The following is a 121,896-nucleotide window of genomic DNA, read 5'->3' on the forward strand; positions in this document are numbered from 1 at the left end:
TCGTCCAAGAGATCGAGAGATCGAGAGTAAATTAGTTGGTTGATAGTTTGGGACAAATGATAAGGAAAAGTGCAGGTGGTAGTATGGCACTATGAGCCAAATTTCTTTCTTTTTTTTTAAAAAAAATTTTTTGCACCGTCTCTCCCCTTTCTAAATCCTTCCTACCATCAACTATTAGCACAAGATTCGAACCCTGAACTTGACAGTTGAAAAGACTCTTAAGAGTCCTTCCTTAATCATTGGACTGAAAATTCAGTGGTTCGTTTTGAAGTTTACTATTGTTCATTAATAATAAATTTGTTTGTGTGTTTTGTTGTTTTATTTTTTATCATATAGTAGTGGTTTGATTTTTTGGAATTGAAATTATCCAGCTTTACTATGGGTGCGTTTGATAAAACTGAAATCTAAAAACCGAAATTTGAAGTCTAAATCCATTAAGTTATTGAATTGTTAAATATTAAATCTAATACATTTGACTTCATATCATATTTAGTGATAAGTGAATAGCTTATCACTTAATTTTGAGAGTTAGTTTTGTCTAGAAAATTCAGTAACACTTAATTAATTCAAATGTTTAATTTTTTATTATCAAACTGTTTGAATATGTTAAGATCTGAATCTATTAAGTTTAAGTGCTGAATTGAATTATCAAATAGGACTTCTGTGCTCTGATACAGATGTCGATGGTGTGAATTGATTGTCTGGAAAGGGGTAAGTAGAGAGAAGTGGGTCATTTAGTACAAATGGTGGTGTCGGTGGAGCAAGCGGCGCTATGGGCAGCAGCTACTATGGGGTTGATGGGAGGATTTTTAGTTTGCTAACATTCCCAATTACAATGGCACGTTGGACCTTTTACTTTACTTTTTGCTTACATCATCAATAGTTTTAACGATCATTGACAGCAGGGGTTCATTAGTTAAATGTTTGTTAATTCGAAAAGAGAGATTGTAATTTGATCAAATCTCAAGGTCTAATCAGTATTTTGACTAAATCTCAAGGAAAGTAGATATAATTAATCCTAGTTTAAGAAGATTGAGGAAGAAACAACCCTAGAAATCACAGTCCCTCCCATTCCTTAAGAGCAATCTTTGGAAAATCGATAATAGATAGGACTAACTCCATTTTGTACCTCTAAACTTGTATTACTATTTTATGTTGCATTCTAAACTTCAATTTCGACCACTTTGTATCCTAAATTTTTAATTTCGAATGCTCTGTACCCAAAATTCTCAAGTTCCCGCTTATATTTCATCAATAATTATGTTTGCAAAATTAATGAGATAAAGAAAGATGAAAATTAACGACAATATATTGTTTTTATTTTAACTGTGATTCCTTAACTTTTTTTTTATTACTTTTGACACTTTGTCATTGATTTATATAGATTCAATCACTAATATTGTTAATAAAATTAATGAGACAAATTAAAGATGATGCAAATTAATGACAATATATTATTTTTACCACATTTGACACATTTTTATTAATTTGTTGGGTGTTTATGCCAACAATTTTACTAAAATTGTCATTGATTGGATTTAAATGGAGCAAATTTAAGAGTTTAGGGGGCGAAGTGTTCAAAATTGAGAGTTTAGAGTGCAAAGTGAAAAAATGATAAGAGGTTCACAGGTGCAAAGTGGAATTAGCCCAAATAAAAAAAGGGAAACCTTTAAATTTGTAGAAGTTAAAAGAACAACAGAAAAGGTACCTCTTGTTTTAACTTTCAACCCTTTAATTTGTAGAATTAAACAACGCTTCATCCTTGAGAGATTTAGGGTTACTGTGCATTAACCTGATGGTCTTGGTTTTAAGCCTTTTAGAATCAAACTCATAAAAGTTGACGGTTATCCGAGTATATTACTCCCTTACTCTTTGAATTTTTTTTTTTAAGCCACTCTTTGAAGTTAGATTCGTCTTTTCTTGTTTTTGCCCAGATTCTTCCCCTCAGAAGAGATCCTTTTTTGCCTGGAAAAAATCACAAGCCTTCTGGCTCGTGTCTCAGTGTTCAGAAGTTGAAAACTTGACAGCAGGTAATCAGTTGAAGAAACCATCCCCAACAATGGCTCATGACCCTCGAAGTCCTAGGGCTTTAAAAACTGAAACCCCAAAAGATGATGAAAGTGATAAGTTAAGTGCCCTTCCGGACGAGATTCTCTGCCACATCCTGTCCTTTCTCCCTTCGGAAACCGCTGCAGCCACATCAGTCCTGTCAACCAGATGGAAAGATCTCTTCACCTCACTTCCTGTTATTGATCTCACAATCTCTAAGAATTGGGATGCCAAGATCGGGGAGGAGCGCAGAAGGGATTTGTGTAATTTTCAGAAATTCCTATCTAGATTGATTTTTCTACGAAACGAAGCTCCAATTAGAAAATTTCAACTTAATGTGTCGCCGCCCTTGGTCGAAGATCTTCGTCCAGGGATATACTGGTTGATATCCAAAGTGCTTTCGCGCCAAGTCCAAGAAGTTGATATTTGTGTGCCAGGAGATCGAGATTCCACCGGATTACTTTTGTATCCACCTGAGATATTCACATGTGCAACACTAACTTCTCTGACGATGACGATGAAAAGTAGTTTTAATTTCAATCCTCCCGATTCAGTTTCTTTACCAAATCTTAAGGTCCTGCGCTTGAATGAATTCGCATTAACAGATCAAGATTCCTTCGCGCGGGTTATTCAGGCTTGCCCCTTGCTCGAAGATTTGGGTTTAAGATGGAGATTTTGGAATTTTCAGTTTATGGTTGTCCGTATTTCTGCTCCTTCATTGAAAAAGGTTGCACTTTCATGTTACTTTGGTCATTATTCTCTAATGGTGGAGTCTGACAATCTTGAATATCTGGACTGCAATGTATTTGGAGTGCATAAACTTGTTATAAATGCCCCATATCTCAAGTATTTCAAGTGTCAAGGTCCTCGCGTGAGGGTAGAATTTGTTCAAGATGTGAGGAACATTGTGAATGCGACAGTAGCATTCAAGTATAGAAAAGAAGAATTTGAAAGTACCCTCGTGTTCTATCATCGGCCAAATTTGAAATCACTCGAAGCTTTTGAGCTTGTCAATGGTTTGCAATATGCGAAATCACTTCGATTCCAGTCGGGTATGAAGGTATGTCCAGTTAACCTTCTGCTAAAGCAGTTTTTTTTTTTTTGTTCGTTCCGATCGGAGTATCAATATTCTATCCTATCCATATCCTATTCTATAAAGATAGTCTCACTTTTGTTTATATGTATTTATTCAAATGACGGGCTGATTTCCTTTTGGAAGGATTGTTATTTTGTCGATTTACGAATATGCCTACATTGTTACTAAAATGTTTTAGTCGAATTTGTAACTCTGATTAGGTAAAGCCATGCATTGAAAAACTAAAAAAAAAATAACAAGTTTCAAAGAATGATTTAGTAATATGAGTCATTTACTTTGAGTAATTATCTAGTATTAAAGGAGGCCATATGAAGAAAGTGATTAGTAAAAATAATTGATTTAACTATATTAATTAACCCTTCTTAATCTGTGTGAAAATAAAAGTAGCCTTGTCTTTATGCGATGAAAGGGATTAAGTTTTTTCTATTCTGTGAGCTGGTATAATTACATTACATATCATGTAAAAAAGATATAATAACATTACAAATGGCACTAAAATCACAACTGAACCTGCCCCAGGCCCCCGGATCTGGATAGCCACACAAAAATTGTTGCCTCACCTAGGGGTTTAACATTGTAAATTTAAACTTAAGGATACAAAATATGTCTTGAACTCAGCCTTATCCTGAGTATTCTGCCGGCTGAATAGAGCAATCCATAAAAGTTTAAGTTTGTGGTTTGGGATATTGTTTGATTCTTCATCTCATTTGGTTGCAGATTCTCTATTATGCTGGAGAATTCTTGCCTACTTTTGTAAATTTGAGCAGTTTGGCGCTTGATGACTCTATTTACAGCTACCATTACAGTAGCTGGTGGTTGAACCTGATAGCAAGATTACTGGAAAACGCCCCTAATCTCGAAGCACTCGATATCGTTTCCTCAGTGAGTTTCTTTCATCTTTCGTTTGTGAGTCGATTAAGCTTGCTCTTCAATTTCTTCATCTTACAAGTAGTTCATAACCACTGTCTTGTGCAGTTCCTAATGTTTGCAAATGTGCAGGTGTTCGACCGCAATTTCAGTGTAGAACAACTCGGGATATTTCTGCGAACGGCCTTTCCAGCATGCCCCATTGGACATCTTAAGGAGCTGAAAATAATCTTAGGGCATGATCAGGAATTTGGTTTCAAGCTAGCTGAATATTTTCTGGAGACTGGGAAATCTTTAAAGACGATGGCTCTTCGTGGAAGTATAAAGGGTTGGGAGACTAGTCCTGAAGTTTACAACCGGATATTATCATTCAAGAAATCTTCTGAACATTGCAGGATTGTGTTCGAACCTTAGAAGAATCAGAACGAAAATAGATACTATATATATAACTGAAATAAGGGGTTCCACAAGTTTAATATCTGCATCTTTTGTGCTTCATTTTTTCTTTTATAGTGGTAGATGCAACTGAAATAGTTCATTTGGGTGCCATAGCTGATGCTTTTCCAAAATCAACTAATGTCAGAACAATAGTCTCTGATTGTGCTTTGGGTTCAATTTCACTTCCAGAATTAACTTGAAATTATCTTGATACACTGGGACACTTTTGTACAAGACTTTCTAATTTATCATGTAAAATTTTTGAATCACTTCATAATTTAGCAGTGGGCATTCAACTTTTCGTCTTCACAAATTCTACTCAGGCATAGTGGTTTTTTTTTTTATATACCTTTTGGTAAATAAAAATGGCAAAAGTAGCCACAGACATAGCTAAAAGTTTCATTTGTCAATTCTTTCTTCCTTCGAGATCAACTTTTTGACAGATTTTTATAAGTTGAATAGTTTTCTTTGAACGAATGAGCAGGGTGAAGCAAGGAAAAATAATATGAAATAACATCAAGAAAGAAATCAATAAGATAAAAGATGAAATATATATACATAAATACTATCTTTGGAATTACACATATCACCAAGTATGTAAGCGAAGATAACCTCCGACCATGCTAAGGTAGAAACCATCTTCTTTCACCAGCCAAGGACATACCTTACCACACAGACGCTCATGTAATGATTTGTCAAAAACAACAATTGATTTATCTTTTCCAGCCCACCAAAATTGGCAAAAATATAATGTGCTTTGGATTAGGTTCTGGTGAAATGACCACTGTATTTCCTCACCTACAGCTAAGGAAAATCCTGTTCACCATAGTTTGGTTCATCATGGTAACTTACGATTTTAGTTGAAATGTCTAGATATACATATATATACACACACACACACACACAAGAGCAACCTTGAATGAAATTGAGTCATTTTGGCAACTTAAGAAGCGACAAATTTGGTGTGTATATATGTCTATGTTAGCTCATATAAGATTGTGAAAACAGCTGTGACATAAATGCAAAATAACTAGAAGGAAGGTTATAAACACAACAATCCAAATGTTAGAAAACACTTTAAGATAACTTTCAAGGATACCAAGGTGGAAACCATCTTCTTTCACCAACCAAGGACATATCTTACCAAACAAATGTTCTGGTAATGATTTGTCGAAAAGAACAACCGATTTGTATTTTCCAACCCACCAACAATGGCAAAAAAAAATAAGATAAGCTCCAAAATGTTATGATGAAACATCCAATGAGTTTCTTAATTTACAGCTAAGGTATATGATAACCAATATCGTTATCTTTATATTGACAAAAAACAAATAATGAATAAGTTAGATGATACAGGAGGTAGGAATATAAGTGAGAAATCATGAATTCGAAACCTTTCATTTAAAAAGAAAAAAAGTGTTTAAAATAAAAGGGAGACCATTGCCAAAACAAATGTGATGTTTGGGAAATAATGAAATTGTGCCTGAATATATGGGTGCGAAGTAAAATGCAAGAATAAGAAAAGGGACAGTGCTACTCATCATAGTTTGGTTCATCATGGTATCTTATTAAACTCATCTCAATCTTGACTCAAGAAAATAGCATGAAATATACTATTTACATTTAAAATTTTTAAATTACTCGACCTCTACTCAAACTTAATTCAATAACAAATCGATTTCCTAAAACACGTGAATCAAACTTGAACACAATTTCAAATTTGTTACAACAATCAAACATGATTAAAGTTCAAATTGTGAGCATTTGGTGCAGTTTGACTCATTTACGTCTCTAATTTTTCACAATGCACACTAAATTCTACACCTTATATGTTCCCTTAAGGTTCACTACAATACTAGGGATAATTTTAGAAGCTTCTCTCAAGGTTTTTGACAATTGCATTGACTTCCCCCAAAGTTTCAAAATTTTAGATACCTTCCCTAAAACTAATTAGCTTGTAACAAGTCAACCGCATCCAAAATAAATAAATAATTGGTTTTTGGCAAAAGAAGAAATGTGGTTCCACGAATGCCCCTCATATGTTACATTAGTTAGTTAATTTGGTATAAAATCATAAATTACTAATTTAACAAACTCACAGGCGAGGGTTATAAGTGCAAATGTTAGCAAATGCAAGACATCAACTTCTCCAACTATTCGCAACTACTCTTTGCAACGACTATGTCTATGAACGCTTATACAAAAGCAACAAGAGTATAAAATATGTAATCGCATGCCATGAAATTCAATTTATGCATGATTGGACCTATTATTTTCACTTGCAAGGCCATTATTTTTTTAAACAAAAGAATTTTATTGATGTAGCAATCAACTCGTACACCAAGGGGCAGTGCTATTTTTTGGCATGATCAAGAAAATAAATTAAGAAATATGCAACTAGTAACAACAAATCCAAACTTGAACATCAAAAAAGTCTTTCCTCTCCCCTTAAATTAAGATGCTCACAATCAGCGGATTGTTGATAGGAATTAGAGAGCAAGCTTGCTCACACCCTTAGCTACACAATCATTCAAGTTCAAGCTCTATTCTCTCCAAAAAAAAATGTCTATATGTCTATTTCTTTGCCTCTCAAGCCTTATTTAATTGAGCTTTTTATCAAGCCTATCAATCAGAAAAGTGCACCTAGAATTGTCGATCTTTTCTCATGGCAAGTTATATATTTTTTAAGTTCAAAATTGTGTTTATTTTTTTAATTTGGTTAACTAGTGATTTTAATTGATTAATTCCACATAATTGTCAATATTTTGTAAGCATTGGGCTTAAGTCTCTGACAAGTAAAATTTTTAAAACCTGGAAACAGGTCAATACAACTGTCAGAAACTACAGTGGCGGTTTTGAAATTGTCCCAAAATACCACGTATTGTTATGAAATAATGATAAGATGTGGATGTCCGTTGATATTCTCTAGATGTGGCTGTCCGTTGATATTCTCAAGAAGGATTACAAGATGAAGATGTCCGTTTGTATTCTCAAGATGATAGTCTCATGTATTTTCCCTAGATTCATTGGTACATTGGATGAACTCATTTATGGATGTACTTGATGTACTAAATTCATGTATTTGTGTTTAATAGGGTTCATTTACCTTTGATCTTGGATCACCTATTTATAGGGGTGAATCCTACTTCTTTTGTAACCTGGGGAAATCTTGAAACGTGGAAGTACTTTGATCAATAAATATAATAATATCTCTTCTTCTTATTCCACTATTCCAATCCCTACTTTTGGGAGTATCTTTTATTAGTTTCACAACACGTATTACATAGTTGATAGTAGTACGCTAAATAAAAGATTGAAATAAAGAAAAGTACTGATGGCTGATCCTGCAGAAAAGAATATGCTTGAAAGAATCCCAGATGGTGATAATATCGACAGGTTGAGTGAACTTCCGAACTGTGTTCTGCTTCACATCCTTTCGCGTTTCAAGACAAAAGATGCTGCAGCAACCTCAATTCTGTCCACTAGATGGAGAGATCTTTTCGTTTCTCTTCCTGATGTTCGTCTAATTTACCGTGTGGATAGTGATGCTTCTGGCCGTGATAAATTGTTCTCTGATTTTATAGATTTTGCCAATAGAGTGATTCGACAGCGAAATAAGGCTCCAATTAGAAAGCTTGTAGTCGATGTGATGCATTTTGTTAAAAGTTACCGCCTAGCTTTTGAGTCATTGTTGATATCTGCAGCTGCTGCACTTTCTTCTTGCAATGTCCAACGACTCATTATTTCGGTCCGAATGGATAAAACGACTGAGCGATTTTCTATACCTATTCCACCTGGAATTTTTTCATCTAAAACTCTGGTTTGTTTATCAGTAAACTTTGAGGTGGATTGGAATGTTCCCGATTTTGTTTGGTTGCCAAACCTCAAGCGTCTTTACTTAATTGAATTCAGATTGGTGGACGAAGATTCTATTCAGAGGCTTCTTCAAGGTTGCCCTTTGCTTGAACATCTGATGTTAAAGGTGCATCATTTCAGCTATTGTAGCAAGAGTGAAGAAACCATTGAAGTTGAAGTTCTTCATATCTCGAGCCCCTCGTTGAAAAGTCTGGTGCTCTGTTGGAATGCAAAAGTTGAATTAGAGTTCACTGTTGTTGTGAAGTCGGAAAATCTTGAGTCTTTGGTATGCTCCCTCCAGGGGCAGCACAAAGTTACCATAGATGCCCCAAATCTGAAGTCCTTGACTGTTGAGGGTCATGTACTTGATCTACACATAAAGCAAAGTCTGGTATCTATTGACAAGGCAGTAGTACGAGCTGAATTTCTGTCAAATGTGACAAATCACAGTGACTTATTTTTACGTAGTCAGCGTGCTTTTAAGTTTCTTAGTGGGTTGGTAAATGTGAAATCACTTTATTTATCACAGACGATTCTCCAGGTATGTTTCTTCTTTTCTTTCTTTTTTAGTTTGACTTCATTTCAGAGCTTTATCTTCCACCTATAATAGGAAAATTGGAACTTCGTTCTTACTTAATTCTACTTATATGTATGAAGGCTCTGTATTTTTCTCAAGGGGTCTTGCCAAAATTCAAATACTTGAACAAATTGAAGCTCAGTCATTTTCGTTGCAATGCATTTCCTCGCAATCCTTATTCTAAAGTGTTGTCAAGCTTGTTTGAAAGTTCCCTCAACCTTGAAGTGCTTATCATTGATGAAGTAAGTTGTGATGGACAATTTTGTTGCATAGTTAATTCAATCATATTTTGCTGCCTCTGATCTACTTGGAATGGACAGGTCCTCAAGGACAGTGAAGACGGGGAACTTGATTCTGTTTTTCAAGAGGCTCTCTCATTAGCTTTTGTCGGACAACTTAAGGAAATAGAAATCAGAAGTTTTGAGGGTTGGGAACATGAATTCAAGCTGATAGAGTATTTTTTGAAGAATGGAATATCTTTAAAGAAGATGACTCTCATTAGAGACAGTTGGAAGACTGAATCAGATGGTTGTCACAGGATATTGTCATCCAAGAAGTGTGCGGAGGATTGCCAGATTCTGTTCATAACGAAACGGGATGCACTGAAACTCTTCCTGTAATGATGCTGTCGTTTATATTCTTCCTGTTCTTTTCTTTTTTCCCCCTTATGACCAGTGTTTTTTTATTTTTGTTGGTCAAGACCCAACTAAAACTTACAATAATTTCATGCGTATGTAAAAATAGTTTTAGAACTTGTTTGTTAAGTTCATCTTGTGGCATTCTTGATGCTGTTGGTGCCATGATGATCACATCATTCAGTTTTAGAGCTAGAAATTTATGGCTTGATAACTAACATCTTGTAGCAAAATATTTATTGCTTAATAGAACCATACTTTGAAAGTTAGTGTTAAAGTGCCAAAGAAAAGAATAATAGCTTGGGAAGGACCTTCACTTTGGAAGTATTGCTAAATCAGTCTGTTGCTCTTTTTTCTCGCAATTTCATTGCCCATGCTAGCAAAATGATACAAAAAATGCTCATGCTTCATAATGTTAAGTTATTATGAGATTTTAGCCTTTTTTACCATAGAGTTCACTGCTGTTTGCAGTACTTCCAAATCTCTCTCTCTCTCTCTGTACCTTTCACAAGACAATGCTGTGAAATCATTGCAATCCTTTCTACCAATTAGTCAACTTGCTGGTTAAGTGAACTCCTTTTAAGAGGAAGGGCTCAGCCCATGCAGAAAGGTCTGGTTCAGGACTGCATGAAACTGCTGGAGCATATTGAGGAGGATTAGATATGTTCTTACAGTTGTGAAGGTGAAATGATTACAGATATTGTACTCTGCAAGAAGATTTTGAGGTGGTAATACTGTTATATTACCAGTTATTTAAAGCTAACCTAAGATTGAAGTAGCAATCTGGAGACACATAATCCAAAATGGCAATGAGTCTTTGATGAAGTATAAATGTAAGATTCAAATCTTAGGAACTTGTAGATTTCAGTTCTAGAGTATACTTCGCTGAGGATTGTATCATTATGTGAAGATTGTGGCATATTCTTATCTTTGGCAAAAAAAAAAAAAAAAGAAGGATAAAGTACTCAATCGAGCCTAGGTCTTATTGCATATATTGTAAATGAACAAACAAGGATTATCAACTGTGCTTATTGTTGAAGTAGATGATAAGAATCCAGATTGGCCAAAGATTTTAGTGTTGAAAATTGTTGATAGGGTTGAAAGATATAATAAGATTGAACTCGGTAAGACCATGATCTATTTAGTTCGTCAACTAATCCGGTAAATCTTTAATAGTCTTTTGTAATCTAAAAACTTCAAGCTTAGTTAGTTTTTCAACTAATTTAGTAAAACTTGAATAGTCTTTTTTGGAAAATATTAAACTAATCTTGATCTTGGCAAGAGAAAATAGCATGTAATTACTATTTATATTTAAAAATTTTAAATTACTTGAGCTCTACTCAAATTTAATTCGATGATAACAATCGCTTGAGCTCGGTTCATTGAAAAAAGAAAATCAAACTTGAACATAATTTCAAATTTGTTGCAACAATTAAACATATGATTAAAACTTTTTGGTGTAAGTTAAGAGATCAAATTCCATGACTTGCATTCTTGTCTAGGATTTCTTGAAAATTTCACCCACATATGCATAAGCATCCATCGGGTTCGATGGCAGTTCAACTCCCTCCAAGTTCCCTTTGACCCTTTCGTATCCATCCCTTCCTCCTAGTATAAAGTGTTGCCAATCCTCTTCGATTCCTCTTTTAGGTATAGGTTAAAGGATCAAATTTCTTGATTTAAATTCTTGTCCAGAATTTCTTGAAAATTTCACTAGCAGGTGCATAGGTATTCATCTGGTTCAGTACCAGTTTAATCTCCTCCAAGTTCCCTTTTGACCCCTTTGGATCCATCTATCCCTTAGCATAAAGTATTGCTAACTCCTTCTGGGTTTCCTTTTAACGCTTTTTTCTACTGTAAAGTAAAAGTTGGGAATCACAAAATGTGGGGCCGCTTGGTTAGCGGGTATGGGGAATCACAAAATGGAATAAATCTCTTACCACTTGCTTGGGTTATATCTATTGGAATGTAATTTTTGGAATCATTCCCAAAATATTGGACTTCTCCCATTCCTGACCAAGTTGGGAGGTTTTGTGAAACCCCACGTTTGATTCCAAAGCTAATTTTTTTTTTAATTTCATCTCACTCATTGCTTCACCATCTCTCTTCTATTTTCATCACATTTTCCTATTTGCTTCCTTCCCCATATCAGACCGGCCTTTCCCTTTCCTCTATCCCACTTATTCCAATCTTCTAATTTCTCTCCTACCGGTGTAGCAGGCCTCTTTTTTTCCAATCTTCCATAGCTGACGACGGCTCTGTGCTGCAAATGTGAGAGTAATTTTTGTTGGCCAAAGAATCTCATCTTGATTGGTTGCCGACGGCTCTGTGCTCTGTGCTGCAAATCTGAGTCTTTTTTGGGGGCTGTATGGCTGCAATTACGGGTGGCAATTCGGGTCCAATCAGGTTGGCGGGTCGGGTCAAAAAATCTGTTGACCCGAATCCGACCCGTCAACCCGTGACAGGTCAGTATATTTGACACGAACCCAAAATTTTGGGTTGGCGGGTCGATCCGAAATGACCCGAAAATTAATTTTAATTTATTAATTTATCACTGTAAATTCTAATAAAATCAATTTCTCACAAAATTAATTACATCATCAAGTAATAAAAATTTAAATAAATAATTTCAAATCAAATCCAAAATAAATTAAACACCGTAAAAGTGTTTTATCCCAAATCAAATATAAAATAAATTAAAACGAATTATATTATTTGTCCAAATATAATAATTTTAACTTCATACAAGGTAAATAAATTCATTTAGAATTAAGTAATTAATACCTTTGAAAAAAAAGAATGATTTAGTTTAGTTAGATAAAATAATTTTTATTTTTATTAAATTATTTTTAATTTGTAAACGGGTCATATCGGGTCATATCAGGTCACCACGGGTTGACCCGAAATCGACCTGTTTTCTTTTCGGTTTCATCGGGTTCGACTCGATTCTGACCCGAACCCCCAAAACTTCAATCCAAATCCATTAATTTCGTTTTAGATTCGGGTCGTGTCAAAAATTGCCACCCCTAGCTGCAACGGAGGAGGAGTTAAAGTGGTGGACTATGGCTGCAAATCTTTTTGGTGGAGTATGGCTGCAATCTGATGACGACTCTCATCTTTTTTGGGGGTTGAATGGCTGCAAATCTGAGTCTTTCTTTCTTTCTTTCTTTTTTTAAAGTTGTTTAGAAACTAGATCTAATGATCTTCAAGTTACAAGTGGAGTTTACGAAAACAGATTTTGTGATCTTGAAGTCCAAGAAAAATACCGGTTGATCCATTAATGGTCACTATGAAGTTCTACAATTCGGTTAAGAAGGACGTTCTGCAATTGGATTAACAACAAAAAGGAGAGAACAAAAAAGAAATTTAAAAATGATAAAATATTCAAATTTTAATGTAATATCCATTCCTGACAAATATCTACCAAGCGCTTGTTACTGTATTGATACCTTGACCACTACCCAATCAAAATCCATACTAATTTTTTTGTAAATGATTCCAATTATAATTCCGATTCCTAAACATGAACCAAGCGGCCCTAAATGTATACATCCGTTCAGCTCGACAGCGGTTTAATCAACTCCGTTTTCCTCTTTGAATCCACCTTTAAGAGTATATTCGTGCCATGGGCGGGGGAAGATGTGCACCCTGAGCTTCACCACATGCTACATCCGCCTAGTACGCTAAATAATACTCTGCCCCCTTTCCCAAGACGAGCCCTCAGAACTCCGTTCTACAGTAGGTGCGCTTAAAACTTCTCTTGATTGGGGAAATCAGAAATGTTGGGGTTTGCAGCAGCAAGGCTCTTGGAGCAAGAGCATTTCTCATCTTCGAGGAGAAGAGTATCTCATCTTCGAGTAGAAGAGTATAAGATGGAATTTCATCAGCGGCTTAACCGCAAAATACCCACCTAAAAATGCAGGTTCTTGTTCGTCATTGGTGGTTTTAGTCATCAGAAAACCAGGTTCTTTGTTGAAGTTTCTTCTCATGCTTTCTTTATTTGGGAATGCTTCGTTAGCATGTTTTTAGAAGTTCATTATGCGATTATCCATGGAATACGTTCGATGCCCATAGTTGTCTGCCAAAAAGCAGAAATCCCTTTTACATTTAGGCTTCTTGATTTCACAGTATCTCGAGACCTGCTGTTTATGTACTGAAAGATTGAAATAAAGAAAAGTACTGATGGCTGATCCTCCAGAAAAGAAGATGCTTAAAAGAATCCCAGATGGTGATAATATGGACAGGTTGAGTGCACTTCCGAACTGTGTTCTGCTTCGCATCCTTTCGCGTTTCAAGACAAAAGATGCTGCAGCAACCTCAGTTCTGTCCACTAGATGGAGAGATCTTTTTGTTTCTCTTCCTGATGTTGATCTAAGTTTCCGTGTGGATGGTGATGCTTCTGACCGTGATAGGATGTTCTCTGATTTTACAGATTTTGCCAATAGAGTGGTTCGACAGCGGAATAAGGCTTCAATTGGAACGATTGTAGTCGATGTGATGCATTTTGTTAAAAGTTACCGCCTGGCTTTTGAGTCATTGTTGATATCTGCCGCTGCTGCACTTTCTTCTTGCAATGTCCAACAACTCCTTATTTCGGTTCGAATGGATAAAACAACTGAGCGATTCTCTATACCTATTCCACCTGGAATTTTTTCATCTAAAACTCTGGTTTCTTTAACAGTGGACATTGAGGTGGATTGGAATGCCCCTGATTTTGTTTGGTTGCCAAACCTCAAGTATCTTTACTTATTTGAATTCAGATTGGTAGATGAAGATTCTATTCAGAGGCTACTTCAAGGTTGCCCTTTGCTTGAACAACTGATGTTATTTGTGCAACCTTTCAGCTATGAGAGTGAGAGTGAAGAAGGCATTGAAGTTGAAGTTCTTCATATCTCGAGTCCCTCATTGAAGAGCCTGGTGCTCTCTTGGAATGCAAAAGTTGAATTAGAGTTCACTGTTGTTGTGCAGTCAGAAAATCTTGAGTCTTTGTTATGCTCCCTCCAGGGGCAGCACAAAGTTACCATAGATGCCCCAAATCTGAAGTCCCTGACTGTTGAGGGTCATGTACTTGAAGTACACATAAATCAAAGTCTAGTATCTATTGACAAGGCAGTAGTACATGCCGAATTTCTGCATAATGTGACAAATGGCAGCGACTTATTTTCACGTGTTCAGCATGCTTTTAAGTTTATTAGTGGGTTGCAAAATGTGAAATCACTGAATTTGTCAGAGAACATTCTGAAGGTATGTTTTTCTTTTCTGTCTTCTTTAATTTCGATTGACTTCTGAGCTTCTTCTTCAAATTTTAATAGAAGAATTGGAACTTTGTTCTTACATAATTCTTCTTCTTATATGCATGAAGGCTCTCTATTTCTCTCAACCAGCATTTATGTGATTGGGAACGACCTCCGAGGGGTGGAGGAGTTTGAGTTTGTTCTGCCAGAGGCTATTTAAATAGGCTTCTTTGAACATCATAGGAAGACAGATATCCTGATCTTTATAAAGGATGAATAGGAACTTAGGTTATGAGTTTGTTCTGCCAGAGGCTATTTAAATAGGCTTCTTTGAACATCATAGGAAGACAGATATCATGATCTTTATAAAGGATGAATAGGAACTTAGGTTAGTTGATTTTGTTGGAAAAATTGAAAATATTTGATCAAAGAAGACTTTTGGTGGAGATATAGTGCTTTTCTTAGTATTCATTAGAATTGTTACCATGGGATTTTGTCATTCAACAAAACCTGAAGTCCCTTACTGTTGAGGGTCATGTACTTGAAGTACACATAAATCAAAATCTAGTATCTATTGACGAGGCAGTAGTACGAGCTGAATTTCTGTCTAATGTGACAAATCACAGTGACTTATTTTTACGTAGTCAGCGTGCTTTTAAGTTTCTTAGTGGGTTGGTAAATGTGAAATCACTTTATTTATCGGAGACGATTCTCCAGGTATGTTTCTTCTTTTCTTTCTTTTTTAGTTTGGCTTCATTTCAGAGCTTTATCTTCCACCTATAATAGGAAAATTGGAACTTCGTTCTTACTTAATTCTACTTATATGCATGAAGGCTCTGTATTGTTCTCAACGGGTCTTGCCAAAATTCAAAGACTTGAACAAATTGAAGCTCAGTCATTTTCGTTGCCATGCATTTCCTCGCAATCCTTATTCTAAAGTGTTGTCAAGCTTATTTGAAAGTTCACCCAACCTTGAAGTGCTTATCATTGATGAAGTAAGTTGTGATGGACAATTTTGTTGCATAGTTAATTCAATCATATTTTGCTGCCTCTGATCTACTTGGAATGGACAGGTCCTCAAGGACAGTGAAGACGAGGAACTTGATTCTGTTTTTCAAGAGGTTCTCTCATTAGCTTTTGTTGGACAACTTAAGGAAATAGAAATCAGAAGTTTTGAGGGGGAGGAACATGAATTCAAGCTGATAGAGTACTTTTTGAAGAATGGAAAATCTTTAAAGAAGATGGATCTCATTAGAGACAGTTGGAAGACTGAATCAGATGGTTGTCACAGGATATTGTCATCCAAGAAGTGTGCGGTGGATTGCCAGATTCTGTTCATAACGAAATGGGATTTGCTGCAGAGCTTATTTCTTAAAAGGCACTGAAACTCTTCCTGTAATGATACTGTCGTTTATATTCTTCTTGTTCTTTTCTTTTTCCCCCTTATGACCAGTGTTTTTTGATTTTTGTTGGTCAAGACCAGACTAAAACTTCAATAATTTCATGCGCATGTAAAAATAGTTTTAGAACTTGTTTATTAAGTTCACCTTGTGGCATTCTTGATGCTGTTGGTGCCATGATGATCACATCATTTAGTTTCAGAGCTAGAAATTTTTGGCTTCATAACTAACATCTTGTAGCAAAATATTTATTGCTTAATAGAACTATACTTTGAAAGTTAGTGTGTTAAAGTGCCAAAGAGAAGAATAATAGCTGGGGAAATATAAGGTCTTAAGTAGAACCTTCACTTTGGAGGTATTGCTAAACCAGTCTGTTGCTCTTTTTTCTCTCAATTTCATTGCCCATGCTAGCAAAATGATACAAAAAATGCTCATACTTCGTAACGTTAAGTTATTATGAGATTTTAGCCTTTTTTACCATAGAGTTCACTGCAGTTTGCAGTACTTCCAAATCTCTCTCTCTCTCTGTACCTTTCACAAGACAAGGCTGTGAATGCTATGAAATCATTGCAATCCTTTGTACCAATTAGTCAACTTGCTGGTTAAGTGAACTCCTTTTAAGATTGATGCAAGGCTCATCCCATGCAGAAAGGTCTGGTTCAGGACTGTATGAAACTGCTGGAGCATATTGAGGAGGATTAGATATGTTCTTACAGTTGTGAAGGTGAAATGATTACAGATATTGTACTCTGCAAGAAGATTTTGAGGTATTAATACTGTCATATTACCAGTTATTCAAATCTGACCTAAACATTGAAGTAGCAATCTGGAGACACATAATCCAAAATGGCCATGAGTGTTTGATGAAGTATAAATGTAAGATTCAAATCTTAGGAACTTGTAGATTTCAGTTTTAGAGTATACTTCGCGAAGGATTGTATCATTATATGAAGATTGTGGCATATTCTTATCTTTGGCAGCCAAAAAAAAAAAGGATAAAAGTACTCAATCGAGCCTAGGTCTTATTGCATATATTGTAAATGAACAAACAAGGATTATCAACTGTGCTTATTGTAGAAGTAGATGATAAGAATCCAGATTGGTCAAAGATTTGAGTGTTGAAAAATTGTTGATAGGGTTGAAAGATATAATAAGATTGAACTCGGTAAGACCCTGATCTATTTAGTTCATCAACTAATCTAGTAAATCTTTAATAGTCTTTTGTAATCTAAAAACTTTAAGCTTAGTTAGTTTTTCAACTAATTAAATAAAACTTGAATAGTCTTTTTTTATAAAATATTAAACTAATCTTGATCTTGGTTGGAGAAAATAGCATGTAATTTACTATTTATATTTAAAACTTTTAAATTACTTGAGCTCTACTCAAATTTAGTTCGATAATAACAATCGTTTGAGCTTAGTTCATTTCGGTTCAGTTCATTGAAAAAAGAAAATCAAACATGAACATAATTTCAAATTTGTTGCAACAATTAAACATGATTAAGGTTTGAATTGTGAGCAATTGCCATGATTCGACTCATTCTTCACAGTGCACTAAATTCTGCACTTTATATGCACCCTTGAAACCAACTACTCCTAAAGTAGTTGGGCACCATGGAGAACTTTTGGGTGCAAGCCAATAAATCAAATTTCTTGGCTTGTATTTTTGTCTAAAATTTTTTGAAAATTTCACCCGTAGGTGCATAAGCACTCATCTAGTTTGGCAGTAGTTCAACTCCCTCCAAGTTTACCTTTAACCCTTTTGGATCCATCCCTTTTCCCTAGTGTAAAGTTCTGCCAATCCCCTTCAAGTTTCTCTTTTGGATATAAGTCAAGGAATCAAATTCCTTAACTTGCATTCTTGTCCAAAAATTCTTGAAAATTTCACCAAAAGGTGCATAGGCACCCATCTGGTTCGATGCCATTTTAATCCCTTCCAAGTTTTCTTTTGACCCCTTTGGGTCCACCTGTCCCTCGATGTAAAGTACTGCTGACTCATTTTACTAATGTAGAGTAGGAGTAAATATATACATCCATTTAGCTTGATGACAGTTCAATCACCTCCATTTTTTTTTTCCTTTAGATCCACCCTTAAGAGCACGTGTAAAATAGAAACTATCGTGTCATGGCAGGAGAAGGTATGCACCCTCGAGCTTTACCACATGCTACATGTGCCTAGTAGACCAAGAACATCCACAATGATTTACTCTTTAAGTGTAATCCACATGTCACGTCAACATTCTACTTTTTTCTCTTTTATTACACTTCCACTCACAATGGATTACACTCCACAAGGTGTAATAACAGGAGTCTACAATTAAATCAAACATTTATTTTAATAATGCATAACTCATATCCCATAAATAAATAAAGTAATTTTTAAAAATAATTTTGTTATTTTTGAAAAATAAAGTATTAACTTTCATTAAATTTTTTACCTTTTGAATTTTTTATTTTCTAAAAATAATATTATTAATTTCTAAGTTTGAACAATATATCTTTTTCTATCTCTCAAAATTAATATATTGTTATTTTTTGAAAAATAATTATGCAGAACATTAAAGAAATATGTGATACCTCAAATGCGAAGATATCATAATAATCCATACTTAATTAACAATTCTTTATGTAATTAGTTGAACTCCATAACATAACTAGTTTTGTACCTGTTCGTTAAACGGGAATCGTCTAAAAATAATAAACTATTTAGTTAATTTTATAAAAATATTGATATAAAATACAAATTTAATTTAAAAGTGCAGTAAATAGTATCAAATAATATTTTACTTTTCAAAAACTTGTTTTTGTTTTTCTTCTATTTGAACATTCTCCTCGATTTGTCCGCGCTAATCAGCATTTATTGATTTTTCATTATCACTGCATGATAGCAAAGCAGGATAACTAAGTATAAAACAATAAATGATTTATCGCATTCAAGGTTGTGTATAACAATACGTAAAGATTATAATTTAAAAAAGTAAAATAGTATATTAAATCTACCTTCTCATGCAAATCTTTTTATGAGAATTCCCTTCCTCTGTGGTTTTTGTTGAACCCTCTGATGAATGATTCATATGAAGTGCATTGAAATGTTGTTGATTAGAATCATCTGTTATACTAATTGGGATCTGGGAAGAAAATACTTCAGGTTGGTATTGGTTGTCGGTTCCACCAATTTGATAATGATTTATCAAAATTAAAGGCAAAAATATTATGTGAGATATAATATGTGAAATATAAGAGAAATTTATTGCACATTACCTGTGAAAAGCATGAAATGCGTTTCTCTCCCGAAATCACGGTGGAGCCATCTAGTCACTGTAAATCTATTACTACCTTGTTCCAAATTGTAATTGTTCAACTTGATTTGGAACACAAAAGATTTTCACGTGATTTTATTTATAATTGATGACACGATTTCATTGCTAAATCCTTACTAAAAATGAAATGCATAATAAAATTTTTTTTGTTAGAATATTCAATGACTGAGATAAGTGTCTGATTGTCTACTATTATTAAAAATATTTTAAAAAATTAGATATAAGTTTACCTTGTTAAATTCTTCAAGACAAAAGAAAGTTTGTATTCTATTATTCTTTCAGCCTCTTGATCAAATATAACAAACCAAGCACTACAGGTTGCATCACTTGCCAAGACTTTTAACATATACATGTATAAATACACATATTCTAAAAGTTATGTTTATGTAGATATTGTAGCAATTAAAATGATAAAAAATTAATACCTACGACATACCTTAATTTGGGATACTCCACATTTTGATTGCAAGTATTGCACACAAAATTAGATCCTTCTAATGTCACTTTTCTCTGACATTTTGGACATGCTTTGTAGTACAGTTGAGTTGACTGTTGAAATCAACTTTCAAAATCGTCACTTTGGAAGTGTAAACCAATTCCTAGATAAATGACCAATTTAAGCAGTCAATTTAAATAATTAATATTTTTAATTGTGAAAACTAATGTGCTATAATTGTAACTTGCAACTTTAATTGTACCTCTGTTTGAACACCGGTCATTATCTGATATATTTCTGATAATAATTTTTTATTCTTAAACATTAGTTGCTGTATAGCTTCTCGCGTTTTGGAGGATGTAAAACCTCAATAGTTTGAGGAGCAGTGCTATCAATGCTAATAACAATCTTATCTTAATTACTTATATACAATATATATGAAAAAATTAAACAAACATTTAATAAAGATATATAGCTTTACCAATTCAAATAATCTGCAAATTCGGAAATATTTAGATTCATATATATTCGTGTGGCAATTGTTGATGACAGATAGTATGAACCTGAGTAACAATTTATCGTGAGATCCATTAAGAATGCTAATGAAAAGAAATAACAATATGTTTATTATGAGAAATTCGCTGATGTTTATGTCATTACCTCTGAATTGTTTAACTGTCACTGAAGAGATCACCAACACTAATGGTTGATCAGACACCAAAATAGTCTCATCATCGAACTGATTCGATGTTGTTCCCCATAATGTGACATTAATGCTTTCACCACTTCAATATAAAGCACTCAAAATTAATACTTGAATAGAAATTACTCAAAATTAATTGTTCAAATAATAATATGAGCTGATCTTCATATTATAACTAATTTATTTAGCAGACTAAATTAAAAAAAAATGCAGCAACTACCTTTTATTAGTAATTGCAATATCTCGTTTTTTTACAGTTCCATTACTCTTCGAAACTTCATAAATTGGTCTCACTTTAGAAAGTCTTCCCACCACATCTATATTACACACAAATGAATAAGTATAACACATATAGTTATCTAGGAATCACTATTTTCAAATGAATAAAATTAAAAATAGTATTTATAAAAGTAGTATTTACCCTATCAACTTATTACGTCATACCTGATAAGAATGTAAAAGTTTGACGTCGTGAAGAGAGGTCATTGAAATCGATGAATTCAAATTTGTGAAATTTTATTGAACTCATTCGACCATCAAGCTTTTTCACTAGAGTTGTATAAGTGAAATAAATATTATGCTTATTGTGCACAACATTCCAAGATTGTTTTCTTTGTGTCACTCTAAATTTCTCCAAAATATAGACATTTCCCTCAAGTAGTTGTGGTCGAAACCTTTGTACCAAATTTTTTGGTACAATAGCTACCATATGATTATTGTGACGCCCCCACTTCTCCCTAAGGCGCACCAAAGGGTATCCGCGGAACGCCTGCCTAGCTCTCGCTAGGACTCAAGCAATAACGTTCAACCTTAAAGCGATACTAGATACCAAAATCAAATTAATACGAATACATATAGTGCGGAAACGTTCATGCTTAACAATATCCATCCATTACCCAACCTGTCAGCATATGGCTCTGATGCCAACTGTGACAGTTTTCATGGTCACATCACAAGGTACCTATCCGCTTGCCACCCGCACGTCGTGCGTTCATAATACAACTTAAATTTCAAAATATATATCACAGATATCCGAATGATACATTAAACTTCCAAAGTACAATCATAAAGGGGTCAAGCCAAAATACACCTGAAACCCTAAAACAAAATATATCCAAAAGGAGATTTCTCCGCGTTAACTCCATTTCCAGTCCTGTTAAGGAAAACAAGTCTACAGGGTGAGCAAAACGCTCGTGAGGCCAAGGACACACATGCAAGCACATTGTTCAAATAACAATCTCAACTTTATCAAATAAAACCGTGATATTTCAATAAAGTACCATTTGAGCAGGAAAAATAATCAGAAACAATTCAAGGATATAGTAGCTCTCAGGAGCTAAGTTCCACTCGCTCTGCCGATGTCATTCGTATACTTTCCCGCATTGACCCTCCTGTCAACCGGGTCGGTATTTCCATTTCCGTAGATCACCACTTACTTCCCTCCGTCCACCGTACACCCCAAGGGCCCACAAGTCTATTATAAGGCGATACTTTACGAGTATGCCAAGCAGGACCTCTTATTAGGTCGAGCTTATAATCTCATGGCTCGCCCAAGTTCCCGACCAAGCCCATTGCCGGCTCGAGTTCAAGGTCGGCCTATGAGTTTGGGCGTCCCCCATTCATTTGGAAGTCGAGGAGGTTCACTCCAACGACATATGTAACCATTACATAGCATTGCATTTCATTCATTCATTCAATACATTTCATTCAATACATTTCATTCATTCATTCAATACATTTCATTCATTCATTGGAAATCAGAACGGATGCGATAAAGTACACACCCGCCCTTATTTTTAAAATCTCTAATAATTACCACAATTAAGCAAGTATCAAAGATTCACACACTTGACACTCACCGAGCAATTTAATAAAGATTATTCGCTGGAGTTCAAGTGTCCATGGTGAAATCCTCTTGAAGGTCTCCTTGTGTGCCTGGCAGTTAATGGTGGATAATTACTCAAGTATCTCAATTATCAAGTAAGATTGTACATTAGTACGATCTAAGGAATATTTCACAAAAATGAACCTCAATTACTCGTAAATCGAGGTTCAACTTGCGTTTTATGAAGTATAATATTAGTTGAGTTTTTTATCATGAAAATCGTGGGCAAAACGTTTAGATAATATCAAAAGTGTAAAGAGTTCTTGAAAACTCTATTTCTTTGAAATTGGAAAATTTTCAGCTTTATCATGAATCTTTGAAAAATCGTAACTCACTCGGTACAAGTCGAAAATTGGAAAACTTTATACCGTTGGAAACCTCTTAGAAAGTACTATAAGTTCCTAGAAGGCACTTTTCCATGAATCGAAGTGGAAAGTGCTCAAAATGAGCTTGAAGGTGCAGGGTTGGTTCACAAGGCAGAATGAGGTTGGATTTTGGCCAACTTTGAAAATTCGGCACGATTCGTACGTTGCAAACCGGCCTCTGAATTTTGCAGCTCAATTAGTGTTGCAAGTGAAGTTTATAACAAAACAAGCGGATCAAGAATCGGAGTTTCGAGCACCGAGATACGGTAGCCCGAAGTTGAGCAAATTCAAGACTGGATGAGAATTTTCCAGATTTGAACCTCTAACTTTAGTAATTCAATTGGGTATCGAAACGAACTTGAATCGGCACCAAAATTGGCAGTATTTCAATACTATGTGGAAGGTATCTCTCTATCGAATTTTGGGGAAAAATACCTTCGGCAAGGTCGTTAATTAGCCAACCAAAGTTCAAGAAAAATCCTAAGGCAATCTGCCTTTGACTTTCATTTTCCAAATTTCCAATCGTTTAACCAAGAAAGTTATCCAACCATGGTTCATTTGTGAAATAAGGGTCTAAGATACATCCATGATACCTTTGGTAAGTGTTTAATATCAAAAACATCAACTAACAAGTTCACTCCAAGATTTTGTTCCAAACCAGTCCAAAGATTAGGGTTTTCCAAAACAGAGCAGTCCACTTGTTTCAGTCACAACTCAGTCAATATAGATCGAAATCGAGCATGGCTTACGCCGTTGGAAAATACATTCATAGAGTTAAAATATCACAGAAGAAATCGTTTCCAAATTCGGCACCCATCTGATTCAAATTCGGGCATCAAGTTGCTGCCTGAACACTTCATTCCAGATGAACAGAGTAACAGGACAGCGAACGTAAAACATTTGGTTCGGCTCGCTCACAAAGAATCAGAACGTTCATTATATACCAAATTAAAGCTAGGAATGTCTAGTTTCAAACGCCACCGACAGCACATGATTTCGACATCCGAGGACAGAGTTATAGCCAAAATACTACTGCTGGTCAGAGCATACGCGAATCAGTTTTCCAGATTTGCTGGTTTCGAACAAAAATTCATTTGCCCATTCAAACCTCATTATTTTTCAATGAAATTTTTCACACATCTAATACATCCTACAAACATCCAATTCAAGCAATTAAACCATTAAAAATTGGCCTGGAAATGGCCGAACATGGCAGGGGCAAAATCGGAAATTTTAGCTTCTTACACCCAATGAAGTTCCTACTAATTACCCACCACTAATGCATCATTATAATCACTAAACCAACAATATAATCACCATTACTTATCACATCAGCAACAACAACCCAAGTGTGGGAATTCCAAGAGCCCACAATCACATTTTTACACCATAATCAAGTAACTAAGTGCATGCATGAGCTTAATCTTGCCATATAATCTCCAAAAGATAAGAATCCAAGGGTTGATCATTACCTACTCCTTTGGTTTGCAAGGTCAGAATTTTCGGCCCTCTTGAAGCTCCAAGAAACCGTGAAAGCTCCCCTCCTCCTTAGCTAGATATAATCTCCAAGAGGTTTGCTAAGTGGTCTCCAAGTTTGGTGTGATTTGGAGGTGATTTGGGGTGGTTTTTGGGGAAGATTAGTGTGCAGAATTTTTTTTGAACAAGGAGTTAGAGAGAGAGGGTGTCTTGGCCGGCCATGAGGAGAGAGAAGAGAGAGTGTGTTTGATCCAAGTTAGCTTCCAAGAGAAGGTGCAATGTGTGGTGCAAAATCACCCAAAAGTCAACTCTCATTAGGGGCCGTTTGGTACGATTACGGCTCGATTTTTCGCGCGTTTGGTTCACTAGTGCACTAAACCTCCAAGGCATATCTACTCATGTAAATATTATTCACTCTTAATTGTCCAGGAATAAGGGTCTAAAGTCCCTCAAATGAAGCCGCGCGTGTGAAAACGCGTATCGTCAAATTTAACGCTATAACGCGAAACATTCGAAAAATTCTTATAACGATTGCACTACTAACTATCACTTGAATATTTATTCATAAGATTACCTATTTTAGGACCATAGTACAAGTCTCCAATATTCCAAGCTTATTGTGCTACTACGCGGATAAAAACTCCAAGTACTATTCACTATTTTTACTAAACGCGCTCTAGGAAATTAATTTTCGAAACGAATCCTTTTAAAAATATAACGAAGTTATATTACCATGTATTTAGGTCTAATAAGACTAGAAAATATTCCTCGTGGCAAAAATCCAATTAAATCATTTATTAAGCCATAAATTAGGTTTAAATAAAATAATAGTTTTTACGAGTCCTCACATGAGTCGAGTATTAACTCCTCAAATCTCCAATAAATTTGTATCCATACGTCTTTTGGAAAACTATCCACGCGTGAGTAGTATATGCTCACTTAGAACTTATTCACCTTTAATTCTCGATTAACTTTTCTTAATCTGCTATTGTCCGTTCTTAATTTCCCCAGGATAATCGTACTCTCGAATATAATATCACCTCGAAACACTCGTGTTCACTATCTCGCACTTAAACAATCCTTCCGAAAATTGAAATTGTTAACGGGACATTTTAAAAACACAATGAAGACATTATTCCATACGAATGGATTTAAAATGGTCGTAATAAATTATTTGGGGAAAACAGGTGGATAAATACTTAATGAAACCATTAATATTCGAAAAAAAATAAGAAATTTTTCGGGTCTTCACAATTATCCTAAAATAATTCAGACATCACAGATCAGGAAAAACTTGTCATGAAATAAACAAATTTAACTCAAATCAGTCATAGATGGATGAATGATGGTACTTAACTCAAATCAGTCACTGATCAAGAGTGAAAACCCAAAATCGATGTTTTAATGTGCCAACTGCATGCACTGAGAATACCTAACCATGAATTTGATGTTTGAAATCAATATATTAGAGACTATATGTAGTATAGGCATAATAAATAAGAATTGATAAGGATATAAAGAAATATTAATAAGAATATTAAAAGTAAGTTTATCTTGATATAAGTTGCTTAAAGTACGTAACTTTGGTTAGAAATTAAGAATCCTATAATATTAAGAATTCTTATAAGAAATAAAACCACAATCGTCCAAATAACTTTGGGTAAAAAATGAGACAATCTAGGTCTAGCGCCTCAGAATTTCCTCTAGCAAACTTCAGCCATAGGGGCCACAAACTCAAATGACAGCATCCTTTTAGATGTCTCATTTGCTCGTAAATGCATTTCAAATAGGAATTTATATTTGATTGTACGGGTTTATAGGAATTTACAAACCCGTGCTCAAATAGGAATTTATATTTGACCGTACGGGTCAAATACATATAGTTAATTGGATTCAATTAACTTTTTCTTTTCCATAAATTTCGTGCTATGCGCTATGTCTTGATAACGCATTTAATAATAAAATTTATTATTATGTCTTTTTTATTTATATTGCATTACTTTTCAGTTCCTTTTTTAGGTAGGGAATAAGAATCATATAATATTAAGAATTCTTATAGGAAATAAGAATTGATATACATCCAAACAAAAAAGGAGTAAGGCACGTAGGAAACCACTTGCTGTCTCATTAAACCACGTAGGAAAAAGAAAACATGAAAGGATAAGGATGAGAATACGACTTTATTATATAGGGCAAAAAACCTCAGCGGCCACTAAACTATTGGTCGGATTATATTTTGACCATCAAACTATTTTTTGTCAATAATTGGCCACTAAACAATCTAATCAGTAAATTCGTGACCATTTGATTGATAATTGCTCTTAATCTGAGAAATTAACAGTACACGTGGCAAAATACGGGGGTAATTTTATCTAACAACTATGCCACCGTATTCTCCTTTTAATTTCTTTCCTCAAACAATCACCGAATGGAAAATTATATGGAGGAAAAAATAGGGACTCAATTGGGAGCCCCAAATCTTCAGCCCCAAATCCAAGAAGCCGAAGAAGAAGACAAGAATGTCGAGGCGCTCTGCTAAACCTAGATGCTTCTGCAAATTAACAGCAACGATGAAGACCTCATGGACAAATTGGAACCCAGCAAGAAGATATGTGGTCTGCCCAGGAGAGGTAAGATTTTTTCTGGAAATGATGCCTTTACCAGAAGAAGAGTGAGCTCTGAAAGCCATCTTGCGGAGAAGCTCCTAGCCTTCGTCTGGGTTAAGAAATCTCATCCGGTGAATGAATCCTTTGTCGTCGGCTGATAAAGAAGCAATCTTGTCTGCAACTCCGACATCCCGAGTGGTGAGCAGCACTCTGCTGGCGGTTGGTTCTTGAGACAAAAGTGCAATGCGGAGGCACTCCCAAGCATCGGCAGAGCAGACATCATCCAAAACAATCAAGAATTTCTTGGACTGCAGGAACCGGTAAAGCTTCTGAGCCAAGTCCAAATCTGAAAATGGGGCCATATCATCCTTGGCTCGGCAGACATGGTGCAGCAGCAAATCTTCCAAAATTTTTCTGGTGCGGAAGTCCTTCCCCACCATAGCCCAAGCAAAGCAATCAAAATGGCGGCCACTTAAAACCTCCCATCTTGCTTTACTGTCTAATCCACTAAAAATTACCCGGCACTTTTGCCGCGTGTACTGCTAATTTCACAGATTAAGAGTAATTATCGATTAAATGGTCACGAATTTACTGATTAAGTTGTTTAGTGGCCAATTGCAGACGAAAAATAATTTAATGGCCAAAATATAATCTGACCAATAGTTTAGTGGCCGCTGAGATTTTTTGTCCTATTATATATATATATATATATATATATATATATATATATATATATGATATTACATAATTTAAATCAAATAAAATCAGAATAATAACATAATATTACATAATTCTTTTGTCAGACTGCTAAATTTTGATCCTGGCTGGCCCACCTATTACATGCATCATCAGAATGATGCGTGTAATGGACCCATATTTTGTCAAGCATTGCAGTCAGCCTTGTTTGGAAGATGAATTTTTTGGGAGTTTGTCTAAAATTTTACTGTAATTTACTGTAAAAGTTTTTAAAATTTTTTTTAAAATATGTAGATTTTTGAATATTTTGAAGTGTATAGTTTAAAATTTTTGAAAATTTTTTTGAGATTACTGTAGTTAAAGTTTTTAAAAAATTTATAGCAGATAAACTTGATAAAAAACTTGGGTTCCAAACAAGGATATTCCGTTGGAGATGCTCTAAATAGTACCGTACTCCCTTTTCCCGAAACGAGCCCTTAAAACTCCCTTCTTCGGCTGGTGGGTTAAAAACTTCTCTTGATTGGGGAAATAAATGTTGGGGTTTACAGCAGCCAGGCTTTTGGAGCAAGAACATTTCTCATCTTCGAGGAGAAGAGTATGTCACCTTCGAGTAGAAGAGTATAAGATGGGATTTCATCAGCGGCTTAACCGCAAAATACCCACCTAAAAATGCAGGTTCTTGTTCGTCATTGATGGTTTTAGTCTTCAGAAAACCAGGTTCTTTGTTGATGTTTCTTCTCATGTTTTCTTTATCTGAGAATGCTTCGTTAGCATCTTTTTACAAGTCTATTGTGCGATTATACATGGAATGCCTTCGATGCCCATAGTTGTCTGCCAAAAAGCAGAATCCCTTTTACATTTAGGCTTGTTGATTTCACAGTATCTCGAGACCTGCTGTTTATGTACTGAAAGATTGAAATAAAGAAAAGTACTGATGGCTGATCCTCCAGAAAAGAAGATGCTTAAAAGGATCCCAGATGGTGATAATATCGACAGGTTGAGTGCACTTCCGAACTGTGTTCTGCTTCGCATCCTTTCGCGTTTCAGGACAAAAGATGCTGCAGCAACCTCAGTTCTGTGCACTAGATGGAGAGATCTTTTTGTTTCTCTTCCTGATGTTTATCTAAGTTTCCGTGTGGATGGTGATGCTTCTGACCGTGATAGGATGTTCTCTGATTTTGTAGATTTTGCCAATAGAGTGATTCGACAGCGGAATAAGGCTTCAATTGGAAAGATTGAAGTCGATGTGATGCATTTTGTTAAAAGTTACCGCCTGGCTTTTGAGTCATTGTTGATATCTGCAGCTGCTGCACTTTCTTCTTGCAATGTCCAACAACTCCATCTTTCAGTTCGAATGGATAAAACAACTGAGCGATTTTCTATACCTATTCCACCTGGAATTTTTTCATCTAAAACTCTGGTTTCTTTATCAGTGACCTTTGAGGTGGATTGGAATGTCCCTGATTTTGTTTGGTTGCCAAACCTCAAGAATCTTTACTTATTTGAATTCAGATTGGTAGATGAAGATTCTATTCAGAGGCTTCTTCAAGGTTGCCCTTTGCTTGAACAACTGATGTTATTTGTGCAACCTTTCAGCTATGAGAGTGAGAGTGAAGAAAGGATTGAAGTTGAAGTTCTTCATATCTCGAGTCCCTCATTGAAGAGCCTGCTGCTCTGTTGGAATGCAAAAGTTGAATTAGAGTTCACTGTTGTTGTGCAGTCAGAAAATCTTGAGTCTTTGTTTTGCTCCCTCCAGGGGCAGCATAAAGTTACCATAGATGCCCCAAATCTGAAGTCCCTGACTGTTGAGGGTCATGTGCTTGAAGTACACATAAATCAAAGTCTAGTATCTATTGACAAGGCAGTAGTACAAGCCGAATTTCTGCATAATGTGACAAATCACAGTGACTTATTTTTACGTAGTCAGCGTGCTTTTAAGTTTCTTAGTGGGTTGGTAAATGTGAAATCACTGAATATGTCAGAGAACATTCTGAAGGTATGTTTTTCTTTTCTGTCTTCTTTAATTTCGATTGACTTCTGAGCTTCTTCTTCAAATTTTAATAGAAGAACTGGAACTTTGTTCTTACATAATTCTTCTTCTTATATGCATGAAGGCTCTCTATTTCTCTCAACCAGCATTGCCAACTTTCAGAAACTTGATCAAGCTGGAGCTTATACCTGTCTATTGCTATTCTTTTCCTCGTAGCTGCATCTTACAGGTGTTATCAAACTTATTTGAAAGTTCCCCTAAACTTGAAGTGCTTATCTTCAGTGAGGTAAGTTGTGTTGGACACTTTAATTTCAGAGTTAATTGCTTTGTATTTTGCAGTCCCTTATATACTTAATATGAACAGGTGTTCAAGAACTACTTTGGCGAAGACGAGGAATTTGGTTCTGTTTTTCTGCAGGCGCTTCCACTAACTTTTATTGAACATCTTAAGGTAATTGAAATGACTAATTTTAGAGGGGAAGAACATGAATTCAAGCTGATAGAGTATTTTTTGAAGAACGGAAAATCATTGAAGAAGATGGCTCTCGAAAGAGAGGCTAGAGAGGATTGGAAGTGTGTACCAGAAGATTGTGAGAGGATATTGGCATTCAAGAAGTGCTCAGATGATTGTCAGATTGTATTAAAAAAGAAATGGGATCATATAACGTGCCCAAAATTCCGACAGTTGCTGAAACTATCTCCTTAGCGTATTCTTTGGTGGCAAACTGATAAATATATAATTCAACTGTAGAATAAGAAATTTTGGTTTCATGGATATAACATCTTTGAGCCAAATATTCTGTGTAATTGGATTCTAGTCGAAAATTTAGTATTAATGCGCTGGGAAAGGGTAACAGCTGAGTAGATTTGCAGTCTTTATGAGAACCTTCAGCTTAAAAGTTTTTCTGAATCAGTCAATTACTCCTTTTTTTTAATTTGATTTTGATGACCCCTGCTGTAGAAATGTCAGCAAGTTTTCAAGAGAATGCCGGTTTCTCTCAGGTTCTTCTCGGGGAAGACCTGATTAATTAACCAACAATTGCTTGACTAGATCTGAATATGGCTAAACAGGCGATTGAGATCCGTTATGACTACAATTTCTTTTGGTTGGAGTGATTAGTTCGTTGTTAAATTCATTAACTAGAAGTTTTGTTTAATGGGATATGATGGTTGGGGATAAATTGGAGAATGGAAATATGGTGAAAGATATTATATTGCACTTGGGAAATGGACAATGATTTGGACATATAGGTTTATGTACCTACACTTTGAGATTTTTCAGTTGACAAGCATGCATTTCTTCCTTTTACTTTGCCTTCCTCAATTTGAAGCTTCTCTTTCGAGTTACATGAGTATAGGACTTCATAATTGTAAGCACTCAATTGTTTGTCTTCTTCTCCGCTGTATGAAGGTACCTCATTACTCTCAAGTTACTGACTTTCAAAAATATTGACCATTCTGTCCCTTGGAACTCATTATCATCTTTATGTCCAAAAATATTGACCATTCTGTTCCTTGGAACTCATTATTATCTTTATGTACATGCCTATTTGTGGAAGACATCCCCAAGCTTACTTCATGCGACTCCTAATCTTGAACTGCATATCTTTCATCTAGTAACTCATGATTATCTGTTTGGTTGTAGAATTAATTTCAGATTCTTTTGCACTAACTAATTTTTGTAATCATTTATGTGATTGGGAACAACCTCAGAGGGATGGAGGAGTTTGAGTTTGTTCTGCCAGAGGCCATTTAAGTAGGCTTCTTTAAACATCATAGGAAGACAGATATCATGATCTTTATAAAGGATGAATAGGAACTTAGGTTAGTTGATTTTGTTGGAAAAATTGAAAATATTTGATCAAAGAAGACTTTTGGTGGAGATATAGAGCTTTTCTAAGTATTCATTAGAAATGTTTCCATGGGATTTTTTCATTCAACAAAAGCTCTGAGACTTGTGAAATTGTGTCTGATAGGAAGAAAGAATGGGATTAAGCAGCATTTGGCGTATTGTGAATATGATGGGCTTTTTCTTTTTCTTCATTGGGTGGGGGAGGGGGTGGTTCTTGTTCTTTTGCAACTGGTATGACTTTTCTGGTGGTATGCGCTTACTTGTTAACATCCTGTGAGGTTTATGCTGCTTGATATTCTGCCTTACGACCCATTTTATTTGGGTTTTGTTTGTGAAGACCAGATTAATCGTCAGCTATACATTTATGAAGTTCTACCTGAATTCATATGTGTTGCTATTGTCAATTTTTTTTGAAGTAGTTCTTAAAGCAATACATCTGTTAATGGCAGAACTAGGTACTGATGTTGTGCATTTTCGAAATGTAAATGTATATGATGTTGTGTGTGTGTATAGGACAGAATGAAAGAATTTAAGAAAAGCACCCAATATCAGTTTTCTCAGTCTAAGAGTGGCTATACCTATCATGGTTTTTTAGCACTTCACAGCTGCAGATTTCTATTACTTGACATTGTTCATCTTTTCAGTCATACATGAGTTGACTCCTGACGTAAAATCTCAGATTTTCTGGTTTATACATGTGCATGGATGTGACATTAGGAGTAAATTATCTGGTTGAAAGGTAGCATTAAGCCTCCTGGGAAAAGAATAGCTTTGAAAATTTTGTGTCAGCTCCAAAAGTAAGGAGGTTTTTGGATATTACTCTTATATTTCTAATCTTGTAGAACTCTAATCTTATGCTTTTAGTAACTTGTATTCTTTTGTCAGAATATTTAAAAAAAACTATTCAAAAAGTTTAAGACTAATTCCAGAGCTGCAACAAGCTGCTTTGACAAGTTACAGAAATCACAAGATATGGTAGGAAACAACGTAATCTACACAACAAATTATTCAACTTGCTGGTTAATTTGGACTCTCCTTGAAGATTTTTCAAGGAATCAGCACACCTGCAGATGCTAAAAGTACTGATACAGGACTGCATGAAACTGCTGGAGTACTTTCAGGGGGCTTATTTATGTTTTTACCATCTTGAAACATGGTACGATTGTTGATGTTATATTGTGTAAGTAGGCTTTTAGCATGCCTATTGGAGCTTGCAGTCCTATCTACTTTGGTCTTCCTGTGTTGCCTTGAAAATGCTAGATCTTGATAGGATGTAAATTGGTTTAGGATCCAAGAGGCACCTGCTGTCTTGCCTGTATATTAACTGTCATGCTCTGTTTTTATGGAATACTTACCCAATCTGCTTTTTGCTTTAAATGAATCTTGTTACATGACAATTGTTGATGAAATAATTGCCCAGTGTAAGCTCTGTTACGGATCATTCCTCTCAAGAGCTCGATAGAATTTTTCCCATCTTAGTGTTAGTGTACAATTTGGTAGCAGCTGTTCAAGAGCCTTGCAGGAACTTTTATTAGATGGGCAGAAGGGTGTATCCCTTTTAGCTGAATGACATAACAGATGATCTTCTCTGCCTCTGATTCTCCCTACCTCACCTCTTCTGTTTCTTTCCATGTCAGCAACAATCCAGCCATGCAGCCAGAAGACAGCTGCAAGTAGGAAGGAAATGACCTTTAGCAAGATAGTGTAGTGTAATTGGAACTCCTCGTTTTGAAGCTGCAAAATTAGTATCCATTGGGTAACATATGCAAACCTTTTTTTTGCTTTCTTCGGTTACAAAATCAATAACAAAGCTATTCTTTGGTGCTATTTGTCCATTTGTTAAAAGGTCAAATTTTTTCTTTTATTATATCATATTACACCAGAAGCAAATCATGAGGCAGAATCTAAGATTAGCTGATAAAATGGCAATTTATCATTCCTATTGGAAACGTGTTCCAAGATTTAGTATGAATGCTTGGTAACATACTTTAAGGGCGACTTAGTCAATTCATGATTGACCTATGTGAGAGCACGAAATGCTCTAAAAGGTCCTTATTTCAGCACTTTGCAATCTTCAAGGCAACTGCTAAAAGCAAGTTTGAGTGCCCTGTTTTGACAGATAATCCCCAAGGCACTTGATTAAAACAAGTATTGCTTTTATAAGTTTCATCTAGCATACGAGTTTCATCTGCTTCAGTTTCCTATAAAACCTTGACATCTACAATTGTCTCTGATTCTCCAGCTGCATTAAATCGTAAAACAGTTGTGTAAGAAGTGAACCCATGATTCAGGTATCCACCTTCGATCACTTGGAACCCAATCTGGTGCAGGGACTCGTTGAATACCGCAACCTTCTCCTCCTGGAACCCAAGACTTGATTTTTCTACAAGGCATTGATTGGAAATTGCAGCATCAAGATTGTCAACTGGTAGGCTAATAACAGAAAAGTACCGCCACAACAAAACAAAAACAATATAGGGGAGAAGATACCTGAGAAAATGTAGAACTGAAATTGGGACTTGTCGGAGCCTAGGTTGATGAGATAAACAGTACCAAGGCCACCATCTCCTTCAAGAACTTCAACACTGCGCACTATGTTGGAAGCCATTTTTGGAAAGGCAAAGCTCATTTCTTTTGCAAAAGTCCTCCATGGTGCTTCAATTCCGACCCCAGCCTTCACTTGGCTCTTTTCTTCCTTCATCACTGGCTCGCTGCTATTGTTTAGTTGAGTACAGTTAAACTATGAACATTAGAATACCTATAAGTACAAATTTGTAATAGCTTAAAGGCACCAAATGACCCCTGTGGCATCTTTAGTTGTATGGACAGTTATTGAACCAAGATGCCTAGGCCCTTCTATGCCGTTACACCATATTTTTCTAATGCAACAAACAAATAGTGAGACAAAAAACAAAGATTGGCTGCATTCATGACCTCTTAATTTCTACACTTCCATAAAAATCTATGAACTTTTCATACAAGTCCAGTTGCATAATCTATGGAATTAGGTTTTCTCTATCCTTTTTTTTTCTCTCCTGTCCTTTCTTTCCCTTTCCTTCAATCCAAACAGTGCCCCGTTTCTCAATTTATAGTTAACATGTTTAAAAAAAATCAAATCACTCGAGGGCTACTCAAGCTAGCTCAATAATAGATAGTTTGAGTTTGGTTTCCTTTGAAAAAAAAAATCAAACTCAAATACAATTTCAAATTTATTAAAACAAACAAGTAAGTTGAGTGTTTTTGCTTGATTTAACTCATTTACATTCTTAATTCTTGGCTATGTGCACTAAATATTACACTCTATGTACCAGTGTACCCTGAGATTCACTAAATAAATTAATAAAATGTAATCCAAATGTATATTTTATACCTAAAGAATTATATATTATGATTATTTGAAACAACATCACGTTAGGTGTGTTTGGATTGAAAAAATTTGAAATAAAATAATTTGGTTGACAAATTTCAACCACTTTTTTATCTTACAAACATCACATCATAAAAAGTGTTACAGTAATTATCTCAAATAAATCATCCAAATAAACTTTTATTCAAATAAACTAGTACTACAGTGTTATAATAGTAATTTTATTTTTCACACGATGGCACATCCAATCACTTCATTATCACTGAATAGTATTCTATTCCCTTCCCCAAAACGAGCCCTTAAACTCCTCTTTGATAGGGCCCTTGAAACCCCCCCCCCCCCCTTCTTGGCTAGGAAAATCAAAAAGAAACGTTGAGGTTTAGAAAGGGGTAGGCACGGTCCGTCGGGTCCGAGTACCCGTCTCTAACATGATTTGACTGACCCGACCCTAATATATCAGATCAGTCATTTTGTGATCCTAACTCGCTCCTAATGTTTTCGGGTACCCGCTATTCGGATATCCGAAAAAAAGGGCGGGTATTTTTCAATAAAAAAATTATTTTTCATTTAATATCAACATGTTTTTCAATAAAAAAAACATGAATTTTCAATTAATATTGGTAAAGATATTGTAATTAAAGTCCATATATCACCATTCTCATCCAACAATCAAATCGATCTCATAAATTTAGTACATATTAGAATTATAATATCTAATGGACAAAACGAAGTTTCATAATAATTTTGAGTACATCACCATTTTCACACATTTTATCCTTCTATAACACAACAAACACAAGGATAATAAGTATTTGACAACTTCCCCAACTTCCTTAAGGATGTTACGGTACAAGATTGCATCCCAAAAAAGTCGATTGTGAAATCAAATTCGGAAAAGAATTGAATAGAACTAATTATTTTTGGAAAAAATATAACAAAATATAACCTTAAAAAATCTTCCCCAACTTCTTTACATCTTTGGAATAGACCTTATGGTATTAAAGGTGATGAAAAAGAAAAATAATTTCTTACACTAAATAAAAGAGACCAATTTAAGAGACATAATTGCAATAAAATAAATCAAATAAATAAATAAGTGAAAGACACAAATGTTTTAATTATATAGCTAACAGAAAATTGAAACTCCAAATACAAATCTTTGATTGAATTGATGCAAAATTTGCAGAAAAGATCAATGGAAGTAGAATAAAAATAAAAAGGATGAAATGGATATAACAGAGTTTCACAATTTTTTTTTCATTTTGTTCATTTGGTTCATGTTTCTCCGAGAATATTCGCTTTTTTCAAATAAGATGAGGAGATGTGGATCATATAGGATTAGAATATGAGACTGTGAGCCACTTCACTTGTACTTAAAATTAAAAATTACAAAGTTGTAAAATGATCTCTAATTTTTTAATATTTATAAAATATACCTTGTAGGTCGGGTATCCACATATTTTTATTTTTCTAATCCGTATCCGTGCTCAATTTTTGCGGGTATCCGACCCTTATCCGCCCCGCTAAGAAAAATCGAATAGGATATCTTATTTTTCGAATCGAATCTCGGGTTCATCCAATTTTCAAATCAACCGGTTTTTTTGCCCTACCCTAGGTTTAGAGCAGCAAGGTTCTGGGAGCAAAAACATTTCTTAACTTGAAGGAGGAGATTAAACAGAGGGATTTCATCAATGGTCTAACTGCAAAATACCCACCTCAAAAAGCAGATTCTTGGTCGACATTGATGGTTTTGTTCTTCAGAAAACCAGGTTCTTTGTTGACGTTTCTTCTCATGCCTTTTCTATTTCGGAATGCTTTGTTAGTATCTTTTTACCAGTCTATTATCCAATTATACATTCAATGCCTTCGATGCCCATAGCTATCTGCAAAAGAGCAGAAATCCCTTCTACTTTTAAGCCTCAAGATTGCACAATCTCTCCTCAGCTGCTGTGTGTATATTGAGAAATTTGGAAAGAAAAAAAGAGAACCAAGATGGCTGATCCTCCAGAAAAGAGGGTGCAAAGAACCCCAGATGGTGATAGTATTGATAGGTTGAGTGCACTTTCGGACTGTGTTCTGCTCCACATCCTGTCACTTTTGAAGACAAAAGAAGCTGCAGCCACCTCAATTCTGTCCACGAGATGGAGAAATCTTTTTGTTTCGCTACCTGATATTGATTTATGTTTCTGTGTGGATGATGATGCTTCTGACCGTGATAGACTGTTTTATCAGTTTACACATTTCTCTAATAGAGTGATTGAACAACGAAATACGGCTCCAATCAGAAAGATTCGACTCCGCGTGCAACATTTTGTTGAAAGGTACCGTTTGGGTTTCGAGTCATTGTTGATACCTGCAGCTGCCGCAATTTCTACTTACAATGTCGAACAACTTCATATTTCGGTTGCAATGGATACAGCAACTGAGAAATTTTCTATACGTTTTCCACCTGGAATTTTTTCATCTGAAACTATAGTTTCTTTATCACTAAGCCTTGACGTGGGTTGGAATGTTCCTGATTTTGTTTGGTTGCCAAATCTCAAGTATCTTTTCTTGAGGCGATTCACGTTGGTAGATGAAGATTCTATTCAGAGGTTTCTTCAAGGTTGCCCTTTGCTTGAACACCTGATATTAACAGTGCAACCTTTCAGCTATGAGAGTGAGAGTCAAGAAAGCATTGAAGTTGAAGTTCTTCATATCTCGAGTCCCTTGTTGAAGGGCCTGGTGCTCTGTTGGAATGAAAAAGTTGAATTAGAGTTCACTATTGTTGTGAAGTCGGAAAATCTTGAGTCTTTGGTATGCTTCCTCCAGGGGCAGCATAAAGTTACCATAGATGCCCCAAATCTGAAGTCCTTGAACGTTGACGGTCATGTACTTGAAGTACACATAGTTCAGAGCCTGGTATCTATTGATAAGGCAGTAGTACGAGCTGAATTTCTGCATAATGTGACAAACCTAGGTGACTTATTTTTACGTGTTCAGCATGCTTTTGAATTTATTAGTGGGTTGCAAAATGTGAAATCACTGAATTTGTCAGAGAACATTTTAAAGGTATGTTTTCTCTTTTCTGTCTTCTTTAATTTGGGTTGACTTCTGAGCTTTTCCTTCAATTTTTAATAGAAGAACTGGAACTTTGTTCTTAATTAATTCTTCTTGTTGTATGGATGAAGGCTCTCTATTTTTCTCAACCAGCATTGCCAACTTTCAGAAACTTGATCAAGCTGGAGCTTGAACCTGTTTATTGCCCTTCTTTTCCTCGTAGCTGGATCTTACAGGTGTTATCAAACTTATTTGAAAGTTCCCCTAACCTTGAAGTGCTTATCTTTAGTGAGGTAAGTTGTGTTGGGTATTTTAGTGTACGAGTTAATTGCTTTGTATTTCGCTGTCCCTTATATACTTTATATGAACAGGTATTCAAGAACTACTTTGGCGAAGATGAGCAATTTGGTTCTGTTTTTCCGCAGGCTTTTCCACTAACTTTCATTGAGCATCTTAAGGTAATAGACATGAGTAATTTTAAAGGGGAAGAACATGAATTCAAGCTGGTGGAATATTTTTTGAAGAATGGAAAATCTCTGAAGAAGATCGCTCTTGAAAGAGAGGGTTGGAAGTCCGTACCAGAATATTGCAACAGGATCCTCTCATTCAAGAAGTGTTCAGAGGATTGTCAGATTGTATTCAGAAAGAAATGGGATTATATAACGTGCCCGCAATTACGACAGTTGATGAATCTATCTCCTTAACAGTATTCTTCGCGGCAAACTGATAAGCCTATAATTCAGTTGCAGACTTAAGAAATTTTGGCTTCACGGATAGAACATCTTGGCGCCAAATTTTTTGTGTAATAGGATTCTGTTCTAAGATTTAGTATTAATGCACCAGGGAATTGAATTACAGCTAGCTAGATATCCAGCCTTTATGAAAACCTTCAGTTTAGAAGTTTTCTGAATTAGCCAATCACTATTTTTCTTTTTTAATTTGATTTTGATGAGCCCTGGCTGTACAAATGTCAGCAAGTTTTCAAGAGAATGCTAGTTTCTCTTTCAGGTTTTTCTCAGTGAAGATCTGATTGATTGCTCAACAATTGCTTGAATAGATCTGAGTATGGTTAAAAGTGTGATTGGGACCTTACATGACTGCAATTGCTGGTTTTCACCTGATTAATTGTTCAACAATTGCTTGAATAGATCTGAAGTGGTTAAACATGTGATTGGGATCTTATATGACTGCAATTGCTTGTGCTCTTTGGCTGAAGTGCTTATTACATTGTTAATTCCTTAACTAGAAGTTGGACAAATAGTGGTATGGCAATATGGTGAAAGATATTATATAGCACTTGCAAAATGAACAATGGTTAGGACATATATGTCTATTTACCTACACCTCGAGATTTTCAGTCTGCAAGCGTGCATTTCTTCCTTTTACTTTGGTTTCATTAATGTGAAGCTTCTCATTCAAGTATTGAACTTTACACTTGTAACTCTATTGTTTTAGTTCTTCTTTTAATCTGTATGAAGGTACTCCATTACTCTTAAGTTACTAACTTTCAAAATTTATTGACCACTCCGTTCCTTGAAACTTCTTGTTATTATCTTTTTATACATGCCTTTTTTGTGGAAGATGTTCCCAAGCTCACTTCATGCAACTTTTAAGCTTGAAGTGCATATCTTTCATCCACTGCCTTAAGATTGTCTGTTTGGATGTAGAATTATTTTCAGCATCTTTTCCGCTTCCTAATTGTATTAATGGGGTAGGTGTATAGGAACAACTTCAGAGGGATCAAGGAGTTTGAGTTTGTACTTCCAAAGGCTATTTCAATAAGCTTCTCTAAACATCATAGGACAGTAGATATCACAGGATAGGAGTTCAAGCTGGTTGATTTTGTTGAAAAGTTTGAAACTTTTTGACCCAAGATGACTTTTGGTGAAGCTGTAGACTTTGTAAGTCTCCATCAGAGATGTTACTGCAGGATGTCGTCGTTAATGCAATGGGATTTTTCTTTCATTTTCTTTTTAGGGTGAGGGTTGGGGGGGGGGTTGGTTCTTGTTCTATTGCAACTGGTATGGCTTGGCTGGTCAAATGGCTTACTTGTTAACATTTCTATGAGGTTTATGGCTCTTGACATTCTACATTATGACCCATTTTATATTGGGCTTTCTTTGTGAAGACCGGATTAGTCGTCAGTTGTACATGTATGAAGTTGTACCTGAATCTGTATGTGTTGTGCTATTATTGATTTTGTTAATGGGTTATCAAGTGGTGCATCTGTTAAAAGCAGAAATTAGGATATTATTTATCAAATTTTGAAATGCGTGTGTATGTGAGGTAGCATTTGTAGTTAGGACATGGTGAAAGAATAATGTAAAGAAAGCACCACTGACATGTTGCAATGTTCAAAATCCTATCAGCTTTCTCAGTCTAAGAGTGGCTCTACATATCAGGTTTTTAGCACTATCCTACAAATTTTAACAGCAGTTTCTATATCTTAATGTTCTTTACAGCGGTATCTCAGTTGATAGCAGACATAGATTCGCAGATTTTCTGGTTCATAGATGTGCAGTGGATGTGATGTAAAACGTTTAAATGATCATATGTTGAAAGATAGTACTAATGCTCCAGGGAAAAGAATAGCTTCTTCAACCGTGTCAGTTTGGAAAGGATGTTTTTACATTTTACTTTTATGTTTCTACTGTTAGTCAATTGGTTTGCTAGTATAAAGTTTTTGTTTTCAAGTAATCTGTAGTCTTTTGTCAGAATGTGCAAAAGAAATCTAAAAATGTTTACACTAATTCCGGAACTACAACATGCTGCTTTGACAAGATACAGGAATAGCAAGATATTGTTGGAAACAAGGTAACCCAGTAAACAGATAAGCCAACTTGCTACTTAATTTGGACTCTTCTTGGAGATTTATCCAGGAAAAAGTGCACCAGCAGATGCTAAAGGAACAAGTTCAGGACTTCATTAAACTGCTGAGCACCTTCAGGTGGATCATATATGTTTTTACTTTCTCGAACCATGGTGTGGTTGCCGATTTTAAATTCTGTAATTGGCTTTTAGCAAGCAATTTGTAGCTGGTAGTCATATCTACTCTGATCCTCCATGTATTGCCCTGGTAAATTTGCTGTTTTACAACTTTTTCTTTCATGAACTTTGACCTATAGCCTAAAGGGCCCTTTAATTGGAAGGATTTTGGGGAAAAAGCAGAGATTTAAAAAAAAAAGTGTCAAATTGGCTGTTGGAAAATTTCCACATGTTAAGGTTTTCAGAGTTTTAGAAAATTGGAGATAAGATTTTTGTGCTTTTAGAATGTTATGTTTTTTATTGATCAAATTCTTTTATTTTCTTTTTCTTTCATTTCTTTGGTATCTAGTGGTAGTTAGTAACACCATTAGTTTCTAGTTCGTTTAGTGAACGAGTTTTTAGATGAGTCGTTGTCTATTACATTGTTGTGCTTCTTTGCCCATGTCTATGGTTTACTCTGTTGTCGAGTACTCCGTTCTTTAGACACGAATTTTAGCATAGGAGCTGTAAAAAATTCTATATTGTTGAAATTCAGGATCCTTTGGATTAAGTTCTTAAGGTTCAAAATTGTACAATCTTTTACACTGAAAATCAGTATCTTTCGGGGATCCGAATATCATGTTCAAATTTTTTCTTTGTGAGATTTGATACTAAATCTTGTGTTAGCAATAGCAGTAAAACTGAAAATCCCAGCATTCCACTGTTCTGATATATCAAATCCCTTCTTTTCAGAAATCCTGTGAACTCCTCGAGTCTTTATTTGCGGTCAAAAGTATTTTTGTTCTTTTTATGTCCCTTAGGGAACAGAGGTTGGAGTATTCTTTTTCACTTTAACTTTGTACAGTAGCCTCAGAATTTGAGAGTTACTTTGAAGACATCCTGATTTTGTGTTACTTGATTAGTTTTGCTTGGAGAGGCCTTCTAGTGTTTGAATGACTCTTTGAGTACCAGATCATCACTAGGTTATTATGATTGCAGCAATTTAGTCTGTTTCTTTGAGTATTAGTTTTTGTTATTTGGGGTGTATAGATGGAAGTTACCATGGATGTTGTCAATGGCTGATTCCTTTGGCAGTCACGAAGTAACTACATCACCTGTGCTGAATTTATTTTATTTTATTTTATGAATTAGTTACTTTTTGCAGGGTCAGTATTTAAGTTTAACGAAGTTAAAGTGCCTCAAGTTCCTAGTCTGTGCAATGAAGACCAGGTTTAGGAAGAGATGTGGAACTCAGGAAGTAAAAGTTGATAAGGGAACAGTGAAAGCATCAGGGAGCAATATGGATGTCGTTGCTTTGAAGGAAGATGTCAACAAGCAAGATGAGAGCATTGTCATCGAGGGAAAGGCTACTTCAGAGCCAAGTGAGCAGGAAGTGCATTACAAGGTCCAGGGAAATGAAGAAGCTGAAATGCGAAATGTTGCCGGAGAGGAGCAGAATCTTAATGTTACAAAGGAGCTGAAAAAGAGAAAGCGCAGTGTAGATGTCGAATTTGCTATCGTATCTCCTACTGACAAATGTTCATCCAGACTTTGCCCAAGGAAGGAGGTACCTTCATTCCAGATGGTGGATTTGAATGAGAACAACATTGAAAGGATTGTGGGGATGAGAATAAAGGTTTACTGGCCAGAATCGCAAAAATGGTTTGCAGTAAGAATTAAATCCTTCAATAGGGAGAAGATGCTTCATACTGTAAACTATGATGATGGTGACGTAGAAGAGTTGCAGTTGAAGAAAGATAAATTTGAACTTGAGGTCAAGCCTAAAGATGGTTTTCACATAAAGCAGAACTTCACTCTAGAAAAAGCAAGAAGGATGTCAGTGGTCATGTGGTTGGGAAAACAAGTATTAGCCAAGAAAGGATCTCGGTGGAGATGTGGTTGCCAATGTGAGTTTTAGCCAGGAGCATGCTAAGGTCAAGGATGAAGCAGAGATAGAAGGAGAAAGGAAGAAGGATCTCAGTGGTGATGTGGTTGCTAACAGGATTTATAACCAAAAGTATGATAAGGTGAAAAATAATAGCGAGATAGGAGAAAGGAAGAAGGATCTCGGTGGCGATGTGGTTTCCAACACAAGTTTTAGCCAGGAGTATGATAAGGTCAAGCATAATTCAGAGATAGGAGGACAGGGTCCTAAAACTGTAGTATCAAAGGAAGATATGGAATCTAATCCAGGGGAACAACAGCCAGCTGATAACAACAGTGAGAGAGATGAGAATCAGGTAGGTTCTGCAAGGCAAAATGCCAGGTTCGCTGATGTAGATGGAAGCAGAAAGCATTGAGTTGTCAGGAACAGACGTAAGTGACCACTAAATTATTGCTGAAACTAACTGAAAGAGGTTGAACACCATTTCTAGCAAGTAAGCCTGCTTCTGAAAATTATGTCTTTACTCTTAAAGGATGCCCTTGCATGGTGGTTCTCATCCTGCTCTTTTCATTGCTTTATATTCATGCATTCAGTAAGTAATTTTACATGTAACAATTATGCATATAACACTTATCCATTGATATCTAAAAATAGCTGGGGACTGTTTGGGTTTTTGTCTCTGTCCTGGACCAATGATGCTCAATCAATACTGATGAACAATTTTTAATTGTCATATAAATGTGTCTGTGTTTTGACAGACTTTTTGTTTTGCATTTCCTATGGTATGAAAGAGAAATGTCCATCCTTTCTCTAATAAAAGATAGGAATTGAATCGTGCTATGCTTGAGATGGGTAAAAACTGTAAATGAGGAAACTTACTGGGAGAGTGAAAGCTGAAACATTAGGTGACTACCATCCTTATGAATCATTTTTGTCATCCTAAGATGTGTCCTTGTCCTAGCAGACTTGAGTTTTTGACAGATTGGCTGAAAATCAGCAGGAATTAGAGAACAATTACCATGGTTGCCTCTTCCTACTATTTCAGATGAAAGAAAGACTAATTAATTATATTATAATTATTCCTGCCATCAGAATAGATGTAATCACCTGTGATTTTGTCATCACGGAATCCTCGGCCCCATTTTGTCCAAAGAGATAGGCTGTAGCAGTTGTGCTTTGTACTGCCTTCAACTGAATCTAGAAAATGGAGTTTTTCCCTTGGTTGGACCCTGATTGCTCAGACCGCTATTGGATCCTTCATCCTTAGAAGTGTCTATAGCCAACTGTCTGTTTCACCCATTACCATAGCTAGGTTGATCAGCAAGACAAAATGGTACGTTCATGTGCACCAACAAGAGATTTGATTAGTTCGATTTGTATGGTTCTGTAATTTTAAGTGAAAATTTCACATGGAAATAGTATCTAAAGAATGCTGAAGGGCCAGAGCAAAGTGAAAGAATGGGGCAAGGTTTTGTCAACAAATAAGAGGAGTAAACTGACAAGCTTAATATAGAAATTAAGAAAAGAAATGGAGATGCAAAACACCGTCGGATTGTTGATGCTTCTTTCTGGATCCTTTTGCTGTCATGAGTTATTGACAGCTGTAAGAGCCGGAGTCATCGACCAACTAATGCTGCGACTTCCAAAAATAGAATTTGCATTGTGTTTCCAATCTATGCAGAAAAGGAATCAAGGATATTAATGTAACCAATTCTGGAAAATGCTACAGTAATTCAGGAAGTTATAATAAACACTTGTCATACACGTGTAGAGATACAATTTGTAAAGCCAAAAGTGAAAAAAGAATAAAGTTGGTCAAGGCTAGCACATGCAACATATTACAATGAAGCATGTTTCGTACTCAATGAAATTGTTGCCTATTTGTGGAACTGTCCACTCAATAACACAGTACAACTTGTCTATCTGGATCAAAGGTTGTGTGGGAAATAAGAATGAGCCTTTATAAAATCTGTTCTCAACATGTCTGTTTCTTCATGAAGAACTTCCACGATACAAATTTGGTAACTGCCAAGAGAATTACATTTGTCTACGGATAGCAAGCTTGTAGATTTCATGTAAAATATCTAGTTGACTGATCAAAATGGAATTTGGGCTACCAAGATCAAGTAGTTTTGACAAAGAAAACTGGTGAAATAAAAGCTGCATCATGACCCATTTATCGAATGAAATGCATGAGCTATATTGGCTTGCCTGATTCCTGGTCAGAAGTGAACATGTAATCTGAACGATGTGTTCACTTCCTATTTGTTTTTACCTGTGCCGTCCCCTCTCCCTGTGTTTTTTCCTCCCCCTTCTTAATTATTCCAATTTTTTTGTCTTGGTTGAGACTGAGGAATAAGACTAGTATTTGCATTTTCAAGTTCCCTATTCTTAATGGACACCAAAACTGTTCTGACTTGTGATTCTTAACATAGTTTATTCTTTACTCTTTCATGCGCGTTTTATCATGTTACTATAGAAATCAAATGCATTTGAAACAAGATTCTGATTAGGTTAGCAGCCCTTCACAATTTTTCTCATTCTCTATTGGCTGGAAGTTTCATAAATGTTTTCAACAATGTGTATTCTTATAGCAGCATTAAATAGAATTTATTTGGAAATCTGATAGAGTCCACGAACAACTACTTAGCTGAAAGAAAGTTTTCCATTTGTGATGAGCCTAGGGAACTGCAAGTTTGGAACTTAGGTTGCAGGACCTAATGTACTCCACAATGGCTTCAAATCTATCAGGAAATCTTTTAAGTATCTTGTGAGGAAAGAAAAGAAACGGATTGTCATGGTAAATTTTACTGGTCCACTGATATAAAGTCATCTATGGTGTGATAAATAATCAAGATTACTTTTGACTTCTTCCCTGATTTTATGGGGATTCCACTGCATTCTTTTTAATTCTCTGTTTCCCTGATTTTATGGTGATTCCACTGCTTTTTTTAATTTTCTGTTTGCAGAAGAATAGCTCACATAACATGGAGAAGCACCTCTAAAAGACTTTTTACTTCTGATCCCTACAGAATGCCATCCACCAGAATCCTGAATGTTGGAAGGATGATATCCGACCTAGTCCAGTCCCTTTGCTTTTTGGATACTTTTGTCTGGAAACCAGATGAAGTACATGGTTATATCATTTTGAAAGAAACCTTAGGATTAACTTTTTTATGAAGTAGACCAATTCCGCAAGTATCTATCTGTTTATGTTATAAATCTCCTTTGAAGTATGAACTATATAGTTATATTATGTGTATGAATCTACATTTTTCTTTCAAGTTACTAGTGTTGATCTCTTATATGTATCTGATACTTTTAGTTTCATAGTACACATGGAAGACCAACATAACTAAACTGCATTATATAATTGGAGGGCAGTGAAACTTTTGGTTGATATACAGAAATACCTGAACAAAGTTCTGAATTGTCTGTAAGAAATGTGCTCCCTCTGCACTTTCCATTTTATCAGCAGTAGAAAAAAATCATCATAACTATTTTGACTAGAGGATATGGTTGTCACAGTTGTAGAGCGATTTGGACTTTATATTGTTTTAGGTCCAATTATCAAATACCAAGTTGCTTTAATATGTATAGTCCTCTATTACACACAAAAAAAACCCAAAAAATAAAATATTATGTCTAGCTTTAGGCCCAATTATCAAATACCAAGTTGCTTTGATGTGTATTGTCTTTTATTACAAAAAAAAAAAAAAATCAAAAAAAATCAAATACCAAGTTTGGATGTTCAAAATGGGTAGTAGAAAAGTTACCATTACTGTGGAAAAAAAGGTAGCACTAAAAGAGTGGTTGAGTGGTAGTAAGAAAAAAAGGGGTAGCAGTAAACTCCTCTTGATTCTACTTTTGTTTTTTTGGTAATTATTTCATTTGTAATTCCTTTTGTCATCTCTATTTGTATCAAATACTATAAACAAAAAGGATATAGCCAATTGTAGTAATAATTTTTTTTAATTTTAAAACATAATAAACAAAAAGGATATAGCCAATTGTAGTAATAAATTTTTTTATTTTAAAACATAATATTAACATATTGTCAACTAACAACTGACAACATCATACAAATGCACAAATAATGGTTGCAATCACACCAATACTAATACACTGGATCTGTAGATGGATGACTGATTACCTAATTCTCGTGTTGTTACCCTCCAATCAAAAGAGGAAAAGAATGCACAAATAGTGGGATGAAAACTTTAATAATTGTGAGACTTAAAATCAAGATCTCTTACTCTTGGCACCTCAAATTTTGTAAATTAGCATCAGATTAAGGCCTAACTGGAAGCTTATACAGAAATTAGCTTTAGATACATATATAGTCTATTCATTTGAATAGTGTATAATTTTGACAAATTCACAATGAAATTGTACTATATTTTAAAATGTTATAAAATATGTTTCTTACACTCACTCATCATAGTGAAGGAATAACTCATAATTGCCTCCTTGTAAAGCAAAAAGATAATTTTAATGAACGAAAAAGAAATAAATTTCAATAATTTGGTGAAGGTAAATATATTATTCGGTGTAGAATCTTCTAAGTAACGAATAACAAAAGCAAGCTGAAAACATCAAATTGTAAGTCTAATTGCATATAAAATGAAACTGAAGTGCAAAAAAAAAAAAAAAAAAAAAAATATAGCATCAAAACTTCGAAACAAGCTCAACAAGTAAAAATATATTTTTTGCACTTTTTCCGTGAAAGATATTTTCTTAGTGTTTAATCCTATTGTATTATCTCCTTCTAGAATTTCAATACAAAATTTCTTTAGCTTTTCTTCAATCACCTATTCCAAAATTCTATACTTCCTATACCCAAAAAAAAAAACCCACAATTATATTCCTCACTATGTCTTGCATTATTGCAAAAGCACTGTAGTTTTCACTTAACAATAGACTAACTAATTTATTAATTTTGATATACATGCTTACAGGTTTACAACAATAGGAAAACTAAGCCTAATTTCCAACTTTGCAAATTCGTGAAGATTACCGTTAAGTAAACTTATAATTTAAAATTTTGATTAATCAGATTACTACCTCGAAAAAAAAATTATGTGTACCATGTGTTCCACGTGACAATATGCGAGTATCAATCAAAATAAAGTATTGTGGTGCCAATTACAAATTATGGTGATCGGTACTGATACATCAATTACCAATTATGGTGCTTGATACTAATACACCAAGGGCTGCGCGTAATTCATCCAATATCTTCTCTTACTATTATTATCCATTTATCCCTTTAATTCTAATTTTATTTGCCATTGTGTCATTTAATTTTTTTCCGTTTCCCTTTTTTTTCTATTATCCGTTTGCATTTGAAAGATGAGAACCATTGCTGAAGTTGATAACTTTGGCAATAAAATAGTAATAGACTATATTAAATTTAATCTTAGTACTAATACTTACTATAAACCCACCACTACCCTTCTCGGACTTGGCCTTAGGTGACCATTTTGCAGAGTGGAAGTTTCAGTTTCCCCGAAACTTTCCACTATCTTCTGTAAACATTAGGAAGCCACCTTCTGCAATCCTCGATTTGTACTGTAATCTTCTCAATCCTTTCTTCCGATTTTTTTCCAACAAAAGGTCAGCTTTTTTGTAAAAGTCCCATCTAATTTTTTCCCATCAGATTTGTACTGTAATCTTGTCTTTGGTTGATGATTGAATGCATAGTAGTGTCAATGTGATGTGGACAATGGATCCACTGTGGTCTTTGAACCCGAAGTTCTAAAGGCTTTTCAGAAGCCTCGTGATTGGAGTTGGATGTAGTATAATAGATGTAAATGTAGGAATTTGAGGATGGATTTACACATGTAGGACTTTGCAGAAGTTCAACTAAGGGATGCCATATTTTAGATGCATGCCATTCATTTTTTGATGATCATACTAAACAAAAAACGTATAGAAAATAATCAACACGTTATACTATTTCCTTCTTTCACATGCAGGCCAAATCCTTTACATGAATTTCTTTGTGAGCTTGATTTGTAGCGTTTATTTTTAGTGTTGGAATTATTAGGCAGATTCCGATTTGTGTACCTTTCCTGGACTGTTTTATGGTTTGTGTATTTAGGTGGTTTATTAATTGATTCTGCATATAAACTATTTTTGTTCAGCCTTTGGTTTTGGAGGGATCTTATAGAAAAGTTTTATTCATTGCGATAAGGACGAAGTGTTTCTTATCGAATAATATGCAGGCCGAGGAGACGAGTCAAGAAAATGAATATCCCTCTCTCTCTGAAATGGTAAACGTGTTCGAGATATTGTATGGGTACTAGACAACATAATGTAAGAGCTACTTTGTCAATTCATTATTACTTCTGTGAGAGCTGAATGCTCAACAGGATCCTCGTTTCAATACATGTAAATCTTCAAAGCGTTTGCTAAAAACAAGTCTAAGAGCCTTGTTTTAACAGATAATCCTCAAGCCGTTTTATAAAAGCAAGTATTGCTTTTGCAGTTTCCTCTGGCATGCTAGTTTCTTCTGCTTCAGTTTCGTATAGAACCTTAACATCCACACCAGTCTCTGATTCTCCAACTGCATTAAATTGTATAACAGTTGTGTAAGAAGTGAATCCATGATTCAGGTGTCCCCCTTCGATCACTTGCATCCCAATCTGATGCAGGGACTCGTTGAATACTGTAACTTTCTCCTTCTGGTATCCGAGACTTGATTTCTCTGAAAGCATTAGTTTAAAATTGCAGCGTCAAGATGGTCAGATGGTAGGCTAAAAACTAATTAGTACTGTATGAATGAAAAAAAAATAGCACAGGGCAGGAAATACTGGTTGAAATGTCCAACTGAAGTTGGAAGCTGGAACTCACCAGAGCCAAGGTCGATCAGATAAACAGTACCAAGGCCACCATCTCCTTCAATAACTTCAACACTACGCACTAAATTGGGAGCAAGTTTTGGAAGGATAAAGCTTATTTCTTTTGCATAATTCCTCCATAGCACTTCAATTGCGACCCCAACCTTCATTTGGCTCTTTACTTCCTTCATCATTGCTCCTCTTTAGTTGAGTACAGTTAAAATTGATCGTTGGTATACAATAAGTACAAATTTATACTATTAGCTTGGAGGGACAAAATGACACTACGGCATCTGTAGTTGTATGGACAAATATGGAAACAAGATGCCTAGGCTCCACTCTGATGTACATATATGTATTTATTGTGAATGATTCTAAAATGTACATACATTATGTATATTCATTCCTGAATATATTCATGCATGTGGAAATCCTTGAATGTAAGGATAGATTCATGTCTTTGATTTTAAGATCATGAGATGCATGAATTAAAGTGCATGAATTTGTACATAATACCATGAATCTATTCATACAAGTATTTAATAAGTTCTTTTGTTTTTTAAACAATTTATCCTATATAAAGAGGTCAAGTAAAGAGTGATTTGTTGTAGAAAATCACTTTCCTACTATTTCGAATTTTCTCAAAAAACACTCCTTAGTTCAAGAAGGTTTGTCTTACTTTGTGATAGATTGCAATTTTGTCATTTATTTTACAATTAATTCCCTCCTATGATCTTACCAAATGTGCATTATTGGGCAGATTTTATTCACTTTTGAGAATTTGTGTTGATTGCAGGGATTTGGAGTCAAATATGGCAAAAAGGCACAATTTCCTTGCTATGCTTGCTAATTGAACTGGGACATCCAAAGCTGCAGAGTGAGATTAATTCCTGTGGCAATTAGTGGAGGAATTTAAGTAGCAGTAGGAAATAGGAGCCTAATCTTGATTTTGTTTCCTTATTTGTTAGGCGGGGTGCGGCAGAAGAGGAATCCTATTAGGACTCCTCTTAACTTATTTTGCTAGATAGTTTCTCGGTGGAAAAAGGAGATTAGGCAGACTAGGAGCCATTTTCTTGGGATCCTCCTTTTTCTTTTGTTGGTAGTATTAAAAATAGGGAAATCAATTAAGACTAGGAGACTAGCTTTTGGGTCTTGGACCAATTCCTATCTAGGAATTCTTTTCTTCGTATGTCAGGGAGAGAAGAGAAACAATTAGTTATCTTTTGACTTTGTAATTTGGGACATTATCTTGATTCCATCAAATTGAATCCTCTCAAGGGGAGACAATGGATGTGACAATTTTCTCTACAATTTTGCATGAGTTCTCCTCAACGAGGATGAACTAAATCCCTTTTTCTAGTCAAAGAACAACAGAGGATTTGGTTCAACTTAAATTGTGAGATCTAATCGATTTTAATTTTCCTATTATCTTCTGGTATTTGTATATTTCCTACTTTATTGTCCTATGGTTGTTACATTATTCAATTGTCCCGGACTCGGATGTTAGATTAATTCAATAACCTAGAGTCAATTAGAATAATTAAATCCATAATTGTTTGATTGTTCTAAATTAATGGCAACTGGCACAATCAAGGTTATGGCAGGGAAATATACGGGCTAATTTGTAGACAACCCTCGTAGCGTGTTGTCTGGTTAAAACAGGATTTTTCTAAATTTTAAGACAATTGTAAAATTTAATTCTATGGTCGTACCTAGAATTATTTTGCAATTAGGGTAATAACTAACGGTCTTACCTTAACTATCGATAATTACGGAAAAATTGATTGTTATCGTTTGTTTGACAATTATAACTTGTTTATCAGTTTATATGTGGAATATTCCTGCATCGATGATCAATTAGAAGAACCATTTCTGAATTTGATTCTTGACTAGAGTTGTCTAATACTGTTTGAGTTTTTACCTCATTGCTATTTAATTCTTATTAGACTACAACATATGATTAGTATAGCTCATTGTTAATTTCCCTAAAATCCTCCCATAACTTGAACTTTAGAAGAAACGAATTCTTCTCAGTCCCTGAAGATACGACCCTACTTGTCCTATTTACAAATCAATAATTACTTATGAATAAACAATCTCATTCTGGTATATCGAATCAAGCAAATTCTTTGAGAACAAGGTGAATCAAGTAACCCATTGCACACCTAAAATCCCTGTTCTAGTACTTAGAATCGGGTTTTGATTACTTTAATTGGCAACTAGGTTTATTTTTATTATTGCACAGACATCGACAACCTGTCACTTTGTGCAAGAATCTAAAACAAACAAATTTCATTTTATCGTAAAGGATATTTGTCCAAGATTATTACATATTATACATGAAAAATAAAGCCTAAAGAAAAGTGATATTCTATCATGATTTGAAGCCAATTCTTGTCACGATATTTGCCAATTTGTTATAATATTCCCAACAATCTTTAGGCTTTATCTTGTACTCTACAATAGCAGATATCTTGAAAGAGTTGGCATCCAACATTATCATACTCAAGAGGTTTGATAGAGAAAATTTCATTTGATGGCAAAAACGTGTTCATTTTTTTCTCACTGCACTCTAAGTGGTCTATGTTTTGACCACACCAAAACCATTGATCATCAATACCGAAGAAGAAACTCTTGAAGACATTCGAAAACGTCAAAAATGAGAGAACGCTGATGAAATATATCGTGGTCACATTCTCAATATCATGAGTGACAGCCTATTTGATGTCTACCATTCAATTATTACCGCAAAGGAATTTTGGGATCGTTTGGAGTTCAAGAACATGTAAGAATATACAAGTAAGAAGTTTCTTGTATCACCTTTTAATAATTATAAAATGGAAGCTAATAGGTCTGTTATGGAGCAATTTAGTGAAATTGAAAGGTTTTTTAATCACTTCACACAACATAATCTGCACATGGATGAACTCATTATTGTTTGCTCTATAATAGATAAATTACCATATTCTTAGAAAGATTTCGAAAGAGATCTCAAACATAAAAAAGAGAATATCTCTCTTGAGATTCTTAATAATCTCTTCGAGTAGATGAGGAAATTTGCATACAAGAAAAGAAAAATACTCAAATTCTTGAAAAAAACAAAGATTCTACTTCAAAAGTGCATGTGATTGAAAAGGGACAAACTAAGAAGTCTCAAGGAAGCAAGAACGGCGAACAACCCAAGAACTGATCCAAGAAAAGGAAGAAGGGACAATGCTTCTATTGCAAGAAAGAGGAACAATACAAATTCGAGTGCAATTATCTCCGAAATCAATATGATTGAAGATGATTTAACTTGGTGGGTTGATTCTGGAGCTACGTGACACGTGTGCAACAATAAAATGTTCTTCAACTCCATGAAACCGGTAGATGAAAGTACCGTTGTTTACACGAAAAATTCTACTACAATTCTAGTTCAAGGCATTAGAGAAGTAGAATTAAAATATACTTCCGGCAATGTTGTAACTTTGACAAATATGTTATATGTACCAAAAATTAGGAAGAACTTGGTGTCGGTTAATTTGTTAAATAAATTTGATTTTAAACTCGTATTTGAGACTGATAAATTTATTTTGTCTAAGGGTGGTATGTTTGTAGGTAAAGGTTATCATTGCAATGGAATGTTTAAATTGAATGTACTTGCTATTAGAAATAATAAGATTGATATTATTTTTGTGTATTTGGTTGAGTCTTCTTTTGGATTGTGGTATAATAGGATTGGCCATGTTAATTATAAAAGAATGCATGGAATGATAAGACTTGATTTGCAGCCATATTGTGATAAAATTGAAGGAAAATGCAAAACATGCATGCTAATGAAAATCACAAGAAATTCATTTCCTAAAGTTGAAAGATCATTTAAAATCTTGGATCTTATTCATAGCGATATGTGTGGCATTGCTACTTTGGGTGGTAAAAAATATTTTTTGACTTTTATTGATGATTATACTAGATATTGTCATGTTTACTTGTTACACTCAAAAAATGAAATAATGCAAAAATTTAGGACATACAAATCTGAAGTTGAACTTCATTGTGAAGCCTTTATCAAATGTCTAAGAACAGATAGAGGTAAAGAATATTATGATATTACCTATTTTGAATCTATTGGGATAAAACATGAGGTGACTACTCTTTATACACCACAACAAAATAGTGTAACCGAAAAGAAAAATCATGTATTGACGGCAATGATTAATGCACTTTTGTTAAAGTTTGGACAAAGTCAAAAATTTTGGGGTGAAACCTTATTAACGGCTTATTATATCCTAAATAGAATTCCTAATAAAAGGAGTTCTATAACCCTTATGAATTTTGGAATAAAAAGAAGCCGAACCTAAACTATTTGAGAGTTTGGGGTTGTCGAGCTGTTGTAAAACTCCTATAACTTAAGAAAAGGAAATTGAGAGAAAGAGGTATAGAGTGTATATTTTTAGGATATGCACAGAATAGCAAAGTATATAGGCTCATGGTAATTGAACCTAATGATTCAATTTCGGTTAATACTATAATTGAATCTAGGGATGCTATTTTTGAAGAAAATAGGTTCACCTCTATAAAAGATGTTACTCCAAAAGCAATAAACTGATAAAAGATGGTGAAATGAATCTATTGAATTGAGAAGGAGCAAAAGAGCTAGAAAGTCAAAAAACTTTGGTTCGGACTTCTATATGTATCTAGTTGAAGGAACTAAAAATACAGTGAGCAATCAAATTCCATATTGCTTCAATACTGAGGCTAATTCCAAGACCTATGAAGAAACAATGAAATCACAAGATGCTCCTTTTTGGAAGGAATCTATAAATGATGAGATTGACTCGATTATGGGTAATAAAACCTAGAAATTAGTAGACTTACCACCTGGTTCAAAATCAATTGCTTGTAAGTGGATCTTCAAGAAGAAAATGAAAATTGATGGAACTATTGATAAGTTCAAAATCAGATTGATTGCCAAAGGATTTACACAAAAGCATGGTGTGGACTATTTTGACACATATTCTCCAATAGCAAAAATTGCTACAATTGGAGTACTAATTATAACTTCTATCCAAAATCTAGGGCTTGTTTGGAAGTCCAAGTTTTTACCAAGTTATTATTATACTAGTTTTTTAACAACTTGTGCTACAGGAACCCCAAAAACTTATCAAAATTTTTTAACCTACACACTTAAAATATCCAAAACACAAAAAAAAAACTCCCTTCTCCTTTTCTTCTTCTTCCTCCCCCACCACTACCTCCGTCAACTGCTTTGTCACCGGCCACCACCTCCGCCGCCGATCAAATTTTCCGATGTCGATTTTTTTTTCCCTTTTTCCCTCTCCCCCTTTTTTTTTTTTCCTTTTTCCCTTTTCCCCAGCAAGTTTTTTTTTTCTCTCTGCGTCTCCCCCCCTCCTCCCCCACCACCCTTCCCCTTCCCCTTTGGCCGATCTGGTCACGAGACCAAATCGCACCGAGGGAGGGTGGCGGGGAAAGGGGAGGACAGAGGGAAAGGGGGGATTTGCCCAAAAAAAAAAATTGCGGAGCCTGTTTTGAAGTTGCGGGGAATGGGAGGAAAGAGGACAGAGGCTTGCGGGGAAAGGGAGGAAAGAGGACAGAGGCCTATTTTGAAGTTGCGGGGGGAAGGGGGTGGCGGAGGAAGAAGGGGTGGCGGGGGAAGAGAGGATGGCGGGGGAAGAGGGGATGGCGGAAAGCGTGGGGAAGCGGGGTGAGGGGATGGCGGGGGGAGGGGGAATGCGGGGTGAGGGGGTCGCGGAGGAAGGGGGTGTGACCGGCAGAGGGGGAGAAGCAAAGCAGGGGGTGGCGGGAGGTGGCACTGCTGGAGGCAGAGGTAACGGGAAAGGGGAAGAAGAAGAAGAAAGAAAAGAGAAAGGAAAGAAAGAAAAAGAAAGAGAAAGAGAAAAAGAAAGAAAAAAAAAGAAAAGGAAAAAAAGTTTTTAACCCTACAAAAACTTCTACAAAATTTTTCTTCTTACAAAAAAATTTTTACAAAATTTTTTCAAAAACTTCTACAGTGTACTACAGTAAAGTTTTAGACAAACTCCCAAAAAACTTAGGGCCTGTTTGGAACCTGAGTTTTTTAGGAGTTTGTCTAAAACTTTATTGTAGTGCACTGTAGAAGTTTTTGAAAAAATTTTGTAGAAGTTTTTGTAAGGTGAAAATATTTTTTGCAGAAGTTTTTGTAAGATAAAAAATTTTGTAAAAGTTTTTGTAAGGTGAATTTTTTTTCCTTTTTTTTTTCTTTCTTTCTCTTTCTTTTTCTTTTTTTCCTTTTTCTTTTTTTTTTCTTTCTCTTTCTTTTTCTTTTCTTTCCTCTCTTTCTTCTTCTTCTTCTTCTTCCTTCACGCTCCCGCCACCCCTCCCCTTCCCCTTCTCCTCTCCTCTGCATTTCCCCTGCTAGCCCCCTTCCCCCCTCCCCTCTGCACGCCACCCCCTCCCCCGCTGCCGCGCCACCCCTCCCTTTCCCCTTCTCCTCTTCTCTGCATTTTCCCCGCCAGCCCCCTTCCCCCTCCCCCTCCACTCTGCACGCCACCCCCTCCCCCCGCCAGCCCTTCCCCCTCTGCACGCCACCCCCTCCCCTCTGCACGCCACCCCCTCCCCCGCCTGCCCTTCCCTTTCCCCCGCTGCCCTGCCACCCCTTCCCCCCGCCACCTCCTCTGCCTTGCCCCTTCCCCTTCCCTCGCTGCCCTGCCAACCCCCTCCCCCCGCCACCTCCTCTGCCCTTCCCCCTCCCCTCTGCCCCGCCACCCCCCTCCCGTTTCCCCCTTCCCTGTTCCCTTTCCCGTTTCCCGCCACCCCCCTTCCCTGTTCCCCTATTCCCCCGTCACCGAGGAAAGTAACTGCTGCTGCTGCATAGGTTGGGGGAATTTGGCCAGGGAGGGGAGGGAAGGAGAGAGGGAGGGAGAAAGGAAGGGAAAAAAAATTTGGGAACGCTGGCGCCGGAATAAGTGGCCGGCGCCGGAAACGGCAGCGGAGGTGGTGGCCGGCGATGAAGGTACGGTGGATGGGGTGGGGGAAAAAGAAGAAGAAAGATAGAAGTTTTTTGAGTATTAGATATTTGAAGTGTGTAGGTTAAAAAATTTGATAAGTTTTTTTGGGTTCCTGTATCTAAAGTTGTTAAAAAACTTGTAGCTAAAAAACTTGGCCAAAAAACTCACTTCCAAACAGGCCCCTAGTTATTCACCAAATGGATGTTAAAACAGTATTCTTGAATGGTGATTTGGATGAAGAAGTATATATGGAACAACTCAAAGGGTTCTAGTACCTAGTCAAGAGCATATGTTGTGTAAGCTTATAAACTTTTTATATGGACTAAAACAAGCACCGAATCAATACCATCAGAAATTTGATCAAGCTATTATTGCTAGTGGATTCAAGATAAATGAATATGATAAATGCATTTATAGCAAGTTTAATGATGAAAAGGGTGTTATAATTTGTTTATATGTTAATGACATATTAATTTTTGGGACTGACTTGGAACAAGTTAAAGTCACCAAAACTTTGCTTTCAAGCAAATTTGACATGAAAGACATGGATGAGGCATATGTCATTATTGGTATAAGAATCTTAAAAAATGATAACAATATAAAGTTATCTCAATCGTATTATATTGAAAAGATTCTTAACAAATTCAACCAAAGTGATTGTATTCCAGCCTCAACACCTTTGGATCCCAAGATAAACTTTGTGAAAAATGAAGAGGATCCAAAATCTCAATTGGAATATGCCAAGATTATAGGGTGTTTAATGTATGCAATGACGTGTATTAGATCTGATATTACATATGCAGTTGGTATATTGAGCAGATATACAAGCAACCCTACTAGGTTACATTGGCAAGGTGTAACTAAAATTTTAAAGTATTTAAAGGCCACTACGGCTATGGTATATGTTATACCGGTTATCCTTCAATTTTAGAAAGATTTTCAAATGCTAGTTGGATCACTAATAAAGATGATCACTCATCGACAAGTGATTGGATCTTTATGTTTGGTGGAGGTGCAGTTTCTTAGGGTTCTAAGAAACAGATTTGTATTATCGATTCAACAATGGCAGCAAAGTTTATAGCACTTGTTTCAGCTTGTAAAGAAGCTGAATGGCTACGTAATTTACTTTGTGATATACCATTATGGCCAATACCTTTATCACCTATCTCAATACATTGTGATAGTACAGCTACACTTGCTAAGGCATATAGTCAAGTAGATAATGGTAAGTCAAGACATAATTATGTCAAAGATTTGATCACAAATGGAGTCATATCAAATGATTGTATGAGATCTAATGAAAATTTGAGTGATCCTTTGATAAAAGGGTTATCAAGGAATTTGATGTTAAGGACATCAAGGGGGATGGGTTTAAAGTCCAAAATCCTTGATCACTAATGGTGGAACCTCAATTCAAAGCTAGATACAATGTCTAATCTTGGATTCAATGAGTGAAAGTACATCATTCTAGTGGTTGGTGCACTATGTGAAGTTAGACATCCCAATGTAGAATAGTGCATGTTATTCTCGCTAGTGCAAATGTAAGGGTGGGTGCTCCGAATAACTTGCTCGTTTGGGTTGCTAGTTTTTTGAAAAAAAAAAAAAGAACAAGAAACTTTTGGAATATTCCCTCAACACATTGATTTCGTTTTGCTAGTTTTTTGGAAAAGCTTTTCTGCCGCGTGCTCTCTCTTGCTTCTGCTATCTCTTGCCTTCATCGTCAGTTGTTATCTTTTATGTTTTGTGATAATAAATTAAAAAAATTATATTTTTGGGTTCAGGCTTGCTTATTGTAATCCCTGGAAGCCTTTCCAAATTACTCAGTGATCAAAAACATTAACCATCTTCTTGGGTTAGGAGAATAATAATCAAGCTGATTAACAATGACTGATTATCATTGTCATCATCCTTTAGAGCCCAAGAGAGTTTTTAAAACCCCAGATGATTGGTTGAGTGCCCTTCCTGATGATATTCTTTTTTATATTCTGTCATTTTTCCGTATTAGAGATGTTGCACGAACATCAGTACTGTCCACCAGGTGGAGATACCTTTTTGTTCGGCTTCCTGATGTTGATCTTACTTTCTCTAAAGCACATAAGTGTAATTTCATGGATAAGCATCCTACATTGTGCTATCATGCCAGAAATAAGAGTGACATGTTACTCTGTAAGTCCATAAAATTTATCAATTTCGCCAATCGAGTAATTATGCTATGAAAAGGGGAATTTAAACTCGTTTTGAAGCCTGTTATCCCGAATATTAATATGGCAATCGACTCGTTGATATTTGCTGCACTTTCGTGTAAACTCTAAGAACTTGATATATTTATTGGTAGCGATGAAATTGGAATTCATCTTGTGCTACAATATTCTCTTGCAGAACGTTAGTTACTTTGAAAGTAGCAAATGGTGAGGTCGATTTGGTTCTGCTAGATTCAGTTTATTTACCATAACTTAAGGTACTACACTTGCTTGAATTGGCGCTAGTAGATGCCGAGTCCATTTCCAGGCTTATGAAGGCTTGTCCTTTGCTCGAGGAACTGAAATTAACTTTATGATCTTCCAATTTGATTGAACATAGAGCAGTCGATTTATCTAGTCCTTCACTGAGAAAACTGATACTCAGTGGTTTCTTGGACTTGTGTTCTTTGGTTATCAAGTCAGAGAGTCTTGATTATCTGGAATATTCTGCCTGTCAAAGGCAAAAGTTTAGTCTTAATGCCCCAAATCTCAAGTATTTTATCTACAATAGCTATGATAGCATAAACTTTGTTCAAAATTTGAAGTCTTTTGTAGAGGCCAAAATCAAGCTTCGCTTTGATGGATTGGCAAGTGACTTGTTATCATTGAATGATTTGCATGCTCTTGTTAACAGGCTACAAAGTGTGCAGTTACTTGATTTACATCATCCTAGTCTGCCGGTATGTGTACATTTGATTTCACTATTATTTTCTCATTTTTGTGGCTTTGTTATAGAATTTCATAATGTATTTATTTCTTTCTCTGATTTGCATGAAAGATTTCTGTCGTGCTCATGATTTGTTGCCGACTTTCAATAATTTGACCACTCTGTTGCTGGAAGCTTTTCACCATGAACATGTTTACCATGCCTCTTTCTGGAAAGTGATGCCTTGCTTGCTCCAAAATGCCTCCAAAGTTGAAGTGCTGATCTTTGATCAAGTGAGTTATTCGAGCTTAATTTTGTCTATTTGAATGAATTACTTTGGATTTTGCTGTCCCTGATCTTCTTTGAATGTACAAGTTCGAAAAAACTTCAGATCGACTAACGGATTTGAGTACATTTTGCCTGAGGCTATTCCTGTTGGGGAAATCGGGTCATTTCCCACTCAAAAAATTCAACTAGTGATTTAAATCGATTCAATAATTTTCAAGAAAGATCATTAAAATAATATCCCTAGATAGAATTATCATTCAAAATAAATTTCCAAGAAAGGCTGGAGGGGTCACAAGCAATCCCACTTAAAACCCAGTCTCCTATGACAGAATTTTTGTGCACGGTGTATTATCACAACTAAATCCGTATATACATAAACAATACGTACATATGAATAAAAATGCATCTAAATGAATCGTATAAAACACTACAAATAAACTCGACAAATATATTGAATACTGCACTACAATTGAAAAGAAACTACCAAATAAATGTGGAATAAATAAAAGAGATAAGGAAAAAACGCACCCGAAAAATTGATAATGGAATTCGGCCAATTTTACCTAATCTCCGAGCACTGCCAAAGCAGCCCGCTTTTATAATTTAGGAGAAGAAAAAATTACAAAAGAATTCTTTTTCAAATTCTTTGTTGGTGTACCTATTGGGAAGGCTTGAGAGTTAATTTATAACTCTCAAGCCTTGCACCTACAACTAATCCCACCGATGTGGGATTTGGAAATTATGCCAAAAATTCAAAGTCAACAATTATTGGTTTTGAATTTCAACAAATTTTCACCTTGGTATAATTTCTAATCCCACCTCAAAAAATACAAACTTCTCACTCAAAAATAACAAATGGTCCTTGCGGTACTTCCAAATTTACGCCCTCAAGTGCCAATTCAAATGTGCAGGATGTTGATCATGTTTAAACAATGTTCAAACTTGGACCTTGTGACCACTTTGGTCAACATATCTGCACAATTCTCTGTAATCCGAATTTTTTGGAGAAAAATCTCCTCTTCTTTGAGAATTTTTCGCACAAAGTGATAGCGAACATCAATGTGCTTCGTTCTTGCATGTAAGACCTGGTTCTTTGCTAAGTAAATAGCACTCTAACTATCACAATACAGGTCAATGTGTTTTTGACCAACTCTCAAGTTTTCAAGCAATCTTTGAAGCCAAATTGCCTCCTTCACAGCTTCTGTAATCATCATATACTCTATCTCTGTTGTAGACAAAGCCACCGTTGACTGCAAAGTAGACTTTCAACTAATTGGCGCCTTGGCAAATGTGAACAAATAGCTAGTTGTAGTATGTCGCTTATCGAAATTACCTGCATAGTCAAAGTCACAATATCGAACTACACATTGACCAAGTGATTCATCTCGCTTGAATACTAATCCAATATCTACAATATTTTGAATATACCGTAGAATCCATTTCACACTTGCCAATAACCCTTGCCCGGATCATGCATAAACCTACTTACCACATTAACTTCCTGTGAAATGTCGGGTCTCGTACACACCATTGCATACATCAAGTTACCAACTGCATTAGTATACGGGACTTTCGCCATGTATGCTCGCTCTTCAACTGTTTTTGGAGATAATAGGTTGCTAAGTTTGAAATGAGGAGCAAGCGGGGTACTTACAGGTTTTGAATCTCTATTCATACTAAAACGTTGTAGTACTTTGTTCAAATATTGCTTTTGTGTCAGACAAAACTTGCCTCTCGTTCTATCCCTGCTTATTTCCATGCCGAGAATCTTCTTGACTTCTCCCAAATCCTTCTTCTCGAACTCTTTACTCAACTGAACCTTCAATTTGTCAATTTCAATTTAGCTCTTTAATGCTATTAGCATATCATCAATATACAAGAGTAAATAGATGTAGGAATCATCTCGTAACTTATGCAAATACACATATTGATTGTATTTGTTTCTTGTATACTTCTGATCCATCATATACTGATCAAATTATTTGTACCATTGCCTCGGTGATTGCTTCAATCCATACAACGATTTGCTCAGTTTATAAATCCAATTCTTTTTACCGACAACTTTAAATCCATCTGGTTGAGACATGTAGATTTCATCCTTCAAGTTACTGTGAAGAAACGCAGTCTTCACATCAAGTTGAGTTAGCTCCAAATTCAACTATGTTACCAAGGCCAACAAAATTCTAATAGAGAAATGTTTAACAACTGGAGAAAATACCTCATTATAATCAACTCCCTCCTTCTAAACGTAGCCTTTGGCCACCAATCTTGTCTTGTAGCGAACATCAATCTTGTCAAGAAATCTTTCTTTCTTATAAATATCCATTTGCATTCAATTACCTTCTTGCCCTTCGAGAGTTGTGTCAACTTTCACGTCTTATTTTTTTGAAGAGATTGTATCTTTTCTTCCATAGCATTCTTCCATCTATCATTTTCTGTACTTCGGACTGCTTCAAAAAAAGTGGATGGAACATCATCAACAATTGGAAATGCATAAGCCACCATGTTAGCAAAACGTGCAGGTTTTTGAATTTCTCGTCTTGGTCTATTGACGGCAATTGACTCTTGCTGCTGTTAAGGTTCTTGGGTAGAAACTTCTTCCTCATCTGACTCCTCTTCTGCCATGGGAGAGTCACTGATGGTGCTGTTTACTGGGCTCACTACTATTTGCTCAAACTCCATCTGTTTCGGCGTACACTCCACCTGTTGCGGAGTACTACTGATTCCATCTTGTGTTACCTTATTTAACATGACAGATTTATCAAAGGTAATATTCCTGTTGATAATGGTTTTCTTTGTTTCTAGACACCACAAACAATATTTCTTAACTCCAGCATTAAAACCCATAAAAGAGCCTTTTTTGCACGTGAATCCAAATTTGATTCATTTACATGATAATATGCAGTAGAATAAAAAATACACAAAAAATTATAATATGTTGTAGGTTTTTCAGACTATACCTCTAATGAAATCTTGCCACCAATTGCAGATAATAGCACGTGATTGACGAGATATTGAGTATATGTCACAGTCTCAACCCAAAATTTTCTGCCTAACCCAGCATTAGACAACATGCAACGTACTTTCTTTACTAGTGTCTTGTTCATACGCTCTGACACCCCATTCTGTTGCGGTGTTCTTCTAACTGTGAAGTGCCGAATTATGCCACACTCTTGGAATATCTTCTGGAAGGAATCACTCTTGTATTCTCCACCATTGTCTATTCGGAGAACTTTGATCTTTTTTGCCGTCTGATTTTCAACCTGAGCTTTTCATTTAAGGAAAACCCTAGCACATCATCCTTGTTCTTCATAATAAACACCCAAACTCTTTTGAAAAAATCATCAACAAAAGTGACAAAATAGTACCTGCCTCCAAAGGACAGAGTCTTAACAGGTCCCCACATATCTGAATGTACATAATCCAAAATACCTTTGGTATTATGGATGCCAGTACCAAATTTCATTTTTCTTTGTTTTCTCAGAACGCAATGCTTACAAAATTCTAATTTGCAAGTTTTCGTACCTTTCAACAATCCTTACTTGGTAAGATTTTACAAGAATTTTTCACCAGTATGCCCCAATCGCATGTGTCACAACTTTGTTGCCTCCGCATCCTTTTTGCTACTGGAAGATGTTGCTGCTGCTGCTATCCCAACAATTGTACTACCTTGGTAGTAATACAGATTATTCTTCCTCACACCTTTCAACATCACAAGTGCTCCCGAAATTACTTTAAAAATTTCATCTTGCATCTTCACTTCCAGGCCTTTTGATTCCAAGATTTCCAAGGAGATGAGATTCCTCTTCAAATTCGGCACGTACCGAATATCCTTCAAGATTCTAGTGGATCAATTATGATTACGCAGTTTGATTGAACCTATCCCACCTGTTTTACATGGATTGTCATTTCTTATATACACAAACTCTACCATCAAATTCTTTAAATTTAAAGAGCCACTCCCGCATGGTAGACATATGATGTGTACAAACTGAATCCAAAATCCATTTATTTGGATGGGATATTAAATGTGATACAGTCAAAGAGAAATCTGATTCCGTATCACTTTTGTATTCTGCAACATTTACGTCTTGCGAAACTTTCCCTTTCTTCTTTAACTTTAGACAGTCTTTCTTCCAGTGCCTTTTCTCACGACAGAAAGCACACTTATCTTTGGCAACTCTGCTTTTCGATTTGGACCTTCCTTTTCTCCTATTTGATTGGCTTTGTTGACGACCTCTTGTCACTAACGGTTCATCTGCTGTAACTACTTTCTTTTTCATTTTATCCTGCCATTTCAATTTATGATTATACAAAACAAAACATACAGCATCTAAAGACATATTCTCTTTCCCATGAAATAACATAGTTTTCAAATGTTCAAATTCATTAGGAAGGGATGACAATAACATCAAAGCCAAATCTTCATTTTCAAATTTCACATCTAAATTTAATAGATATGCTATTACTAATTAAATATAATGATGTGTTCATTCATAGTAGTACTTGATTGGTAATCGAATTGGAACAATCTCTTCTTCATAAGGAGTTTGTTTTGACCACTCTTCTTCAGAAATTTCTCCTCCAATGCTCTCTACAATTTTCATGCAGAAGTCTCGTTCTTAAAAATATACTTTTGCCCTCTGGACAAATACGATCGAATTATTCCGTATGCCAACCGATTTATGGTACCCCACTCCTTTTCTATGTCATCTGATTTCTTTTCTTCAATGGCAATATCAAGACCTTGTTGGAAAAGAGAGTCTATGATTTCGCCTTACCACATGCCGAAATGGCCAGTACTGTCAAATATCTCCACCGCCAGTTTCGAACTTGATATTCGAGTTCTAGACCATGTAGACAAGGAAGCCGATGACTCAGATATAATTCTTCACGTGAAATCATCTGATGCCATTACAGACTCAAATAATAATATTCAATATAAAAAAATTACAAACAGGCCAAAGGACGAACCTTCTGCTCTGATACCACTTGTTAGGAAAATCAGGTAATTTCTCACTCAAAAAATTCAATTAGTGATTTAAATCGATTCAATAATTTCTAAAAAAGATCGTTAAAACAATCTCCTTAGACAGAATTACCATTTCAAATAAATTTTCAGGAAAGGCTAGAGGGTCACAAGCGGTCCCACTTAAAACTCAGTCTCCTATAACAGAATTTTCGTGCACGGCGTATTATTACAACTGAACCCGTGTATACATAAATAATACGTACATATGAATAAAAATACACCCAAGTGAATCATATAAAACACTACAAATAAACCCGACAAATATATTGAATACTGTACTACAATTGAAAAGAAACTGCCAAATAAATGCAGAATAAATAAAAGAGATAAGGAAAGAATGCACTTGAAAAATTGATAACGGAGTTCGACCAATTTTGCCTAATTTTCGAGCACTGCCTAAGCAGCGCTTTTATAATTTAGGAGAAAAAAGAATTACAAAATAATTCTTTTTTAAATTCTTTGTTGGTGTACCTATTGGGAAGGCTTGAGACTTTGCACCTACAACTAATCCCACCGACGTGGGATTTGGAAATTATGCCAAAAATTCAAAGCCAACAATTGTTGGCTTTGAATTTCAACAATTCCAACATGCTTCATTCAACATCTGAGGGAGATTGAAATCAGAAACTTCAATGGGATGGAGCATGAAGGTAGTAGAGTATTTCTTGGAGAATGGGATTTCTTTGAAGAAGATGACTCTTTGCAGAGTTAAGAATCCTTTTAAGTTTTCATCAAAAGGTTGCAAAAGAATATTGTCATTTAGTAAATGCTCTGCAGATTGCTAGATTGTATTCAAATGATCTGAATTCGAATACATTTTAATAAATGCCTATCTGATGTAATGAAAACCTCCCAGTAAAAGAATATCAAGTTTCACTCATTTAATCTTGCTTTTACGAAATTAATTGTCAGTTCTAAATTTATTTTATTTCAGCTCCTTTTAATAAAATACAAGCAGGAAAACATATTTTGTTCTTGTCATTTTTGTGTTCAAAATTCTAATCATATATGTGATGCCGTTGTTGAGGCTATTGGGGTGGATTGAACAGCCGATCCTTTAATTGCAGAATTGGAATTTTCAATTCATAGTGTTCAGGAGCAAACATTGATACATGAATTTTCGCCCATGGCTTTTATGGATTCCCAATAACATTCACTTGTAAGGTGAAAAAACATTGATACATGTTCAACATTGGGAATACATTATATTCATGAACATTGGGCTTGAAGTATGAAACGATTCTGCTACAAAATTGGGCTACGGTTAGATATATTGGTGTTATCCATATGGTGCCTGCAGATGAAAGATTTTGGTGGAAATTGACTTGTTGATATCTACTGTACTTTTTTGTCTTGTCCAAAATCGTGGTAGTCGTGCTTTAATAGATTTATACTGACGGATCATCTCTTCAGGAAATCCCTACATGTGGAATGCAAATTATGTTCTTAGGTTAACCATGACTGATTATCATTACGATCATCCTCAGAACCCAAAAGGGCTTTTAAAAGAAAAATGCCAGATGAGGGATTAAGTGCCTTTCCCGATGACATTCTTCTTCATATCCTGTCATTCTTCTGTACAAAAGATGCTGGAAGAACCTCAGTTTTGTCCACCAGTTGGAGAGACCTTTTTATTTGGCTCCCTTATGTTTATCTTACTTTCTCATAACCATGTAAGTGCAATTTCACAGATAAGCGTTGCTCATTGTGCTGTCGTTCCAAGAATGAGCGTGACATATTAGTTTGTAAATCCATGACATTTACCAATTTCACCAATCGAGGGATTATGCTACGAAAAGGGCTCCTATAAGGAAATGGGTAAAATACCAAAAAAATTCCTTGTGATTTATCAAATGTTCAATTTAACTCCTTATAGTTTGGAAACATACATTACAGCTCCACGTGGTTTTGATTAAATTAAAAATTAAAAGAAAAACATCCAATTTAATGGTTGTACGTGAAATGTCATCTATAAGTGCCTAGCCAAACTAGTCCATTTTGACTGAACAACCAGTCACATAAAAACTGCCAGTGGACAGAGGAGAAGGAAGGAAGCTCACATTCTAGCTTTCATTAAAATCGTTTTGAAAAAAAAAAAAAAGAGTTTTAGCTGGAGTAGTATCAACTGCGATTGAAGGAAAAATAACCTTATAGAACCTGCCCCAAAATTTCGGATACAAATTTCATCTTAAAATGCATCCAAAAGATACCAATTAATCTAAATCAAGAACTTCATCTATGGTGTGAAGAGGAGATCGAATGACAGAATGCATGTACGAGGTGGATTTGGAGCAAGAACAATTACAACCATTTTTGAACAATGCAACTCATTTTGAGCAGTTTGTTACTCCATGTAAATTACTTGTACAACTTCATAATAGATACATAATTATTATGTATAGGATCACATGAATAGTACTAGAATATCATACCTTTGTTGTAAAGTTGTACAAGCAGTTAAGAAGGAGGTACAAAATATTCAGATAGAATTACACTGTTCAGCAACGATTGACTAAGCAACTGCTTCTACCCAAGTCCGTAGGAGGTAGCATTAGTGAACTTTTGAATAGTAAGTTTTGTCTCTCTACAACACCACCACAATCTAGCATGAACAGTGGAACCCGGAAGTGCTTCTTATATGCAAAAGGATATAGCATTTTGATAAAGAATATTTGTTAGGTTTGTGCAGTGTTTATGACTTTTTTTGTCAGGGTGTAAACAATTTTATGATGTTTTAATGCATATTCATTAGTGAGATTTGATTAATGTGGCTCAAAGTTGAATTGAATTTGTATCAATGAATTACCATTTGTGGTTCACGGCATGTGATTGTTTGTTTGGCTTTGTTGATTTCATGTCCCTCTTTTTTCAAGACAAAAAGGTTCTTGGTTCTATTAGAGTGTATCTCTAATGTCTGTAGTCGGTGAAAGGGACAATAAATTTTTTTTTTACTCAAAATCTATCATGGTGGGGTAATTGTGGAGGAAAATGACAAAAAATATGTTGCCGAAAATGTGGAGGATTTGTGGAAAGTGATTAAATGGACTCTAATCCAGCTTCCACAGATGTTGCTTAAAAAGTTGAAGTTTAAGGGTCTGTTTGTTTCGACTGAAAATATTTTTCCAGAAAATATTTTCCCTGATTTCAGTTATTTGGTTCGTTTAAGATGTAGGAAGAAGTTTTCTCACCAAAAATGTTTTAAGGTAGTGGACTGAAAACAACTTATCTTGAGAAATTACGGAAGTTAATTTCCTCTAAACACGCATCTACCTCTCTTCCTTTTAACACGCATCAAAACTTCATGGTTTCCTGCTTAATTCTTCACTCTTGACATAGCAAAGGAGGAAAATCTAACCTACCAGTTACCCACTAATCATTGGCTAAGAAAACACCATATAAAAAACCACTATAACATGATGCTGACTATTTTGTTGATTGCCTATCAACTCTCTAATCGCCAACAATCTTTTTCTGATAATACATATCTAGGCTATCTTCACTTTCAATTGTAGAGTTACGAGTTGGAAGTCAGTTTTTTTTTTTTGCATTAACTAATTTAACTGAAATATGCATCAGAGGAGGGTCGGCCTTCAGGCAGCAAAATTCCTTTCATCTCGTTTTGATCTCATGTTTATTGACCAAACCACTGTAATATTTTTGTTTTAGATCATTATAATATTGGTTCCATATGGGTTTTTGTTTTCTTGTCGAGAATTCTTCTTCCATAGCTTACCAAACACTAGAAAATTAGGATCGGAGCAAATAATTTTCCTAGGAAAGATTTTCCTAAAGAAAACCTTTTACACTGTACCAAACTGACCCTATGGGGACATTTAGTTTTGACAAGAAACTTATTGTAATTGTAAACTTTTGACATATATTTGTGGCCTTATAACTCCTCATAGTTATGCATATTTTTTGTGGCTTTTGATTGAAATTGAATGTAAACTTTATTTTGATGGCATATAAATTTGTATTTAGGTAACTAGATTTTATGTTTTATCAATTATTTTATTGTTGAATGAATTACGTACCAAATTTGGTGCTTGATGCAATTATTTTTCATAATTGTTGTTAAATATTTTAATTTAGAGACATTGTGTGTTGGATTGTTATCTTGGAATGCTTGTAATACGGACCAAACTTTGTCAAAACTTTCAAAAAAAAAATTTTGTCCCACCAAAAATTTTTTCAAATTGATTTTTAATGAGGGTTGGTTTGTGGGTTTCCTTTTTTACCCCTCGATCCACCTACAATTTTTTGTGAGATCCGTGGCTCAATCCAAAAACAAACTACATTGACTTGACATATATAATTGAGGGACTAAAATTGGTCACAATTAAAATTTAAAAACTATATCAACTTCTGATAAATAATTTAGGGACTATTTTGGGGTTTTGCCCGCAACGGGACCTAAATATTTTCTCACTAGGATTATTCCCTGCGCTCCAAATTGGGCAATGGGGTACGGGAAAGGAAGGTAAGAATAGGCAGTTTTAGATTTGAAAAATTGGGAATTTAAAGAAAAGTAACCATTTGGGCATTCGGTATTGGGTATTGGGTTAGCCCTTGTAGCTTGTACTCGACATTTTGCTACTTTCTGTTTCTCCAATTAATTTCTCCCATATTGGGAATGATAAAAGGGTATTTGGAATGATTTGCCCAAAACTGAACTCCCAAACGAACCCTTAAGGCTTGAACACTGCAAATGCAAGAAACCTTGGGACAAGTGCAGGCCTTTTAATGGGGTGGAAAAGCTTCAGCCCTGCAGGTATTTGGAAGCAACAGCATTTCTAAATTTCTAATCTTCATGGAGAAGAACATCACAACTCAGTTGATGCTTACAGAAGCTAGATTGTAAGGAGGGTGTTCCAGAAAACCCAGCAGAAAACCAGGTTTTTCTTGATCTTTTTGGTGTCAATTTTCTTTAGGATTGCTTTGGTATCTTTCTGCAAAATTGTGCATTTATAGACTGGATAATTTTGGTACGTGTCTTCTCTGAATAAAAGAAAAGATCCCTTCTGGTTTTAAGCCTCACAGTTTCATAATCTCTGGGAAACTTGAAAAAGGGAAAAGAAAAGATAAACGCCCAGATGGCTGATCCTCCAGACAAGAAGGTGCTTAAGGCCACTCAAGAAGATGATGGTAACGTTGATAGGTTGAGTGCACTTCCGGACTGTGTACTGCTCTATATCCTCTCACGTTTCTGTTTCTACACAAAAAGTGCTGCAGCCACCTCAGTATTGTCCAAAAGATGGAGAAACCTTTTCGTTTTGCTTCCTGAAATTGATCTATATTTCTTTGCGGACGAGGATGTTTCTGACCGTGATAGACTGTACTCAGATTTTATAAATTTCACAAACAGGGTGATCCGACAGCGAAATGAAGCTCCAATTAGAAGAATTCGACTCGTTCTGAGCCATTTTTCGGAAAGGCACCGGATGCTCTTTGAGTGGCTGTTGATATCTGTTGCTGCTGCATTTTCTTTGTCGATTATCCAAGAACTTGAGATTTTAATCGTGATTGATAGAACAACTAAGCCACTTTCAATATCTGTTCCGCCTGAAATTTTTACCTGTAAAACACTAGTTTCTTTATCACTAAAACTTGGGGTGTATTGGACGGTTCCGGATTTGGTGTGCTTGCCTAATCTCAAGGTACTTGGCTTGGACATGTTCAAATTGGTAGATGAAGCTTGTATTGGGAAGTTTCTTCAGGGTTGTCCTTTGCTTGAACAGTTGGAGTTATCTATGCGACCTTTCAACCATGAGCGTGACGCTGACGAACATATTGAAGTCAATTTTTTTAAAATCTCAAGTCCTGTGTTAAAGAGAGTGATCCTCTGTTTCCAGGGAGTTGAATCCGAGTTTACTACTGTTGTTGAGTCCAACAGTCTTGAACACTTGAGTTTCTTACTTGATGGACAGCATAAAGTTGCTATAGATGCCCCAAATCTCAGGTCTTTGAAACTTCATGGCGATTTACTTGAAGTCGATATCATTCAAAACTTGATTTCTCTTGACAATGCATTACTGGAAATTGATTTTCTGTGTCATATGAGAACCAGAAGCGCCATAATTTCATGCAGTGAGCGTGCTTTTAAGTTTTTTAGAGGATTGCAAAATGTGAAATCAATTTCTTTCTCAGAGAGCTTCCTTATTGTAAGTTTTATTTTATTTATTTTTTATTTTCATACTTCTTCATCTGGCTTCATTTCAGAGCTTATCCTTCAAATTATAGTTGCAGAATTGAACGTTTATTCTTACTAAATTCTTCTCTATGAAGGCTCTCTATTTTTCTCAAAGGGTTTTGCCAACATTCAGAAACTTGATCAAATTACAGCTTGATCCTTTTGATTGCCCTGCTTTTCCTCGCGAATGCATGTCTAGCATATTATCAAGCTTATTTGAAAGTTCTCCGAACCTTGAAGTGCTTATCTTCAGTGAAGTAAGTTACAATGGACACTTGTATTGCACGCTTATTTCAGTTGTATTATGCAGTCCCTTATGTACATCAAATGCACAGGTGTCCAAGAACTACTTTAGCAAAGATGAAGAACTTAATTCTGTTTTCCATGAGGCTCTTCCACTAGTGTTGGTTGAATGCCTTAAGGAAATAGAAATCGGAAATTTTAAAGGGGAGGAACATGAATTGAAGCTGGTAGAATTTTTTTTGGAGAGTGGGAAATCTTTAAAGAAGATGACTCTCTTTGGTTATGCTGGTGTGTCTTTATCGAAAGGTCTAGACAGGATATTGTCATTCAAAAAGTGCTCAGACGATTGCCAGATTGTGTCAAAAGAGCAATGGAACTGGTTATTTCGCTGAAGCCTACAGAAGGCGCTGAAACTCTCCCTTTAAATAGTATTTTCTTGGATGTTCCTTCTGTTCTTGTTTTATTTTTGTCTAATTAGTTATTTTTTGCTTTATGACCACCTGTTTCTTATTTTTTGGGTGAAGACTTGATTAAATCTTCAACAGTTTCTTGAGTACGTAAAGACGGTGCTTGTGCTTGTACTGCAAATCATATCTGATGCCACTGTTGATGCTCTATTGTGACTGGTAAGCATATCAATTAGTTGCAGAATAGGAAGTTTTGGCTTCATAAAATAGGATATTGGATAATAGGATCATATGCCAAAAGTTGGTATAAATGCACCCAGGGAAATAAGAATAGCTGGGGAGATTTACAGTTTTCAGTAGAACCTTCGTTTTGGCAGTTCTACTAAATCAGTCATTATGCAGCAAAGCTTGCCAGAAAATGCCCTGAATCTTGAAGTGTTCATCTTATGTTATGCAAGTAATTATGAGCTTGAATAGATGTTAAAGAGGGTTGAACTCATGATTAGCACCTCTTTGAATGCATTTGGTAGTGGTTTTCAGTAGAAGTGATTAATAGATAATTCAATTGCACAACTATAAGTTTTGGTTTTGAGGATATGATAGCCTATTGCACAACTTTAGAGGTACCAAGGAGTTTTATGTATATTTTGTCAAAGGCTATTACAGTAGGGTTCACTAAAAATCATATGGAGTTGGAAATCAAAAACTTTGACAACTATGATTCCAAGCTGGTAGATCATGTTTGGAAAATTAACATTCTTATTAAAACATAACTTTTGGTGGAGTTTAGAGCCTTTCAAGTCTTCATGAGAAATGTTACAACAGGATATTGTCCTTAAAGAAAAGCTCTAAGAATTGCTGAAAAGCATTGGATAGTAAGAAACATCTGGATTGAATCATTACTAAAACCAATTTGAGCTTGATGGTCCTTTTTTTCTTTTTATGTTTCATTTATTTATTTATTTTGGTGGGGATAGGGTGGTTCTTGTTCTGTTGCATTTAGCCTGAATGATATGCCGGAGTGGCACACTTGATGTCATTGATATGAGGTGTATTATCCTTGATATGCTTCTTGATGACCCATTTATGTCGGTTTTTCTAATAAAATTGGCTTTTGTGGTGCTATCTTTGGTCTTTTGAAGTGGATGTTAAACTGGTACAACAATTAATAGCAGAACTAGGATAATATTGACAAATTTCAAAACCCACATGTGTATGATAATATTCTGGTCACATTACATTTGTAAATTGACATGTTAAAAAATGTTAATAAAGCACCCCTACAATGTTTCAAGGTCAAAATCCTACATATCAATTTTCTACCCAGAAGGTATCTAGCTTAATGGCCTAAGCAGATTCAAGGATGTTGTGTTTCCAAGAAGAGTGCGGGTGTGACATTAGAAAATAATACTTGAATAATCTTATGTTGAGAGATAGCATTAAGGAGTAAAAGGTATGAAATGATCATATATTGAAAGGTAGCATCAAAGCTCCATAGGAAAGATTAGCTTGGAAAACTTATTTTATCAGTTTCAAAAGGTAATTAGGAAGTTTTAATGTTTAAATCTTGTATCTCTAGACATGTTTATTTGGTTTAGTTGTATAAGGTTTCTTTGCAAGTAATTTGCAGTCTTCTTTCTGAACATTGGAACATTTTTATTCAAAAAGTTTACTGTAATTGCAGAACTATTACAAGCTGCTTGAACGGAGATGGAAATCACAAGATGTTGGATGGAACCAGTGCAAACCATTCAACAATTTAGTCATCTTGCTGGTTAGTATGGACCCTTGTTGAAGATCTATGCTGGAACCAGAACACCTGCGGAAACAGAAAGTACTAGTTCAGGACTGTTGAAACTGCTGGAGTATTTTCAGGAAGTTCAGATGTGTTCTTGCCATCAAGAAAGCGAAATTTCGACAGATTTTGTACTCTTATCAGTGGACTGTTACGAGGCCTTTTGCAGCTAGCTGTCCTATCTACTGTAGTCCTCTGTGTTTTGCTCTGGAAATGCTAGATGGTTATAGGGATGTGATTAGTACTAGGACGAAAAGGGTACTCCTGACTTGTTGCGATTATGTAAACTCTTACGACTGTTTCTGTACAATGGTTGCTAAATTTGCTTTTTGCTTCCTAAAGAATCTTACAACATACCACATTGTCAAGCTCTACGCATGGATGATTCTTTCTAGAACTCAACCCTTTGGCTGCAACCTTAGGATATCAGTTCATATTGTATTAGGTTATATTGGATCAATTCAAACTCATAACCTAAATATGACTTTACATGGCATTTTATACGTTTTGATACATAGCACTCTTTTACATATATTTGCACAAACAAAAATTTTTTTTAACACATATAAACACATTTTCATGTACATAAATATATTTTGACACACTAAATTACTTCTTACAAACAAATAAATACTCACTTTCTTAAGTTTCTTGGATAGAAATGCATCATTTTCACGCATATAAACACACTAAAACATACACTAACATACTTTCATACACACAAACACATACATATTGGCTCTTTCTATTGCTTGGATGGACCAATTAAGAGCAAAAAGTCCTTTTGAAAAAGCAAATGAAATCATCTAAAATGCAATTAAAGGAATCAAATTGAAGAATTAAAGAACTCAGGGAAATGGAATCATCCAAACAAATGTTTTTTCTTTTTCTTTTCCCTCTAGCAACATCTAAATCGATGTTAGGTAGTAAAAACACTTCCGTTCAACTAATAAAACAAAGGTTCAAATCCTCTTATCCCTTTCTATTTCTTAAATCTAATCCTTCCCTACTAGAATTTTTTTAAAAAAAATCAAATATTAATTTAAGTACAATACTTGCATGCACACCATATACACATGATTAGACTACAACATTTTTTTTTTTTTTTTATCCTCTGTAGTGGGCTGAATCCTTATTTAGATTTAGGCATTGTTTGGATCGAAGGAAATGAATGGTAAGGAAAGGAAAGGATACCAATAATAAAAAAAAAGAAAGTAGCGAAAAGTGATTTCCATCCATTTTGTTTGGATTATGGAAATAAAAGAAAGGAAATACTGAATTTTTGTTTAGATTGAAGAAGGAAAAGAAAGGAAAAAAAAAGATCAAGTGTCAATTTACTATAAAAAATTGAGAAAAATGACCCTTTAAAAAAATTCAAATTATTTCAATTAATTTAGTTTAATTTCCCACCGTTTTCGCCCATTTACTTTCCATCCTCGAAAGTCCATCCAAACAATAAAAACTAAATCCCTCCAATTCCTCTCCTTTCCTTTCCCTCCCATTCCCTCAATCCAAACGGTGCCTTAGGTAATGCAAGACTTGGGCCTTTTATTGGACATAGAAAATTTGGGCCCAAGACTCGCCCTTCTGTCAAAGTAAACGGGACGAAAAGAATAAAAAGAAGAAAAACCTAATACATTCTAGTATGGAAAGGGAAGCAAGCTTGAGAAATGTTGATGATTATCACAGAATATCTAGGCAAATATAAGCAAAACCCTGATTGTAGTTAGTTTTCTAATGTTTTTTTTTTCCCTTCTTCGTTTTGGGATAGTGTTTTGTTTTCGTTCTGCCTTCGTTTCTTTTTCTCTTTTATTTGAGCCATTGCAGATTATGATCTTGCTCCCCTGCTCATTTTGCTTCTGTGGCTTTATTTCCTAACATTCTCTCGGACACATTGATTTTGTTTTGTGAGTTTTTGGAAAAGGTTTCCTGCAACGCAGGTTCTGTTATGCTTCTGCCCTTCAGTCGTTTTGTTTTGTGCAGGCTCTCTAATTGTAATTCCTTGAACCCTTTCCGAGTTATTAGTGAAAAAAATTAACCATCTTCTTGGGTTAGGAAAATAGTTATCAAGTCGATTAACGATGACTGATCATGATTATGATCATCCTTCGGAACCCGAAAGGGCTTTTAGAAGAAAAACCACCCCGGATGACAGATTGAGTGCCCTTCCTGATGACATTCTTCTTTATATTCTGTCATTTTCCCGTACTACAGATGCTGCAAGAACCTCAGTTCTGTCCACCCGGTGGAGATACCTTTTTGTTCGGCTTCCTGATGTTGATCTTACTTTCTCTGGAGCATATATGTGTAATTTCATGGATAAGGGTCCTACATTGTGCTGTCATGCCAGAAATAAGCGTGACATGTTGCTCTGTAAGTCCATAAAATTTATCAATTTTGCCAATCGAGTGATTATGCTACGAAAAGGGGCTCCTATAAGAAAATTTAAACTCCGTTTGGCGTCCGTTATCCCAGGTAATAGCGTGACAATTGATTCGTTGATATTTGCTGCACTTTCGTGTACACTCCAAGAAGTTGATATATTTATTTATAGTGATAAAAATTGGAAATTAGCTCGTGCTGGATTATTCTCTTGCAAAACGTTAGTAACTTTGAAAGTAATCGGTGGTGAAGTGGATTTGGTTCTGCCAGATTCAGTTTATTTACCAAATCTTAAGGCACTGCACTTGCTTGAATTGGCACCAGTAGATGCTCAGTCCATTACTAGGCTTATCAACGCCTGTCCTTTGCTTGAAGAACTGGAGTTAGGTGTAGAATCACACAATTTGAGTAAAAGGCTTTTAACTAGAGCAGTCGATTTATCTAGTCCTTCACTGAAGAAACTGATACTCAGTGGCCGCTTGGCTGGGTGTCCTTATGTTATTGAGTCAAAGAATCTTGAGTATTTGGAATATCGTGCCCGGCAAACGCAACAAATTAGTCTAGATGCCCCAAATGTTAAGTATTTGATCTACAGTAGTCTTGACAGTATAAACTTGATTCAAAACTTGAAGTCTCTTGTTGAAGCCAAAATCAGAGTTCACTGCTCCAGTTATCCAACTGAAAGAGGCTTCTCATTGAATGATTTGCATGCTTTTGTTAATGGACTGGAAAGTGTGAAGTCACTCTATCTATATCATTCTAGTCTGCAGGTAAGTTTACATCTCATCCTACTATTGGTTTCTCGCTCTGGAGCTTTTCCTTTGAGTTGTAACAATATGGAACTTCATGTGTATTCACTTACTTTTTCTGATTTGCTTGAAGGCTCTCTACCTTTGTCGTGAGTTGCTGCCGACTTTCAAAAATTTGACTGATCTGTCTCTTGATCCTTCCAATGATTTGTTTCTTACGAATTATGATCATACCTGTTTATGGAAAGTGTTACCTAGCTTACTGAAAAACGCCCCTAATCTTGAAGTTCTGATCTTTGATCAAGTGAGTTGTTTGCGAGCTTTTCTCTTATTGAACGAGTTACATTCGATTTTGTAGTCCCTAACTTTCTTCGAATTGGCACAGGTGTTTAGGAACAGCTTTAGTGCATCTGAGAAATTTGAGTGTGTTCTGCCAGAGGCTATTCCAATATGCTCCGTTCACCATCTTAAGGAGATGGAAATCAAAAAATTCGACGGCGAGGAACATGAATTCGAGCTAGTACGGTACTTTTTGAAGAACGGGATTTCTTTGACAAAGATGACTCTTTGCGGAGTTGTGAAACCTTCATCAGAATGCTGCAGAAGGATACTGTCATTCTGGAAATGCTCTGAGGATTGCCAAATTTTGTTCAAAGAACTCGATTCAAACAGGATTTGACGATTGCCAATATGATAGGGTGATCATCTCTTGTTAGTTTTGCATCTAAATGTCTAATCATATGTTTTGACGCCATTGTTGAAGCTATTGGGATGAATTGATTCTTTCTGAAGTTGATAATTCAATTGCAGAATTTGAATTTTTTTCTAGTGTACAGGAGAAAGATATTTGCACCAATCAGTTTTTCTTTCCTTGTTGATTTAGCATTGGTATGGCATTAGAAGAAAAATATCCAAATGATCATAGTTTGAATAATAGTATATTGGAAGATGGCATTGAAACTCCCGGGGAAAGAATAGTTCAGTAAGATTATTGTCTCAGCTCAAAAAGTTACTGAGTTTTTTACAATTATATTTTTACAGAAATTTCTTTGCAAGTCTGTACTCTTCTTTCTGAATACATTTGTGTCCCTTTGCGTTTTGGTACTTAAGCCAAAATAGGATTCAGGTATGATGGTTCTGACTGGTCAGTTTGGTAGTTTTATTCCGTCTAGAATTTAGGAGTTTGCTTGGTCTATTTAAAGGGCCTATGGCTCAGTTCTGTTCCTTCTTTTCTTTTCTTCATTGTTATTTTGTCTTTCTTGCTTGCTATCTTGTTCACGACCAATTTCCTTTTTTTGTAGCTTTATTTGTTAATTTAAACAGGTTAATTTCCTGCATTGATCCCTCAGAGAACTGCAACTCAGGATTGATTCTGCAGCACAGGTTCTCTTCTGTTTCTGCTCTCTCTATTTCTGGCCTTCCTCTTCAGTTGTTCATACTTTTATGTTCTGTAATAGTTATAAACAAATGGCAAAATTACACTTTACCCCTCTAATTTAGTTTCTTTGTAAATAACCCCCTATAGTTTCAAAAGCTATACATAATCATGTCAAGGTTTATATTAAAGTGTTAAAATAACGAAATTTGCAATCCATAATGAGGTTATCTAAAATGTCAAAAATATCCCTATGTAAATTTGAAAATTATTTATTAACTACACGGGGGTTATGTGTATATTTTGAAAATCATAAGGGGCTTATATGGTAAAATATAAAATCATAAAGGGTTAGTGCGTCATGTATATTATGTTTATATATTTTAGTCATTTCAATCTTTTTAATTTTTAAACAAGGATAATTTTGATATTTTTAAAGATTTCATTACGAATGATTATTTTCGTCAGTTTTACATTTTAATCCAAACTATGAGGGGGTTGTTTATAGTTTTTGAAATTATAGGGGGATTATGTACAAAAATTCTAAATTATAGGGGGATAAAATGTAATTTTGCCCTAAACAAAAACCGATTCTTGGTTCAGCCTTGCTAATTCTAATCTCTTGAACGATTTCGAAATTATTTGGTCAAAAACCCTTTTTCTTGGATTAGGAAGCAGCAATCAAACTGATTAACAATGACTGATCCTTCAGATTATTGTACTGATAGGTTGAGTCCCCTTCCTGATGATACTCTTCTTCACATTCTGTCGTTCCTTTACTACACAAAAATGCTGCAAGAACTTCAGCCTGTTCACCAGGTGGAGAGGCCATTTTATTTGGCTTCCTGAAGTTCATCTTCAATTCTGTATACAATGTAGGGGCAAATTTATCAGTTTCACCAATCCAACCTGCATAACCAATTCAACATCTTACACCATTAAAATCGTTCTAATATGACTCTCAATGTTTTATAAGATTACCCTATTTACCTATGCTAGAAAAACTCTAACATCTTAATTGCATATTTTAAGCCATTTAATCATGTATCTATTCAATGTTGATGTTGTAAAATACAGAACAAAGCCTCCAAATCATAAAACAAAGTCCAAAAATTCAAAAATTAAAAGTTTTCGTTAAAAAAAGTTTAATAATAGTGCAATTCATAGTAAAATACAAAATTTAGAGTTTTCAAAATCTTCGAAAGTATAATACAAAGCTTTTCAAGCATGGCATAAATTACAAATCTCATGTATTTTACAGAAACACAGTCTAACAATTCCATATACGATTAGATATGAAACTTACACATCTTTAAAATTTCTCATTGAAATATTCAAGCCAAATTTGATCATTTTTAATTGTTGTTAATTACTCAAAATGGGGTTTGTAATGTTGAGCTACTATAAGAAAAAAGCTACTTTTTCCGGTTAGTGAGTCAATCGGCAAATTGATCCAACCAAATAGAAATGTGATCCATTAGTGTTAGCCCTAAGGATGAAAAGTCTATTATACCCTTACACATGAACTAGGTCGAGTACCTATGGCTCAAAACAAAAAAAAAAGGGGTGAATCACAACCCAATCTTATAATTGAGCAAGCCAAACCATTACCCAACCCAATCGAAACTGGTTCAATGCTCTAGTTTTTTCGACCAAAGTGGGTTAGTTTATTCTATTTCCCTTTGTTAGTACAGAAAATCATGCAGGTTAATTCAACAATCCCTCGTTTAATTGATCCAATCAAATCCGTTTATATTATTAAAAAAAAGTTGTTTTTTTATTATTATAAAGAAAAGCTATTTTATTCGGTTAGTATGTCAATCTACAAGTTGATCCAATCAAACTTGTTTATATTCTTGTCACTAATGCTAACAGGTTGATTCAACAATTACTCGTTTAAATTTGGATTGTATTTATACTTCTTAATTATAATCGTGTTTGAGTTGTGTTACAGCGTCATATTAGAAATTGGCATCTCTAGCAAAACCATTACATTACATCACCATCTATTCGTTAATAGCACCAAGCTATTACATTACAATCACCAACAATTTTCGAATTGGAAAGATTCACAATAAGCAATAGAGCACCTAGAAAATATTAGACAGCAATTTCAGACAAATAGAAATGGAACCCATTGGTGTTAGCCCTATTAAGGATGAAAAATCTATTATACCCTTACACATGAACCAGGTCGAGTACCATTTAAAGGCCCTATGGCTTAGGTCCGAATAAAAATCGTTCACTCGTGTATACATTGACAGTATATTAAAAAATTACTCTAATTTTCCTACATTGATCCTCAGAGAATAAATCTGCAGTGCAGGCTCTCTTTTGTTTCTGCTCTCTCTATCTTTGGCTTTCCTCATCAGTTGTTACTTTCATGTTCTGTAATAGTTATGAACAGAACTGATTCTCAGTTCAGCCCTTGCTAATTCTAATAATTTCTTGAACGATTTTGAAATTATTTGGCAAAAAAAAAAAAAAAAACCCATTTTCTTGGATTAGGAAGCAGTAATCAAACTCAGTGACAGTGACTGATCATCATCATCATCCTTCAGATTATTGTACTGGTAGGTTGAGTTGAGTGCTCTTCCTGATGACACTCTTCTTCACAGTCTGTTGTCACTTTTCTGTACACAAACAGCTGCAAAAACTTCAGTTCTGTCCACCACCAGGTGGAGATACCTTTTTATTCGGCTTCCTGAAATTCATCTTCAATGCTCTAAACACTGTACGACAGGTGGGATCTGCTGTTAGGAGCCACGAGTTGTGCTGTAACTATTTTGTGTTTTACCCTTCATATGATTACACTATGACACGGGGCTCCGATAAGAAAATTTGAACTCCATGTGTGGGAATATACCCCATCTGTGTGTTTGGCGATTGCCTCGTTGACATTCGCTGCACTTTCATGTAACCTCCAAGAACATCATCTTTTGGTGGCTAGTGATGAAAATTGGAAATTATCTCGTGCTAAAATATTCTCTTGCAACGCGTTAGTTACTTTGAAAGCAATAACGGTAAGGTGGATTTGGGTCATCAAGATTCAGTTTATTCAATTTATTTGCCTAATCTTAAGGTGCTGCACTTGCTTGAGTGGTCACCACTGGATGACCAGTCCGTTTCTATCTTAGCCTTGTCAAGGCTTGTCCTTTGCTCCAAGAACTGAATTTAACTTTTCAGTCTTTTGATTCGGCTCAACAGGTAGAGTAGTCTGGATTTATCTAGTCCTTCACTGAAAACACTACTGATAGTACTCAAGAACCTGTGGACTGTGTGTTCTTTTGTTCGTGTGCCTGCCTGGATAGGCAACAGTTAAGCCTAAACGCCCCAAATCTGAAGTATTTTATTAACGATGGTCATGACAGTACAATTTTTTTTTACAGAACTTGAAGTCTCTTGTCGAAGCCAAGATCAAAATCAAAGTTAAAATGCTTTTTTTTGAATGATTTTTCATGCTTTTGTTGACGGCCTGCAAAGTGTGAAGCCACTCTATCTATATCATCCTATTCTGCAGGTGTATGTCTACGTTTCATTAGTAGTGTTCTACGACTATTGATCTCTCACTCATTCTGCAAAGTGTGTCGTTTCATTCTTTGTTCCCCTGAGATTTGGCTTTGATTTGAACTATAAGGCGATTCTGCTACAAGTTTTGGCTTACTTTTTGAAAATTTCAACTCTGCATAGTGTTTTTAGCCGATAGACTTCGGCACAAATTGAGTTCTTGTGTACTTTAAAATCTTGAGTTCTTAATTGGGTTCTGATACAAATAGGATTATTTCCATGAATGACCCTTATTTTGGAAAGCTATGGTATATTTGGTCATCCTTTGTCTGTTTTGTTTTCCATAACTAGCAATATTACATCAAATTCTGATTTTGGCCATCCCAACATGTCAGGTGTGCTGAATTTGCACTTTATTCAATCCCATCTTCACCAAGAAAATTCAACATAAGTGGTCAAACAATATAAACCTCTTAAGAATGTTGTCAAGCCATTCCACCATACAAGTCAGACCAGTTGCAACAGAATAAGAAACAAATGCTGGTTGAATCCTATTTTTTCTTCCTATTGAACACTATTGGTGATCCTTAGGGCTTTTCTTGAATGGTAATACCACATGCTTATGGAGATTTAAAAGGCTTTACTAGCATAATAAGTTCGTGTTCCCTTCTCTAGATTTGGTCATTTCCATCTCCCTATGAAGTTTACTGAAGCTCTGTTGATATAACCATTGGCAGAATAAACTCAAAAACTCCCAGGTCCCTCTTGCAGCTGCTCCTAATTGCCTTGGGCACTGGAAAACGTACTAAAATTGATTCTACACCAAAACAGATAATCATACTCACCAAATGAAAGATAAGCACTTCAAGATTAGAAGTAGCATGAAGTGAGCTTGGGAATATCTTTCATAAATTGCCTTCAGACAGATGAGAAGAAGATCTAAGACAACTCAATGCTTATAATCATAAAGTTCATTAACCCAATAATTGAAAGAACAAGCTTCAAATTGAGGACGGCAGAGTGAGAGGGCGAAATACATATTTGCAGACAGTAAAACATCTCAAAGTGCAGGCAAAATGATCGTTCACGGCTTAGCCGTGATTCTTTTGCCTGGTGCTTTAGTGCTATCTTTGACCACAAAACCATATTAATGTTTGCTCCTAACTATCATATCCCAGAACCAAAACTTCTACTTATGATTAACTGATCTACTACTCAGTTCAACAAAAAAACACCAGCAATTGCATTCAGATATGATGCTAAGCACGAGTTCAACCGTCTTTAGATTAGAGTTTAGGGACGGCAGAATCTGGAATCAACTCTATGATGTTAAAAACTCGTTGTAACTTACTTGATGAAAGAAAGATTAGCAATTCAAGATTAGGGGCATTTTCTAGTAAGCTTGCTAACATTTTCATAGCCAGGGATCATAAAAAATCGTGAAACAAGAGTAATAGACTGATTTAACAAAACTCCCCAACTTGAAAATTCTAATTGAGACCATAGATCTCCCCAGCTGTTATTCTTTTCTCCGGTGCATTAATACTAACTTTGAAATCACAATCCAGTTACACTACATATTGCTGCACGATTTTATATACATTAAGCCAGAACTTCCCTGCAACTAAATGATGTGCTTATCAGTGCATCATAACAGCATCAAGAATAGCATCAGATTTAATATCATAATAAACAAGTTCAAGCACAAGAGATAGGTAGTCATATAGTGAGGAAAGAAGAAGATTATATCCAAGAAAATACGGCTACACAGAGAGATTCAGCGCCTTTCGTAATTGTGGGCACTTTATCCAATCCATTTTCTTTTTGAACACAATCTGGCAATCCTCTGAGCACTTCTTGAATGACAATATCCTATCGCGACATTCTGGTACAGAGTTCCAAGGCTCTTTAGCTATAGTCATCTTCTTTAAAGTTTTAGCGTTCTTCAGAAAATACTCTACCAGCTTGAATTCATGTTCCTCCCCTTCAAAATTTTTGAATTCTATTTCCTTAAGATGTTCAATGAAAGTCAGTGGAAGAGCCACTGGGAAAACAGAATCAAGTTCCTCGTCTTCACTAAAGTAGTTCTTAAAGACCTGTGCATATGAAGTAAATAAGTGACTGCAAAATTTAATGCAATTAACTCTTACAGTATTAATGTCCACCATAACTTACTTCCTGGAAGATAAGCACTTCAAGGTTAGGGGAACTTTCAAATAAGCTTGATAACACTTTCCAGACACACATGCGAGGACAGTCATGGCAATAAAAAGGTATAAGCTCCAACTTAATCAAGTTTCTGAAAGTTGGCAATCTCCGTTGAGAAAAATAGAGAGCCTTCATGCATATAAGGAGAAGAACTGAGTAAGAAAAATTTTTCTATAAAGATTCGATGGGAAAGCCCTGAAATGAAGCCAAATTTAAGAAAAAGAAGACAGAGGACATACCTTGAGAATCTTCTCTGACAAACTAAGTGATTTCAAATTTTGCAACCCACTCATAAACTTAAAAGCATGCCAACCACGTAAAAATAAGTCGCTTTCAGTTGTTATATAATAAAGAAAATCAGATTGCACTCCTGCAGTATCTAGAGACATCAGGTCTTGAATGATGTTTACTTCAAGTACATGACCGACGATGTCCAAAGATGTAATTTTCGGAGCATCTATAGTAACTTTATGCTGTCCCTCAAGGAAGCATATAAGTAAAAAATGATAGAAGAAAATCCAACATAACAATGGAATATAACATGAAGAAAGATGAGAGTTCAAAAATAGAGTTTTTAAAGTTTTAATCACCTACTTCCTCCGCTATTAGAAATTTTTTTTTAAAATGACATGAAGAAAAATAAGTTTAGTGAATTTTTTAATAAAAAAGTTGCTCGCAGTTATAAGGACTTTAAAATTACCGTGTCAATTAAGAAGCAATTTCTACATGACCATTTGAAGTGGCAACTTTAAAGCTACCATTTCTCAACGGACGCTCTCAAGAAGCAATATAATGCCGTTTCTAATTCTATACATTGGCCTGGTCCAAACGGTATGATTACCGGCTTACAATCACCCGCTGATCCAGAGCTGTTATTTGTGTTAGAACGTTTGATCTTTTCATCTTTTGTTAGAGCAACCAATCTTTCTATTACACAACGGGGTATAATATCTATGTTACACACTCTAATATGTCGATATCTGTCATCTTTAGAATTTTAATTAAGTTGAACTTTTGAGAAGGACATGATGTCTATTATAAGTGTTACATATTAGTGTGTAACACAAGACTCATAGTCTCTAATATGTCGATATCTGTCATCTTTATAATTTTAATTAAGTTGAACTTTTGAGAAGGACATGATGTCTATTATAGGTGTTACATACTAGTGTGTAACATAAGACTCATAGTCACTTATTAAACATCGTTGTGTGCATGTTGTAACATGTTTATAACGTTCCTTTGCAAAAGAACTAAAAGCAAGATGGCCATCATCACTTGAATTGAACTTCTTGTCTCCATAACCTTCTTTTTTTTTTTTTTTTTTTTTTTTTGTAAATATTGTCCCAATATCTTTATTTATCTTTCATAATTAGAGAACCTTTATTGGTTGGAGAAGGACTGGGCTTTTAGCCACCTGCATGGTGAACAAAGCCTTCCAATTTCCATAAGAGAGGCATTGCAAACGGATCATTGAATGTTTCATGATGATGATCTCAATTTCAAGGTTGCTCACTTGCATCCACTCACCGAGCTAGTTGAGATGGAGAAAGCCAAAAAGAAAAAAAAAAGTGTTTGATCACCTTTTCCCGTAATTATTCTGAATTTTAGTTCGAGGCAACTATTCTACACCTGCACGACCAATTACTGATACTACTAAGAGATTGTCATTTTGTTATTTTTTTTTCTCTTCATGCTCAAACTTCTTGGAACGTTACATGCTTGGTTGAGGCTGCATAAATGCAAAAGGGTTCTTAACAATGTGTAGGAATTGGTCAAATTTTTAAGGGTTGAACTCGAACTAGTATTATTCAACCTTTTGTTAGTATCAAAATTCCAAAAAAAAAAAAAAAGGTTTTAAACCACCTGTCTGTGCGTTAACACTACTTTCAAAATAACACACTGTTACACTGTAAACTATGTTGTGTGCCAAGATGTTATATGTCAATGGAGCCAAAACTTTCCTACTTCTGTGACTAAATGATGTGCATCAATAAGTAAAGGAAGGAAAAATGGAGAGGGTCAACATCAACAAATATCATTCTTCCATGTTGGTGACTGAATTAGACTGCTTGAAGCTCTCACAACCAGGACAATTTTGCAAGCTCTCATGAATGTAGATATCGCAATCAAGGCAGAAGTGTTGTTTGCATTTGGGACAAGCAACACAAGGCCCTGGCAGATTACCTGCACGGCAAACAAATGCTCAAGTTTCAATGGAATCTGATAAGTGAGATTTTGAGCAAGTGTTTACATAATCTTCTTCTGTCTCGAAGGCCTCCTAGGGATACGAGACATAGGGCTAAAGAGAGAGCCAAAAAAGGATCTTTCAATTGATATGACCTTCACAACTCATAAAGAAGCTTGCAAATTGTAAAGCAGTACCAGTGGCTGTGAGTTTATCTCAAGTGCAGCACAAGCCATAAAAAATAAGTCCAAAAAAAAAAGAAAAAGGCATGGGCATGGACCATGCTAACCCATGCCTTAACTGACTGCTTAGCCAATTCACAACCATTACAGTCTTAAGGTCAGTGGTCACTAACTTCAGCTTACAATTCTTGGGCATAGTCCATGTCCATCCATCAGACACCAAGAATAGAATCATAATGACCAGGCTCCCAAAAACATGGAACAACACATGATCAATATTCTCTTCTCAGTGTTTTTACAACACCTTCAATCATAGTTTAAAGTTGAAAAGCCAAGTGGGAGTTGTTATGTCTATCAATCAACAGTAAAATGTTCGAAATTCTTCCTTTCATATAATGCGACTTAAGTTGTCAAAGTTCCCAAAGTTGTTCAATACAGTATTTTCCTTAACTTCTATCAATCAACAGTAAAATGTTCGAAATTCTTCCGTTCATATAATGCGACTTAAGTTGTCAAAGTTCCCAAAGTTGTTCAATACAGTATTTTCCTTAACTTCTTCTTGCTTTGGTGTGGAAATGAGTGGAATTTGAGAGTAGTTATAAATATTAGTTCTATACAGGCTTCTAATCTTCCAACTGGAATTAAAGTACATAAACAGTCAGTTTAGAAGATCACGTGAAGCTCAAACAGTTCATATCAACAAAAGCCATCATGACAACCTGGAAAACTCATGAAAGAAAAACAGTAGTGCATTCACAGAATGCATCAACAAAGTTTAAGTTCTTACCAGGATTTAGTAGACTTTGCTGGCAACCAAAACAACTCTTTGGCAGCTTTTGTGGAATGTTTGTAATTGATGGCGACACATCATCAAAAGGTGTTATAGGAAATAAGTGATGGTATGACCTTGCCAAATGTGGAGATGAAACAAGAGTCAGCCCACATATACGACACTCAGTAGGCAGCTCACATACACGGGCTTTGCATCTTGGACAAGTGTAGCCTCCACCAAACTTAGCCTCTTTATGACATGAACAGATTGAGATGACACCTTCTGCAGCCCTCTGGGGAAAACCCATCTTGATTAGATTGGCAATTGCAAATTCAGCTATTGCCGGAGGTGGTGGTGCATGTTCCAATACTAACTCTTTCAAGTGTGGCTGGCACAGAAAGGAATTTATGTATTAGACAATGACTAGTTTTTCGTTCAAGAAAAGGCTCCAACCCTTACAAAGGGGAAGGGGGAAAAGCGGAGGGCATGAGAGTTGAACCAGGGGTCTCACTGTCTCCTGGCTAATGTCCCTGCCAGCTAAACCAGGTCTTGGAGATAATTGACTAGTTTCATACTTGACATGCTCCTCATTCAGCAGATTTAACTATGAGTTTCCTTGACTATCAGTACAATTAGAGGAATTAGAAATAAAGTTTTGAGCTTTATTCCCTGTTCCATTCTATGCTTCAAATTTATCATTTGCACTGACAGCAGGTTTTAACAATTATGGTGATGTACTTCAATATGTAATGGCAGATTTTTCAAAATAATTACTCACCTCATCCAATGCAACTGAGTACAATCCACCAGTTTCTTGACATAGGTATTTGCATATATACAGTTCAGCTGATAGACCAACGATTGAGCACCTTATCTTGGCACCTTTGCATTTCTGGATGGTTTCCATAATATCCCCTGGATCACAAGTACTAAGAGCCGAATACAAAATAAGAACTTCGCGATGACCATATGATGGGATTTGGTTTAGAAGGTCATGCACAAGATCAAGCCCATTCTGGAGAGAAGAGTCACCCGAGCACTCCAACTTACCCATCAAAGCTTTGATATGAGACTCAGGACTGCCACCAAGATCAGTCAAGCATTGTGCCACCCCATCTTTTAATGTTACCAAGCCAATTTGGCTCAAAGGATTCTGATCAAAGAACTCCCTAATGAAAGCCTCCACTTGTCGTGCCACCACAACCATCCGGCTTGGTTTATAATCCATCTCTCCAGCTGCCTAGATAAGAGAATTTAAACTGTTCATTAATCAGTGAAAGTCAGTCATCAACCGACACAAGACCAATGAATGAGCTCTTAACTTTCCAGTTGTTTGGACTACCAGGTAAACAGGTGTTTATAAAGCCTTCTTAATTACTACAATCTTATCTAGGATAATTAACTTTCTGAGATCATTTGGATATTGTCAGGACAAAAAGAACTCTCTGAACTCCACTGAAGGTCATTCATTAAAGGAATTATTTGATCCCAAAATTAATGGATTTGTGATGGTGCCTTTAACATGTTAACTGTGTACAATTCTTTTACTATTTCTGTTTCGCATCTTTAACTAATAAATATACTACTAAAAGCTTTCGTCAATGTTATAAATATGCTAGTAAAAGCTTTCGTCAATGTTATCTTTGAGAACTGTAAAAGGAGGTAACCAGTAAAATGTGAATATTACACCTCTTTCAAATTCATGGCACAATTAAAGATTTCATTAAGAAGCACAGGTCCAACACATGTAAGTACAAAATGATTATAGCCTTACTCGGGAAAGATCGATGACAATGTAGAGATAGCGAATAAGGCCCTTCTGAATTCCAGCAGTAGTTGCAGTCCGAAGGCGTCTGCGATATTGAGCATGGTGGAGAGCTTTGTTGTCTATAGGCCTAAGAAGGCCAGATTCATCCTCTTGTAGAGACTCCCATGACCTCTCATCTGCATAAGCCCTCTCCCACGCATCACGGCCCCTCCCACTTTCCTCATCTTCATCTTCCTCCTCTTCTTCTTCACCTCTATTCAATTTTCTCCCTTCACCATTAATGTCCCTATTCATCATGTCATATATTCTTCGTCCCTACATTCAGAAAAAAACCGAAGCGTTTCAAGATAGAAATCTGTAATCAACTTCCTAGTCTACCAGCTATGACCAGACCAAATTGAACCACATCCTTGGCGTGCGATCTCAAAACAGAGAATAAAGTACCATGTGAATTGCATTATCGAGGGAGAGCTTAAACAGAGTCCTCCTAACTATTTTCCCTATCAAAAAATAATTCTAATGAATCCAGTCCATCTGTTCTGCCCTCTCAATGGACTTCACAATATGCTTGTTTCTTACACTAACTATGTTATAACTTAAGATCACTGACTTATCCAAGCAACTAAATTTCAGGGAGAAAAAACTTCTATCAAAAAAATTGATTTTTTGAAGAACGATCATGTAGTACCGTCCACATAACCACTAACAACCCAATGCAACTCAAACTAAAAAAACAAAAAATAAATCCCAATGCAACTCAAACTAAAAAACAAAAAATAAATCCCAGAATTACAATTGTCACCTTGACACGTCAAGATTGCATAAGAACTACAAATTCACTACATCCATGATGCAAAAAGTTATTGAAAACTAGCAATGATTAGAGCTTCTGGAATTGGGTTTTGGCCCTTTATTCGAGAATATATATTGCTTTGCAAGAAAACCTGATCGGCTATTGAAATACTTTTCTGTTTTTAACTTTTTGATCAAATGCAATGAAAAGCTAGTAACTGGACAAATCAACAAGACAGGATCTTTTACCTGATTATGATATGCAATAGAGGAGCTAAAAGTGTTGCTTTGCTTCTCCCTGGAACTTCAACGAGAGGGAAGAGGCGGCGGTGGTGAAGGCGGTGGCGGGGGAGCAGAGCTGAGAGGTTTCAGACTTTCAGTCGCCGTACTGTCTTGCAGGATTTGGCTTTGGGTTCTTTTTCAAAACGACGTCGTTGGTAAAGAGATCACTCTATTTTCCGGTGATTGGGCTTGTTTTGAACTAACTTCCGGTTACAGAAAGTGTGTTTAAGCAAAGAGATAATTCATGGGCTAGTTCTGTTGCCAACCACTTAGCCCAAGTTTGTGAAATTATTTCCCCAATTTGGGCCGGCTAATGGGTAGTAGTTGTTTTAGAAAGATTTCTGACAGAGCACGCCCTCTGGGTGTGCAAATACAATTTTTTTTTTGAATTTCATAAAAAAAATATATAAATTAATAGTTACAAAAAGAAGTTATTGGAATATATTTTAAAAGTAGATTCCTATTATTACGGGAAACATTCGAATTTGGATTTGAAAAATGGTCAATATTTTCAATTTGTCTTTCTCCAAATTACTAATTTGTTGCTCAAAAAAATTATTAATTAATCACAAAGTTGCATCTTTAATATTACCCAATAACTATGCAATATTTTCGTTTCTACAAACAAGTAAATTTGTATGCTGAAATCTTGAAACATAATTCGTGGTAGAATTTGTAGATACCAAATTTTTGTCAATTTTTAATATTTTCTCAGAATTTTTCTATTTAATAAGTTATTTATTTTATTGTATTTTAATGTATATTTTCTCATTTTTGCAGGTTTGCTTTACGAAAAGAGAAAAAAAAAAAACAACAAAACAACAAAAATCAAAAAAAAAAAAATCAAAAAAAAATCAAAAAATCATTTTGATCATTTTGTTTCACCAAATTAACTATTAACCCATTTCACACTCAATGGCCATGGACTTGTCTTTTCATTAATTGAGAAATCATCATTTTGGAAGATTCAGCACACAAGCTCCATTTTGGCTACAAGACATCTCTCGGCTCTCTCCAGGACAGAAGAAGGAAGAAAGGAAAAATTTTCCCTCCCTCTCTCGGCTAGCTCTTAACAGACGAGAACAAAAACCAAACAAAAAAAAAAAAAACTACTTCCTCAATCTCCTCTCTCGGCTCTCACGGACAGAGGACAAGAAAAAAAAAAAGACTCCACCCTTTTGGCTCAATTTGCTCTCTCGGCTCTCTCCCTCATCAGACAAGAGGAACAAAAAAAAAAGGGGCTCCCTCTACACATTTTCTTCCACAAAATCCAAACACATTTGCACACAACAAGGCAGCAATCGGTTGGATTGGAGCTTGGCAATTTCATCAAAAATCTTGGCAAAGGGACCAAACTCTTCATTGAGGTATTTATCTCCCTTTTTTCCAGCTTTTCTTTTTTTAATTAACTAGATTGAATGTATGTGTGGTTACTTTTTTTATTGCTTATTTTTGCTGGTTTTTGTTGGTGTTGTATGGATGAAATTTTGGGATGGGTCATGAACAAAATTAGGAAAAAAAGAAACGGTGCTGTGAATGCATGCCAAATGTTTGAAAAAATGTTTGAATGAAAAAATGAATCAAAGGAGTGAATTTGGTGTGTATGTTTTGCTTAAATGGATGACCATTAGCTAGCAAAGATCTGAAAATGCTTGGTTATCCAAAATTTTGGGAGTTTTTGAGCCTTAAAAGCATTAGAATAATTTTCTTCATTTTTGGGGCTGTTTTGATTTAATGCATCCTTTTGTTGTTGTTTACTTGTCAAACTAAGATGATAGTTGTATTGTAGAAGTTATAAGGAGGGTTTTGGCATAATTTTCATGATTTTTGGTGAAGATTTGGGTGTTTTAAAAAATAAAAACCGTGACTGTTTTTTGGCCATTTGACCACTTTTCTTTCCTTTTTTTGTAAAAACTAACTCCGGAAATGGAACCTACGCGAAAAATCGAGTGAGGGGGTGTATTTTGAGAAAATTTGGTAATCGGAGTGACTACCGGCGACAGCGGTCCGGTGGCGGCGGCGCCACTGGCGGCCACCATGCCCGCCAACTGAAGTAAGCTTCATCTGGCCGAAGAAGAAGAAAAAGAAACGGCGGGAAGAAAGAAGAAGAAAGGAAAAAGGAAGGAAAAAGAAAAAAAAGGGGATTGGGCTAATGCTTATTTTTCGGTTGGGCCAAGGGCTAGTTTTGTTAGGTTTTGAAAATGGGTTTTGGTTTATTTTCTTTTGGGTTTCTGTTGGGCTAAGAGTTTGGAGTCCATATATTTTGGTTGGGTTTGAGTGATAAAAGACGGGCTGGCCTGTGTGTTTGGTCTTGGATTTTCGGTTGGGCTTAGGTAGGTTTGGCCCAAGTAAAATAAAAGAGCGGCCCGATGCCCTTGTTCTTGCCCAGATCTGGTTACGATTTGCACTTTGGCCCCTGATCTTTGGAGTAGTTTTATTGTGGCCCAGAACATTTTAAATTCCTTTCACCTAGATCCTTAAATTAATTGCACTTTGGTCCTTGAATTTTATCTTTCATTTAATTTTGACCTCTAAACTTTGGAAAATATAATTTTTGGCCCCAAAAATTTTTCAATTTTTGCAATTCAGTCCCTAGTGAATTTTGACTCTTTTTATTGTGATTGTTTCTTTTCTTTAATAGCTAATTATGTTACTTTTGAATATATTTAACTTGCAATTTTTTAGATGTTCTTAAATTTCTTTGCGTTTGACATGTTAATGTGAATTTAGTATTTTAACATTATTATTTTCAATTAAAGTGGTGCCATGATTCTTTTGTTCATTGTGAGTATAAATAGGACAATTTGACTTCATTTAGTCGCCACTTCAAACGGGAGGTACTCTTATTTTTATTATTTCAATGTCAATTACGTGCTCCTATGTGCTCCTACGTGTTCCTATGTGTTTATATATTTTATAGGCTTTTGTTTATTTTGATTTGAATGTTCATTTAAATTTTCTTATGTTTGTTTAGTTAATTTTATAATTATTTGATAGGCATTTAAATACATCAAAAATGTAATAGATAGGATAACTAATTTTATTTTATCATATCTTTCCCATTTTAGATTGTAGTTAGATTCCCCAATGTAATAGATATGTTGCATGTTTATGTGGCTTATGTGTTATGTGTTTTATCCGTTTTTTTTAGGATTTTGGCATCTAGATATTATGTTTACGTGTTATGTGCCACGTGCCCCTATGTGTTTACTTGTTTTAATTTATGCTTTATTTGTTTCACTATGAATTGTTAATGCATGACGTCACCACACTAGTCCAACGCTAGTTGTGGCTTTTCCCTCCGCTTACTTGCTAGTCCAACGCTAGTAAGGATTTTTAGAAATGGGCTAGTCCAATGCTAGACCCTTTAGGTCGTCTTGCGCTAGATTCATTTTTGTATGCTATTCACTACATTTTCATGCATATTTTTATTTTTAGGATCTTTTCTCATTTGTATGATATTCCTATTATATTATCCCTTACCCGCTATAGGTGCTAATCATGTCATTTAGAATTGCATTTCATTTAGGACATTGTATAATAAGTTAGCTCATTTGCTTGTGCATATTAAGAGAATTATTTTTTTCAAACATGGGAAATGGGCGATTATAACTTTTTAGTTTAAATATCCCATTAATCCCTCTATAAGAAAATTACGTCACGAGTTTTTTGTCTCCCGTACCCTTTATGTTGCATCCCCTCTTTCTTTGATCACTTATATCTATGTATATGATTTAATTTTTTTTTCTTTACTTTAAATTCATCATTTGCATGCTCGTGACACTTTCAAGGAATTATTTTGGCCTTCGTAATTAATGCGATTGGTTCAATTAAACCCTTGAATGAACATTTTGTCCCTTTCGATATTTAGATTTGCATCCATGTAGGAAACATCCAAATATGATAAAATTAAGGGTTAGATTAGGAAAATTTTGACTAAACCTCGCAACTACCTTAGACTAGGTTGAAAGGGTGTCTTAGGTTTGAGTCAATTGAACCTTTGCCTTCCCTTTCTTCAACCGTGATTCCCGAACTCATTTTTTCTTGTTTTCAAAGACCTGGAGTTGTCAAAAAGGGTTTTATTTTATTTTATTTTTGGGTGACTTGGTACACCAAAATTCCATATCAAGTGGTGACTCCTATTTTTTCTTAAAAATCCTTTTAGACTAAATTTTGGACCAAAATTGTCGCATTCTTTTAAGTCCCATTCTAGGTCCTTTTTCATTTATTATCAATAAATCACATCTTTTTATAAACACCTTTCTCCTTTCTTTTCTATCGCGAAAAAATGGGGCGCGACAGAATCCATGGCCGGACTCTAAGCCGAATTGAATCCTACCATAAATCCATGGCTGGATTCTGGGTTGGATTCAAGTCAAACATTCCATTTGTAACTTGTTCAATTTGCGCAACTTGCTCAATAATTTCACCTCTTTTGATGGACAATTTGCAGACATTTTGACAGTAAATTTGAGATTCTAGAATTGTACGCCAAAAGAAATGCCAAACTTATCTATTATCATGGGTATAAAGCAAAGTAGTACCAGTATTCTTCTCACATAAAACTCAAAAAATGTATATCTGTAGTTGCCTCTAACAAAGCTAGTCAAATTATTCAGGTTCCCCAAAGAGCTATCTATCTAGCATAGCATGAATAATTGTACAACAAGAGAACATTAAAACCTAACCCACAATATGGTTTTTTTAATGTCTTTCAACAATCAAGATAAATTGCAATCTTTTTTTTTTTTTTTTTGCTGACCTAGTGGGTGTCCGGGTCAATCCTTACGGGACTCGACTAATCCCACTCCGGCTTGGGAGGAGAGGTCCCATCCCCCCGAACACGATAACCACAGAACTCGAACCCTTGCAAGCACTGGACATCAGATCCTAAGGAGGTTTGTTGAGACCAACCGAGTTGCCCATGAGGGACAGATAATTTAACCCTTGATCTCCCACCCCATCCGGAGAGGTGTTGGCCACTGAGTTAAAGCTCAGTGGTTAGATAAATTGCAATCCAGTGCACACTTTTCAGTAGTGACTGCAGGTTCTCTTGTAAAAAAAATAAAATAAAATAAAAATTAAAGAAGCTACATATACTTCGTTCTAATTGGCTTTTATTTTGACAAAGTCAAGGGATTTCTTTCCATCATGCGCATGTCCAACATGATTGCTCATGTACTCTTCAAACATAACTTCTCGGTAGACAGCTCCACCATCAACCTCTGCAACATGAGGGAGCGGACCTATCTTCTCACTTGGCCTTGGAAGATTGAAAACTGGAATAGAAACTCTTGATTGTTTGCTTGTGGTACGCACTCCATGCTCAGCACTTCTGTACCTTCCATTGCTTAGGATCTAAGGTGCAGCAAAAGATAAGAAGGTAAAAGTACAAAAAAAAAATGTTAAGATTCTTAATCAAGATAGCAATCGAATCGTTGTTTGTTTTAACCAACCTCCAAAAAGTCATTGAGTTGGGAAATTTTGCGAAAATGGATCTAATTTTGATCAAGCAAATGAATACCAGTTCAGTTTTACTGCATACATTGCTACATCTTGGTCGTCTTATAGTACTTCTGCTTCAATAACGAACTAAAATTTCCATTTTTCTACATCTCAATGAAATTTAGAGCATAATAACAAGCAAACATACGAGCAATACTATAATAGATAATTGTGCAAACATATATGTTCGGTTGATCCAGGAAAACAGCCAACTTAACCTAATTAGCTAACTGAACAGCAGATTTTTGTGAATCGTATTAATTTAAGGGCAAATTACAATTCACCCCCATGTGGTTTAGTGTTTTATTACATAATTCTCTTATGGTTTCAAAAGCTATACATAACTCCATCATGATTTGGATTAAAGTGTCAAAGTGACGAAATTTGCAATTCATAACGAAGTCAACTAAATTATCAAAAATACTCCTATGTAAAGTGAAAAATTATTTATTAATCACAGGGGGGGTTATGCACATATATTGAAAATTATAAGGGGGTTATATGATAAAACATTAAAGTATAAGGGTATTATATGATAAAATATAAAATTATACAAGGGTTAGGGTGTTATATATATTATGTTTATATAGTTTGGTCATTTAAGCCATTTTAGTTTTTAAACAAAGGTAATTTCGACATTTTCTTAGGTTCCGTCACGGATAATCATTTCCGTCACTTTGACACTTTAATCCAAATTATGAGGGGGTTATATATAGTTTTCAAAACTAGAGGAGGTTATGTAAAAATTAGAGCAAAGTGTAATTTGCCCTTAATTTAACATGCTCTAAAGAAGTAATGAATATGGTCATCACTGACTACGAACTAACCTGTAATGAATCCCCAGCATTAATAACTAAAGCACCTGGGATTGGTGGAATCTCTATCCACTCTTCTTTTCTGCCATCAAGTATATCTTCTTCAAGCTTTACATATAAACCTCCAACATTATCTTGCAAAAGCACAGTTAAGATGCTCATATCAGAGTGGCGCCCCACACCAACAGTCAGTTCCGGATTTGGGCAAATTGGATAGAAGTTCATGTTGACTATCTTATTGCCAATTAGTGATTCCAGTCTAGAGTCATCAAGGGTCACCCCAAGATTTCCAATTAAGATTTCCAACAGCCTTCTCACCAACTTAGAAGATAACTTCAAGTATTCAAGTGCCTCTTCCCTGAGGAAATAATCCCAAGGCCAAAAGATATATAAGTACCCTTTAAATATAATTAACAGGGCGACAAGTAATATTTAAAGAGTGACTATGGATAGACAAAGTATATGGTGAATCCTTTATTGAGAAACTAAAATCATGCTGATACTACTAAAATTGGTAACATGTAAAATCCACCATTATAAGCCAGAGAGCCCTAGCATTTAAATTTATGTAACATCAATTCAAAGTCGATCTATAATTGATGACGTCTTAAAGTAATAATGTTTCAATTTGTAGTTCTTAGCAAGGTTTTCAAAATCTATCTAAATCCCACCCAAGCTAGTTTTGAGGTTTATACTTCTAAATTGATTCTACTATAATTCTATTCCTTGTGCTATAGGAATTTGAACCCCCCCCCCCCCCCCACCAAAAAAAAAAAATCTTGGGGTCGTAGCTCTCTCCCTAATTGGCTAATTGAGATAATCAAGAAAACTCACTTGCACACTTTAGGCCAATGCTGTTGTGCATCACCATCATTGGTGTAAACCATGCTAACAAAATCTTTCCATTCCAGAGCCTTTTCTTGCTCGGGTGCAAAGCTTGTACCATACTTCACAAAGGGACTGGGACTGACCCTCTTCAGATAAACAGCTTTAGCATCTGCTGGCTGTGCAAAAAACCGGTGTGCAGCATTTTTCAGGGACTCCAGCAGGTCGAAAGACACACCATGGTTGATCACCTGAAAGAACCCTAGTGTCTCAGCAGCTCTAACAATGGCCTCGACCACTTGATCATGGTCGGGACCATCAAGCTTTGATAAATCAATTGGGACTGATGAGAAGTGATCTTTGGAGCTTTGGACAACTTTCACAATTCGCTCAGATGGTGGTTGGATGAATCTTTCTGGTACTTTTGTAATTCCTGAATCCACCAGACCCTTGACTCCGTTGCCATCTTTCACAACAAAATCGAACAAAGAGTTGCCATCATCAAAAGTTGGTGCCATTTTGTTATGAAGGCTGTTTAAGAAGGTGGTGCACGGAATCTGATTAGTGGTAAATGAAATTGGGTCCCTTGTGACTTCCATTAAATAGGCAAGGTCCATATGGTGCTGTAAATTGATAGTGCTATTGAATAATTCAATATTTTACTGAGGAGAGCAAATTATTCAATATTTTAAGGAGGAGGTGAACGATGCCTTTTTTCACTTACGAGTTTGAATTTCTGTTTAATTTGTTCAGTTGTGTATAACTTTGATATAAATTAGTACAATTTTAGTGGAATCGTGAGTTTTACATCAATTTAGTATAACATTTACATTTATATTCAAATTATACACATTTATACTGAATGTTAAGCCCATTACACAACTGGAGAGGCCCCGTTCCAAACTAAATTGTGATTTTTTACAAAAAAAAAATTGTATTTTTTCTTAACATATTTTTTTAATTAATTTTTTATTTCATGTATATTAAATTATTAATTTACATTTTTTTTAAAAAAATCCTAAAAATAACAATACAATCAGGGCTAAAGGCGTGAAAAAAAATTGTTTGATATGATAGCTTAGAATTATTGGTGAAAAAATGTTGGCTGATGTGATAGCTCGCAATTATTGGCAATTGGATACCGATGGAATAAATGGGCACCGTAAGATTTACCAATCCGGGGACAAACAAGTGCCCTATCCCTACAATGCATTATTGTTTCCTCCCTCCCAGTATGGCCAGCGTATAGAATTTTGCAACCAAGAAAGCAATGATGCCCTTCGAATAGAAGGAGGAGGACATTGTTGATCTTTCATTTTGCTGTAACCAAGATTCCATACGATTAACACGATAACTATTACTCCTTACAAACTGTCAAACTGCAGCATCTACAACATCTTAGTCTAAAGTATACCTGGTAATTGGACGCGTTTGACAGGTTTTGGATGGGTTGATATTAGATTTTTATTTAAATGAATTATATTCAATTCGTCCAATTTTAAATTGGATTGATTTTGGGTTGATTTATATTAAGTCATTTTAAACTCATGATCCAATATATTAATTAATACATGTTGATATATAAACTTTCGCACATGTATTTTAATACACAAAATAATTTTTCACACACATAAACATATTTTCACACACTTTTACACACACAAACATACACTCACTTCTTACACTTCTTGGAAACACATCATAAATAGAATAATATTTTATATTGCTTGTATTGTGAATTTTAGATAATAAACTGTAAATTTAAATATATTAGCTAAAAAATTTGTTTACTTTATACTTTTTAATACTACTAATTGATTAAAGCTTATTTTCATCACAACTTATTTAACACTTTTACTATTCATATATGCTTTTATTGTAAGTTGTATTATTCTATGTATTTAAATTATTGAATGCTAGATTATATTATGCGTGAAAATGTAATTTAGAGACATATACTTTGTTGTGAGGAATTATTAACAATAAAATAAACCAAGTCAGAAAAAAAAAGGTAAAAAAATGCAATTAGAACAAATTTAAAACTCTATTCTATGTACATGAAATATTAACAAATAGAAGCAAGTAGCAACTTGAGAACAATAACCAAAAGGAAAAAAAAAAGGGGAGGAAAACAAGCATAATAAATCATTATAGAAGTCGAGCAAGTTTAACTATTGTTGTAAAAGTAAAATAAGTATGAGCTTTTATTTCAACTTTCATTTTTTCTTTTAAATAAAAATTATTGAAAACATATATATGAGAATTGTGAATACAAATTGGTCAATAAATTGTTAACACATGTCCAAATGCACGTGGTTGGCATATGTGAATCTTGTATTTATTATTTTGAATTATTTTTAAACAAATTGGGTATTGAGTGCCCAAATAAAAAATTCAATCCATCTAATGAATAAGTTAGATTGTTCTTACCCAACTCAACAAAACCAATAATCCAACTGACCCATCCCATCTTTTAAAATTGGTGGAGGAGTTCGGTGGGTTGTTGGGTTTATTTGCCAACTTTAGTTTAGAGGGAAGCAACGAGCATTACGTTTTAGATCATTTATCAAAATCGACATTTCATTGATCCCATAGTTAGACACCAAGTTGGCCAAAATGCTAAAATATATCTGTACATGTATTCTAATTCTAAGGTCTTGTGCACATACACTGAATGTATGTTAGTTCAATATTATCAAATTTTAATTTAGCATGCAAAATTTTGCTTACATGAACTAGTAACTAGAACAAGAAAAATATAGTTATTCATTTAAATGCATTTTTGAATAAGGTGAGTTGCTAGTTTATTTTAATTCTTCACTTAGTGAAAACTAATTCATTTACTAAGAAAGTGGGTCAACATCAGACCATGAGAGGATTTTGAATTAGGAGGGGTAAATTTGATCATTTTCTTTTTGGTAACAAACACATTAATAAGTTTACAAATCGGTTAATTAATCCACTTGAATCATATATCTATGAACTTTTACTTGTTCTAAGATCTCTCTTATTTTTTAAAGTACAACAGAAAACTGGTATCTGTTCTTGGACTTAATTAATTGAGAGGGAAATGCCGAATTTGAGATAAATTTAAATGCAGTCAAGGCTAAAAGGAGAAGATAATATGGGCCATAATTAAATTCCATGGATGCCCCTACTTCGTTGTGTTTGCACCAAAATTGGTTAAATGAATCAAGAGCAGATCATGGCACAATTGTTCATCAAAACAACCAGAAAGCAATTTAGAGTCAAACTCATGATACGAATTATAAAAACCTACAAAAGGCATCAATAGAGTTCCTTTTTTTTTTTTTTTTTCTTTTTGGTGTTTGTGATAAGAGGAAGATTGGAATTTATCAATAACCCCAGTAGCATCGGCTAATTTCTTATATTATAGCCGAAAAAAAAAATCGGTGAAATATTGTTATGACAAATGCATATTCTCATACTATACCTATCGTGTTGATTAAGGACAGCAGATGACCCACACATTTTTAAAAAAAAAAACAGGTCAAGGCTACTGTGCTTAGTCAGTATGGTAACCAATAATTGCAACAACCAGGCCTGCCATGCTTACAAAGCACGGTAGCCTTAATTTATTTTTTATTTTTTATTTTTGAAAGGTAAAGGCTAAGCACGGCAGGCAATCTTCCCATTTGCTAAACCTTTTGCAAAGGCTTCCCAATTGCTAAATTGGAAAGAATGGGCAACATGTGTTGGGAACCTAGGAGTTGAGAATGTGCGAAAAAACCTGGCTAAGCTATTCCCAAATTTTTTTTCAACTAATGGATTCCAAAACAAGCAAACAAATTCTATTTTTCTTGTAATGTCATGCAAGAGTTTAGCTTATTGCTTGAATATTTCAAATTTTACATGAAACGTTATCAATACTTATTCCTTTTTCATTTTGCAAAAATAGTTTGAATATTTATATATTATCTATCAACATATTTCTCACATTTTCAGTAGCAAAATTTAAGTACTCAATTTCTCAAAAGATGCTATCATTTCTTATTAAGTGAGCCAACATGTGTTGACTTCTGGTACTTATCCAATGGCTTAGTCCTTATTTGGATTGTTAATTTTTGTGAAAAAAATTTACATTTTCTTGAATATTTCTTTTACATAATTTTTTAATCATTTTTTTATCTTGCATATATTACATCTTAAAAAGAAGTATTTTAGTAATTATTTCTCAAACTTTTTTTATAAAAAAATCTAAATAAATATTTGCTAAACGTTATATTTAAAATGGAAAGAAAATACTTACTTACAAAAAAAAAATCTACCCCAAATAAAAGGGTATAGCTAAAGATTTGCTAAATTGTTTCAGGTAAAATGGAAAAGAAATACTTGTATTTTAATGCGAAGTACTACCAGGATTAGCCTAAGAGAGAGAAAGGGCGGACATGGATGGGGAGAAAGGCACGTGTTTTTATCCTACAAAGCTATCCTCTTCTATCCTATACCTGCAAAACAATGACAAGCTTTGCAAACAACCGTGCAGCCGTTTTTTTTTTTTTTGACTGACAGTGATAGTTTTTTAAAAATTTCTGTGCTGCCGTGCTTAGTAAGTTAGGCAAGCATAGTTTAAGGAAGACCAACTTGTCAGAACTACAATCTAAGTAATTATCCAGTAGCATTGCTACTAAGCAAATTGTAATTCCTTTTCTTTGTAGGTAAAAAGAGGTTAAGAATTTGTGCAAATTGCAAGCTGTAAAAGTGAAGGCCAGGCAACCCGTTGCAGTGAAACACAATCATTTTCTTTGCTTTTTCTACTGCCCAAATATTGGGAGTGTTTGGATAGCAGATTTTTTTAAATAATATTTTACTTATATCATAAACATATTTTTCAATCCATCTTTTTATATTTTTAGTTATTTTTTTTATCTTATATACATCACATCACAAAAAGTGCTACAGCTACAGTAATTATTCTAAATAATATTTCAAATAATACTTTATCCAAACAGACTGATTATTATTAGAAAAGATTCCTCCCGTCCGCGCTTGCTTCCGCTCTTATTTTACAGTTTAAATCCTCTATCCGTCTATCCCGCTAATTTGTTTGAATTATCAATGTATCAATGTACGTGACAACTATATAAACACAAAATAGAGAGGACAAATGGTGATTTTGGAACAAAGGATTTGAAGGCTTATTTTTTTGCCTGATTTGTAATAAATAAATTCTTTTACAACTTTATCTATAGCAATCTTTTAAAAATATTCTAAATTTTTTTTAAAATACCCCAAAAATATGCAAACTTTTTTCTTTCCTTTCCTTCTTTTTTTTTCCTTCTCTCCTATCTCAACTCACCAGTCACCACTACTAGTCGATAACACCGCCGGTTGGCATCTTTTGTTTTTCCCCTCCCTATCCTTTCCCCTCTTCTCCTCTTTCCTCCCTTCTTTTCCTAACCCCATCTCCAACCCCTTCCCCTGATTGACGACTAGATCTCTTTGCATGCGATCAGATCTTTGGTTGCCTACTAGGAAAAAGGGTAGGAGGATGGGATTAGGGAAAGTGGGACAAGGGAGAGAAGGAGGAGAAAGGAAAAGAGAGGAGGAGGATGAGGAGAGGGAAGGAGAGGAAACTTTTTTTTTTTTTTAAAAAAAAAAGGGGAAGGTATGGTGGCAATAGTGGGGGATAGGAGAGAGAGAGAGAGAAGGGGAAGGAAAAGCAGTGATGGTGTGGAGAGAAAGAAGAAGAAAGGAAAAAAAAAAGGAAAAGAAAATAAGAAAATTTTCTCCAAATTCTCTACTACATAAAAGTTTTTTTTTTTTTTTTTATAAATTCTACAATAAGCGAAGTAAAGTTTATTACAAACTTTCAAAAAACGCACCGTCCAAAAAAAGACAAAATACAGTGTTTCAATCTCTTCAAGATTGAATCAATTTGGAGACAAAGTCTTTAATATTTTTGTCTGAACTTCCCCCTTCATCAAAAGCCTGTCTTGCTAAATCCTTCCACTTTTTTGCATGCTTACTAATCTCTTGTCCTTTCTTCCCGTCCATCACTAGGTTTATGCATTGACTAATCGCATCTCTTCTGACAATTCCAGCTTCATCTGGCCCAGCTTTGATTCCCGTTTTCCAAACGTCCATTACAAACTTGGCATTTGTGCTTTGATCTGTCCATTGTGGCATTGCTATCATCGGGACTCCCAAACTTAAGGCCTCCAATGTTGAATTCCACCCACAATGAGTTACAAAGCACCCTACAGATTTGTGGGCTAAAACGTCAAGCTGAGGGCACCATGAGATTATTAGTCCTTTGCCAAATGTTTCTTTAACAAAGTCTTTCGGCAGCTTCTTTGACTCTGATTCTCTAACCACCCAGAGAAAATTATAGCTGCTAGCTCTCAAGCTCCATGCTAATTCTTCCATCTGCTTAACTTCAAGTTCTGCCAAACTTCCAAATGATACATAAACAACTGAACTGATTGACCTTTCATTTAGCCATGACATGCAAGCATTAGTCATTGGCTTAAAAAGATTGAGACCATACTGCTTGTCATCTTCAAGGCGCTTTTCTAAGTACATGGATGGAATAGTTGGTCCAATTGTCTTTACCGGTAGGATTTTTGCCATCCAGTGAATCGCCTAAGCAATATGTAATACAAAACCAATAAAATTCATAGAAGTAGACAAAATGCCACTTTTTTAGATTTTAGTTAACAAACACCTAAATGGTCATTCAGGACTTAGGTTCTCGACTGTAATATGTGTAGGCATTATTAGATATATTGGCCGGAGGGAATCTTGATCTAGTGCTTAAAATTCAGCTCTCAAAAATTAGAAATCTTAAATTCAAACTCTCCTTTTCTCTCCCGGGCTTCTTAAATCTAATAATTTCCCTATTAAAATAAGAAAATAAAAAAAAAAGACGTATTGAAGTACGCTTACCTCTTCCTCCAACCCGTAAAATGTGTTGAAAAAGATCCAGTCAGCTTCTTCAAAATTTTCCATTTGGTCATGTGCAAACAGCTGTGTACTTGCTGGATATAGACCAGGATTGGACACAAAAGAGGGCAGATCTGAAGCTAATAATGGTGGCAAACCGGGGATGTCCACTCCACTCTCCTCTAGAGGAAGCTTCAAAAGTCCTTTGTGGACATGATTGTAGATGTTATTGACAGCACAGGATTGAGTGAAGAACACACCCGCACGTACGCCAAGATCCTTGGCTACATCTAGACACCAAGGCAAGAATGAATCATAAATGATACAATCAACAGGACAGCCCGAATCTTGAAGCTTCAAGATTAGCTCAGTCAGAGTTTCTGAGCCAACCTTTTGAAACCTAGGCCAGTATATTTCCATTACAATTCCATTTGCTCCCTCATCATATCCATCAGAGATGGTCTCCACTGAGATAGAAGCTGAGACTTCATCCAAGGTTTCAAACAAGAACTTGGTTATAGCAAACGTGATTTTGACGCCCTCATGTTGCAAACGCTTAGCAAATTGGAGCATTGGGTTTAAGTGACCTTGGACGGGATATGGCAATAGCAGGCAATGAGCTCTGTGAGTTTCCATCAATTGCTGTAACCAAGAAATTTGAGTATGCACTGTTTGGAGGTTCCACAACCTTTGCGTAGCACTTGTAGCAGAAAACACGACATTAGAATTTAATGCATTAGAATTTAATGCAGCGCAGTAGGTGGTGCTGTCCATCGCTATGGACCAATGGAAAGTTTTTCGGATAAGGGGCACAAACAGTCATCAGAAGAACCCTTTAGGAGCGGTCCTCTCACATTACGAAACAAGAGATCCAGCAATAGCCACTTCACCAAGGAATAAGCAAAGCCAAAATGACCTCGTTTCAGTTAGTTAGGCCAATAAAAATAAATAAAAGGGATTGCTTACCCTAATAGGCTCTGTTAGAGCCAAACGGGCTTTTCAAATTTTCAAAATTTGAAATGAATTTGTGATTTGGTTCGTGACTTTGAAATGAAACCCGGGAAAAATCACCTACCGTAATATTGAACAAAACACCATTCTCTGTCTAGCTAGGAAAGGAAAAAATCAATAGAAAAATAAACTTGCATACATTAAGTTTTGGGGAGAACGGCAGAATCTATTGAAAGGAGATGTGTGCGGTAATTTGAACTGAAGAAGGAAGGTGCACTTTGTCTTTCTTATGTTAGTGATGGATTTCAACTATGGAATCATCGAGAAGAAAGGTACAGTAACTTTGTACCATACAATATTCTGACCACCAAGCATAATGAGGGTGATATGTGTTAGGTCTGGCCCTAGGAAATTGACGAAAGAATTTTCGGCAACCCCAAAAGACAAATAACAAAGCAGAAATAAATAAAACAGAAACACAAGAATTTATGTGGTTCGGTCAAATTGACCTACGTCTACGGGCGAAGGAGGAGTAATATTTTACTATGAAGAAGAGAGTACAAAAGATGCCTTAGGAAAGTGTTTCTAGACCTAAAACACCTATTACTAAAAATACAAGAGAGCCCAAAGATATTTAACTAAACAAAAGGCTTAATGACTTAAAGGCCCAAATAGCCCACTAATGCTCTCTTGGTTTTGGTGCACTTAACCCCATCACAGGCCCACTATATTTATAGGCAATCAAGGGAAAGGTTCCCTTATACAAAAGCCGATGAGGGACAACGCCACACTAACAAATCTCCATCTTGGTGTGTCCCCAACATCAACAGTAGCAAAACTGCTCCACCTTCTCCACATAAGCCCAATGGGCTCACCAACAATGAATACCAACCGAATTCAAGCATTATTTGAACTTGTAAATTGGAAGAGATTTCGTGAACATGTCAGCAGGATTCTCCTTGGTACTGATTTTCTGAACAAGGACTTTTCCCTCAACAATAGTATCTCGAATGAAATGAAATTTCACATCAATGTGCTTCGTCCTCTCATGATACATCTGGTCTTTAGTCAAATGAATGACACTTTGACTATCACAGTAAATAGTAGTAACACTTTGATACAAACTAAGTTTGCCAAATAGACTCTTCAACCACAAGACTTCTTTGATTGCCTCAGTCATGGCCATATATTCTGCCTCCGTAGTAGATAAAGCTACAACGGGTTGTAAGTAGCCTTCCAACTAACTGCACAACCGCCAATGCAAAAAACGTAATCTGAAAGTGATCTTCTCCTGTCAAGATCCCCATCATAGTCAGAGTCTACAAAACCAACCAAAGTGTCATTATTTCTTCCAAACTCCAAACTACAATTTGAAGTCCCTCGCAAGTATTTGAGAATCCACTTCACAGCCTGCCAATGTGCTTTTCCGAGACACGACATATACCTGCTAACCACACTGACTGCTTGTGCAATATCTGGACGAGTACAAACCATTGCATACATAATGCTGCCAACTGCGTTGGAATAAGGAACCCGTGCCATATACTCTTCCTCTTCAACTGACTGTGGTGACTGAGCAGCAGATAGTCGAACATGACTAGCAAGAGGAGTAGTCATAGGTTTAGCATCTTTCATGGCAAACTTCTCCAAAACCTTTTCAAGATAATTTTCTTGAGTCAAGAATAATTTTCCAGCTCCTCGGTCTCTTTTGATCTCCATGCCAAGAATTTTCTTAGCTACTCCCAAATGTTTCATGTCAAATTCACTACTTAACTGCAACTTCAAAGTGTGAATTTCTGACAAATTCTTGGCAGCAATGAGCATGTCATCAACATAAAGCAGCAAATAAATAAAAAAACCATCATCTAACTTTCGGAAGTAAATGCAACTATCATACATGCTCATTGAATAACCATGACTTAACATAAAAGTATCAAACCTCTTATACCACTGTCTTGGAGACTGTTTCAACCCATATAAGGATTTCTTTGGCAAACAAATATGGTCTTCCTTTCCTTCAATTTCAAATCCCTAAGGTTGCTTCATATAAATTTTTTCTTCAAGTTCACCATGCAAAAAAGCTGTTTTAACATCAAGTTGCTCTAACTCCAAATCATACATGGCAACTAAAGCAAGCAGAACACGAATAGTGCTATGCTTAACAACAGGTGAAAATACTTCATTAAAATCAACACCTTGTACCGGACTATAGCCTTTTGCAACCAAACGTGCTTTATACCTTGCATCTTCAACTCCTGGAATACCTTCTTTCTTCTTAAAGACCCTTTTACATCCAACAATTTTCTTACCTGGAGGCGGCTTCACAAGAACCTAAGTTCCATTTCGATGGAGAAACTCAATTTCTTCATTCATCGCAACCAACCACTTAGCAGAATCATCACAAGAAATCACATCTGAATAAGTAGTAGGCTCATCAACTACATCAATTTTTTCTGCGATAGACAAAGCATATGCAACCAAATTTGCATATCTTTGTGATGGTCGAATATCCCTCTTTGGTCTATCTCTGGCAATGGAATATTCTTCCTCTTCTGAATTATTTTCATCAGTAGATTCAGATGCATCTGCTGGCACTTGTTGAATAGAAGAACCAGAACTACCAATCTCAAGCTCCACCTGCTTCTGCATGCTATCATTTGTTTGACAAGAACTAGAAAATTCCTTCTTGAAAGATAACATAGAGAATTCATCAAAAGTAACATCTCTACTGATTATAAATTTTGGAGTTTTAGGATCAAGACACCATAATCTGTATCCTTTCACTCCAGAAGCATACCCAAGGAAAATACACTTTTTAGCTCGATTCTAATTTTCCATCATTTACATGCATGTATGCTGGACACCTAAAAATTTTAAAATCAAAATAATCAGCAGGAATACCTGACCAAACTTCCTCAGGAGTTTTGAAATTAAGAGCAGCAGAAGGAGCACAGTTGATAATATAACAGGTCATAGAAATTGCCTCAGCCCAAAAATTCTTTGCCAACCCTGCATTAGAGATCATGCACATCGCTCTCTCCAAAAGTGTTCTGTTCATACATTCGGTCACACCATTTTGCCGAGGCGTCATCCTGACAGTGTGATGCCGAACAATTCCTTCATTCTTGCAAAATTCATCAAATTCTCTTTCACAAAATTTCATGTCATTATCTGTTCTAAGCTGCTTGATCTGTTTACCTGTCTGTTTCTCAATCAAAACTTTTCATTGCATGAAAGTGAGGTAAACATCATTCTTATGTTTAAGAAAATAAACCCAAACTTTCCTTGAATAATCATCAATGAAAGTTAACATATACCTGGCACTACCCTTAGATGAAATGTGACGCTCCGAAAAGAATGAGTGTGAGAACCCGGAAATTTTCTAATTTTCTAAGGTTTATTTTATTTAATCGCCCGCCTTTTCTATATTTTCTTTATTAGAAAAATTTTCCAAATAAAGTTTATAAGCAAAGATAGTTTTAAAATGATTTTTCTAGTATCGGTTAGTTTTTGAGAAATTAAGAGCGTATTTTGGACGTGGGACCCGCTAGTGCGGTAAGTGCATTATATTTTTGACAACTTGTTGGAATTTTGTATTAAGTGATATTATTTTACAAGGTGTTAAGATATTTGTATTGGAGAGACAAAAAGATAAGTTTTACACCTAAAAGTGACAAGTGTCACCATAAGATTAAGTCTTGGACTTTGACTACACTATTCCCTACTTTACCAAATAAATCAAAAAATTGCCAAAAAACATCCTTATTTCTAAAGCTTCATAGCCGGCTCTCTCTCAAAGGAAAAGAAAGAAAAGCTATCAATTTCTTCCTTCCATTTCTTGCTCAATCTTCAAATCCAACCAATAAAACTCCAAATCATTCCATAAAATCTCTTTGCTAAGTGGTCTTGAGGTGTTTTGTGGAGTTGTTTGAAAAGCTAAGGTGGCTAGTTGCTCTATCTCTTGTACTGCTAAGGTGAGTTATGAAGGACCCACCCCTCTCCTCCCTCTAATGATGCTTAATTGATGATTAGTGGTGGTATAAGGTGCAACTTTATGGATTATATTGTGATTTTTGGTTGAATTGGTGAAATTTTATAATTATTGGGGATTTTTCTGTTTTAATATGAACATGATTGTGTGGCCATATATGATGATTGGAAATGATGTTTAAGGACTCTATGAGGTGAAAAAAGTGATTAATTGCAAACAATTTCTGTTTTGGAAGAAATCTTGGAAAGTTAGGGTTTGATGTTCTTCATTCTGCCTGAATTTGTAGCTCATAGATAGAGGCCGAATTGACCTTAGTTTAAAACATAAAAGTTGTAGAGAATGGTATTTTATAGGTGCCTACAAAATTTCAGGTCAATCGGAGTAGCGTAACTTGAGAAAAGTCGAAATTACCCTTGCTGTCCTGGTTTTACCCGAATTTGGGAATTGCTTCTGTAATTGGTTGTTTTGGTCAGGAATACTTCCGAATTGGTTGTTGAGGTCTTCTGATGAAATGTAGCCCTATTTATTAGATTTCAGCTGGTTTTGGAATTTCTGGATTTGGACTTAGGTAGACTGATTTATGATGTTTCCGCTAGAATGCGTTCTGTGAATCTGTTTTTGTGATTCTGGTGTAGTATCTTGCATTTTTGACCTTGTTACACTCGAAACTGGGTTGAGTGACCTTCTGTAATATTGTATCCCTATCTCTTAGCTTCGAAACGGTATATCTTCCACCTTCATCCGACAATCGTAGTGCCTTTGGTGCCATTATCGCAAAAGGATATCAAAAACTATTTTTCTGATTTAGAGCTTATCTTTCATTTCTGAACTTTTCCCTAGCTTGACTTGTACTAGTACTACTTGGAGCTTGCTGAATGGCTATTGGATAAACTTGTTGTTGTGTGTGTACCTTTGGGACTGGCTGAAGAAATAATGAAGCCATGATGGCTGGAAAGTTAGCAAATTTAGGGGAAGCGCTGTCCGAACTTTAAAGGGACTTGTTTGCATTGAGTTTGTGATCTAAGGCTTGGATTTGAGCAAGGCAATGTTATATGATGGATGATTTCTGAGCCATGGAGGTGAGTGACCCTAAACTATTTCCAAAGTACTTGTGAAATGCTTCTTGCATTATTTATTCGATTGCATATCATGCGTGCTTGCATGTGGATTCATGACATGATTTGGCTTCAATGAGTTCTGGGAAAGTCTAGTGCTGGACACCAACGTCTCCGCCTTGTTTATGGTTCATGTTCATATTTATCTGGAGCTCAAAAAGGGACTCCCTCTCAATGTTAATGTTAAATGATCTATTTAAGCGTTGGGTGTTCAAGTGCAATGATTTCACCGGCTCATGAGAGCAATAAACGTACATTTGATTTTTGAATCATGACATCATCGAAATGATCGAAATGCATTATTGTGAAATATATTTGATTTCTGATTTTACTGGTTACTCGCTGAGCTTCTAACTCACCCCAAAACTATTTTATTCCCCTCCACAGGGCTCGTGGCGAAGGAAGGATTGTTGTGATTTTATTGTTGTGGAATTTCTCTTGTATAAGAATTAGGATCATGGATCAGAGTGGCGCAGTGGAAGCGTGGACGCTTCGCTTTTGATATGTAAATGTTGGAACATTTGAGTTATATTTGAGATTTATCTTGTATTTATTTGAGAACTATAGTGAACGACTGAGTCCCGGCGAGAGTTGGGCAGGCGGTCCGCCGAACCCTCTGGTTCGCCTTAGGGGGAGGTGGGGCTGTCACAGTTGGTATCAGAGCTTAGAATTCAGATCTCTGTAGTGTATCATGGGTTTGAAGTTTAGGATGCCGGACTGTGGGTTTGGTTTGCAATATTAGTGATTCTTGCGAGATATCTCGACTTGATTGGTACAAGATGGAATGTCCAGGACGACATTCTTTTAAGGAGGGGAGTTTGTGACCCCCCGAAAAGAATGAGTGTGAGAACCTGGAAATTTTCTAATTTTCTAAGGTTTATTTTATTTAATCGCCCACATTTTCTACATTTTCTTTATTAGAAAAATTTTCCAGATAAAGTTTATGAGCAAAGATAGTTTTAAAATGATTTTTCTAGTATCGGTTAGTTTTTGAGAAATTAAGAGCGTATTTTGGACGTGGGACCCGCTAGTGCGGTAAATGCATTATATTTTTGACAACTTGTTGGAATTTTGTATTAAGTGATATTATTTTATAAGGTGTTAAGATATTTGTATTGGAGAGATAAAAAGATAAGTTTTACACCTAAAGGTGACAAGTGTCATCATAAGATTAAGTCTTGGACTTTGACTACACTATTCCCTATTTCACCAAATAAATCAAAAAATTGCCAAAAAACATCCTTATTTCTAAAGCTTCATAGCCAGCTCTCTCTCAAAGGAAAAGAAAGAAAAGCTATCAATTTCTTCCTTCTATTTCTTGCTCAATCTTCAAATCCAACCAATAAAACTCCAAATCATTTCATAAAATCTCTTTGCTAAGTGGTCTTGAGGTGTTTTGTGGAGTTGTTTGAAAAGCTAAGGTGGCTAGTTGCTCTATCTCTTGTATTGCTAAGGTAAGTTGTGAAGGACCCCTCTCCTCCCTCTAATGATACTTAATTGATGATTAGTGGTGGTATAAGGTGCAATTTTATGGATTATATTGTGATTTTTGGTTGAATTGGTGAAGTTTTATAATTATTGGGGATTTTTCTGTTTTAATATGAACATGATTGTGTGGCTATATATGATGATTGGAAATGATGTTTAAGAACTCTATGAGGTGGAAAAAATGATTAATTGCAAACAATTTCTGTTTTGGAAGAAATCTTGGAAAGTTAGGGTTTGATGTTCTTCATTCTGCCCGAATTTGTAGCTCATAGATAGAGGCCGAATTGGCCTTGGTTTAAAACATGAAAGTTTTAGAGAATGGTATTTTATAGGTGCCTACAAAATTTCAGTTCAATCGGAGTAGCGTAGCTTGAGAAAAGTCGAAATTACCCTTGCTATCCTGGTTTTACCCGAATTTGGAAATTGCTTCTGTAATTGGTTGTTTTGGTCAGGAATGCTTCCGAATTGGTTGTTGAGGTCTTCTGATGAAATGTATCCCTGTTTCTTAGCTTTCAGCTGGTTTTGGAATTTCTGGATTTGGACTTAGGTAGACTGATTTATGATGTTTCCGCTAGAATGCGTTCTGTGAATATGTTTTTGTGATTCTGGTGTAGTATCTTGCATTTTTGACCTTGTTACACTCGAAACTGGGTTGAGTGACCTTCTGTAATATTGTATCCCTATCTCTTAGCTTCGAAACGGTATATCTTCCACCTTTATCCGACAATCATAGTGCCTTTGGTGCCATTACCGCAAAAGGATATCAAAAACTATTTTTCTGATTTAGAGCTTATCTTTCATTTCTGAACTTTTTCCTAGCTTGACTTGTACTAGTACTACTTGGAGCTTGCTGAATGGCTATTGGATGAACTTGTTGTTGTGTGTGTACCTTTGGGACTGGCTGAAGAAATAATGAAGCCATGATGGCTGGAAAGTTAGCAAATTCAGGGGAAGCGCTGTCCGAACTTTGAAGGGACTTGTTTGCATTGAGTTTGTGATCTAAGGCTTGGATTTGAGCAAGGCAATGTTATATGATGGATGATTTCTGAGCCATGGAGGTGAGTGACCCTAAACTATTTCCAAAGTACTTGTGAAATGTTTCTTGCATTATTTATTCGATTGCATATCATGCGTGCTTGCATGTGGATTCATGACATGATTTGGCTTCAATGAGTTCTGGGAAAGTCTAGTGCTAGACACCAACGTCTCTGCCTTATTTATGGTTCATGTTCATGTTTATCTGGAGCTCAAAAAGGGGCTTCCTCTCAGTGTTAATGTTAAATGATCTATTTGAGCGTTGGGTGTTTAAGTGCAATGATTTCACCGGCTCATGAGAGCAATAAACGTACATTTGATCTCTGAATCATGACATCATCGAAATGATCGAAATGCATTATTGTGAAATATATTTGATTTCTGATTTTACTGGTTACTCGTTGAGCTTCTAACTCACCCCAAAACTATTTTATTCCCCTCCACAGGGCTCGTGGCGAAGGAAGGCTTGTTGTGATTTTATTATTGTGGAATTTCTCCTGTATAAGAATTGGGATCGTGGATCAGAGTGGCGCAGTGGAAGCGTGGACGCTTCGCTTTTGATATGTAAATGTTGGAACATTTGAGTTATATTTGAGATTCATCTTGTATTTATTTGAGGACTGTAGTGAACGACTGAGTCCCGGTGAGAGTTGGGCAGGGGGTCCGCCGAACCCTCTGGTTCGCCTTAGGGGGAGGTGGGGCTGTCACACGAAACACGAGATGGACAACATAAATCTGAATGAATATAATCAAGAGTACCTTTCGTCTTATGAATTGCTGGAGAACTGAAGCTAACTCTTTTTTGCTTCCCAAAGATACAATGTTCACAGAATTCCAGTGACCCAGTACTCTGACCGCAAAGAAGTCCCCTTTTGCTTAGTATGCCCAAGCCTTTCTCACTCATATGTCCCAAACGCATATGCCACAATTTGGTGATGTTAAAATCAGACAAAGATGATGATGACGAAACTGCAACTGAACCTGTGACAGTAGATCCCTGCAAAACATATAAACTACCAACCCTGCAAGCTTTCATTACAACAAGAGCACCTTTAGAAACCTTCATAACGCTATTTTTACCTGTTTATTTGCACCCAAGAGCCTCTAGGGTGTCCAAAGAAATGAGATTCTTTTTCAAATCAGGAACATGTCTAACATTAGTGAGCGTCCTCACAATACCATCATGCATTTTAATTCGAATTGTACCCTTACCAATAACATTGCAAGCGGCATTATTGCCCATCAAAACAATTCCACCATTATAAAATTCATAAGTGGAAAATAAATCTCTATTGGGACAGATGTGATAAGAGCACCCCGAATCTAAAATTCATTCATTTTTAGACCTTGTCCTGTCATCAGTCACAAAGAAAATACTTCCTTCATTCTCATCAGCTGCAACACCAGCTTCAGCAGTCTCAAAATTTTTCTCACCAGGTTTCCCCTTTTGTTTCAATTTATTTTTCAATTTGAAACAATCTGCCTTAATGTGCCCCATTTTATGATAATAATTACACTCCATATTTCTATGTCTGGATTTAAATCTAGATTTAGATCTACTTTTATCAAACTCTCTTATCTCAGTTCTGCCCCTAACAACCAAACCTTCTGCATGGCCTCCATTAAAATTTTCAATAATATCCCTATCTATCTGCTCCTTAGATTTTAATACAGATTTAATTTCTCGATATTAAATTATTTCTTTTCCATAAATCATAGTATTACGAAAATGTTTAAAAGATTGGGGAAGGGAACACAAAAGTAATAGGGCCTGATCCTCATCATCAATTTTTGAATCTATATTTCCCAAATCCATAATAATGAAATCAAATTTATCAAAATGTGAGAGTATAGATGTACCTTCAGTCATGCGAAACATATACAAACTTTGCTTTAAATAAAGCCGATTCTCAACTGTTTTCTTCATGTACAAGATCTTAAGTTTGTCCCACATGGCCTTTGCCGAAGTCTTAGTGGCTACCTCCCGCAAAACCTCGTCAGAGAGATTTAGGATAATATTGGACCTTTCCTTCTTATCCATCTTAGCAAAATTTGCATCTGTCACACCCTCTGGCTTTTTCTCAATTCCGTGTATCGCTAGATCAACTCCGTCTTGAACCAAAATGGCCTCCATCTTGAGTTGCCACATCTCGAAATTGACATTCCTTTTAAATTTTTCGACGACAGTCTTTGTTATTGCCATTGTTGCCACAAAATCCAAAGCTTCCGAAGAATCTCTGATACCAGTTTGTTAGGTCTGGCTCCAGGAAATTGACGAAAAGATTTTTGGCAACCCCAAAAGACAAATAACAAAGCAGAAATAAATAAAACAGAAACACAAGAATTTACGTAGTTCGGTCAAATTGACCTACGTCCACGGGCGAAGGAGAAGCAATATTTTACTATGAAAAAGAGAGTACAAAAGATGCCTTAGAAAAGTGTTCCTAAGCTTAAAACACCTAATACTAAAAACACAAGAGAACCCAAAGATATTTAACTAAACAAAAGACTTAATGACCCAAAGGCCCAAATAGCCCACTAATGCTCTCTTGGTTTTGGTGCACTTAACCCCATCACAAGCCCACTATATTTATAGGCAATCAAGGGAAAGGTTCCCTTATACAAAAGCTGATGTGGGACAATGCCACACTAACAATATGAAATAGAGAAGAGGCCAAATATAGCTATATCCATCTCTGACAAATTGGGTAAAGTGCACAGCGATTTGAAGCAAACCATATACAGCATGGTGGTCAAACGCAATGTCGGAGTCCGACGAAGATAATGGCACTAACCCATTTATTGAATTGTGGTTACTTGTAGGCTCAAAAATAAACAATCATAATCGAAGAAAGAAATTATTTGTAAAGTTTGTATATGAGGACTATATGATAAAATGATGAGCAATTATGTGATGGCCAATCATTGTGTTTATGTGTTTGTACAAAAAGCAATGCAATAGTTACATTAGTTTGGTATGAGTGCACATGTGCAAATTTCGTTACTTTGTCATCGGGTCTTAGAGAGTATGCATTGCCTAGATATGATTTATGAGTAAATCACACTACAAGAAAAAAGGTCATTAGTGACAACATTTCTTTGTGATGACAAAAAGTCGTCACAAAATGAGGTTGTTTAGTCACGACTTTGAAGGTTGTCACAATTGACTCAAAGCAACTGAGTTTTTAGTGACAACCTTTAATTGTCGTCACAAAACTACTTCGCGCCACGGGACTTGGAAGGCTCGAGTTTTGCGATAGTGACGACTTGATAAAAGTTGTCAGTAATTCTACCACTTTCTTTGACAACTTTACATTGTTGTCACTGTTTATGTTTATTGACGACCAATTTTTGTCAATAAAACTATAGTGTAGTTAGTGACAACATAAGTATCATCACTAACTTGAACATCTCTAATGCATTTATTTAATTGTGAGCCTCAATATTAATTTAATTTTTTTAAAATTTTATGATTTATTAACTATGACTTTATTTAATTGTGAGCCTCAATATTAATTTAATTTTTTTTAAATTTGATGATTTATTAAACTAGTCAGAGTTACTTAAATATTAATTTAATTTTTTTAAGTTTGATAATTTATTAAACTAGTCATAGTTACTCAATAAGTTTTTAACTGAAAAAAATTAATGAAAGTTTTTAATTAGAACAACTATATAAACTATTACAATTAGAACTCAAGGCCTCTAAATTCAAATACCTTAATTTTGGGTACTGTCAATGCCTCCTTGACATCTAATTGGTCGAATGTTGAAACTCATTAAGTACAAATTCATTTTGATGAAAAGCGGAATTAGTTGTGTTATATAAGTTAATTAATGAGATCAGGACTACTAATTACTGCAATTCCTTCAAATTTAATGTTGATTTGCTAAAAGTCAAAACGAATACATATTTTTCTTACAAATCAATACGTATACTATAGTTTCGTGCAAGTTTACATTCATGATTCTTCAATATAAAACATCTAAAAAAATATAGTACTATTAGACAAAACTAACAAAATTTTCTAGAAACTGATAGAAAGTTCTTAACACATAATTAAGATTTTTCTTTTTTCATGTTTAAAAATAATGAATTATTTCTTAAAATAATATGAAAGTAGATTCCCGATTTAGTATACTTAATTAAAATGTTTAATTTAATACAAAGAAAATAACCTTTCTTTGAGAATCTAAATAAAAAGATAAAACTAAAAATTGGATCAAATTTTTCGTTCAAAATGAAAAAGAAACAGCGGGAATTGAAAATTGGTGGAGGCATTCTTTAAAAAGCAAATTTCAAAATGAAAGAGTGCAAGTCTACCACTTTTGGGCTAAGTCTGATACACTTCTAATTCTCACATTTTCACTCGCTGGCCTTCTCACTGTCTCTCTCGGTCTCTCTCTCACTTCGACCCCTCTCAATTTCTTTCTCACTAATGCTCGAGTATTCCTCCTTATTGGGCTACTGATTTTGATATGTTTCCTCAGAGCATGTGCTGTAAAAAGGCAAGTTTCTCTCTTCTTGCTTAGTAATCAATTTCCCCCAATTTTTATTGACCCGATTTTGTGTTCCCAACATTCAATTTTTGGGTAAATTCTCTTCTTCTCTATCATTTGTCTAGTTTCCCCAAAGTTTCTTACCCTAATTAGCAATCACCATCATTTGCAATCACCTTTTCTACCCTACTTAGATGATCAATTGTTTCAATTTCTCCCCAAATTTTATTGCCCTAATTTAAAAAAAAAAATTTTCTGCCCAGGACAAGGAGGGCATCCCCGGGACCAGCAGCACCTCATCTTCACTGGCAAGCAACTCGAGGACAGCCGCACCCTAGTCGACTGCAACATCCAGAAGGAGTCAGCCCTCCACCTTGTCCTCCACCTCGACGGTGGCGCCAAGAAGCGCAAGAAGAACACCTGTACCAAGCCGGCGGTGACTGAGGGAAATTCTCCCCCCCTTTTTTATAAACTTTATTGTTACTAGTCTAATTGAACATTAGCAGCATGTTCTTATTTTGAAGATTTGGGTATGTTACTGCAAATCGTTGAGTTATTGAACCATTTGCATCATGAGCTGTGCCTCGTTAACTTGCTTATTTGTGAGTTGTGTTATAGAGGTTTCTGTGGGAAGCTTGTCGAGACACTACTTTAATCATCTTGATGGTAGCTGCGGCTGCTTCTTTGGCCCTTGGGATAAAGACAGAGGTAAGCTTAATTTTTGAGTTTGCTCTAATTATTATTATTATTATTTTAATTTTAAGGATAAGTTCACTCTTAATACTTATTTTGAATTGAGAATTGTAAGCCCTATAAAGTTTTTTCTATTTAATAATTTTGTTGTACTACTATATGTTTGAGATCATGATTTTGTTAGTTGTATGAATTTTAAATCTTGTCTTTTGATTTTCTGACAAGAATGGTATCTGTCCCTATCAAATTCTTATAGATTAAAGTATTTTTTAATATACTTGTGATTTACTAGCTAATCTGAGTGGAAAATGGAAAATGCTGACATGTTTTGATTGGTTAATTTTGATTTGGTCTTGCCATAGTCTAATATGTTGTTTTCCAGGGTATAAAAGAAGGATGGTATGATGGTGGAAGTATTGCGTTGGCTGTCTTTATCGTCATTGTTGTAACAGGTATTATGACAAGTTTAGCAAAGAAAGTTGGTACAATGTGTGGTTAATTAATGACCAGAAATGCAGTTAATTTCGATTCTGTGGAGAACTGAATGAAATGTATTACATCCCCCCTGTTGGAAGTGCTCTATCTTTGTGTAAATGTGCGCACTCACAAATCGACTCTCATTTCCTTTGTTTCCATTTATTTATTTTTTTAGAAACCTGGACAAGTTGCTCCAAATCATTGCATTTGTACTTTGCCTTAAAAGCTGTATATTAGCTATGGATGTAGTCCTGCAAGTTAAGATACTGTAGACTTTTTTTTTTCTGCTAACTTATAAATTCATTCTAGAACACAAACCTCTAAGGTTGCATCTCAAGTCTAAGGTGTTGCATCTGGTGACTGAGAAATCTGGTGATAGAGTTCTAAGGCTGCATCTCAAGTCAACTTAAGGACTTGTACTAGTATCATTTTGGAAGAGCTTGGTAAGAGGACCAAAACTCATCAATTAGTTTTGATGTGAAAAAAGATCTTCCTCCGTAAAAATTCATGAACTAGGAATGTTATTAGAACAGCATGGACAGCTTCTTATGGTATGTTTTGAGAGTCCATGATTCTCCAGAATATACTTGTTAGCCTTACTTGTGCTGAATTTCACATGTTTCACTATTTTTTAAGGGCAAAGGTGCTTTGGCCAAAATGTTTTGCTTGCAAATGTGTTGACCACATTTACTTCTCTGCCTAGTATGTTCCTTTTGTTAAGTTTACAAGGGAGAGGTCAATCCTCTTAAACAGAAACAAAACATAGGGTCGCAGCCCCTAAAATATTTGCACCACGCAATTCACTAAGTTCCTGTGGCGGTTCTGCTATAATCTGCATCCCAGATTCTTTGTTGACACTACTTTTAGCTAGCTAGTCTGCACACTTACTTCTTTCTCCAAACATGTTGTAGCCAGGATTCCCGATCCCTGCTTAAAACATTCCTGATCTGACATATTAGATTGTATAGTGGTGAGTCCTGTCCTGCTCCTTGTATTAGTTCGAAAGCTGCCTTGCAATTCGTGTCCAGAATCACTCTTCTTTCTCCAGAGTTCCAAGCCATTTTTATCCTTTTGAGTACTCCCCACAGCTCTGCTAAGTGCTATCATATTATCTATTAGCCCAATATTCACTATAAAACCTGTTTTCCATCTCCCCCAGCTATCTATATGTCCGTTTTCAAATTAATATGGCTTTGCCTCTTCTACTTGGAATAATGCTAAATTGAGAAGTGTACATCTTGCCACAGTTAATTGCTAATTATTGATAGTTTCACGTCTTACATGGTAGTTTGTTCTCCATATAGCATTATTTTATACTGTATAATCACAAACTTTTTGCTGGATGTAGGTTGGATTTTCTGTTAACGGAGTAATAATACTAACTTTTATGTGGGTTTTGAAGGCATTCCTTGAGGTAATACCTTTTCTTTTCACATGAATGGTTCCCATTTTTTGTGCCATTCTTGAAGTAAATTTCACTGTGAATGTTTTGCAATGTCCCGCCACTTGCCTAACTCACTAGTTTGATTGGAATACAATATTAAGGGGTGCTGGTTTTCTATGGAATTAATACACCATGACAAACAACAAAAGTAATTTCAGAGATCTAGAACAAGAAAGTTGTTATTTGCTTTTAAATGGCAAAGAAACATTCTAGTTATGTTGGTACACATTGCTCCTACTTGACATCTTATATCATGATCGACATTACTTTGGTTATCATACTTGACACCTTGTATCCTCTGTGGTGCATTAGTTTGGATTGTTTTGGTTTAGTTTAGTTTAGTTTACTTGAATGTTTTAGCTAAGCAAGTGAACTGAAGTTGCTTTTCCTTTAGTGTTGTGCTTATCGTCTTATCAACTGGTTATATTGTTCATAGCAGTACTTATATCAGTACTTGTTATAGTAGTGCTTGTTGCCTTATCAACTTGTTATATTATTCCTTTGAGGCTGAAGTTTAATAGCAGTACTTATTTCTTGAGCTAATTTGGTGCATTAGTTTGGGGCTGATTTTGATTTTCTTTGGGGCTGATTTTGATTTTGATTTTGAATGTCTTAGGACGATGGAAGGTAACTTTGGTCCGGATCTTCTTGGTTTTCTTCTTAAAAGTTGTCCCAGATTTGACAAATTTGGCAACCTTGGCTGCTCGAGCCTTTGTATCAAGCTTTTTTGTGGTGTCAGCTTTAGGAGCCATTGCTGAAAACTGCCTTACAAATCTTTTACCTGAGGGGAGGAGCGGAGTGTTGAGGGGAGGAGCTGAGTGTTGCTGAAGCGGCTCTGTGTTGAAATTTGGGACTTGGATTTGTTTTGTAAAGCTACCTCGAGTTATATGTGAAATTTAGGCCAAATACCACTTATCAAACTATCTATAGGGTGTTGTTGAACTTCATTATGATATTTGAATGCTTATATGATATTTTGACATTTCGTAATGCAATGGATGCATTCATTTGCTAATTATAAATCATTGTCATTTTTTTCCATTTATAGATATAATTGTTGTAGGAAAATTTTCAATTTTCATGGTGATAAAGAGTTATCATTGAATCAGAATTTTCCATTAATAACAATCTGCGGTCATAGAATTAAAAAGTGTTTAGTGACAACAAAAGTCGTCAGTAATTAGTCTATACCAATAACAATTACATATCACTTTTAGTGATGACATTTATTTGTACATCATTGACAAGATACTATGTCATCACTAAAATTACAATAATTATTGACGACATCAGTTGTCACAAAAGAGTTCCATTCACTGACGACTTTTATTGTCGTCACTATATACTTTTACCGACGGGCCTTCAGTGACGACTCTGTGACAACTAGAAAGTTGTCAATAAAAGTTATTAGTGACGACTTTTTATTTTTTTGTGACAAAAATGGCTTGTCACTGAAGACCAAATTTCTTGTAGTGTCATAAGCTATTAACTGGGTGGCATGACATATATAAAGAACTAAGTGATATACTTTGTGTCTGTTAGAGTGTGTAATTTGTTACTCATCGATAAAGAACTAAGTGTACACATGGTGTGTGGTTGTGTACAATATGTTTCCCATAGTGTACTTCTTGTTAGGTGAAAATTATGGTATGTATATTGTAAAATAGAGGGCAGTGATATGCACACCTTTTTACTAGTTGTAGAAGTCTCAAACTCGTACAACATCTTGGATTGGATTTGCTTTTGCATAATTTAGTGCTAATTTACATGATATACCTTATGAACATGGTGTTTTTAGAAGTGTAGACCTTGTGAGTTGCAATTTGTTAATTTGTCAGTATGAGTTTAATTAAGCCTTCACCTTTCTCTCCCTTACATAGTTTGTATAGCGCAGTGAATGTAGCTATGTGAGCTAGATTGCATTTTAGAAACGTTGGTATAGTTGATATTTGCATATATCTGTAAAGTGTGCACATTGTTAGTGGGTATGGTGTAGTGCTGTATGTTTTGTATGCTGGCGTAGTCATAAATTTATAGCAGTTAGCCTATTACTTAAATTTGCATTTGGTTATTAGTTCTTATTGATAGGGCATAATTTGTTGTTAATTTTATGGTTAATTTCCCTCTTTGTCCTTGCCAAATATTGTTTTAATTGTTGAAATGTACTTATATTTGATATTTGGCCCTAATTACAAGAAGTGGAGCAAACAAGTGCTAAAAAGGAGACTTTATTGAGAAAAACACTCCACATGGGAAGTTCTAAAAGGAAATACAAGCCGGGCTCCACAGGATGCTACAAAAAGGGATTTCCTATCTTTATGCTGAAAAGGGTGAACTTGTACTAGGAGTCTTACGGGTAAAGAGGAAACTAAAAACAAGGACTTTGGCAAATCTCCAATTCTTTGGCACTTGGACTCTCAATTCAGTGGGGACCACTAGAGATAGCATTAGATTTTCCTTTGGCTTTAAAAGAAGACAAACGTACGGGAGGTTTTCTTATCACTAGTTTTAGGGCTTTTAGCATAGTTTAGTTTTATTTTTT

The 121,896-nt window shown here is 35.4% G+C and overlaps 13 protein-coding genes and 3 long non-coding RNA genes across 26 annotated transcripts; 10 read left to right on the forward strand and 6 right to left on the reverse strand.

Moving 5' to 3' along the window:
• Positions 1 to 1,818: 1,818 nt before the first annotated feature.
• Positions 1,819 to 4,627, forward strand: LOC140038148 (F-box protein At4g22280-like). The gene is made up of 3 exons (XM_072083253.1): positions 1,819 to 3,109; positions 3,863 to 4,027; positions 4,145 to 4,627. The coding sequence occupies exons 1-3, from the start codon at positions 2,060 to 2,062 to the stop codon at positions 4,424 to 4,426; spliced, it is 1,497 nt and encodes a 498-aa protein (XP_071939354.1). The 5' UTR covers positions 1,819 to 2,059; the 3' UTR covers positions 4,427 to 4,627.
• A 3,134-nt stretch (positions 4,628 to 7,761) lies between these two features.
• LOC113738787 (F-box/FBD/LRR-repeat protein At5g22660-like) lies at positions 7,762 to 9,750 on the forward strand. The gene is made up of 3 exons (XM_027266089.2): positions 7,762 to 8,846; positions 8,963 to 9,124; positions 9,203 to 9,750. The coding sequence occupies exons 1-3, from the start codon at positions 7,785 to 7,787 to the stop codon at positions 9,500 to 9,502; spliced, it is 1,524 nt and encodes a 507-aa protein (XP_027121890.1). The 5' UTR covers positions 7,762 to 7,784; the 3' UTR covers positions 9,503 to 9,750.
• A 3,241-nt stretch (positions 9,751 to 12,991) lies between these two features.
• LOC113694822 (F-box/FBD/LRR-repeat protein At5g22660) lies at positions 12,992 to 16,432 on the forward strand. Its single transcript, XM_027213748.2, has 3 exons — positions 12,992 to 14,761; positions 15,585 to 15,746; positions 15,825 to 16,432. Exons 1-3 carry the CDS (start codon positions 13,700 to 13,702, stop codon positions 16,134 to 16,136), a joined length of 1,536 nt encoding a protein of 511 aa, XP_027069549.2. The 5' UTR covers positions 12,992 to 13,699; the 3' UTR covers positions 16,137 to 16,432.
• A 5,004-nt stretch (positions 16,433 to 21,436) lies between these two features.
• LOC113694907 (uncharacterized) lies at positions 21,437 to 24,632 on the reverse strand. The gene is made up of 3 exons (XR_011842027.1): positions 24,333 to 24,632; positions 22,470 to 22,545; positions 21,437 to 21,763 (listed from the first exon to the last, which is right to left on the reverse strand). It is a non-coding gene; the product is annotated as an uncharacterized lncRNA (long non-coding RNA).
• Positions 24,633 to 28,120: 3,488 nt separating this feature from the next.
• LOC113695019 (F-box/FBD/LRR-repeat protein At5g22660) lies at positions 28,121 to 30,563 on the forward strand. 2 transcript variants are annotated; one of them, XM_027214072.2, is made up of 4 exons: positions 28,121 to 28,355; positions 28,519 to 29,634; positions 29,753 to 29,914; positions 29,993 to 30,563. In XM_027214072.2, the coding sequence occupies exons 2-4, from the start codon at positions 28,573 to 28,575 to the stop codon at positions 30,332 to 30,334; spliced, it is 1,566 nt and encodes a 521-aa protein (XP_027069873.2). In that variant the 5' UTR covers positions 28,121 to 28,355; positions 28,519 to 28,572; the 3' UTR covers positions 30,335 to 30,563. The 2 variants fall into 2 exon arrangements, with proteins under 2 accessions (XP_027069873.2, XP_027069804.2); XM_027214003.2 differs by having other exon boundaries at positions 28,121 to 29,634.
• A 2,901-nt stretch (positions 30,564 to 33,464) lies between these two features.
• Positions 33,465 to 44,333, reverse strand: LOC140038291 (phytohormone-binding protein-like). Of its 2 annotated transcripts, none has more exons than XM_072083573.1 (4): positions 43,843 to 44,333; positions 43,615 to 43,721; positions 33,971 to 34,191; positions 33,465 to 33,863 (listed from the first exon to the last, which is right to left on the reverse strand). In XM_072083573.1, the coding sequence occupies exons 1-4, from the start codon at positions 43,855 to 43,857 to the stop codon at positions 33,682 to 33,684; spliced, it is 525 nt and encodes a 174-aa protein (XP_071939674.1). In that variant the 5' UTR covers positions 43,858 to 44,333; the 3' UTR covers positions 33,465 to 33,681. The 2 variants fall into 2 exon arrangements, with proteins under 2 accessions (XP_071939674.1, XP_071939641.1); XM_072083540.1 differs by having other exon boundaries at positions 33,971 to 34,194; positions 43,843 to 44,330.
• LOC113695156 (F-box/LRR-repeat protein At4g14103-like) lies at positions 36,426 to 38,989 on the forward strand. Its single transcript, XM_027214188.2, has 3 exons — positions 36,426 to 37,898; positions 38,018 to 38,179; positions 38,258 to 38,989. Exons 1-3 carry the CDS (start codon positions 36,840 to 36,842, stop codon positions 38,588 to 38,590), a joined length of 1,554 nt encoding a protein of 517 aa, XP_027069989.2. The 5' UTR covers positions 36,426 to 36,839; the 3' UTR covers positions 38,591 to 38,989.
• Positions 39,876 to 46,019, forward strand: LOC113696376 (uncharacterized). Its single transcript, XM_072083467.1, has 3 exons — positions 39,876 to 40,833; positions 42,016 to 43,228; positions 45,705 to 46,019. Exon 2 carries the CDS (start codon positions 42,070 to 42,072, stop codon positions 42,766 to 42,768), a length of 699 nt encoding a protein of 232 aa, XP_071939568.1. The 5' UTR covers positions 39,876 to 40,833; positions 42,016 to 42,069; the 3' UTR covers positions 42,769 to 43,228; positions 45,705 to 46,019.
• Positions 46,020 to 49,049: 3,030 nt separating this feature from the next.
• On the reverse strand, positions 49,050 to 49,804 carry LOC113695237 (phytohormone-binding protein). The gene is made up of 2 exons (XM_027214291.2): positions 49,591 to 49,804; positions 49,050 to 49,444 (listed from the first exon to the last, which is right to left on the reverse strand). The coding sequence occupies exons 1-2, from the start codon at positions 49,769 to 49,771 to the stop codon at positions 49,161 to 49,163; spliced, it is 465 nt and encodes a 154-aa protein (XP_027070092.1). The 5' UTR covers positions 49,772 to 49,804; the 3' UTR covers positions 49,050 to 49,160.
• A 19,414-nt stretch (positions 49,805 to 69,218) lies between these two features.
• On the forward strand, positions 69,219 to 73,758 carry LOC113695371 (F-box protein At4g22280). 5 transcript variants are annotated; one of them, XM_072083661.1, is made up of 4 exons: positions 69,219 to 70,930; positions 71,055 to 71,630; positions 71,727 to 71,828; positions 73,294 to 73,758. In XM_072083661.1, exons 1-2 carry the CDS (start codon positions 69,863 to 69,865, stop codon positions 71,592 to 71,594), a joined length of 1,608 nt encoding a protein of 535 aa, XP_071939762.1. In that variant the 5' UTR covers positions 69,219 to 69,862; the 3' UTR covers positions 71,595 to 71,630; positions 71,727 to 71,828; positions 73,294 to 73,758. The 5 variants fall into 5 exon arrangements, with proteins under 5 accessions (XP_071939762.1, XP_071939817.1, XP_071939787.1 ...); XM_072083716.1 differs by having other exon boundaries at positions 71,748 to 71,828; XM_072083686.1 differs by having other exon boundaries at positions 69,219 to 69,664; positions 69,839 to 70,930; positions 71,055 to 71,828.
• Positions 73,759 to 75,049: 1,291 nt separating this feature from the next.
• Positions 75,050 to 77,356, forward strand: LOC113695535 (F-box protein At4g22280-like). Its single transcript, XM_027214691.2, has 3 exons — positions 75,050 to 76,556; positions 76,669 to 76,839; positions 76,921 to 77,356. Exons 1-3 carry the CDS (start codon positions 75,486 to 75,488, stop codon positions 77,212 to 77,214), a joined length of 1,536 nt encoding a protein of 511 aa, XP_027070492.2. The 5' UTR covers positions 75,050 to 75,485; the 3' UTR covers positions 77,215 to 77,356.
• Positions 77,357 to 83,073: 5,717 nt separating this feature from the next.
• LOC113695625 (general transcription factor IIH subunit 2-like) lies at positions 83,074 to 89,823 on the reverse strand. 3 transcript variants are annotated; one of them, XR_011842168.1, is made up of 6 exons: positions 89,577 to 89,823; positions 88,542 to 88,850; positions 87,546 to 88,007; positions 86,783 to 87,155; positions 83,593 to 83,754; positions 83,074 to 83,513 (listed from the first exon to the last, which is right to left on the reverse strand). XR_011842168.1 is itself a non-coding variant. In XM_072083831.1 (5 exons), the coding sequence occupies exons 2-5, from the start codon at positions 88,830 to 88,832 to the stop codon at positions 83,705 to 83,707; spliced, it is 1,176 nt and encodes a 391-aa protein (XP_071939932.1). In that variant the 5' UTR covers positions 88,833 to 88,850; positions 89,577 to 89,823; the 3' UTR covers positions 83,074 to 83,704. The 3 variants fall into 3 exon arrangements, 2 of the variants coding, with proteins under 2 accessions (XP_071939932.1, XP_027070585.1); XM_072083831.1 differs by having other exon boundaries at positions 83,074 to 83,754; XM_027214784.2 differs by lacking the exons at positions 83,074 to 83,513; positions 83,593 to 83,754 and adding an exon at positions 85,468 to 85,812 and having other exon boundaries at positions 89,577 to 89,822.
• A 4,759-nt stretch (positions 89,824 to 94,582) lies between these two features.
• On the reverse strand, positions 94,583 to 97,272 carry LOC113695710 (scopoletin 8-hydroxylase-like). The gene is made up of 3 exons (XM_027214877.2): positions 96,764 to 97,272; positions 95,942 to 96,287; positions 94,583 to 94,967 (listed from the first exon to the last, which is right to left on the reverse strand). The coding sequence occupies exons 1-3, from the start codon at positions 97,270 to 97,272 to the stop codon at positions 94,716 to 94,718; spliced, it is 1,107 nt and encodes a 368-aa protein (XP_027070678.2). The 3' UTR covers positions 94,583 to 94,715.
• On the forward strand, positions 94,825 to 97,473 carry LOC140038501 (uncharacterized). Its single transcript, XR_011842169.1, has 2 exons — positions 94,825 to 94,920; positions 96,841 to 97,473. It is a non-coding gene; the product is annotated as an uncharacterized lncRNA (long non-coding RNA).
• Positions 97,474 to 102,559: 5,086 nt separating this feature from the next.
• Positions 102,560 to 104,552, reverse strand: LOC113695794 (UDP-glycosyltransferase 74G1). Its single transcript, XM_027214982.2, has 2 exons — positions 103,664 to 104,552; positions 102,560 to 103,360 (listed from the first exon to the last, which is right to left on the reverse strand). The coding sequence occupies exons 1-2, from the start codon at positions 104,432 to 104,434 to the stop codon at positions 102,638 to 102,640; spliced, it is 1,494 nt and encodes a 497-aa protein (XP_027070783.2). The 5' UTR covers positions 104,435 to 104,552; the 3' UTR covers positions 102,560 to 102,637.
• An 11,993-nt stretch (positions 104,553 to 116,545) lies between these two features.
• On the forward strand, positions 116,546 to 120,349 carry LOC140038562 (uncharacterized). 3 transcript variants are annotated; one of them, XR_011842177.1, is made up of 6 exons: positions 116,546 to 116,749; positions 117,004 to 117,270; positions 117,359 to 117,448; positions 117,816 to 117,885; positions 119,259 to 119,324; positions 119,971 to 120,349. It is a non-coding gene; the product is annotated as an uncharacterized lncRNA (long non-coding RNA). The 3 variants fall into 3 exon arrangements; XR_011842171.1 differs by having other exon boundaries at positions 116,546 to 116,833; positions 117,004 to 117,448; XR_011842170.1 differs by having other exon boundaries at positions 116,547 to 116,749; positions 117,004 to 117,448.
• Positions 120,350 to 121,896: the final 1,547 nt, after the last annotated feature.

Source organism: Coffea arabica, chromosome 1c (assembly GCF_036785885.1).
Source record: "Coffea arabica cultivar ET-39 chromosome 1c, Coffea Arabica ET-39 HiFi, whole genome shotgun sequence".
NCBI lineage: Eukaryota > Viridiplantae > Streptophyta > Magnoliopsida > Gentianales > Rubiaceae > Coffea > Coffea arabica.

Bases quoted from the DNA above. Each gene is read 5' to 3' on its own strand.
- LOC140038148 (XM_072083253.1), top strand. From the start codon at position 2,060: ATGGCTCATGACCCTCGAAGTCCTAGGGCTTTAAAAACTGAAACCCCA. The intron at 3,110-3,862 runs GTATGTCCAGTT...ATTTGGTTGCAG, and splicing joins GATTCCAGTCGGGTATGAAG to ATTCTCTATTATGCTGGAGA. The intron at 4,028-4,144 runs GTGAGTTTCTTT...GCAAATGTGCAG, and splicing joins CACTCGATATCGTTTCCTCA to GTGTTCGACCGCAATTTCAG.
- LOC113695371 (XM_072083607.1), top strand. From the start codon at position 69,863: ATGGCTGATCCTCCAGACAAGAAGGTGCTTAAGGCCACTCAAGAAGAT. The intron at 70,931-71,054 runs GTAAGTTTTATT...TTCTCTATGAAG, and splicing joins TCTCAGAGAGCTTCCTTATT to GCTCTCTATTTTTCTCAAAG.
- LOC113695794 (XM_027214982.2), bottom strand. From the start codon at position 104,434: ATGGACAGCACCACCTACTGCGCTGCATTAAATTCTAATGCATTAAAT. The intron at 103,361-103,663 runs GTAAGCGTACTT...CATATTGCTTAG, and splicing joins TTTACGGGTTGGAGGAAGAG to GCGATTCACTGGATGGCAAA.
- LOC113694822 (XM_027213748.2), top strand. From the start codon at position 13,700: ATGGCTGATCCTCCAGAAAAGAAGATGCTTAAAAGAATCCCAGATGGT. The intron at 14,762-15,584 runs GTATGTTTTTCT...ATATGCATGAAG, and splicing joins TGTCAGAGAACATTCTGAAG to GCTCTGTATTGTTCTCAACG. The intron at 15,747-15,824 runs GTAAGTTGTGAT...TGGAATGGACAG, and splicing joins AAGTGCTTATCATTGATGAA to GTCCTCAAGGACAGTGAAGA.
- LOC113695156 (XM_027214188.2), top strand. From the start codon at position 36,840: ATGGCTGATCCTCCAGAAAAGAGGGTGCAAAGAACCCCAGATGGTGAT. The intron at 37,899-38,017 runs GTATGTTTTCTC...GTATGGATGAAG, and splicing joins TGTCAGAGAACATTTTAAAG to GCTCTCTATTTTTCTCAACC. The intron at 38,180-38,257 runs GTAAGTTGTGTT...TTATATGAACAG, and splicing joins AAGTGCTTATCTTTAGTGAG to GTATTCAAGAACTACTTTGG.
- LOC113695625 (XM_027214784.2), bottom strand. From the start codon at position 88,832: ATGATGAATAGGGACATTAATGGTGAAGGGAGAAAATTGAATAGAGGT. The intron at 88,008-88,541 runs GTAAGGCTATAA...TCTCTTATCTAG, and splicing joins TTGTCATCGATCTTTCCCGA to GCAGCTGGAGAGATGGATTA. The intron at 87,156-87,545 runs GTGAGTAATTAT...TTTCTGTGCCAG, and splicing joins ACTCAGTTGCATTGGATGAG to CCACACTTGAAAGAGTTAGT.
- LOC140038291 (XM_072083540.1), bottom strand. The intron at 34,195-43,614 runs GTAAGTTTCCTC...ACTAAACAATAG, and splicing joins TTTCAGCTTTCACTCTCCCA to CAGCGAGCCAGTGATGAAGG. The intron at 33,864-33,970 runs GTATCTTCTCCC...AATGCCTTGTAG, and splicing joins TCAGTTCTACATTTTCTCAG to AAAAATCAAGTCTTGGGTTC.
- LOC113695237 (XM_027214291.2), bottom strand. From the start codon at position 49,771: ATGATGAAGGAAGTAAAGAGCCAAATGAAGGTTGGGGTCGCAATTGAA. The intron at 49,445-49,590 runs GTGAGTTCCAGC...TAATGCTTTCAG, and splicing joins TCTGATCGACCTTGGCTCTG to AGAAATCAAGTCTCGGATAC.
- LOC113695535 (XM_027214691.2), top strand. From the start codon at position 75,486: ATGACTGATCATGATTATGATCATCCTTCGGAACCCGAAAGGGCTTTT. The intron at 76,557-76,668 runs GTAAGTTTACAT...ATTTGCTTGAAG, and splicing joins TATATCATTCTAGTCTGCAG to GCTCTCTACCTTTGTCGTGA. The intron at 76,840-76,920 runs GTGAGTTGTTTG...GAATTGGCACAG, and splicing joins AAGTTCTGATCTTTGATCAA to GTGTTTAGGAACAGCTTTAG.
- LOC113696376 (XM_072083467.1), top strand. From the start codon at position 42,070: ATGAAGACCAGGTTTAGGAAGAGATGTGGAACTCAGGAAGTAAAAGTT.
- LOC113738787 (XM_027266089.2), top strand. From the start codon at position 7,785: ATGGCTGATCCTGCAGAAAAGAATATGCTTGAAAGAATCCCAGATGGT. The intron at 8,847-8,962 runs GTATGTTTCTTC...ATATGTATGAAG, and splicing joins TATCACAGACGATTCTCCAG to GCTCTGTATTTTTCTCAAGG. The intron at 9,125-9,202 runs GTAAGTTGTGAT...TGGAATGGACAG, and splicing joins AAGTGCTTATCATTGATGAA to GTCCTCAAGGACAGTGAAGA.
- LOC113695019 (XM_027214003.2), top strand. From the start codon at position 28,573: ATGGCTGATCCTCCAGAAAAGAAGATGCTTAAAAGGATCCCAGATGGT. The intron at 29,635-29,752 runs GTATGTTTTTCT...ATATGCATGAAG, and splicing joins TGTCAGAGAACATTCTGAAG to GCTCTCTATTTCTCTCAACC. The intron at 29,915-29,992 runs GTAAGTTGTGTT...TAATATGAACAG, and splicing joins AAGTGCTTATCTTCAGTGAG to GTGTTCAAGAACTACTTTGG.
- LOC113695710 (XM_027214877.2), bottom strand. From the start codon at position 97,272: ATGGCACCAACTTTTGATGATGGCAACTCTTTGTTCGATTTTGTTGTG. The intron at 96,288-96,763 runs GTGAGTTTTCTT...TTATTTCCTCAG, and splicing joins CATTGGCCTAAAGTGTGCAA to GGAAGAGGCACTTGAATACT. The intron at 94,968-95,941 runs GTTAGTTCGTAG...GCTGCACCTTAG, and splicing joins ATGCTGGGGATTCATTACAG to ATCCTAAGCAATGGAAGGTA.